General features: G+C 36.8%; 12 protein-coding genes and 1 long non-coding RNA gene across 21 annotated transcripts in view; 9 read left to right on the top strand and 4 right to left on the bottom strand.

Moving 5' to 3' along the window:
• Positions 1 to 21,631: 21,631 nt before the first annotated feature.
• Positions 21,632 to 22,920, bottom strand: LOC131431417 (anaphase-promoting complex subunit 11). Its single transcript, XM_058597114.1, has 2 exons — positions 22,708 to 22,920; positions 21,632 to 22,308 (listed from the first exon to the last, which is right to left on the bottom strand). Exons 1-2 carry the CDS (start codon positions 22,724 to 22,726, stop codon positions 22,073 to 22,075), a joined length of 255 nt encoding a protein of 84 aa, XP_058453097.1. The 5' UTR covers positions 22,727 to 22,920; the 3' UTR covers positions 21,632 to 22,072.
• Positions 22,921 to 25,431: 2,511 nt separating this feature from the next.
• Positions 25,432 to 28,711, top strand: LOC131431414 (ATR-interacting protein mus304). 2 transcript variants are annotated; one of them, XM_058597110.1, is made up of 7 exons: positions 25,444 to 25,563; positions 25,622 to 27,437; positions 27,512 to 27,600; positions 27,659 to 27,861; positions 27,921 to 28,202; positions 28,266 to 28,445; positions 28,529 to 28,711. In XM_058597110.1, the coding sequence occupies exons 2-7, from the start codon at positions 25,701 to 25,703 to the stop codon at positions 28,699 to 28,701; spliced, it is 2,664 nt and encodes an 887-aa protein (XP_058453093.1). In that variant the 5' UTR covers positions 25,444 to 25,563; positions 25,622 to 25,700; the 3' UTR covers positions 28,702 to 28,711. The 2 variants fall into 2 exon arrangements, with proteins under 2 accessions (XP_058453092.1, XP_058453093.1); XM_058597109.1 differs by having other exon boundaries at positions 25,432 to 27,437.
• A 114-nt stretch (positions 28,712 to 28,825) lies between these two features.
• LOC131431415 (5'-AMP-activated protein kinase subunit beta-1) lies at positions 28,826 to 30,286 on the bottom strand. The gene is made up of 3 exons (XM_058597111.1): positions 29,668 to 30,286; positions 29,378 to 29,608; positions 28,826 to 29,317 (listed from the first exon to the last, which is right to left on the bottom strand). Exons 1-3 carry the CDS (start codon positions 30,139 to 30,141, stop codon positions 29,171 to 29,173), a joined length of 852 nt encoding a protein of 283 aa, XP_058453094.1. The 5' UTR covers positions 30,142 to 30,286; the 3' UTR covers positions 28,826 to 29,170.
• A 6,265-nt stretch (positions 30,287 to 36,551) lies between these two features.
• On the top strand, positions 36,552 to 48,717 carry LOC131431412 (nidogen). Its single transcript, XM_058597108.1, has 10 exons — positions 36,552 to 36,993; positions 44,117 to 44,596; positions 44,654 to 45,133; positions 45,188 to 45,700; positions 45,765 to 46,052; positions 46,113 to 46,260; positions 46,322 to 47,000; positions 47,052 to 47,209; positions 47,262 to 47,976; positions 48,039 to 48,717. Exons 1-10 carry the CDS (start codon positions 36,802 to 36,804, stop codon positions 48,289 to 48,291), a joined length of 3,906 nt encoding a protein of 1,301 aa, XP_058453091.1. The 5' UTR covers positions 36,552 to 36,801; the 3' UTR covers positions 48,292 to 48,717.
• Positions 48,718 to 53,764: 5,047 nt separating this feature from the next.
• LOC131431411 (mitochondrial uncoupling protein 4) lies at positions 53,765 to 61,363 on the top strand. 4 transcript variants are annotated; one of them, XM_058597106.1, is made up of 5 exons: positions 53,765 to 54,530; positions 56,622 to 56,875; positions 58,889 to 58,998; positions 59,055 to 59,540; positions 59,601 to 61,363. In XM_058597106.1, exons 2-5 carry the CDS (start codon positions 56,675 to 56,677, stop codon positions 59,773 to 59,775), a joined length of 972 nt encoding a protein of 323 aa, XP_058453089.1. In that variant the 5' UTR covers positions 53,765 to 54,530; positions 56,622 to 56,674; the 3' UTR covers positions 59,776 to 61,363. The 4 variants fall into 4 exon arrangements, with proteins under 4 accessions (XP_058453089.1, XP_058453090.1, XP_058453088.1 ...); XM_058597107.1 differs by having other exon boundaries at positions 53,773 to 53,841; XM_058597105.1 differs by lacking the exon at positions 53,765 to 54,530 and adding an exon at positions 54,544 to 54,947.
• Positions 61,364 to 68,620: 7,257 nt separating this feature from the next.
• Positions 68,621 to 77,736, top strand: LOC131431410 (uncharacterized). Of its 2 annotated transcripts, XM_058597102.1 has the most exons (4): positions 68,621 to 68,806; positions 74,730 to 74,930; positions 76,596 to 76,870; positions 76,929 to 77,736. In XM_058597102.1, the coding sequence occupies exons 1-4, from the start codon at positions 68,791 to 68,793 to the stop codon at positions 77,523 to 77,525; spliced, it is 1,089 nt and encodes a 362-aa protein (XP_058453085.1). In that variant the 5' UTR covers positions 68,621 to 68,790; the 3' UTR covers positions 77,526 to 77,736. The 2 variants fall into 2 exon arrangements, with proteins under 2 accessions (XP_058453085.1, XP_058453086.1); XM_058597103.1 differs by lacking the exon at positions 74,730 to 74,930.
• A 4,269-nt stretch (positions 77,737 to 82,005) lies between these two features.
• On the top strand, positions 82,006 to 83,209 carry LOC131431406 (uncharacterized). Its single transcript, XM_058597098.1, has 2 exons — positions 82,006 to 82,095; positions 82,150 to 83,209. The coding sequence occupies exons 1-2, from the start codon at positions 82,083 to 82,085 to the stop codon at positions 83,136 to 83,138; spliced, it is 1,002 nt and encodes a 333-aa protein (XP_058453081.1). The 5' UTR covers positions 82,006 to 82,082; the 3' UTR covers positions 83,139 to 83,209.
• LOC131431407 (uncharacterized) lies at positions 83,140 to 84,137 on the top strand. The gene is made up of 3 exons (XM_058597099.1): positions 83,140 to 83,262; positions 83,322 to 83,474; positions 83,539 to 84,137. Exons 2-3 carry the CDS (start codon positions 83,462 to 83,464, stop codon positions 84,060 to 84,062), a joined length of 537 nt encoding a protein of 178 aa, XP_058453082.1. The 5' UTR covers positions 83,140 to 83,262; positions 83,322 to 83,461; the 3' UTR covers positions 84,063 to 84,137.
• A 1,801-nt stretch (positions 84,138 to 85,938) lies between these two features.
• LOC131431405 (cysteine protease ATG4B) lies at positions 85,939 to 89,129 on the top strand. Of its 2 annotated transcripts, XM_058597097.1 has the most exons (6): positions 85,939 to 86,070; positions 86,155 to 86,349; positions 87,327 to 87,672; positions 87,728 to 87,807; positions 87,864 to 88,424; positions 88,480 to 89,129. In XM_058597097.1, exons 2-6 carry the CDS (start codon positions 86,232 to 86,234, stop codon positions 88,542 to 88,544), a joined length of 1,170 nt encoding a protein of 389 aa, XP_058453080.1. In that variant the 5' UTR covers positions 85,939 to 86,070; positions 86,155 to 86,231; the 3' UTR covers positions 88,545 to 89,129. The 2 variants fall into 2 exon arrangements, with proteins under 2 accessions (XP_058453080.1, XP_058453079.1); XM_058597096.1 differs by having other exon boundaries at positions 85,982 to 86,349.
• On the bottom strand, positions 87,159 to 95,434 carry LOC131431404 (protein asteroid). Of its 2 annotated transcripts, XM_058597095.1 has the most exons (3): positions 94,124 to 95,434; positions 92,771 to 94,068; positions 87,159 to 87,240 (listed from the first exon to the last, which is right to left on the bottom strand). In XM_058597095.1, exons 1-2 carry the CDS (start codon positions 95,279 to 95,281, stop codon positions 92,785 to 92,787), a joined length of 2,442 nt encoding a protein of 813 aa, XP_058453078.1. In that variant the 5' UTR covers positions 95,282 to 95,434; the 3' UTR covers positions 87,159 to 87,240; positions 92,771 to 92,784. The 2 variants fall into 2 exon arrangements, with proteins under 2 accessions (XP_058453078.1, XP_058453077.1); XM_058597094.1 differs by lacking the exon at positions 87,159 to 87,240 and having other exon boundaries at positions 92,660 to 94,068.
• Positions 95,435 to 116,437: 21,003 nt separating this feature from the next.
• Positions 116,438 to 117,033, top strand: LOC131427729 (uncharacterized). Of its 2 annotated transcripts, none has more exons than XR_009229301.1 (3): positions 116,438 to 116,664; positions 116,724 to 116,897; positions 116,960 to 117,033. It is a non-coding gene; the product is annotated as an uncharacterized LOC131427729 (long non-coding RNA). The 2 variants fall into 2 exon arrangements; XR_009229302.1 differs by having other exon boundaries at positions 116,957 to 117,033.
• An 11,376-nt stretch (positions 117,034 to 128,409) lies between these two features.
• Positions 128,410 to 129,783, top strand: LOC131431401 (mediator of RNA polymerase II transcription subunit 30). The gene is made up of 2 exons (XM_058597091.1): positions 128,410 to 128,661; positions 128,835 to 129,783. The coding sequence occupies exons 1-2, from the start codon at positions 128,541 to 128,543 to the stop codon at positions 129,635 to 129,637; spliced, it is 924 nt and encodes a 307-aa protein (XP_058453074.1). The 5' UTR covers positions 128,410 to 128,540; the 3' UTR covers positions 129,638 to 129,783.
• The window catches only part of LOC131431402 (uncharacterized), a 19,298-nt gene continuing 4,827 nt past the window's right edge, over positions 129,709 to 144,179 (bottom strand). Inside the window, exons 2-5 of the mRNA XM_058597092.1 lie at positions 131,737 to 131,817; positions 130,690 to 130,788; positions 130,503 to 130,558; positions 129,709 to 130,435 (exon numbers count right to left, since the gene is read on the bottom strand). Of these exons, the coding sequence (XP_058453075.1) occupies positions 129,947 to 130,435; positions 130,503 to 130,558; positions 130,690 to 130,788; positions 131,737 to 131,817 (725 nt within the window). The 3' untranslated portion in view covers positions 129,709 to 129,946. The remainder of the gene's footprint in view (positions 130,436 to 130,502; positions 130,559 to 130,689; positions 130,789 to 131,736; positions 131,818 to 144,179) is intronic.

Here is a 144,179-nt window from a genome sequence, read left to right as displayed (position 1 = left end):
ATGCATTACGAACTTTCAATAAATTGGTTTGATGCGCCTAAATTGAACTTGAACAACATAGTTATCCAGGCTACTTATTTTGAATGCTTTGTATACGAGCGACTCCACACGCACGTCAAGTTTTTTCTGCTAATTATTAGGAATACAATATTTCATTTTGATGGACTATGTTGATGAATGAAGCATGCATGAATAATTAGATGCACATTTATTATTGTATGTATCTTATTATTGTTAGTATCATTTATTTTACGCTGGTTTTGTGCTTTATCAATTTGAATTGAAAAGTAAGAATACCAGACCACCCATGTTAATTGATCATAAAGCATCAAAATTGGCAAAGTGTTGTTTAAAACATGTGCAGGAATATGTAATATCGAGCTGTTTCTCAATGTTATTTGCATAGTGATCAACAGCGGATTAATCGATGTTCGAATGCAGAATCCTAATAAGAATACATTTTACTGCAAAGAACTGAAAATTCTTATATATTTCACAATGTACACAAATGAGATTTACTGTATAAAAACCTGTTTTAATCCACCTAGTGGTGTAATGGTGTCTTTCTCATTAACATTTTAAGCGAAATCGGTGCAAATTTCATATTGGACATCACGAATAACTTTTTCCGAAACCGGAATCCGAAGACTGTCGCAGTTTCAGTAAGTTTTTACAGCCAACAAATAGCTAGGCCTACATCTTCAAAAAGTTTTACAATCTCGTTTTAAAATATCGTACTTTTTCTGTGTTGTCAAGGTTAGAACATTTTTACCATCACCCTAGAAATCGGATCCGGATAAAATTCAACCTCATTCGATAGGATAATAAGATATTTATTTGAATCGAAGTTCGACCGGTTCATTCACGGTTAGTTTGTTTTGTTATAAGCTAACCAGAACTTCTTGTTAAAAGGATTTACTGGTTTGGAAATTTGGTTAATTTTCAATGCTCACTAACAACAAATTCAATGACAAAAATATTCTATTCATGAAAATAAAGTGTTTGTTTTAATTTCAGTTGTTTGGCTTACCTCTCACGCTCTATTTCGATTGAACCAATTATTCGAAAACAAACGAATCAAGCGAAATCCTGCACTTCTGTCACTTTTGTATATGAAATTCTAGCTAAATAGGATATTACATTTGAGTCAGCTGCATAAACCATGTTTTGTGATGGGATTTTTAATCAATTTTGGTCACAGCATATATGTAAATATTTTTCCAGTTTTCATCGACATTACTACACCACCGGTAAGATATTACTCTACTACCAGCTGAAATAAAGCATGTACATCGCGAAGCATGCAACTTCGATGCGTATACCTTTTTAAATCTTTTTTGCCTTTCTCATATAGAAAGGTTATGCAATCACTGTGAAAACCGACTTTTGAACCGAGGCCCGGAGGGCCGAGTGTCATATACCATTCGACTCAGTTCGTCGAGTACGCAAAATGTCTGTCTGTGTGTGTGTATGTATGTATGTAATGTTTTTTTTTGCACTAACTTTTCTCGGAGATGGCTGAATCGATTTTCACAAACTTAGATTCAAATGAAAGGTGTTGTGGTCCCATACAAAATTCCTGAATATCATTTGGATCCGACTTCCGGTTCCGGAATTATGGGGTAAAATGTGCAAAAAATTGTGAAAATAAGTGCACTAACTTTTCTCAGAGATGGCTGAACCGATTTTAACAAACTTAAATTCAAATTAAAGGTCTTGAGGTCCCATAAAAAATTCCTGAATATTATTTGGATCCAACTTCTGGTTCGGGAGTTATGGGGTAAAATGTGCAAAAAAATGAAAATATGTTTTCTAACTTTTCTCATAGATGGCGCGACCGATTTTCACAAACTTAGGTTAAAATGAAAGGTCCTGTGGTCCCATACGTAATTCCTGAATTCCTGAATTCCATGCGGAACCGACTTCCGGATCCGGAAATATAGGGTAAAGTGTGTTAAAACTTCTATACCATCACTGAAAATGGGGAAAAACCTTAAAAAATTTTCTAAATCGACCTCAAATGTTTTCCAATTGATAGTTTTTATCAGTAGACGGTCAAACAAACCGATTTCGGTTATTCTTTTAAGAATCGAAGAAAATTATTTTGAAGAATACCACAGTATTATATATGATAGTTTGATTGATATGAGAAAGGCATCATTACACCACTAGGTGGATTAAAATAGGTTTTTTTAGCTTGCATCCATTGGAATCCTATCTTTTTTCGGGTGTAAATCTCATGAGGTAGCTATGATATGTATCTACTTTAGCACCGTATTCAACAAAATCACACACCGGTAGCAGACACTCGTGCCTGTGCCGTGATTCTGTGTTCTTCAAAACGGTTAAAAACTCGTGCTCATGTGTGCTCGGTACTTCGTTCGTAGAGGCGGTTTTGTGTTTTCTTCTTCCGTAGCACCGCATGTACCGGTGCGCTTCATAAGACTGTTTGAAATTTTTGACACTCATCCCCTTGTATCTTCGAAATGTTCAACATTATCGTGTGATTCCAGAACCGAAAGTCGGATCCAGATAAAATTCAGAAATTTTATATAGGACCATTCATTTGAATCTAATTTTGTGAAAATCGGTTTAGCCATTTTCGAGAAAAATTAGCACACTTATTTCATTTTTTTTGCGCATTTTACCCCATAATTCCGAAACCGGAGGTCAGATGCAAACAAAAAAATCAGGGATTTTGTATGCGACCGAAAGACCTTTCGATTGGATCTAAGTTTGTGAAAATCGGGTCAGCCATCTCCGAGAAATGTTAGTGCCAAAAACTCGAACTCGTAGTTTTCTTGAATTGCGTAATTTTAACAAGCAGCCGAACAACATTCACTTTACACGAGGAGATAAAAAATTGAGTTAATCCTTGAATTAAAAGATGAGAAATATCTCAAGTATGGGATGCATAGACAGATTTTGGTTATTTAGAGGTTTGGCTAAAAACCATTTTGTACCAAAATCTGTAGTCGTCAAGTTCAGTCATCTATTCGTTTCCTTTGGGACGTCACGATAGAAATTGCGCTTCGGCAATTTGAATTGCTCTTTACTGCACAAGTCGTAGACGAAACGTAGAGAATAGTGAAATCGGTTTTGTCAACCCACCACAAAAACAGCTTTTAGCCAAACACCTAAATAATTTCAAGAAGCTCAAATTCAGTGCAGTTATAGCAATTAAGGGGCTTTGGTTACTTCTTAAGTGAAAGGAACACTCAAATGATTAGCTAAATGGTGGACCTAGAATTCCCATGGATACGGTTAAGAAAAAAATGTTTTAAAGGCGAAATATTAATCGAATAGTGGGAGACGTCGTCCAACGAATGCATGTCATAAAGAGCGGAAACGAAGTTATTTCCGAGCAGTGTTACATCAATTGGATCAATTAATGAAGTTTGTTTAGTAAAATTCTCTACACTTTCGCCTTACACCATCTATAAGAGATTGTACAGTCCTATGGGGTAATGTTTTCTCATTTTGTCTCTTGAATTATAACGTTGTTGTATTTGGTTCACGTTGTCAAATCGGGACGATCCAGTCTTGAATTGGTCGGCAGAGGCTGGTGGGTTGGATCTTACATGGAGGGGTCGTCCTGATGACGTGGGTACTTGTTTTTGTGTGTTCGCGGGAAACACATCCAAGCTATGAAGACCCGTCGTTGGTCATCGACAGAATCGGCCTCTCATTTTGTGTCATCTTACTTTGCATTCCGTTTCAATCCTTCACTTTCTGCGTTGTCTTTCTGAGATCTCGATTCATCTTAGTCCAATAAGTTTCGATTGTAAGCTGTTCGATGTATTAATGATCTTGGAAACATACTGCACCAAATTAGGCTCATTCCATTACATCACACTTTCGAACAGTGGCATGAAGCTAAATTCAGCCACAAACAGCAAAAGAGTCTTTTTAACGAAAATGGCACCTTACTATCTACATTGGCAAGTAGCCTGCCAAATAAGGTATTTAGATGCGAATTTAAAACTTTTATTTTGTTCGAATCTTTCATAAATTTTAAATCCTGGAATATGTTGGTTGTTCGTCATTATTTCGCAAAATGGGAATTTCCGATCGTACATCAATCCTAAAATTTGCTTCGGTGAATCTACGGATAATTTTTTTTGGAACCAACCTTAATGCCGCTTGGTCGGATTCAACCGTAAAATCTAGCCTTTGATAAACCGAACAAAACAAGTAAACTTAGACAGATTTGAAGTATGTGAGAGGCTGCCGTCAGTATTGACCGGTACTTTCGTGACCTGCAACTGTCTCACCCAATTTAATATTTTTAGCAAAGTAATAAACTAGGTGATTTAATATTGTGTGATAGGTGTAACATCACATGACGATGACATGACTTCTCAATGAAATTACCTGCTTCAACAGGCAGTGACCTTTTCTTATGGTACTTCTTTTGAATGATTTCAGAATGTTACGAATGAGTCTTTTTAGACAGCAGCCACAGGCTCAATGAAACCACAGAATAAACCCAGAAATCATTTTCGAAAGAATATTAAAATTATTGGAGTCCAGTTATCCCGGATTTAGCAAGGATGTATGTACCTGCCCTCCAGATTCATAATTGAAAACAACAGTGGTTTGAAAAATCTTGCCAACTTCTAAATAAGTCCAAGAAGATTTCGTTACGCATATATCCGTTTGTGACAACATACATTTGGAGTTGACTAAATGTTCACAAGTTCCGATCTTATGCCTACTGCCGGGAGTTAATGATGGTGTTTTAACAATAGAATGGCATCGACTGGGTGCTATCGCCTTTTGCGTTAGCAGCAGAATGAGAGGATGCGAATTAGTTTGTATGTAAGAACCCATCGCAAATCGCGAAATCAATAAAAAAAAATCAATTAACTCGTCTTGCCGTCGTATTACTAAAGTTCATTTATTGCTATTTGAACTCAATCGCGAATGTTATGGATTTTGTTATCGCATTTTCTTAAATTGTTACAAATACGTCACTTACAAACCACTAAACAGAACTGCAAAATAAAATTTATGTGTTTTTAGCCAAATATTGAAAAGAGGAGGAAAATACTGCATCACACTAACAGTGATTTCCAACCGTTCCCTCTGCTTATTAAACCATTTCGAATAGCCAGCAAATCCGGAAGTTTGAAGCCCGTGGGAGGTGAATCGGAGATCGGAAAGTACGGTCAAACTGCACAGTTTGCGGTCGCACGGTACCACAAGCGGCTGGCTCTTTCATCATACGCGCAGTAATCCAATCCGCATGGAACAACTAAGGGAACGGCAGTCCATTACTCCCTATTTGAGCAGCTAAACGATCACACGCAAACGGGCGACCGCGGATTACCGGATCGGAGATAGAAATCTGCACTTCGCAGCGCAAGTTGACTGTGGTGACGACGGTGCGCTGGCCAACCGTTTGAAGAACACTCACGCTATCACTGCGTGCGCGTGTAAATTACGGTAATTTAAGCCATTTAAACACTAATCCAATGCAAATCAGTAATAAATTGGCTGTCAAATTACGGAACAAGAAATCCGATCTGCACTCCACCAATAGGAACCGAACCACACGAACTCCGCTCCAGCTTCTACAGTTCTCCGGGGAAGGCATTCGCTCGCCTCAATGTTCAGCCGGAAAGTTTTTTTTTGTTAGTGGCCACGTAATGGTCAACTAGACCACACTCTGTCCATTTGGTTTTCATCTCCTGTCGGGTCGACCCTCGATGACAAATTGCCTTCGACATCAAATCGATACAGCGTAATTCTACGTTCCGGGAAATGAGAGGAAAGACGATGTACTTTTCCATTTCTGCCTGCGACCACAGCAAGCCTACAATCAAATGGTTAATGTCCCTGTCGACATGTCATAATTTAATTATTTTCCAATCAAATGCCCACTGGCCGCTAATTTGTTATGGAAAACCCCTTCCGAAAGGTTTCGGACTTTGCTGCAGGACGGCAGAATAGTAGTTCATAGTACGAACTCCCCTTGCAGGTGATTTACCTATTAGAGAAAATATTGTTTCATAATTCAATTTTGCAGCGTCAGCGTTGACTGAAAGGCGACTGGTATGAAAATAGCAGTAAGTATTTTTAGTCACATGGCGTCGCTCTGCAGAACAGTGCGTTTGAAAGCGGACGTAATCTTGTTGTCTCCTTTCCCAAGCACAAAATATCGGATTAGTTGTAGATTATCGTTGAATCCGTTGCTATAAAAAAAAATAGAACTCCTGTGAATTGAGGTATTTGGCTAAACATACAAAAACGAACCAGAACAATGAAAGAACTCGTATCTAGGATAACGACTTCCTATTTCATCTGAGCTCTTATTTCCATCTCATAACTTTCAACGTACCTGAACCAAACCGTGAAATGTTTCAAAATGTTTAAGGGGCAAGTAGGGTCTAACACTTTTGAAAAATCATTTATTGTATTCTTTGTATTTTCTTATAGTAAAACATTTCAAGAATGTTCTGTTAACTTTTCAAGTTGTCTGGAAGTTGTGGACCTTTACTTTTGCTTATCTCATACTACGGAGAAGTAAGAGCTCGGCACACAGGCCCAAGAATTCTGCTTCGTTTGACTTAAAAACTTGACGAAACATTCTTGAAATGTTTCATTATAAAAAATTCAATGGTGTCTCGTGACAAAAATAACTGGTTGTGCACTGCTTATGTGGTATGATATCAGATGTAACAGTTCGTTGTAAGTGAAAACTAAAGATTGAGGAATGAAGATTCGCTTGTGTTTTTCAAAGCAATGAGATAACGATATACTTTTGGATGCGATTTTTTTATTGAACAAACAAATCTCAGAGCTAATCTGAATAATTCTTTCTCTCCTTGAATCTGTGCAGTAACCCATGTGCACAGAAAAGACACTAACACAGCAACAACAGATACTTGAAATTTTATGTCTGATGTATATGAGATGCGTGAAAATACACGCAATTTCGGCGTGATCCAACCTGCTTTCATCGTATAAATAAAGATTGAAAAAAAATAATTGAATTTGGATGGGGTTGGGAACGTAGTTCATTCCTTCAATTCGACCGGTTGTGCAGTGCACGAGGTGCACATGAGGACGAGACGCCACTGAAAAAATTATAAAAGAAAAAATACGATTTATGAAGATGTTAGATCCTACGGGCTCCTGAGTAATAAATTGTTTCCATTGATTTTAGGGACAAAAAACTTTAAACGCGTTTTTCTCGAAAGCAGGTTTTAAAAGTCCGTGTCCAATTTATTTTGTTGAACGATAATTCTGAAAAAATGCGGAAATGATGATTTTTTCAACCTGCACCAGACCCTAGACCTGAATTCCATTAGGATAAAATTTGGAACAGAGTAATGAACATATCAGAAGTGTTCAGTTCGTGCTCGCATCTCAGCCAACACAGTCGAAAATCGTTTGCGGTCGAAGCAAAAGAAACAAAGACAATACAGTGCAGTGAACAATAGAGTGTACGGAATGGTCAAATACGATTTAACAAAGCCTGAAACTTGGCCAACAAGACCAAATTCAATTTGTATAGATTTCAAGCGTTGCAAAGTTAGACAAGCAGCAAATAAAATTTAAATCTTACTTAAAGAACGAATGCATCTAGACGCTAATAATGTAACTGAGATTCAATTCAACAAGGCGTCTAACTGTGTGTACATTATGTTTAAACGTGAAAGCGATGCAATTGCATTCGCTTCGGATAACAACGAGGTGCACAGCGTTGATTGTGACAACATTAAATACAAAATTCCTGTGCACATGGTGGACAATGCCATACAAGTACGCGTGCATGACCTTCCCCCGCAGACCAGCGATCAGTGCGTTCGGGAAATCATGTCGCAGTACGGTGAAGTTCTTTTCATCGAAAGAGAAGTATGGCGGAATTTTTTCCCCGGTATCCGGAATGGCGTGCGAATGGTACGTATGCAACTACGTAAGGCAATTCCAACTTACATCATTTGTGGTCAAGGTGGGACACATCCGTGTAAAACGCTGATCACCTATGAAAATCAGCTGGTCACATGTCAGTTTTGTGAACAACCTGCACACTACGGTAAACCTTGCACTGAAACTGCGAAAAGAACATCTTCAACCAAAGACAAGGTCAACCGTTCAACAACTAAAACTAGTGAGCGTAGTACTCCTGTTTCACCATCAAACCAACCAACAACTACAACCAATGTACAACAAGGCGCTTCTACAGCAACTAGCAACGAGCTCAAGACTGCGAGCAACAAGGAGAACGAAAGGAAGACGGAAATCAACAACAAAATCACCGATGCGGCAATGGAGGACGAGACGAGCCACGAACAAAGTGCCCCTCAACCCTCGCAGGAGGGAAATGGAAGCTCTCCTAGAAAATGAGTGACAACGAGATCCACTTCAAAAAATTGTTTATTTAAAAAATCGGCTAATTCGGCCACGTAAAGCTTGTACGCAAATAGGCCTGAATAAAAAAAATATCTTTTAAATAAAAAAAAAATATCAGAAGTGTTTTTATCTGTTCTTTAATAGTTTTGAATAGTTAATTTCCCAAGAAATGTGAATCGATTCTCAATATGGAACAAGGCAAACTAAGCAGGAATATGAAATAATCATAGTGATTTTAGTGGTTAAATCCGGTTTTTGCGGTAACGTCCTTACAAATGAGATGACTATTGGGGCATACACCCTATGTCCTCCTATCGGACTCCAAAGAAATTCTTCCAAAACGGTATTTCACTTTTTGCGATATATTCTAGAATTGTGAAAATTGTAATACCATTTTAACAATTGACAAAAAAAAGTATTATTCAGAGGCACATCCAACCAGTGGATATGCATTACCATTGAGCTACCCTGGAATATAGGAGAACGGATTCTAAAAAGTTGTTTGTTGAAAATGAAATTTTCAAGAATTCACAATGTATGTCGTCTTCTGTCATGGCGTCAAGTTGTCACTAACCTAGCTTAGCCTTTTTCATGCAACCATTGTAAAAACTGACTTTTGAAAGAAGCCCGGAATACAAAGCTCGTATACAATTCGAATTTCAGTTCGCTTTCACATCTCATCCCAGTCAGTCGATAAAACAAAACCGCTTACGTTCGGGACGGGAGAAACCGAGTACAGTATTGTATAGTGAACAATAGAACGACCTCGAAATGAGTGAACCAAAGGAACAAAAGCTACCGCCGACACGAGAGAATACAATTGTTGTTGACTTCAGGCAGTGCAAAATTCGATCTTCGATACGAGAACTTGAAGGTTTGCTTAAGCAGCAAATGCATCTTGACATTAAACGTGTGTATTTACTTCCATGCAATAAGACAAATAATGTTGTTTACATCCAGTTTTATAAAGAGTTGGATGCAATTCAATTCGCAAAAGACAATAACAATGTGCACCAATATATATGGAAGATAGTGCTATAGAAGTGCGTGTGCATGATCTTCTCTCAAACGTCACCGATTCTTATATTCGCAAAACTATGTCCCAATAAGGAGATATTCTCTCTATCGAAAAAGAAAAGTGGAAGAACTTTTTCCCCGGTATTCTAAATGGCGTACGTTTGTTACGCATGCGCTTGAAGAGGCCTATACCTTCTTATGTAACTTTCGGTCAGGATACAAGAATTCCGTGCAAATCACTTGTTACCTATGACAATCAGATGGCCACATTTCAATATTGCCAGAAAGCTGTTCACAACAGTAAACCATGTGATAAACTGACTACACCAACTACACCAAAGAACAACGGTGCTTCATTCACACCAATCCCAAGCGACCCTAGTACACCTGTGACAGCCACCAACAACAGTGAAGCATCCCCTTCAACGAATCCATCATTATCCCCTGTAGAACAGAGTACACCAGCTGCAGTTAACAACTTACCCTCCAACCAACCAGCAACTGCAACCAATGTACAACAACGTGCATCTACAGCAACTAGAAACGAAAAGAAGACGGAAAACGACCACAATACCATCGATGCGGCAATGGATGACGAGACAAACCACGAACGAAGTGCCCCTCAAGCCTCACAGGAGGAAAAAAGGAAGTTTCTCTCTCCCTAGAAAAAGGGTGACAACGAGATCCAACTCAAAAAAAAATTATTCAAAAAATCGGCTCAATCGGCCACGTAAAGCTTGTAAGAAAATAGGCCTGAATAAAAATATCTTTTAAATAAAAAACAACTCGAGTTAGTTTGTTGAGGTCACATATATTTGTATGGGTGTATAACATTTACAAGCGTTCACTTTTCCCGGACATTACTGAACCTATTTTTACAAAGTTAGAATCGAAAAAAAATCTCGTGGTTCCACACAAAACTTCTAAATTTTATTCGGATTAGGCTTTCTTTCGAATTTGAAGGGGGATATTCGCGAAATGAATGAAAACCCTATTTTTTCCAAATGACTGGCCCAAGGAACTCATAGAAAATTCATAGATTTTTTCCGATCCGACTTCCAGTTCCAGAACTACAGGTAGATAAGTGTGAAAATTTCTATTTCAAGGGTGCTTCTTATAAGTGACCATGTAAAAAGAAACGAATTCCCTAAAACTGGCCAAAAAACTAGCTTCAAGTAAAGTGGGTCCCTGTTTCCGGTTCCGGAAGTATCTGGAATAGTGATCAATAACACCATAATAGAACAAATAAAATTCTTAGATATGGCAGAGCCGATTTTCAGAAACTTAGATTCAAATGAAAAGCCTCATAGCTATAGGGCCATTAAATTCTATCCGGATCCAACTTTCGGTTCTGATATTATAGTTTAGTCAATTAGGAGATTAATAACATAATCATTTTTCGCTGGTCCAAGCTTTCAGGCGATGTCCCCGGTGGATAAATAACTCAACTCAAAAGTAAGGTTAGAGGTAAAATGGCAAACTGATGATGCAAATTGTTTTGTTTGGCTATCAATAACGCTTAGGCAAAATTTGAGCCAAATAAAAAAAATACAAAAATTAAATTAAAAAAAATATCTCTTATTTGCTATGGAATTGCTGAATATCTAAATTAGAAACTCATTCTGCGAAAATTTCACTAACTATGAGGATTGTCCATGAGATTTATGTAAGATATGCGATTTACTACGAGATTACAGAAACGGCGCATCCTCCTCGCAAATAAACAGTGGATCTTACTTATAAGTGGAAATGCACACCCATCAAACAAGCAAGCCGCTTATTTGGATCGATTACAACGTGTTATGTTCGTACCTACGTAGACTCAATGATGCGTATTTTCCCGCATAACAAACTTCTTTTCGGAGTCTCTAGTTGGTCGTATAAGCAGTAAATAAAGCATTAATGAAATTTGTTCAGTACAAATTTAAATCTACTTGTTTAGGCGTGAGTCACCCGGTAGATACGTGTTCTCTTACAATGACATCATCAATATTTCTAAGATTTAAAAAGTGCAATTAGAACAGTTCCACAAATATAATTCAATCAGAAGAAAAAAACCTGATAAACACACACATGATTTCACTGGAACTCTTTCAATAATAGCATTGTCAATAAAGAAAAAGTAAATCGTTACAGTGACAAAAGCAATCATGTTCTAAGCATTTAGTTTAGTTCACAGCGTAATGCTGTTTTTGTTTACTTATTAATATTAAGAACTGTTACTCAAAAAATCAATCCTCTGGAATTTGGAAACGATCGATTCTAATTCAATTATCTCATAACTGTTTCGATTTTGTTCACTAATCCAACCAATCGACCTCGAACACAACAGCATATGCACCATTTCGATATTCCTTGAGTGATTACATCATTACTTCAGTTTATAGCTCCGATTATAATGATTTTTACCGTAGCCTGCGATAGGAAGAGTCCACGTGAAAAATAGCATACTTCGATTTTTGGAATTATTTTCATTTTTTTATGATTCCACAAGAAGTGAAATTTAAAAAAAAAACTTAGAATGAGCTCCAGAATCTTCCAAAAGAGCACGTATTATAATCAATTCAACATTCAATGAAAATTGTCCGGATTATTGGAACACTTGCTAAATCCTGAATGAACTACGGTTTCATCAATAATTTTTTAAGCGCATTGCAAAAATCTCCGCGATTTTTGCCAAACACTTAAACAGACATTGCCCTACTGACATAACAAATTCATTTCACAATCAAAACACCATCATTCAGTCTGTTGGCTTGTAACCAACAAGTCTTCGACTCCGATGTTGACGCGTATACTCAAAACATATTAGTAATTGTAATTTATTGACACCCCGGCGTAATCACACCAAATGTATTATTTTTCCTGACGCTCGGTTCGCCACAAGTGGCTGGTCAGTAAAGAGCAAACGAGTCGTAAAAATCAAAACATCTATCAAACTTTGCTAAATGACGGAGACGACTCGAATTTGCTAACCGACCTACCCAAAATCAACCCCAAAGCCAAAGCCAGCACTGCGACCCCATTTACGTATTTCTGTATTGAATGCATTGCGGCAAGGGGCAGAGGTTTTTAAAAGTTGGCTTTGCCGGATTTCGTTCGAATTTCACTTTCAATCCAGCCAGCAATCCAAATGCCGAAATAAATAATTTATAGCCATCTCGTGCCTCTGCCCGACAAGTGCTGTTGCGGCAGGCGTTTCGGCGTGCGTCTCGCAAAATACACCGCGAATATTTGTTTCGGATTATGCCCCGTGAGGACCCCCGGAGGAACCGACCAGCAAAACCCAGAAGTGGAGTCACGCGTGGGTGACGCCTAGTTTCGCTGTGTAGCGAATATTACACCACGACACCGTGCTTCACTTCAGCTTTGTTATTGTTTCGTTTGCCGATCGCCTCCGTTTCGAATTGTGAATCGCCTCGTGGAAGCGGAAAACGAATGAAATTTTAGAGCTTCAGTGCACTGGCGTGTGATATCACCGTATCGCCAATTTAGTTTCTGCTGACGACTGGTTATAGGAAGCAGCTAGCAACTGGAGGCAGATGAGCTTGTGAAACTTTATTCGATCCTAATCTGAAACCGTTCGAAAAGAACTAGGTCGAAACAGTGTCATGTTTTTTTTTTAGTTTTGCTTCCGAAGTTGGAAACGTAATCTATGAACATATCTATGAACTCGATTTGAAGATCACAATAAAATGCTGAAGAGACCATAAATCCCTTAGTTGTCGGAATAACTAACCACCTAACTGAATCAGTAATCAGCTGAGTTCAAGTAACTAGTGTACATTAGAGAAGACCATTTTGTAATAAACAATGTTAGCATAGTAATCTTTAGGCTTTGTCTTCGACTCGTCAGTGCAACAGCTTTAAAATGATAACTTTAAAAAATAACTAAAATGATTTTAACGGTCGAATGTCAGCATGGACACCACTAGCGAAAAATCACCAGCAAAAATAACGCATCGCGAATAAATTGTATTTTGCTCAAAAGTTGATACAACCGTCTGGGTAAGTCGATGGCTTTCACGAAGCTCGCCTGAGTTCGATTCCCAACCGCGCAACAAAGGGTCAGAAAGTTTTTCTGACCCGAAGGAAAGGGTCAGAAAGTTTTTCTGACCCGAAGGCGAATGACTTTAATGTTAAAACCTCTATAATCTAAACAAAACAAAACAAGCCAAATAAGCTAGCTTGTGCAATATTTGGATGAATCAATACAGTTTGACATCTATTAGAGATCTACGAAGAAAATTAGACGAAGTAGCTCGACCGAGTTGTGGCAAAATAGAGGCGATGTGGAGCACCCATCTCAGATTTTAATGAAACTTTTTGAACGTGTAGACTTTGTTACGAAAACCACTTTGCTTAAATTGTTTTTCCAAAATTGATCTAGAAAGTGTTTTGGAAAGGGCCCAACTTTTTTCACTATTTCATTCAAATTGTTATAGTCAAAAAATGACAAATCATATAAAAATGTATAGTACAGTGATTTTCTCACAATCGGTCAAATTTTCGAATGAAAATACTGAAAATATTACAAATTGATCCCTACACTGAAAAAGTACGGGTATGTAATGCCAGAGACATAACTGGATGTCGTGAATACGAATAAAACTGACACGATTTCTTTATACTTTCAAATTAGAATTGATAGTTGAACGATTGTGTAAATTGTGAAACATTACCCCTTTTTCTTTACTAGAATTTTAAACGATTTTTGACGTCGATTATCTCATTACGGATTTGCATATTTCATTGAAAGAAACTATCAAGATGCTGTACAGGATTGATTTCTGCCTTTTAGACGGACCAAATTGTGGAATTCTCAGTTCGGAACATTTTTCTCGAACGATCTTCGCATAGTGAAAAGTTCACGAAGCAAATCAAATTATTTTGGATTTTCACTAAACTGATGATTTTTTCCTTCAATTTGCAAAAAAGTAATCCTAATAGTTCTTTGGATAACATTTAGAGCCATTAGAACGGCTAATTCTATATAATGTTGCAAACTTTTCGTTTTTCGTTTTTTTTTCTCTCCAATGCAAACGACCAGAAGCTCTGTTGCATGATGCAATCGCTCTTGTTTGAGTTGAAACTAGCTTTGCGTACAAATATCCGCTCGCAGTACCATATGATGCGGAACTGGTTTAATGCGTCTTCTCGCCTTGACGACCGGAAGGCAAATGAAAACTACGATCCGATGCCACTGTTTGAATGCGTCTTCTCACCCCGACGTCTGCTTCCATCCAACAAACAAGAAGAAATGATCGATTTTCAACCACGATTCCCCTTTTATAACGTTCAGTTGAAGATATGTGCCTGACTACCTCAAAATCATCGTCCTTGCGCGAAAAACCTAAGCGAAAGTAAAGAGTTATCCGCGTTGTTTTAAAATTTTGAAAAAACTTAATTTTTGAGTTGTTTGTGGTTATCTCACACTGTTCAAAATATTATCCTAAATTCCTGATCATATTTTTGATGAAATAGTGAAACAATTATGTTACTGCCATTAATAAAAGTCGAAATATACACGATTAAGTTCTGCCCATTCTTACATATGGCTAATTTTGAAAAGGCGCCCCATAGTAAAGTAAGTCGTATTCACGACAAAAAACGAGATAAAAAATTTTATGTTGTTCTACAAAAAAGACATTTTCGATTTCGATGAAATTTTGTCCTAAGATAGGTAATTATGTTCTCTGCCAATAGTTCATATTTGGCAAGATGGACACTTTTAAGGAAAAAAAAAATGAAAAAAGGGATATATATTTTGAGAGTGTCATTTATATACGATTCAATGTCTTTTAAGTAATACCGGTAGAAGTACTATCGGAGATTAAGGCAAAATATAAACAGGAATATTTGATGCATTTCGGCCAGAATTCGACCGAAACGGAGGTCGGTTTTTAGCGGATTGTTATTGATAATATAATTATTTGTACATATTCACCCCCATTCTGTATTTCGTTCGAATCGGATTGTTTCGATCGAATACGAAATTTGGCATTCTGTGGCTCGATCGAGCTCGAGTTTTCCATACAAAAGCATCACTCGATCGAATTAGAGAATGCAAATTTTTACATTCGTTCGTCAAAATCCGATTCGATCGAAATACAGAATAGGGGTGATTGTATTATAGGCTGCAATAAACAACTTAAAATTTTGGATGACTTTCGTTCTGCCTACCTGGGTTCGAATCCCACAGGGTCAGAAAGTTTTTCTGGCCCGAAGTGAAGAATGATCTTAAAGTTAAAACCTGTGTAATCGAAAATGAAAAAATAATTTCATTTCTTTCCATTTCTTCACTTCTTTCATATTTGTATTTGTATGATATTTGTACGATTTATTGGAATTGTCGTGAGCTCATTTGATAGTTTTTCCTATGTTTAATAAGTTTTGGAGGTATTCATAATTCCTTTTCTAAGTTAACGTTCTACTCCATATTCACTTGCTCATCAAATCCTATAGGGTCCCTATTCTTATCACTATTTCTTGCAGCCATGTTTTTGAATATTTCACATTTTGATTTGAATCTTTGACAATGGTTTGTCCAAAGATGGAAGTATTACCTATGGTTTCGAACATGAGATTCACACGAATATTTTGCCTACTTTTCTTTGGTCATTTGTGTGAACTTTGCAAGGTTATAATACAAATAAAACGTTGACACTTAAGAATAATTTTAATTTACAAAGAAATTAGAAGTGTAAACTGTCAACCAGTGCTCTAGTAAAGCGGTTAGGTATTAAACTTCTAAAGTAAACATGTATTAAAACAAAGACTGTCCTAGAAAGTATGGACGCACTTTGATTTCGCTGTAAATAATTCACAAGTGTTAGATATTCAAATTTTATCGATATACTGATAATATTAGACTACAACAACAGAATATTATTCTCAACATTTGCTACTTAGCCAATGTACACTAGCTGGCGCACCTTCTTGCGAACGTTCCTCATTAAATTCCGTACAGACTTCTTGGCGACAAGTTTTGACATTTTTTTCCAATCTTTTTCGAACTGTTGAATGGTTTCGGCTGCCAAGACAAGTTTCCTAAGATGTGCCTTCGTTAATGCCCAAAATTTCTCAATTGGTCGAAGTTGTGGGCAATTTGGTGGAGTCATGTCTTTTGGGACGAAAGTGACATTTTTGGTAGTATACCATTCTACCGTTGATTTCGAGTAGTGGCAAGAAGTAAGATCTGGCCAGAAGACAACAGGATCCTTGTGGCTTCGAATCATGGGTAGAAGTCGTTTTTGTAAAGATTCCTTGATGTATATTTCGCTGTTCATTGAAGCAGTGGTGATGAAGGGTTTCGAAATCTTACCGCAGCTACAAATTGCTTACCAGACCATAGATTTCTTACCACTTTTTTCGACTTCAATCGATGTCTCGGACTGGTTTAACACTTGCCCTTCTCGCACCGTATAATATTGTGGTCCCGGCAAGGATTTGTAATCGAGTTTCACGTAGGTTTCGTCGTCCATGATTATGCCGTTCAAATTTCCAGCAAGAATCGTATTGTACAGCTTTCGAACCCTCGGCCTGATCGATGCTTGTTGTTTCAGACTACGTGTTTCTGCTTCTTATAGGTTCGAAGATTCAAACGTTCTTCAGCACGAAGAACATTTGACCTCGAAGTGCCCACTTTTGTGGCCACATCCCGGACTGAAACCTCCTTCTTTTGCTCGAACGCCTTCAGTACACGTTTATCCAACAGAGGGTTAGCAGGACCTTTTTTTCGACCCGTTTTCGGTTTATCCTCAAAGGTGTTATCCTCACCGAACTTCCTGATTGCATTTCGCACGGCACTCCTTCAATTTTTGCTCTCTTTCTCAGTGACAGTCCGCGTTCTGTGCACCACTTGTACACAATTTTTCGACTTTGTTCTGCTGAAAGTCCACGCATTTCGAAACAAACTAATGAAAACGAATAAACAACTGCACAAGTGGTTAGAGAAGAGTGTAGACAACAGGACGCAGCCATATAAATTAACAGATTCTGAACCATTGCGAAATGGCAGCGGTTTTTGGTTGCGTTCATACTTCCTGGGACAGTCTTTATAGGAACTTTAGCGAATGATATATCATACGCTAGGATATAATGGGTTAAGGAAAAATGTTTTCTAATAAAAACTTTTTCTTGTCCAAACTGATTTTTTCCAGTTGTCCTTTCATCAGAAACTAAACTAAAATGAAAGTCGTAATCATCCAAATTTGCAAAAAGTTAAAAAAAAATGTTTAGTTAGAAAACCATTCTTTTAAAGCACCTATCTTGCAATATATGGATGTTTGGTATGAAACATAAATAAAGGGGAGACCGGGGCTAGTCCGAAAACGAGATTAAACCGGACAGCTTGAATATCTAATAAACCAGCAATTATTTCGATCCAAGGATTGACTTGGTGGACTCGTTTTCTTGTGACAGACAGCCGTCAGTTAGCTGGCTGACGCTAAGTCAGTTCAGTTCGGCGTCAATCGTGTTTGTGTCAAAATGTGTACGTTTTTCAATGATTTTTTTTAATTTCTGATTTTTTTAGACATATTTGACATCTGTGCATTGTATCGATGGTCTGGTTAATACTTACAAATATAAATTTCGTACTGAATTCAGTGATTATTGATTGGTTTCGATTACGTGAAAAATAAAATTATTATTGCGTCTCAAAAATGAATTGTCTTTGCGGGGCTAAAACGAACAAAAAATGTGGGGCTCAACCAGAAACATTCTTAACGGATTCTTGAAACATATCAAAATATTGATATCCATATTTACATTCTTCTTCGTATCATTTATTAAAACTACATTTACTATAAGTTTGAGCAAAACGTTCATTGTATGTAGCGAAACAATCAAATAGTCTTCAATAAAGACTCCAAAGTCAGTTTCAACATAAATTATTTGGTACTGCAGGGTGTTTGAGTTATCTTGAGATTTGGCACCCTACTGCGTTCGTTCTTCATTTTTGTGTAAAACCATATAGTCCGGTTTAGCCCCATAGTGAGTCCGGTTACTAAGTATCACCCCCTGGTATGGAAGCTGGTTCCTGAAACCGACGCATTTTGTTTTGGTGACGTTGTTGTCAACAATATGTAAAGTTCATACGTTCGTTCATACCATACAATCAACCCACACTGGTGTCAAAAGTTAATTTCTCCAAACTCTAGTCTAGTATTCTCTAAAAAACAAGTAATTTGACCTCTTTTTGAATAAGAAAAAAAATTGTGGTTTATTATAGTTTGATTATATTCCATCGAAATCGTTTCCTTATATGGGTGCAGCCGCATGGAGAAAAATGTGAACGTGTGAACGTGTGAACACTGCTTAAACATAGCATTTGACAGCGAACTAGAAACAAAGAACCAAGTCCCTGCTAGGACGCCATGTTTTTGTGACATCATCTTTTCCGCAAAGACAAAAAAACGAAGAAGTATATAAGTTCGTTGTTGCTAAATATCTGTGATATTTAGCAGTTGAGTTGATTTTTTTATGTTTGATTATAAATGTGATATCGCTATGAAACGTGCGGTGCCAAATTGTAATACTGACTTTCACAATCGATGAAGTGTGGTATTTTACTTCATTTTGTTTACTTTGCTCTCACTGACTTGCTAGCTTTGATGGCCCCGAAGGACTGAGATGTTGGTTACGATAGCACTAGCTGGAGCGCCTTATTTTTGCCACCGGGCTGCAAAGAACCAAAAATTTTGGCTTCAAGCCAATTGTATGCCGATGACAATCGTGCCACCGGGGTGCTAAACATAGAATTTTGAATTTCATAAATTTTGAATTTTGGGTTGGTCACTTCATCGCGGCTTTTTACGGAAACTAATGCATATTTTTCCAAACCATAAATTGGGAAATGTCGCTGAAAGATGCAGCTACACAATGATAAAGCTAGACAATTAAGCAAAAACTTAGTTATAATGGATACTTTTTTCAAACTTCATCAAAATCAGTTTTTTTTATTGTAAACCTCTATTCATCACTGAAGTAATTATATGGTTCTCTGGCAACCGTCGGATTCCAGGTGAATCCTATGAACATCTATGAAAATAAAACGAACGTTTGAAATAGCAAATGAAATCATTTCCCGGAAATTAAATTTGCTGGAAGAGTACTCTCTTGAATCAGTCTCCGTGAGTGATGCATGATTCTCTGAACGGAACAGTCATTTGACTCTACCACAAAGAGTGTTAATCTTCAAAATTCTAACATAATGCATTAGTGTATCAATCGGGCATTTGACCTTGAACCTTGTCATATCAATTTTGTAGCTTCGGATAAACCGGACAAAACAGTACCTGTTCGGTTCTCTACAGCAGGCACCGAATGTTTTGGGGAGTACTACAAAAGGCCGAAATACGAAAGGCGGAAAACCGAAAAGCCGAAATACAAAAAGCCGAAAACACAAAAGGCCGTACGTCAGAGAAAGCCGAACCTCAAAAGGCCGAATCTCAGAAGGCCGAAACTCAGAAAGCCGAAACGATTCTTTCAACGGGCAGACCGGGCAAACGGTTTGCTTGCGTGGGGCCGCCGTGGTTCTCGGAATATTTCCAACTGATCCTGCCAGGCTTGGGTACTCAGAACCAAATTTCTTCTTCTATTTAACAAAACATTTCGAATCCGGATATTTGGAGACTCTATATGTTTTGACTTTATAGTACAATAATTGGTATGTCAACCTGCGGTAACGAACACAGAATTTCCAAGCAATATTGATCCAATTTGTTTATATTGAAGTATATCCCTACTTCAATATAATTTCAAAATTCATTAAAATTTAAATATATTCACCCTTAGCTTCAATTCCGGCGTATTGATTTTCCGATCGTATTTCATTTGTATTCCTAATAACGCTAGCAAAATCAAAGGTGACAAAGATTCGATCAAGCCAATTTCGATAGAAAAATCAATACACCGTTATTCAGAATAACATTAACGCAGACATATATAGACGAGCATTTTCTAATACGACAAAAATACATTCCAAATGATAAAACAAGAATACGTACTTCAAAGCACCTCTCCAGCGAACTCATGTCAATAAGACACACCCAAATTCAAACTAATAAATCATTTAACCGAGATAGGAAAACTTGAAAAGTCTAGCACACAATCGAACGTCACTTGGACATGCTGGAATACAAGATCTGGTTCCACCACAATGTGTTTATTGGGTTCTTATCGCCTCAATTCCAATATTAGCCGACGATCTGATAGCAAAGCGGACAAGCAAAGCAACCGACCGGAGTCCCGTTTTTATGCAAATAAATGAGCATGTTTCCAGAGACTGGCCCACCCCGGGGTGTCTTCTTCTGAAATTGCCGAAAGCGATGAAAAAAAAAGATACCCGCATGGCTCCGGGAGGACCCACATGATGACCGGAAATCGGATCGAACTTTGATGATCGAAATTTATACGACATGGCTTTCAATTTAATGGCTCTCCATTGGCTAACTGACACACATCCAAGCAAGCGCTTGAATTCCCGATACCTTCTAGTAGCGAATAGATTTAGTGACCGATTTCCGTATCTTCTGCTCTATTTTCTATTGTCTACGTTTTTTTCGCCTATCTATGCTAGTTCACCCAGCAGGAGCTGATTTATTACTTAAGCACTCCCAATATGGCGTCATCTGAACCCGGTTAGTCGGTTGGAAAGCTGATTTATGGTTTCGCAAGAAATTGCTTTATTAAGACCTCATCGAGCCGATCTAGATTAGCTGGTTTATTTTTCTTGCGCGTTCTGCGTTGACAAAAACGAGGACATAAACTTGTGCAAAACGAATATTTTATCAATTTAATGTAACTATGTTTTTGGGTTGGTAAAATTTATGCTAATATTCTATGATTTTTTTCACGATTGCTCGTAGTAACCTGAAATTTAATGAAATTGAGAATTGAAGGATGATAATTAAGTTGGCTTCTTGTGTTTTTTAGGTTTATAGTTATAATAAGTAAGTTTTTATTTGAAAGATCGAAATTAAATGATGTTGATTATATCGCGATAATTTATCGCCCAGCTTCCTTTTCCACAGTAAATTTACAACTGACGTTTCCGGATTTGTATTAGAGTATATAGGCATATTTTAGTAGAAGAACGTGTGCACTCTCAGTTTACCGTCTACGAATCGATTCTTAGACCGGTAGCTCTCTATAACAAAGTGACTTGGACTATCAACGCGCCCTCAATCTTTTCGGGAAAGAGAGGTGCTGCAAACCATCTACGGTGCTTAAATTATCTTACCGTTACAGGCTTCCTATTTTCAATATGGACGCTTCACACAATTGGTCAACTTTAGCAGCTCCGTAGACACTGTGTATCCGGTTGTATTTCCATTAGAACCATCATAGAGCTAGCATCCACAACATCATGTTTTGTTTTTCGCAATTGCGGCGAGTAATGCCACACACTTCAATCGACACCACTGAAATAACACAACAAGCACTCTCTGCACTTACTTAAAACTGTAAACGACCAAACGCTCCACTTGGTCCACCCACGGCAAGAAATAATTCACCGTTTTACACTTCTTGTTCTGATTCAATATAGTTCTGTACCAACACTTGATCTGCTATTACTCTCAAGGTAATACTGTTCGGATGGATTGTGTCCTTCAATCACGTTGTGTAATATTCTCCCAATTCAAACCCGGTGGTGTGCTCCCTGCCACTACCCGCTTATTCGCTATTTTTACTTTTCATTGAATTTCCATGTCTGCCGGCACATCGGGCACTGCTGGTTTGCCTGGGAGTTGAGCCACTTGACGATGCAGTGCATGTGAAAACAATGCGAACAGGCACCCCAAACTAACGGACAATCATCGCCAGGCAGCGAACAATCCGGACAGCAGCCCTCAAAGGCCATCCGACAGATTCCGCAGTTGTCATCGTTCGCGAGCCATTTCCAGACGGCAACTCCCATCCAACCTGATTGAGGGAAAATAAAACTACATTTTTTTTCACTTTTAAAGCACAGAACAACGGCACTAACATGAAGTAGCTACATAATTTTACTAGGACCAATATGACCTGAGAATTTCAACGTAACAGTACTGCTGGCTAAATATGACAGAACTTAAGGCAAAAATCAATACTAGAGAACTCATACATTCTCTTCTCTTGCTGTATCCCAATCCCCAATAAACCTGATCCTTTTTCCTCCACATTCCTGTAAAAAAAAACTTGGCCCTAACCTTTCTTCTCCTAGCGCTGGTTCAACCAATCTCTTTGCCACATTGAGCAAACACAAGCCAATCAAAACAACTCGCCCCTTCTCCATTGGTCATAATATGCTAGCAAGATGCTATTTTTGGAATGTATACTTACTTTTTACGGTGACTTTCATTTTGACAAAATTTTCCACACTCGACACATTTAATGAAACTATTGATATTAGATTATTAACAAGACTAATAATTTGTAACTATTCTCCTTTTGAAAAATAAAATTCTGCACTAACGTAAATAGGTATAACGATGTTTTGGATCTCTGCAAAAACGATTTTAGCTTCAGCCCAGCACAGTTGCACAAATACTATGAAATCGTTCGCACTGAAGTAAATCCGATCATCGATGTGTGAAAAACGTCAAAACACATGAACGAGAAAATTGCTTGTCAAACTGGGACTGTGCAAAACCACCAGGTTCTCATCAGGGTTGCCATATTCTTTGATTTTTCGATCATTTTTTCATATATACGGTGCTATTAGTTATCTCAGCTTCTCTGCTCATGTATGGACACGAATATTTAGAGTCAGATCTGCTATCTTTGTTCAATATGGATTGAATGAAGAAGGAGAAAAAAGTTACACTTTCGAATAAATGTTCCGCATCGCAATAACAAAAACATTGCAATACGTTCACACTCTTTCCGATGTGCTTTTGATTCTTACACAACTTACTTTCAACCTGAGAAAAAAGATAACAGCACGGCGTAGAAGTATTTAGCTAAAATTTCGACAAAAATAGCATTTCCAGAAGTATTCAATTGATTATTATTCCAGGAATTTAAAAATGTCATACTGATATAAGTTTTGTAAATAATCGTATTTTACATCAATCGATCGTTTTTTTATTTGTACACATACTTTTTCGGAATGTATACTTACGATCGTTTTTTTTTTATTCTTCGCGATAAATATTCCACCGGAGGATCTAAACATGCATGAGACAAAGCTCCCCATAGAAGTAATCCACTACATGGAGCTAATGATCGGATCCCGGAATAATATGTCCTTAAATGTGAAGTGTTTTATTTAACCTTTATTTTAGTTCGAGCCAGATTCTGATTTTCAAACATGCAAATTCCCCAAAATATTTGAGTAATTTGTGAATTTATATGTTTCGACTGAAATAAAAATAGTTCATTACAAAACGATTAAGGATATCAATAATCGTCCTTTTGCACCAAAGATTTTACAATTTTTTACACGAAACAGTATTACTGTCAATACAAGTAGTATTGGCAACACATTTGATCATGTAGTGGAAAAATCACTGGATTGATGAAACTGGATTAAAAAATCCTCATCCGTCAATAAATAAATTACTGAACTGATTGCGAGACGTTCAGCTGTGTAAAAGCAGGTAAAAATATTCGATAAAAGGAATTAAGTGTATACAAAACATTAAATTTCGTCGTTACATGTTCTTGTGAGCACGGCAGTGAACTACGAAGATATTAAGATTGAATGCTCATTAAATTTTCCATGCTATGATCATAACCTGTTAAAATGACGTCTTTTAACATCATTTCATTGTAGAGATAATTTTTTTAGCGAATACAAATTATATTTAAATTATACCATTTTTTTAGACCCGGCTTTAACCTGAATACAGATAAATACATACTTTTTATACAAAAAAATATACATTTTCTATGTGAATATCTGGCATCTCTGATTCCAGTCATTCTTCGCAGTGTTGGCATTATGATTAGTGAAAGTATCCAGATGAAATATGCGAATAAATTGAATTACTTATTTTTGTTGTAATTTACCAATGCTATTCAATCAATTCAGCTAGCGAACCAGGCAATTGCGAGCTGCTAGAAGACTGATAAAATATATAGGTGATCTAATTTGTTCCGGATGTGACTTTTTAACGTTTTTTGTAGACACTTTAGTAAAATTTTACAGAAATCCCCCTAGGTCGGATGATTCGGTATCAAACAAAATATGGGGAAATGTTTTCAAATCTGATGAATAATATAAAAATAACATGAAAAATACAAAAAAACGTAAATAGTACACTCAAGCAAATTGAGTAGTAAAAATCATAAGGCAAATCTTATGATGCATCAAAAATCACCAAAATCATAATTTCATAAGATTAATATGAACAATATACCTCTGCAACATACATCTCATCTATCACTATAATAGTTTTCATACGAACAACATATGAACTCCACAATATATGAGAGAAGTTATGTTTGTTATAGAAATTTCGCACAATATTCCTAAAAAGTTCGTATGAATTTCATAAGGCGTTTTATTGGAATTCCAATTTTCGTGATTTCATAAGGCGGCCTTATGATTCGCTTACGATATTCTTGTGGCTAAAAACCATACGAAATCATTATGAAATTCCATATATTTTTTGCCTGAGTGTAATAGTAAGTGAGGGGGAATTAAAAAATATGTTAAAGAAAATAGCTTCACTGCCAACGTTAACACACTGACAACCAGCGCTGCCAACTATACCGATTTCTCGGTATTTATACAGATTTTTGGACTCGATACAGGAATACAGATATGCTCTCTCAAAATACCGATATTTCAATTTTCATACAGATAAATACCGATTTTCAGTTTTTGTGTTGGATTCCATAGGGATAAACCAGGTCGAGGGACCTTTTTTTTTTTTTGGTCGCAAAATCAGTTTCCGAACTAAATCGATGTTTGATATTTCGAGAAAGGTATTGTACAGATGGATTTTTCCGTCAAATACAGATTTTTGGAAAAAACAGTTGACAGCACTGCTGACAACTATCATTAATATTTCAACAGGGCACTGGAAAAAGCAAGGAAAATAAGAGAAAGAAAGCCCCTTGAGAGATTTTCTCAGTCGTGACTAGTGAATGAAATGAATTAGTTTTGTTTACATGTGGTTAGAAATAGCGGTTCAACCGTAGCAAAACATTCCAAAACTTTAACCGAAGTTGATGTGATAATCAAGTTATGTAAATAATGTACCTATGTCTAGTATAGCTGATTAAAGTGCGATTGATTATTCTACAGCAGTTATGTTGTGAATAGTTTAGATTATTGTTGTTCATCTTAGTGTCAGAATAAGTGTGCCAAAGAAAATATTCCAATAATGACATCAAAACGCTTTGGAAATTTTCAATTAAAACAGCCTTCGGCGGCGTATAAAAAAGCTCGATTGGATATTGACATCATCCCTAGCCAACAGTACATCCAACAAACAACACGAACTACAGCGGTGATAAAGAATCCTACAACGGTTGCTAAGTCTTCTTCCAAAACTGATGTCCTGTGGGGTGACGAGGATGATGAATTCATCATTTTGGCATCTCAAGCCGTAGAAGAGGTGGAAATGTCTCAGCAATCCCATACAAATGATGTTACTTTTGGGAGGTTTGGCAAAGGAACAGTTTCATCGAGCACCCAGTCGGATCCGGATTCCAGTGAATTAATGCCCCCGCCTACTGCCGTACCCGGTCCATCCAGAGTGAATCCGGTCCCGACAGAAATTATAGATCTGCTGACAGATGATGATGATGTGTTTAGTGAAAATTTTGACGAAAACTACGATAATATCGAGAAACACATCGACGAATTCTTCAACAATGAATTCGACGATGACTTCAACTTGGATGGACTGCGAAGTAGTGGCAGTGCCGAAAAGCTAGTAGAGCAACGAAATGAACAACCTGTTTCACCGAAGAAATCATCTCCTGATCGAACTAAACCAGTGAATGTAGAATCCAAGCCATCCACAATGTTCAGGTCCAAACAACCACAAGCAAAAATTAATGATTTCAAGCCGGACGCACAGAAATTCACGCAAAATCGATTGCCTGCTACTCAGCAGCAATTGTCGCAAGCACAAGCGAAACAAAAAGATCATGCTAAAGACATGCAGGTCAAGTTCCTTACTAATCAGCTGGAAATGGCAAGTAAAAAGACCGATAAACTTCAAACAGATTACAACGATGTTCTGGAACGTATTCAAATCCGCGATGGAGAGGTTTCGATGCTGCGATATGAGTTAAAGAACATCAAAAGTCAAAACGAGCAATTGCGTCTGGAGAAAATGAAAGAGAGCGAAACAATTAAGAGGGAATGGGTGGAAAAAATGAAAAATCTGGAAAAAGTCATCATTGCTCAGAAAGCAGATTTAGAGTTCAAGACAGCGGAAATAAGCAATTCCAGAATGAAACGGCTGAGTAACTCTTTCAGGATCGACAAGAGACAAGTTAACGCAACTGAACAAACCGTAACAGAGGACGACTTGAAAGCACACTCTCGTCGGTTGCGATTGTTTGAAAATGCTTCCCAGTCAAGTTATGAAATCGACCCAAGGATCTTTGAGATCTCCGCTGAAAGCATTTCCAAATACAGTATCAATAACGGAATAACAAATTTCTTCAAAAGAGACGCCATTCTGTCTCAACATTTGGGGCACTTGCAGACTTGTCTATCCCAAATGATTGCCTCGAAATCATCCTTACCGTGCCAAACGGTGCGCTCAATCGCAACCACAGCATCTCAATCTTTCCTGGAGATTCAACAATACTGTAACAAACTGCAGATGGTGCGAGTTAAGGACGTTCACATGGGAGCGAAAGTGGCATTTGAATTCCTGTGTAGAAACAGCAAGAAGAATCGATTGGAAGGTTGTGCAAACATTTACCAGCGTGAACCGATTTCTAGCAACGAAAAGGCAATTATCTCGAGAAGATTGCTTGCTGCATTAAGCCTACTTTGTAGATACTTACCATCGCTAGCTTTGAACATGGTGCAACAACAGAAGGATGTGGAATCCAGTGTCAGTGTATTGAACAAATCTCTAATAAAAATGAGTTATGCAGTAGGTTATTGCTTTAACTATTAGATTTGTTTGAAACAAAAAAAAACATCACTATATTGGCTTTTTATTTCCAGAATGAATTATATGACCACTTTGGAATGATAGCTGCTGCTGCAGCATTTCTTTGCAGTCTCACTCATCACATGAGCCGCTTCCAAGAAAGGTAGTAATGCAAATAATTATAGACCATTAAATTTAGTGAATTATATTATACATTCTAGTGGATGTCAAGTAATGAATCTCTTGAAGTCGCTTGTACAATGTCGACCAGATAGTGCTCTCATACTCACGTATATTTCAGAAGCTATATACAGAATATCATCTCAGGAGCACTCAATCCATTTCCTCAACAATCTTTGTTGGCGGAGTAAACCGGAGTGCTTCCTGTTCCACACATCATTCAAAATGTTCCAGTTTACTAAAGGCTAGTGAATTCAAATCCGATTTGTAAGGTTACCAAATTCAACGTAATTTATTCCACAGACTCCTGTATTTTGCAAATTTACGCACTGTTACTAGAAACATCAGTCTGTCAGAATCGAACTTTGAACGTGATAGAGATTCAGCACCTAGTGGAAAATACCAGAAATACCATCTACTTCTTACGCAATGCAATGACATATCCTGTCCAGTGGGTATGCGATTTCATTCGGCATTCGAATCATCGGCGATCGTCCTGTCAGTGCTACATAAGAATTGTCAAATCTTTCGTGATACTTCTACATCAATTACTTCGTTGCTGGATGCAATGTCCACTCAATATAGGTTTGTTCCACTTTTCTGGAAGCATTTAATCATCTCGACTCAATGTTGTTAACATATTTGCAGAATTTGATACCATGTTGCAAATTACGCAAAACGGTGTTCTTCTACTGTTCGATATTTTTCAAACAACCTACCGAAGCGTAATTCTCCAAGTTGGAGGCCATACGGTTCAATGTCGCTTACAAACTATCTACAATTGGTTGACACAACACCAGAATGATTTTCAATTCCAACCCGCGCATAGTAAGTTAACCCCGATAGTTTATGAGTAGCGCATATCAGCGTAACAAGCCTTCTGAACTAAACAATACAAAATCTACTTTCAGTGAAGGCACTTCGTTTGCTAGACCTGCGACTAATCATGGATGAGCCATTAAAATCCAGTGACGATGAAGATGGAATGGATACCAACTCAGAAAGTGATACGGCAGAGGAACGACGGTCAATGTATGAAGATTTGTATGGAGATTTTTTTACCAGTAAAATATTACATCAGTGAATGCGTCCGAGTCGTGATGTGTTTCTTTCTTTAAATTATTAGAGAACTACAGTTTTTACATACGACTTTTCATGGTTAAAATGTTTGCCTCATCTTAACCAGCAACATTGATGCGAGATACGAATTATTAGAATGGCAAACACTTTATTAAAACAAGCCTGGAAGTTTAATCACACAATTGCCTATTCATCGGTATTGTTACCAATCTATTCGTCAAATGTAGTTCCGAAATAGTGAATACATACAGATCAAAGACCGGAAAGGGTTGGTTACACATAACTTACCGCTTACCCTTTCTTTAAAGTTTCTCACGTTTTAACTTTCATTACTGAATTATGCAACTAATATTCCAATCGAAACTCTTCTACCATCTATAAAATAACATAATAAAATTCATGCACTTTTACAATTAGTCTACCCAAACAAGAGCTGAGATAGCAATAGCAAACCGAATACCGGTTGTCCCACTTCAAATGGGTTTGTACAGCAGTGTCGTGACGTACTTTTTCCGATATCGATGAGTGGCACTGAGAACCATCACACCGTCCTTGATAGATAACGCATACAAGTGGTTCAGCATAACGTGATTTGGCTCCGGAAGCAAAGTAGGCTCACACTAAAAGATTACCCATAATATAGTACAATTAATGCGTTTTTCACTATTGTCCCAACTTACCGATAGGGGCGTGTCCTTGTTCAAAATAACTTGTAACAAATGCGGTGGCAACACAGGTGGTCCCGACTCCTTACCCCAAGGCTTACTCGTTGGTATATCTTGGCTGTATTCTTTGGTCTCATCTTTACCAGTATCTTCGCTGTCCTTGGCGAGAGCTTGGAAAACTTCAAAGTCCGACTGGCGAACAGACACCAGATTATTCTTGGTACCAACGTCGTTTTCAATGTTTTTCTATGTGGATAAACAACAATGTCAAATTATATATCGATACTCAAAACATTGAGCCTTACCAATCGCGGATCATGCTTCCATTCTCCGTCAACGCAAAACTTGTACTGGTGATCCCCCTCCGGAAGATCAATGATCGTCACGAAATCACCATGACTTTTAACCATCGGTAAAGCCTTCCATTCAGAAAACGTTCCGCTTATGTAAACCTGCTTACCACCACCTTCCCACTTGAAAACAGTGGGTAGAGCCGTTTTTTGGTCATCATTCCCGTCTTCCTCAGACTGCAATGTCGGATCCTCCGAGACAGTATTGGATCGTTTACGATGTTCCCGTAGAAACTCCGGTTCCGGTACCGACTTTGAATAATACGGTTCGACATCATCATCACTCCTTTGAAAAACCAATCTTTGATTCGGGTCCGGTTTTTTATCGAACACAAAAGCCTGTCCGTCCTTGAGTGGTGATCCCGGAATAAGATCATGCGAACCTGACTTGTGACGCTCGCGTGGAAGATTACTACCTGCGTTTCCCATTACTGAAGATACTTTCGATGTTTATTACAATTACAAATTATACGAGCAGTGTAAATCAGGAATTTTAATATTTTTTTAGGAAAACTTCATATGGTGCACTTTTTCCAATACGATTACGACGTGAATTTATTTTGATTGGAGAAAAAAATAAAAGTACGCAGCTCAATTCTGACGCGTGCTGCACAGTGCGACTGGTTGGTTACTCCAAAGGTCAAAATTACAAACAACTCTTCTTCCCATATTATCAGATCCGGATAAATTCCGAATCCAGCGCAACAACCGATTCCGAATGATATTCGCCTTCAATCGGTTGGTTCGGAAATCTATCGGAATTGAGTGAGAAGATGCGGACTGAATTGACAATTCGTTTTCTTCTTATTCTTTCCCGATTTTGCACGTTTTCGTGCTGACTTTCGGTTTATTTCTAAATAAATTTATATAACTGAATATATAAATTTAAATCTTCAAGTTTTTCGGATGTAAAGAACTAGTAAATAATCAACTATTTTTAGAATTCCAGCATAAACTGTTGGAATTCGCTGGAAATTAACAAAAAGGCAGAATCATCCATTCCTACACTCAGAAAAATATTATGGTAACAATTACTATATAGAGGGCCAACCTGACCATGCGAGTATAGTGGTTTTCAGCCGACTATTAAATCAGATGATTTCAACAATAGTCAAGTTCATGTTTACTATAAATGGTATCGGCTGTAGAATAGTAATATTGAACAGTATATTGTATGAATAACTAATACGATTGAGATGGTTAGGCTAACCATGACCGAATCTATATTTACATTGTAGTTTTCGCTATAACCAGAGCCATGGTATTTTTGACATTTCACTTCTAGTTATTTCGAAACTAAAGGCAATGGTTGATTCAACAGTGCTGAAGATTAGCAAAACATGAGCTAATGTTGAAAAGTTTTATGAATTTGAATTCTAGAACAAGAACAACAAAATAGTTTCATTGAATTCTGTTTTATTTTTGCATCAAATCAAATGATGATGTGCCTGGTGAAATATTGATTATCAACGTAGACGTAGACGTTGATCCCAGGCTCTATTCAGTGAAGTTTTTCCTGAAGCAGGAATGGGCAGCATGGAAGAAATTAATAGTCAAGTCCAGATGCAAACCTCAATACCCACCTGCCAAATATTGTTATTTTTTCCGTCGGATTCGAGTGATTTGAATCCGGGAATCGGATGATGTTCGTCGTTTTCATCAATCGCTTGATGTTGTTTCTACAGCGATCGATAACGAATAATAAAAATTATAAAGGACGTCGATTTCACTAGAAAACAGCCGTTACCGGCAAAATTGTTGAAAAATTTAATTTCAACGACGGAAACTAGTAAGGCTACAAAATTTACTCACCTGCAAGACCTTCCAAATTGCACAATATAAGTCACAATATACATTTTTTTTCCAAATCAATCACTGATATGTTACGAAATTGTCTGCTGTATTGTAACTTTATGTGACAATAACAAAGTACACCCGTTTATTGACAATTTGTATAGTCAGCACAAATGAAAAACATAGTCGGTTAAAAAACACTATACGATAATGTGCTTACTACATAAATTCTGTTGATATGGACTACAGTGTCTTTTTTATTATTGTCCTTCATTGCGCCCTGGATTTAATTTCCATTTCATTTAGTTTTGACATTGTTCGCTTCGCATCATTCATTATTATTCATTGCTATTCTGATTTCGGGAGAAGCCAGGGCCCCCTCTGGGTCCGTAACTACAGGAGAGTAATGAAATGGCGTAAGTCGCCTAACGAGGGATGTCGTAATATTGATCGAATAATCGAGTAATCGAATAATAACCCAGGTAATCGAGTAATATTTAATCGATAAATTTAGAACTAATGTTCGATTATACAGCTAATCAAATACTTCGAAAAATTCAACAACAATAAACGAATAACTAATCGAGTAATCGATTAATAACCCTGATGTCACTGTCAATCGAGTTGATCGACCATTTTTTTTGACAAATTGTTCAATTTACTTGAGTTAGAATCTAAGTTTCAACGATTGCAAATGGTAACATTAAATGTATAAGTAAAGGCGGCTCTATTTGGAAATCTCGAATGAAATTTATGTATACACATACACATTTGATTTATATGATAAAACATGTGCATTTAAACGAATAAAATTGATTTAGACTATAATTTAACAATTGATCTCAAAATCGTACCTTAAAAACTAAGAATTTCCCAGATTTAAACCCATCCTCAAGTCTTTGTATTTGATATTTCATTTTACGAATTTTTCAGTGATAATAATTAAACATTCCATGGGAAGTAACTGAAATATTAGTAATCAATTTTATTAGCTTTACGTTTCGTCTTCGACTCGTCCATGCATAACAGTTTAAATTGAACTGCTACGCTACCCAGCAGTTCAACATAAATTGCTAAACAGACGTAAAATTATTTCTCCTTAAATGCACATTTGATATTTGCAACGAGGTGCAATATCTTTCTTGGTGTGCCGAACGAAAACATCTGAATTGGTCAATCTATACCGAAACAATTGGCTTCCTCCCGGGGAACGACCTTTAAAGTTGAAACCGGGATAAAGTAAATGATAGAGTAGTGATAATTATTATTATTAACTTCAATTCAATTTGACATATTATAAATAATGTTTCTGGATGACTCCAGAGCGTGGCTTACTGCCCTTTTCTTTTATTTTTGCCTTTCTCGTATAGAAAGGATATGCAATAACTGTGAAAACCGACATTTGAACAGTATGTAATTACTTTTCTTTACGTTTCGTCTTAGACTCGTCAGTGCAGAGCAGTTCAAATTGAACTGCTTAATGCAAACTTAAACAGTTCAACTTGAACCGCTAAGCAGACGTAAAGTTAATGCTAATTGCAAAACACTTATTAATTGGCACCGAAGTGCCATGTCTTTGCTGACGTGCCGAACGAAAACGTTATTTTCGTCAAATACTGGCCGATTCAGATATGGTCATTTAGAGGTAATCCTAAGTTTGTGCTTAGGGAACATAACCGTTTTTACTTTTCTTTACGTTTCGTCTTAAACACGTCAGTGCAGAGCAGTTTAAATTTAACTGCTAAATGCAAACGTCTGCTTAGCGGTTCAAGTTGAACTGTTTAAGTTTGCATTAAGCAGTTCAATTTGAACTACTCTGCACTGACGAGTCTAAGACGAAACGTGAAGAAAAGTAAAAACGGTTATGTGCCCTAAGTACTAACTTAGGTTTACCCCTAAATGACAGTATGTAATGTTTTTTGGGAAGAATGTGTTTTGGAAAGATGGCTGGACCGTTTTTGCCTTTCTCATATAGAAAGGTTATGCAATCACTGTGAAAACCGACTTTTGAACCGAGGCTCGGAGGGCCGAGTGTCATATACCATTCGACTCAGTTCGTCGAGTACGCAAAATGTCTGTGTGTATGTGTGTGTGTGTATGTGCGTATGTGTTTATGTAACGTTTTTTGCACAAACTTTATGGGGTAAAATGCGCAAAAAAATTAAAATATGTGTTCTAACTTTTCTCATAGATGGCGCGACCGATTTTCACAAACTTAGGTTCAAATGAAAGGTCCTGTGGTCCCATACGTAATTCCTGAATTTCATCAGGATCCGACTTCCGGATCCGGAAATATAGGGTAAAGTGTGTTAAAAATTGTATACCATCACTGAAAAGAGCGAAAAACCGTAAAAAGTTTTTTAAATCGACCTCTAATCTTTTCCAATTGATAGTTTTTATCAGTAGACGGTCAAACAAATCTATTTCGATTATTCTTTTAAGAATCGAAGAAAAATAATTTTGAAGAATACCACAGTATTATATATGATAGTTTGATTGATATGAGAAAGGCATCATTACACCACTAGGTGGATTAAAACAGGTTTTTTTAAACTTGAATTCAAATGAAAGGTCTTGTAGTCCTGTACAAAATACCAGAATGTTGGATCCGTTTTCCGGTTACAGAAATATGAATATGTTCAAAAAATTGTTAAAATAAGTGCACCAACTTTTCTCGGAGATGGCTAAACCGATTTTGACAAACTGGACTACAGATGAAAGGTATTGTTATTCCATACAAAATTCTGGGTTATGGGGTAAAATTCACAAAAAAAAATAAAATATGCGTACTAATTTTTCTTAGAGATTCAATTACATGGGGAAACGCAAAAGCCAACAATTCCTTTAGTTCACAATTTTTCAATATTTTGACAACTTTGAAATGTCTAGGATTTATTTTAATGAGATCACATGAATTGGATTTTAAATTTAATGAATTTTCAACTCACAAAAAGATTGGTTCGAAAGAACATTGACTCACTGAAACGTTCTTGGCGGCAGTCTGGTGCCAAAAATCTATGCGAGTTCGTTCTAGAAGGATAGCGAAGATTTAACATCGATTGTAACATTTCTCATACGATTCCTACCAGTGTATAAATCATTTATCATGTTGTTTGAATCACATATGAACCGCATATGTGATTCATGAGCTAATACTGGGCTATATTTCGAAAGCGTATTTGCTCAATTATTCAAGCAATTGAATTATAATATTTACTAAAATAAATACATTTTCGTCTCTTCGTGTTGCTGAAAGTTCTAATGTAAGTGTTGCACTATCAAGAAAGTAAATGTATAAAAATTTCACTTTAGGAAACACATTAAAGCATCAAGAATTTTTAGTTGTAATATTTTAAACATCTAATCAGAATATTCTAAAATCTTTTCACTATTGAATAGCAAGTACGTCACCTACTTGAGTGACATTCACTTTCCTTTTAAAATTTTCAACGTTTCTGCTTCAGTGAAGAGGATATTGACTTTACTGTCTTCATTTTCAGTCAACTGACAGCATTCGAAAAGAACAATTTTGCTTACTCAGTTGATAACTAAGACAAGCTAGGACAAGGAACAATTTCAATTTTGTGATTTGGAGGTTATCCGTGTATGTTGGAGTATAGGTAAAAATTATAACCGAAAAGAAAAGCAAATCTCACTTTCCTTGAACTAAACAAAAGTACACATGTCTCGTGTGTTTCTTGTGCCGGTAGAAAAAAACAATCACTTTGAAACACAAACTTCAAGCAACGAAAAACATAAAAAGTAAGCAGCATTTTTAGTGTTTCATGTTTGAGCGGCTGAGAAATAAAATTATGAAATTTATAGCGAAATATGAATTCATAAATTCAACTGAGAACGTTTGATTAATTAAAATGTAAAATTAGAAGTCCTCTTCGTAGGCTCCCTACTAATACTTTATTCTCTCAAGAATATCATCATATAATCATAATAATTATTTGCTTTCGTAATAAATATCAGCTCTGTAACGAAGTGTCCAATGCATTACGAGATGTATACGTTTTTCACACTCCAGAGCTCAAGCTCGCACGCACGCAGGCACACGCGTTATGTGAGGTTGGCCGCACCGATCGCGTTTGTAGATCATACGCGCAATCCCCCTTTTCCTGTAACAAATGTTATCTTAGAAAAGTAACTTTTCCCGGGAAAAGCAGAAAGATGAAAGAGAAACATCAAAATCATTTGCGTTTCCCAACTCTTCCGTGAATGACTCGAGAGTGTCTCTTGGTTATGAAGTCGATCGGCACATACTAAATGTGAGTCGCAGCTGATGCGTCCTATCACAGCTTCATGGTCCGATTCGGAGTTTTCCTGGACGAAAAGGGAAAGAACATATTTTCGGCACCGAGCAGTTATAATTAAAAACATGTGCGTATCATTTCTATATCTGGTGGACTTTTTTTTCGGTTTGTGATTCAAGTTCCAAAGACTCGCCTTAAACATTATATTCTTGAATAAAAAAAAAAAAAAAAAGTTCCAAAGACTTGTGCGTTTTTTGTTGGTCTTTTGTGGTTTGCCGCATTCTCTTTCACAGCCAATACAATAAACATAATGAATTACTTTTTAATTTTCCCATGCTGTTGTCGTGCATGTAAAAATTAGTGACAAGTGTGTTTAAAATTCAGCCAATCCGGGTGACCCGCGAGTTGGCACGCATTTTCTCAATTACATTGTTCAGTTTATGACACCCATATTGTTCCAGAAAATATGGAACTCATCATCACAAGACTAGTACCATATGTTTTCCGAAATTAATTTCAATTGACATATTTGACAAGCGAAATAGTCAATGTTGAAACAGCATCCAATTTCTACCAATTAAAATTACGAAGCATCCAAAATGTGCCGCTAAAGCATAACGATTTTGTACGCATAGTATTTAAAAAAAGACAGAAAGAAGTGCGCGATTCTAACGAAGCGATCTGACTTGATTGCTTCCTTCTACTGTGTGATCTCCCATCGGAGCTTTATAGATGGAAGCAGCAATGTTGCCTCGGAACTCTCCAACCAGTCTTATTCGGGATTTCGAGAGAAACGGTCGCAAAATCTTCTAGCAGCTTTAGAATTGGCAGAAGCCTTCAAGTCAGCATCTCAGCTACAGTTGTGAACGGTTTTTGCTGCAAGCAGGATTAAAAAAATGTTGTGTGAAGTAATTGATAAAGCCAGAAAGCAGAGTAGTGGAAAGTGATAACGCGTTACTCAATCGGTGGTAAACAAGAAAATTTCACGAAGAAACAGAATAAATCAGTCAAGAAAACTAGTGAAAGTGAACGTGAAATGAAATCGTTTTTAGTGGCATCCTTCGCCTTCCTGGCGTATCTTGGAATAACCGAAGGGATTAGTACAAGAGATCTGTATAGCTACATCAACGAACCGAGCGAAGTTCTACCGCGTGGAGACGAGGAATTTGTGGAAGTGAAACTATCGACTCCTGTCCATTTTTACAGCGAGAAATACGATCATGTTTTTGTAAGCAATAAGTTACATTTGAAAACTACTGAAGAACCCGAACGATTGGAAACTCATCAAATACAACAGCTTAGAAAAAATTGCAATAATAAGATGAAGAGTAGTCAGTTCTTGCGTTTGCTTCAGATAACAGCAACTGAGTTTATCAAAATAATTTGGCTGGTTGGCATGAATGTTGAATAGGATGCGTGGTAAATTCTAGAATCATGTATTTTTACAAAAAGTCTTGGAATTACAATAATTTTGTGGTTAAGGATCCGACGACTGTTGAAGAAATGGATCATTTGTTAATGTTAAAGAGTAATAAACTTTTACGCGGGCGATTTAGAAGAAATGCAATTCACCGAATGACCAGATTGTGAAAAATGAATCATTCGAAACAATATATTAGGACAAATATTTTAGGATGAACTAATTTCCACTATTAAATTAGAATGAATGTTAGAACTTGGCTTCGAATAATCATTTGGACAAACTACACAAAATTAATCTTAATTTTTTTTTCAAGAAGATAACTTAACGAAAACATACATTAGAAATTTTTAAAATCACACTAATTGCTGAGTTCTACCAGTATAATTTTTCTTCAATGTAAAAAATAAAAAATCAGTTAAACTGAAGAAATGCTGATCGATGTCAATCGTGTTGAGAGAGCGGAAAATCTCTTTTTGTATATCATACATAGCAATACTATAACTGTGAAAACCGACATTTGAACCGAGACTCGAACTCGGATCAGTTAGTCGAGATCGTAAAATGTCTGTGTTACAAGAATATGCACTCACTTTTCTCTTTTCTGGCTCAATCGATTTTTACAAACTCAAACGAAAAGCACTGTTGTCTCATAGAAATTTTCCAAATTTCGTATGAATCTGACTTCTAGCTGTGGAATAACAATGAAAATTATGTGAAAAATTGCGTAAAAAAAAAAAGATTTTTTTGAATAGTGAAAAAAAAATTGCAAATTGAAATGAAAGGTCTCACGGTCCTATACGTAGATCCTGAATATTGTCCGCATCCAACTACCGGTTCCAGAATTACAGAGTGATGTGTGTTTGAAATCGAAAGCGAGTCAAAATTATTCCAATTTATTTACGTATTTATCGATGATCATGAGCTGACTACAGATCACATACAAATTTCAAGACAAATTTGCAACCCATGGAAATTAAACATAGCTGAAAGTTTAGCTATATATAAAAACAAAAATTATTTATTAAATCATGACCAAGGCAACAGATGTTCCTGGCTCTTCAAGTTGCTACCTACACATGAAAAACAAACAAGCCTACGAAGTACATAAACAGTTACTACCAGTCAGTAACTATTCCACCAGGAAGAAAACGCTTCAAAGGATTCAGAATAAAATTCTGAAAATGATTCTGAAGCGTCCTCCCTGGTTTAGTACAAATGAGTTACACAGACTCACAAATATAGAACCATTAGATGTAATGTCACATAATATTATAAGCAAATTCCGACAAAAATCGATGCAATCTTCAATTGAATCGATTCGCTCTCTGTATTAGTTAGTAAGTTAGTATATAAGTTCCTTTTCCCCATTACACAATACAAGTAGGTTTAGAATTTTCCCTACACAAAAATCTCAGAATTGCGGAAGCAAATGATGTCTTCATGGTAATAACCAAATCATATATATATTTAACAGGGCTGAAAAGTCACCACTTGTGGCTGAACACCCAATTTAAATCTTAATAATTTAATTTTAACTCATATTCCAATAAATAGTTATTTAAAAAAAAAAAAAAAAAAAAAAAAAAAAAAAAAAAAAAAAAAAAAAACCAGTCAGTAACTAAGTTACCTGAATTATTCTATTTACACTATTATAAAAGAAACAACACAGAAAATATTCTTCCAACAGACTTCTAAGCTAATACACTGAGGATGAATGCAAATAGCAGTAGTAGAATTTAAGAGAATTTTCTTTTGTTTTTTCTTAAGCGGTTCAATAAAAAATCTGCCACAAAAGGCAGAACAAGAAGCCGCATACATTATCTAATTTGTAAACGTGTCCTACCATTTGAGAAGCTTTGGAAATAGGGATCTAAGAGATCATGTGTTATTTGAACGGTCGATGTGGTTCTAGTTAAAGCCTTACCCAGGCGACATTATATCACAAGCAAGCATCTATTAATCCGATTTATTGTCATAATTTTGTTCATTGATTTATTCTTCGACATTTGGTAATTTCAAAACAATTGTATTACCATCAATTGAAAATAGTTAACTCGATTTCTAAATTTCCTGGATATAAATAAAATTTTAAAATTTTTTTTTTAAATTGATGTTATATTTCTAAGCATACAAATTCACAAAAGGGAAATAATTTGAATACTAGCGAATGTCCATTTAAGTATACTTGAGGGAGAATTTTATGAAGTATTTTCGATTTTTGTTGAAAGAAAACAAGTTATATGTATTACTTGTCCCAGCAGATTTGAGCTACATAGAAAAAAGTTAAAAAATTTACCTAGCAAAAAGTTCAGAATTTCACATATGATTTTCACATCATATTAACATGATTCGTTGAATGACTTAAATTAACAGTAAATATTTCAAGCATTCGTAGTGTGGTGTGAGTAGTGGTTGTGGTTGACAACCGAATGAATAAAAAATATTGCGGATAAATAAAAAAATCTGTTCGAATCCACCACGAAACTGGTGTGATGATGCATTTCTCATATAGCTCATATTTTCGTCGCTCTTAAACGGAAGTTTGAAAGTTGAAGCCCTCATCAAATTGTAATTCCGGAACCGGAAGTCGAACCCGGATGAAATTTACGAGTTTTATAATGCCTTTCGTTTAAGTTTGAGTTTATGAAAATCGGCTCAGCAACCTCTGAGAAATCGGAGTGAGCTTTGTTCGGGAATATTGGACCACGATTTCCGGTGCTTCCGGTATAACTAGCGCTCGTATCCGTACTGTATTTTACAGTATTGTACTGTATTTTCGACCCAAATACTGCGTACTGTTTTTTACCCTCAAATGTACTGTATTTTAATTTGTACTGTATTTTTCCACTGAAAGGTACTGTATTTTTCAAACCAAAAATAATACCGCATTTTAAATCATTAACGCATCGAATTTTGATTTGTGGTAGTACAATACGTTAGAAAGGACAGTGACAAAACGTAGCGAATGTGAATGTGAATGTAAGTACATCCAAATAACTTTTTTTTCATTAATTATGCTTGATCAGAGCGCGTCGAAACAATTAAGCGAAATTTTGATGATTAAAAAAATGAAAAATGTCTCAACCAAGAAGAATCATACGATTCTCAAAAAAAGGAAATAAAAAAAAAATGAGATTATGAAAATAAATCAATTGATAATTATTTGCTTTCAACGATTTGTTTATTTTTGTTAAGGCGTAGAACCGTATTGAGCTAGTTTTACGTTTGATTTGGTAAACAAATTTGAACATTGATATGCGAATACAACTGTGTGATGAAAACCGTAAAAAAGCTACCTCAGAGACGGGACTCGAACCCGTAGCAAGCTCCTATCTGGGGAAATCGTTTCGCCAATTAACCTACCCTGCATGCGAAATACACGAAAAAAGAACTGATTGAGGACTGAGAGGATGGTTGATAGAAATGACTGCAAACGAACGCCGTGGCGCCCGAGCACAGCTGAACATACTCGGTTCTTTTGTTCAATTCGACTGTTCATTCGTGTGTTTCACATGCAGGGTAGCTTAATTGGCAAAACGATTTCCCCGGATAGATGATAACTACAGGTTCGCGTCCAGCCTCTGCGGTGGCTTTTTTGTGGTTTTCATTATATAGTTGTATTCGCATGTCATTTTTTCAATCTGCTCTTTAGATACTGAGCAAATTTATTTGTTTTTGTTTTTTATTCACTATTTTTAGAAAACTGCTTACTGTAAAATGTACTGTTTTTTCAAAGTCGATGTACTGTATTTTCTTGATTTTTACGCCAAATGTACTGTTTTTCATAAAAAAACATATATACGAGCGTTAGGTATAACTAAGTGAAATTATTTGGAGATTTCCCAACAAAATCTATAAACTAGAAAAATTTTTGAACAATTTTGTAAGAAATTTCAAATTTTGTAAAAACTTTTTACACTAATCACCCTGCCATTTCTGCACCACAAATCGTACCAAGCTGAAACTCAGGAATTTTGTATGGAATTTTAATGCCGTTCATTTGAAAGTTCAGTTCAGTGAAATAAATGCTGCCATGCTCTCGTGAGTCTGAGACTAAAAAGAAATTCACGAGATTCATTTTTTTTGCGAAGAACGTGCATGATGGAGTTTAATAATTTTAATAATTGGTTGGGTCATGTTAAAAACAATCGCAATCCAGTAATAATGAAGAGAGTCAATTGTGAAAGAATGATTAGATATAATTGATTACAATTCAGCTGCAAGTTGACTTTATCGAGTTTAGTGTACATATATTCTAAGTACGCTATATCGGGCGGCCTCATTAAAATCATCGGTCTACTACTTCCACTCCATAGAACTTCGTATTCCAATGAAATTACGCAAACAATGACTACTTTGGAAGTCAACAGACTTCTGTATTGGTTATTACAGACGCTAGTTATCAAGAGTCCGGTTGTTCAAAGCATTACTTTTTATTTTCAAATCATCCTATAAAATGTCAAATATAGCAACCCTAATCGTGTTTGCATTAAGGGGTTACATCACTGTAGAATTTTCGGAATTTTTTTTTTCATTGCAAAAGGTCATATATGATCTTAAAAATATTATTCCAAAAGATGAAAAGCGGGAAAATTTCTAGACGTCTCAATTTCGAGTATGAGATACGATCTTACAGCACCGAAAACATAAAACGCGTTTATCTCAGAATCACGTTTTTTGTGCTGGCCGGAAACATAAGTCAAGTAATTCTTGACCAATCGATTCAGAACATTTTACAGAATATTCTCGATAGTTATTTCCACAGAGGTACGTAGAGGTTTTTGGAAATTGTGAATATTTTTTTTTTAATTTGTGATGAAAACTTGCGGTTTTATTTTCAAAGGGCTGCCATTTTACAGAAAATCAATTAATTAAAAAAACCCTACGTACCTCTATGCACACTGTACTATGAAATTAGAAAATGTTTTGTTTTTTGTTCTAGATCGAAAATTGCGGGAGCTGAATTTCCGGCCGTCAAAATGCAGCACTTTCGCGGAAATACCGCCAAGCCGCCATTTTGTTTTTCAATTTTTAAAACTGATCATTTCTGTGTACTTAAATATACATATCAAAAAGTACTTTATACAAAATTCGGATTACATAATTTTTTTGGGTCCAAAATAATTCCCCTAAAAAGTCTTTTTTTTCTATAGTGGTGTAACCCCTTAAGTTGTTTACTCTTATTTTCTTAAATCTCGCCTGAATTGCAAAGTTTATTATTCAGTGCATACCTTGCCTGTTTAAGGTATTTACAACTAATAGATTAGTTTGATCCTGAATTGGATCTAGCAATTATTATAAGTTTATCTAGAGTTCATTAGATCTGATTCACTCGACGTCATATACCTTATGATAAAAAAAGAACCGGAATTTTCATTTTAAAATTCCCGCGCTTGTCCAATCGGTAAACTTTTATTGTCTCAACGTTGGCAACACCTTTATACACATTCTGTCAAATTTTGACGCATATCGTACGATTAGTTTTTGTTTAGCGTCTATACAAAATAGTTGAAAATTTTTCGTGTAGCGATTTTTATAATGGATGAAAATTTAGAACAACGTGCTTGCATCAAATTTTGTGTTGCAAATAGATTTAAATGTTCCGAAACGTTGAAAATGTTAGAAAAGGCCTTTGGTGAATCGTGTCTAGGAAAAACACAGGCATACGAGTGGTATAACCGCTTCAAAGGTGGTCGTACAAGCTTGGATCATGATGAGATCCCTGGCCGCCCAACAACATCTGTTACTGAAGAAAACATTGAATCGGCGAAGCAAATCGTTTTGCAAAATCGTTCTGTACAGATTAGAGATATTGCTGTGTTGTTGGGCATCTCTTATGGATCAGCCGAACACATTTTAACTGATGTTTTGGGTTTGAAACGCGTCGCTTCTCGGCTGGTGCCAAAAAAGCTGAATGCCACGGTAATGCGCCGGCTCACACAACGTTGGTTGTGTCGCAGTTTTTGGCCAAAAACTCAACCAATATCATCAACCAAGCACCGTACTCTCCAGATATGGCCCGTGTGACTTTTTCCTCTCCAGACTCAAATTGCCATTGCGGAGAACGCGTTTTGAGACCATAGAGACCATAAAAGAGAATTCGCTGCGTGATCTAAAAGCCATACCTTCGGCGGCCTATAAATCTTGTATGGAAAATTGGATCAAGCGTTGGCATGCATGTATTGCCGCAGGAGGAGAGTACTTTGAAGGCGATAATAAAGAAATTTATTAAAAATAAAATTTCGGTTCTTTTTTGATCATAAGCTACGTTGAAAAAGGTGAGAAGTCCACTATATGTATACGGCTAATTGCCCACCTGGTAACCATTTCGACTTTACTACCCACTAATATTAGCTAGCACTCACTGGTGGGATATGAAGATCACTTTGAGAATCACGGAGTTAGATCAACGTTAAATCTATTGATCATTTAAAAATTAACGATGTTTTATATCTCATTTAAGTAACTTCCTTTAATTAGGAAATCATGGTAACTTTTATCAGTTTTTAAGCAGCTTCCATTTATTCAAATTTGCATACAAACACACAACTACATTAAATGTATGAATAAAATCATCAACGGCAGAAATGGTGAAATAATACATTCAAAAATACTCGGCATTGCAATGTATCAGTATTTGCAAACTTCTCGGCGAAAAGGTCAAGCACACGAAAAAGCAGCACAAAGAGTAAACTAGTTTCCGTTCTTATCATAATCGGACCTCTGTGGAGTAGCGAAATACGAAATCATATAGTACTTCATGTTACATAAAGCTCATCGACATCAATATGACACGATGATGATGATGAAGAAAAAGTAGGAAGAACAGAAAGCGATAACCTAGTCTAGCGGTTTGCAATCGTTGAGACGCCTTATGAATGAATCGTACTGTTTGTGTATACAAACTCATCTAACTTTTGTCTTCCAGATCAACACCAACGGCATTTTGACATTTGGATCCGAATTCCAGAATTTTCTCAATTTACCGTTCCCAATAGAATACCCATCAATCGCACCATTCTATGCAAACGTAGATACCACGCTACCGAATGATACGGCCGCGATAGTGTACTTTCAATCGCAGGATACGGAATTGCTGGATCGCGTTACTGATCTAGTGCGTAACAGTTTCAGTGAGTCAGTTGACTTCGAAGCCACTCACGTATTTGTTGCGACATGGGAGCACGTGGGTCACTTCAACATGAAGAATGATATCACAAACTCATTCCAAGTAGCGTTGATTCTGGGTGAAGGGGCTACATATGTGCAATTTCTATATCCAGAAAATGGAATCAACTGGGTTCAAGGAGATACAGCTGACTCCGGGTTGCCGGATGTTCGTGCGCAAGCTGGGTTCATATCCGACGATGGAAGATTTTTCCCACTGCAAGGTTCGGGAACGGATAACGTATGTTGAATGATTATTCGATAGAAGAATATTCAGTAAAAAGGGGTTATCTTTTAGATAAGACACCTGACAGTGTCATCGAATGTTGGTGAACCAGGAATATGGTTATTTAGGGTAGGACCACTGGATCAGGACAGTAATGTTGAAGAGCCTAATCTGATTGATCAAGATGCTGCGTATGAACCACGTACTTGTGCGGAAGGTGGTCATTTCAAGTGTCACTCTGCTGCATCGTGTAGAGATACGAGAGGTGGTTTCTGTTGTACGTGTAAATCTGGGTATTATGGAAACGGATTTAGCTGTGTAAAAAACGATGTTCCGCTACGGGTTGTTGGTACAGTAAAAGGCAAAGTGAACGATTGGATTATCGATACGCAGATGCAATCGTACGTTGTGATGATTGACGGTAGAACATACACGGCTCTAAGTCCGCTGGAAGATGACATCGGTACAACGTTGCAGTTGACTCATACTCTTGGGGCTAGTATTGGATGGTTGTTTGCGAAACCTATTGGAAATGTTTTTAACGGATATCAGGTAATAAAGAACCCTGTAATTCATTGACTTATCAAATGTAACCTTCTTTTCTAGATTACCGGAGGAAAGTTCAATCAAACCGCAACGATCGATTTTAATGATAGTCGTAACAATCTACGAATGAACCTTCAATTTAACGGACTAAATTTGTGGGATCAACTTTCCGTTGACATACACATAGAAGGTCAGGTTCCACAGATTCCACTAGGAGACAAATTGCAAATCGAAGACTATTCTGAAGTTTATCAGAGAGCCGGTAAAGATCGCTTCGAAGCGTACACATCTCATACAGCGCATATACCTTCGGAAGGTCGCGATTTGGCGTATAGTGTTCATCAAGTAATCACAATTGAACCATGCAAATATATGGACCACAATGAAAACACATCCTTCCAAACTTCAACTCTGAAAACAAGTAAAATCAACCTGGGATACGAGCAACGTGAAAAAGCTATTCGTATGGGAATGCTAAGCAAGATCAGTTCTGGTGAAAAATTAAATCCATGTGACGATGCAAACTGCGGGGATAACACAATCTGTGTGCCGAACGCTGACGATTCTTTCGATGTGAGAGCACCAAAAAGTTTATATCATGTCAGAAAAATTAATTTACCGCAAATTTAACTTCCAGTGCAACTGTAGAAACGGGTTCACTTACGTGCCTTATGCCAACAACGATCGTGTGAATTGTGTCGACATAGATGAATGTTCAGGTATCAACATTTGCGATGAAAATGCTCAATGCATCAATGAACCGGGTGGCTATAAGTGCAACTGCAATGCCGGTTACGAAGGAAATGGCTACCAATGTGATCCAACAGGGCTACAATCCACTGCTTCCTCGTTCATAGTTCCAACTCCTGCCAACACGTACTATGAAGTCAAACCACAGATAGATAACAGAAATGATCGTTGTGAGGTAACATTTTTTTTCTTTTTGATGATCTCAACTTGTTGTTATTTGAATTATTTAATTTAGTATTGCTCAGAATACGCTGAATGTGTTCACGGACAATGTGAATGCAAGTCTGGATTCGCTGGAGATGGATTTGTGTGTGAACATCTTTGCGATGAAGATCAAGTATGGAATGGAGAGAGCTGCGTTAGGCATGGATCTACCGAGGAATGTTAGTTGATTGCAATTTACTGTTGACTTTATTGTAAACGTGTTTAAACAAAACATTTCAGATGAGATCGCACCATTTTGCACCGCTCAGGGATGTACGTGTCCAACAGGATATACTCTAATTGAATATGCATTCGACCAAATTTGTCGTTTGATAGAAGCACAACCAGATGATCCGCATCTACCATCATGTGACGTGGAGAACCATTGCAGTCCACTGGCGAACTGTGAATGGAACGAAAATCAGTACCGGTATGAATGCGTGTGTAATCCGGGATATGACGGTAACGGATACACCTGTGTCGAGAAAGAAGTATCTTGTCTAGACGAAGAGGACATTTGCGATCAGCATGCTTCTTGTAACTACATAGTCAGCTTGAAAAAGTCCATATGTGTTTGCAACAAAGGGTACGAGGGAGATGGGCGCAGTTGTCAACTAGCTCCGGAATGCAATATTGACGATGACTGTGGGATGCATTCGATCTGTGATACAGGGCTTTGTGTCTGTCAGGAGGGATTCGAACGAGATGTTTCGGATTTCTGTGTACGAGTTGGATCATGTGGTGGAGCGTACTGTGCAGAGAATGCCATTTGTAAATGGGATCAACTCCAGGGAATCCCATACTGTCATTGTCCACCCGAATATATTGGAGATGGTGTTTTACAATGTAAATCGGTACCACCACCATGTAATGTACGCAACAACTGTGGTTTACATGCTACATGTGGTCCAAATTTCAGGTAAGATAATGCTATTGGATATCAATCTTGAACTAGAGGTACCATTTCTAGGGAGCCTTCGAAGTACGAGTGTATCTGCAATCCCGGATTTTTCGGAGATGGTTTTGTATGCACTCCTGAACGCAACTGCGCAAATATTCCAAGTCTGTGTGATCCTAATGCTAGGTGCGTTTCGACTACCACTGGGTACCAATGCATTTGCAATGAGGGTAAGTGTAAAATAGTTTCCACACCGTAAAATAAATATTTAATTCGACACAGGCTTCATCGGCAACGGAAGCATCTGCAGAACCGCTCCTCGTCTGGATTCCGGTTTCTTGATCATCAGTCAAGGTGTAGCGAATGTTAAGCTTCCTATCAGTGGAACGCGCGGAATACCTCTAACGATGGCCCAAATGGCCATTGGTGTGGACAAGGACTGTGCGGAAGGTCGTATTTATTGGAGCGATATTTCGGCGAAACAGATTTTCAGTTGTAAATACGATGGGACAGATCGTAAGCCGTTCATCACTAAAGATATTATATCACCGGAAGGCGTCGCTGTTGATTGGATATCACGGCGAATTTATTGGACAGATTCGGCAAAGGATACTATTGAGGTTGCCAGTTTGGAAGACCCCAATCTACGAACAATAATTGTGTCCAAATATCTAGTGAATCCAAGAGGGATTGCCATCGATCCACATCAAAGCAAATTGTACTGGTCGGATTGGAATCGCGACGGTCCTAAGATTGAATGGTCCAATCTGGATGGTACGGAACGTCAAGTTTTGGTTAGCGGCCCAGAAGTTGAATTACCAAACAGCATTCAAGTAGCTCCTGGTACTGGTGAACTGTGCTATGCAGATGCCGGAACCAAGAAAGTTGAATGCGTAGATACATATACCAAACAAATCCGAACGATAGCTAGTAATTTGACGTATCCTTTCGGGTTAGCAGTTACAGATGATCATTTCTATTGGACCGATTGGACAACGTAAGATCACAATGTAATGATTATTAACATTTGGATGTATTATACTTTGATTTAATCAACAGGAAAAAGGTTGAGTCTATCAATGCGCATGGTGAACGTGAAAAAGGTATTCCCTCGCCAGTGTTCGGTAGTCACAAAATGTACGGAATGACTGCTGTCACGGACAAATGTCCTCTGTTCCACAGCCCATGCGTTATCAATAATGGGGATTGTCCGGATAAAAGAATCTGTTTGACAAATCCAAGGGCTCCTTCTGGAAGAGGATGCAAATGTGCCGACAACAATAACTGTAATGATGTTATACTAGACTATTAGGTCTATCGGACAGACGCCGGGTAACTGCAGTATTTCGAAACTATTCGAATCGTCGAGCGTCTACAATAATTATATGACATTCATATCATTCTTCGAGAGAATGCTTAATTTTATGATAAGTGATATAATCTCCGAATCAATATTATAAGTCATCAATAACACGTTAGAGTTTGATGAAATAAAATAATACTTGTCACAGACAAAATCGGTATATTCGCTTTAGGTAGGGTCTAACACATTTGAAATTTTTTTTCTATTTTCTTATAACAAAACATTTCAAGAATATCCAGTGAAATTTTCAAGCCTTTCGGAACAAAACATTCTTGAAATGTTTTATTATAACAAATTATAAAAGGAAAACAATGATTTTTTGAAAATGTTAGACCCTACGGGCTCCCTAGAGTAACAAATTGTTTCCATTGATTTTATAGACAAAAAACATTAAGCGCGTTTTTCTCGTAAGCAGGTTTTGAAAGTCCGTGTCCATCGTCATTCAAAATCTACTGCACCAATTTTTATAAAATTTTGCACACACTCTCTACATATAAAATAGCAGACTCCAACGTTTTCCTTATTGTTGTTTGTTACTTTCGAAAGGTTTTATAGCTACAAAATGGTGGATTTTTTCGTGAAAAATCGTAGTTTTCACTTTGAACCACCACCAAAAATTCACAAAATTAAAAAAAATCGAACAGAAACATTGGGGTCTAGAAAAACTTCTATTCTAACCATGCTGCTTTGATTTGTTGACTTCTGATTAGTCCGCGCTGAGATATAGTGGACACCGCAACTCTTGATTTTCAAGAAGCGTTCTTAAAAATACCTCTTCAATTATACTTATTTCTCAATATTTTTCCACGAAAAAATTACAAAATGTTGTTAGAATGATGCAAAATGTTTGATCGAAAAAATGAAATTTTTTATACCCTACCCCAACTACACCCCCGCCACCCCTTAGAAGAAAATGAAATCCGTTTTCACTATATTAATAAATTCTTTACTATTTCACCGCTATGATTCACAATTTTTGCACGCATTTTCACAAAAAAAAACTACTACTATGCTATTTTTAAAACTTAAATTTACACAGCATTTTTAGCGCATGTACATCTTCAAATTAGACTAAAATAGATAAGATTGCTTCGTTGGTTTAGCACCCCAAAAACAGAAGGAATATTGAAGAGTCTCAAGTCCCGCGAATAATATTGAATATGTTATTATTAATTAGATAATCAAAAATGACCGAAATCATGGCGCAGTGTAGCCCTTCTTCTTTTGTATCTGTTCCTGTTGATTGCTAAATCCTCCGAAAATATTCCAACGCTTTATCAGCAAACACACGAATAGCAACCTCTAGAGCAAGGGTTCCCAAAGTAGTCGATATAGACCCCTTGGAGTCGATATCCTAAACTGACTATGGGGGTCGACGAGGTCTAAAAGTCGACCCTCTATTGTTTGATATAAGTTGTGATTTGAAATATTTACGCTAAAAAGTTGTGTTTTTTTGACAATCCGCAGAAATTGGTAAGTATTTTACATCAATATTAAAAAGCAAGAAATTGAATTTTCAAAGGAATTTGTTGATGGGGGTCTGAGGCCTAAGTTAATTTTAGTAAAGAGGTCCATGACCCAAAATAGTATGGGAACCCCAGCTCTAGAGCTACCTACCGAAAAATTGTAGTAAATACTACAGTTTGTAGCATGTTCGACAGTTGTTGTGTAGTAAAATCTTTGCTTTGACAGGAACTTAATCCACCTGTAGCATTTACTATCGAAATTCAAGTTTGCTACGTTTCATTCATTCGGCACAATGTACAGCAAGACGTATTAACAGCAATTAGCACAAGACTACGAACAATAGCGAGAAGATAACGAAATCCACTCACGATAATACGTTTGAGAACAACACCGACGATGCGGTAACGGATGATAAGACGAGGCACGAACAAAATGCCCTTCAATCCTTACTGGATGGAAATGGAAGCTCCTCTTCCCCAAGAAATAGGGTAAAAACGAGATTCAATATTAAAAATAATATAGGGGAGACCGGGGCTTGTTGGCCGAACGGTCGTTTGGCAGAGCAGCTTTTCTGAGAAGGCTATTGTGCGCAGTGGCCACATCTAAAATGATTTTGGTGGCGCATTAGGTCACCCATGTACCGACGTAACTTTACGTGTTTCTGTGTTGTCGTTTGTGCAGGAGCACGTTTTTTTCTTTTTCGGTACTGGTGAGTAAATTTCTGTTTTTGTAAAGTAATACGTGTAACGTGATATTTGATTTCCAAAAACATGGTACCATTGGAAAGGGTATTCAAAACTTTACAAAATGGAACATTGGTTTTCAGTATAACCTTACTTTTATTTTTGTTAATCGTGATTGTTCTCGAAAACATTTATTGGGGCAGGTTAGTCGAGTTTTGTGCGGGGTTGGTTGGCCGAGTTTTAATTTTGGCTTAGAGTAAAGTGCAATTTTATATTCGTGAAATGCTATCCTTTTTTTGGACGGAATTGGATTGTATGTATGTTTCTATTGATCATAAGGAAAAATATACATGAGAAATAAGTAATGGAAATAAATTAAAATCATTGACAAATAGATATAAGAGATTAGAATCATTAAAAGTTGGAAATTGTCGATAGAAAATATGATTCCAATATTTTATGCTTCAAATGCCATAAACAATTTTAGCATGTAGAGTTCCTGACAGGATTTCTCGCAGATTGACCTAATCCCGAACAAGACTCGTCCATCAGTATAGAATCTGATGCAGATGTAAGCCATCCTGAAAATAACAGACCTCTTACCAAGGCTGATTCGGAGGAGCGTCAAGGTCGTGAATCCCGAATTAACTCAAAATTTTAACAATTCTCTAGTAAAAGCAGCATTGGAGGAGTAAAAAATGAAACCAAGCGTAAGCGCGAACGCTGGTGGAGGAAAAGGTAGAAAGGAAACTGAAAAAGTTCACTAATGCGGTCGAACTAATTCCAGAATAATTAAAAAGACTAAAAAACCAAAACAGGAATTTTTTCCACGTACTCACATAATAAAAATGATGCATACAGACTTTTTTAACTAATGAAAACGTTTATTGATACAATTGATGTTTTTCACATATTTTTTAAAACTCGGCCAACTACCCCGGTGCTGGGGTTGGTTGACCGATTTTTTTCTCGCATTTGATTGTTAATAACTATTTTCCTGATTTGCATGAAAAAAAATTACACATGTGCTCAAAAGGTGTATGTATCTTCATGACAGATCAAAGCGTTTATCAAAATGTCTAACCAGAAAGCGTATAGAAATTCCGAAAACGAAACTCGGTCAACTAGCCCCCGTCTCCCCTATTGATTAAAAAATCGGCTCAATCGGCCGCGCAAATCTTGTACGGAAATGGGCCTGAATTAAAATTTCTATTGAATAAAAAAGAGGGAGGGGGGGGGGGTGTTAATGAATACGAATGCGAATAAAACTTTACACATCTGAATATCTAAAATATTGTGTAAGTTGTGCAAGGTTTCATTTCTTTACTTCAAGAATTGTAGCTGTCCACCTATACTAAAATACGACGAATTCACGACGCATTTATTACAACACACAAATTAATAAGACAAAAGGCAAAATGGAGTAAACAATTGTTTGCGTGCAAAAATACACACGGTACGAATTACAAAACTTTCAATTGAAGAAAATATCAAAAAGTTCTTTAATAATTGATTTACTGATACAATGGCAGGCTACCATGAACTGAACGTGGCTATTTTTACGTTTTTTACCTACCCAGTTTGTAATTCGAAAATGCAATGTTGCTCACTGCATCAAAACCGCCGTCCGAGTACAAAAAAGAAAAACAAAAGCGTCATAAGTTTACTCGTTGGAACCAAACATTTCATAAATCTATAATTTTGAGTTAATTGTGATTATTTCATGCCACTGAAAATTTTATCATAAATTGCTGATCATATTTCCGATAGTATGTAGAAAAAATCTAGGTAGTTGGGTTTACTCAGACCCTGTCAGCTTGGAGCGAAATCAAACTTCAGTTCAGCAAAGCCATCGCACGGCATCACATTCAACATATCATGTCAATTGTATGGGTGCGCAGTGCTGCTATTTTGGCGCGCATGAATTTAACATTTCTCCTATTTGTATGTACAAGATTCGATGCGGACTCGCATGAGAACACCATGTTCGCAAAAAAGGATGTTGCCAATGATTTGTTCGGGAATCAGAGATGCCAGATATTTTCGTAGAAAATCTGTACTCTCTGTATAAAAAATCTGTATTAATCTGTATTCACTAATAAAATGAAATTCTTACAACAAAATGATGCTAAAAGATGTTATTCCAATAGATTGTGGTTGTAGAATGGTAGATTCAATCAGTCATTGCGGCGCTCACAAGAACATTCAACGACGAAGTTTCATAGTTTTTTGATTAACAACAATTGAATTGTAATTTAATATATTTATCTTGTTTGAAATTGGTGACTTTATAATTTGACATGGAATTTCAACGCCCAATATGCAACGTCAAGTCGGTTCATATAACTCTCAGTTTGACAGTAAAGTTTCATGATGCCATTAATTACTTCCTTGATTGAAGTACTGTCTCTGAACGTATCTTTTTCCAATAAATCATCTTTTATGTAAGTTTTTCATTCATTTGGCTTCTCCAATATATGATTCCACTCAGTCATTGAAAAAAAATTGAATATCAGTTCAAATTGGTTTCAAATTATAATATAAATGGATTTCACAGATTTTCATATTAATTTGTGATTTGTCCGTTGATTGATAGACTTTTATATCGTCACTGGAATCAAATACTAAAAGATAGGTCAGACAGAAAGGTTAAATTTTTTCTCGCTTACTGTTTTGTGAGATCTGTATAAATCTGTATTAAATTGAGGAAATCTGTATAAAATCTGTACTCCGAATTAAATCTGTATGAGCATGTAATAATCTGTGTAATACAGATAAATCTGTATGAATGGCATCTCTGATTGTGAGAGCTGGGTATCTTGTTAATATGATGTCTTAGGTAAGTCGTAATCACAAAAAAACACACTGCGAGTTATAAATTATAACTCGCAGTGTGTTTTTTGTGATTACGACTTACTTTACTATGGGCGCCTTTCAAAAAAAACCTGTACAAGAATACAATAATAGCTTCATCGTGAATATCTCTTGTTGTACTTAACCTAAGACATCATATTAACAAGATACCCAGCTCTCATAACTTATAAATACTCCGAGCAATATTAGTACTATAGTTCATCCTCATCGGCGCGGTCTCAGAGAAAATCAGGAGGATTTTCTATGGGGTAATAAAATATATCATTCCAGAATGAAGCGGAATCTTTTTCCGAAAACTGTCATCGCTCTATTACATACACATGTACAAGTATGTTTCTTTTCCACATGCTGCACATCAGCCGTTTGCTTTTGTATTCGCATTAGTTCTTCTGTGAAGGTGCACTAGGTTGGATCGATGTTTGTTGTTATGGCTTATTTTCGCCATGTCTAGACATCCTAAGTGAAAATTTGAATAGTGTGTTCCTTATTAAAACTTACTATTTATAGATTATCCAGCGCCACATAAAATGGCAATAAGCAAACAATACGTGCTAATCATAAATCTGAGAAAAAGTTTTTTGATAGACTACTTATAAGGCTTTGTTCCGGCCTTATTTGAACGAATAGGAGCAAGTTTTTTCGTTTACTATTATTAAATGTTCAAGATCAATTTTGTTTTCTCACATACTGCTGTGAGAACTGCAATAGTGCAAGTGTGTTATTTGAATGAGTGTTTCAAGATCCCTGAGTTTTGAATGAATCCCGTGATCCAAATCCAACCAAGTGAAAATCCTACCGATATCACATACGCATCTAGTCCACGACGACGAAGAAAGGCCAAGTCAACGGTCTCAATTACATAATCATGCTTAGTGGCCTCATTTCATAAATATGGAGGAATAACTATTTCAAAACTACACTTCTCCTCGACATACAAACATTCACAACACAGCTATAGTATCGTACGTGCAATAGTCGCACAACTCTCATCTGAAGCACCACCCGATACAGCTCATAGAAAGGAGTTTTTGTACTCCGTCTGCATAAGCGGAACGGGACACCTATTCTGCTTGTTGCAAATGATATTGGTAGGCTGGTGTAGAGATTGTGAGCAAAATACGTATTCGATAAACAATAGTTTCAATATACAACAGATCCTTTGAGGTATGTAACCAATACAAACGTTGAAGAAACATGAAAACACAACAACGCCTTACATAATATTAGTTAACCGTAGTCATATCTAAAACATTCACCACCCCCTTTTACTGACTAGCCATTTGAAGGTGAAGGTTCTTTTTATTTATAAACAAGTTCCGCTCAACATGTCTGCTGTACTAATTGACTACCTCTGTCTACTCAACCGTAGCTTAGTTCAAGATGTAATTTATTCAGTTACTGAATCGATGACCGACTGATCAGTGCAGCTGCTGTTGGTATCCTTCAGTCGTGTTATCTTATTCATACGTGCTTCCTTGCCTATAAGGTGGAATTCACGTCCTTGTATAGCAGAGACTTGCTGTTGGAATATTGCTGCTTGTGCTGTTTATTTAACAATTCATATGAGGACGGCTAATACACGTGAGTTCTAAATACGACAGTTTCTTTCTCCGAAATGAATGCATAGTTTTGCCTCAGTTGCACAAATTTCTCATTTTTCAAAACATTTTCTGTAGGATGGTAAAAGTTTTAAATTCAAAGGAATATTCCATTGAATGCAAGCTATGAGACGGTAATCAGGCGTGGAAGAAATAGTACATCTTAATTTGCAGATTTGTGGATTATTTTTAGTTGCACTTTTGGCAGTGAATTAGGGTGGATGACCAAAACAGAATTTCAGTGTACGATCGTATATAAATAATTAGCATCATGTACAAACGAATAAAGCACGTTCAGTCAAGAGTGAAACTATTTAGTTCTAGGATGCAACGTGCTTGATTGAAATTTTTATTTGAATATATGTGTTGTCTTCCATCAGATTCAGGAAACAATTTGCCACAAAGTATCTTTTCCAATTGTTGGCACTAAATATAATCACAGATAGGAAATCCATCAACACTATTGTTAGGACACGGAATTGTTGACATTTTGAATTGTGGGTTGCAAGCTGTCTAATTTATCAACTAAAGAATCAGGGTAAAATCACCAATTTTTTTCTAGGTTTTGTTCTCATAAACAAAATACAAATTCCGAAAAACATGAAACTTCGGAACAAAGTTACAATAACACAATTACAAGTGCAGAACTCCACTGTCATTTAAAACTTAGCAACTTACCTAACGATCAGCAGGATTTAATAAAGATTTGCATTTTCCAAATATCCTCGTAACATGTTAGTCAAATGAATACGATTCATCGAACCTATTCTTTTTTGGTGACGCAAAACTCTGCGCACACCATCGACCGAAATCGTGTATTGAAAATAGGGGCTCGTCAGTTGTCTCAATGGAACCGGCAAGCTTGGATACGTGCGTCATACACGATAATGTTGGCTGAAATAGCAAATAGCTTGAGACGCAAAAACAAAATAGGAAAAAAGATCAAGCATGTGTTAGTCGAACAGAAGTGTTAATGTTATCGCTTTTCTGCCATTCTACGCCCAATGGTCTCATGTACCTACACAGGCAACCGAAATAAACATAATTGAATTCAATGACAATATTTACCTCTTTGGAAATAATAACGTACAATAATTAATCAGATGCAGATTGATTTAGCTTATGTTTTTATGTAAAATGTTTAATGGAACTTCTTGCATTATTGGATCTAAAAAAGATTTCGAAATGGTGACAGTCACACGAGTTTTATTTATCATGATTAAATAACAGATTGATTGAAACAATACGAGTTATTTAGGTCTCACCTCGCTCGTATCTTAAGAGCGCAAAGCATCGTCTTATCATTACTGTATATTGAAGGTAAAGTCCCCCGCATTCACGGCTAATAGCAACGAATCATACGACTACACTGTCTTGGGCGCGACTTGTCCAATCATTGTTTGTGTACAACAACATCGGTGACCCCTTTATCATCACCTGTTTATATAAATTTCCTCCAATCTAAAAACGACAATAGAAACGTGCCCATCGACAATGGCCTCACCAGTCGTGATAATGAGTTTCGCCAGTAAAGAAGAGCAAGAACATTAATCTTTCAATCACAATATCAGTAGAATGGCTAGCGATTTAAGAAGTGGTCTTGGATACATAAAACCCTTAAAAAAATTCGCATTAAGATAACTATTTTCAATTTCAGCCGACAAAACCGTTCCCGAAATCGGAAGTGTCAGCAGCGTTAGCGGCAATACCATGGCCGGCACAATGCAGCAGTCCACCCGCACCGAAATGCGCCCTGTAAAGTACCACTACGCGGACTCATTCTGGTGTACCTATTTGATTTCGGTGTTCGCAGCCAGTATTGCCGAAACGGTGACCTACCCGCTGGATTTAACTAAAACGCGATTACAAATTCAGGGTGAATCCAGCGCTATGACCGACGCGATCAAGAAGGTCAGTAAAAACGAATAATTTACTTATACTGGTGCTTCAGCATAATACGGCGTGTTTGAACTGTGATGCAATGTGAAACACTTTCGATGGATGCGTGGAGCATGAGATTCGTTATCTGCAAGGTTCATGGAGGTCCACTACGTTACGCTCATATGTTGTTATGATTGATAAATCCGATATCTTATAGATATTTGTAAACACAGTTCATTTTTTAATAGAAAAAAATATGAACATCATTTTTGCTGCGGATTTTAAATGGTGCAGGAGTACTGTCTAAAATCCGCACACACTTAAATTGCTCTAATTTTTTATCTGTTGGGTGAAATTAATTGAAATTTTACGTAGACAACATTTAATGTGTATTGTTTGCACTCTGGGTGTTGATTTCATTCGCGAAAGTTTTCAAAATGGTGCCTTAAGAGTAGTGCGTGCGCGAAAAAGTTTTGTTAAATTAAAGAGTTAAGGATCGTAGCATAGCGCCACCAGAAATGAGCCTACGCTGTCTGATATCATGAAACGGTCTATCGTTGGATCGGAATACGAACGCCTCAGTTCGAGATATGGGTAAAAAGTTACATTTCAGCAAGACTCTCATGCAGATCACTAAAACACGAGCAAGACTAGCAGCGTATAGGTTTCACATCCACAATCTATAACGAGAAACAGAATACGGTCGCAAAAAGCCGTACCCAAAAGTTGTACGACCTGATGCTAACGAAATCCAAAAAGCATGTTATGTTGCTGTTCTGTTTTTTATACTGATTGTGCAACTTATCAAGTTAACAACAGTTAACAGAATTGTAATATAAACTACAATTCTGTTAACTGTTGGGTTATTGAAAAGGCGCACTTTTTCTGTGTTGGGCAACATATCTTTAAATCCTTCCGTTGTATCGTATAACAACTGTGCAACTCGTTTCATATTATAATAAATGTCGTTACAATCTGATATACGCTAGAGTGAAATTGAATATACAACTATATAAGCTATGTTTAAGTACATGTTTTACGATCTTTCATATGAACTAGTTGTTACGTTTATAATTACATGACCTTAAAGAGTCAATTGTAAAATTCTCATATAGAATTATTTTGCGATTTTGAAAAACTTCTATAACTGCTAGTGCAACATAGACAAGTGATTTGTTTCACAATGGTTAGATATATACTCAATGTTGTTATACAATGTTTTTTTCGGTAGTGTAGGGAAACATAACAGTGACAAGTTGCAAAAACGATTTTATTGTTTAAAGATTTTCAGAGCATATCATACATATATAACAATTCTAAAACAGTTGGAAAACATCTTTAAATTTTAATAAGTTACATTTGCTACTTGAGAACTATACTGCTACGTAAGGGATGACGAGATATATGTGAAACCGGACTTCAACCAGATTTCAGAAAATCTGTATGCCAAGGATAAGTGTGATGTTCCCGAAAACCTTCGGGTACAGAAGATGTCGAAGTTTACCAAGAAGTTCTTAATTTGACAAGCGACTTGTACTTGCAGAAAACGGAGTATACCTTTCGTTGCCGCAAGCACCATGACAGGTGTATTTGAAAGAGTGTCTCCAGTGTGGGGGATTTGGCATCTTGCCACTACACGAAAGACGTACTAGAGTGATGTAAGGCGAATAATGTCTACTTCGTGCCGGCAGATCTGAAACAAACCCCGCAAACACTCCAGAGCTGCACCCAATAGACAAATCCTTGGCTATTATGAAGGAGCACCTTCTAAAATAACCTAAAGTAGTGAAGAATGTAGATGAAATGATAAAATAATGGGTTAGTATGCAAAAAACTGTCGATTCTGAGGTCGTGCAGAGGTTAGAGCCAAAAATTGGGCAATCTGATATAAAGGCGAAATAAATTTTATGAATGATGATAAAAATAACTTTGAGAATGAATTTTGTGTGTGTGGATTGTAAACGGAACACACTTTATTTGAATATTCTTCGTTTAGTTTGTCGCTCACATCATATTAATTCATGCACCGCGATCTTCTTCTAGGTTAAACATCGTGGCATGCTTGCAACCGCCAGCGGAATCATACGGGAGGAAGGAGCCATGAAATTATGGCAAGGCGTTACACCAGCACTCTATCGCCATGTAGTTTACAGGTACTGTTATAAAAAAATATACCTCATATCATAATAACATGAAAACATTCCGGCAGCGGAGTTCGAATCGTGACCTACGATGCCCTGAGGAAAAAGCTTCGCAATACCAACAACGATTTCGTACTGTGGAAATCGGCCCTGGCAGGTGTCGGAGCCGGAGCTCTGGCGCAGTGGTTAGCCTCACCCGCTGATCTAGTCAAAGTGCACGTCCAGATGGAAGGCAAAAGGCGCTTACTGGGATTGGAACCGAGAGTGCACGGGGCAGCTCACGCATTTCGCGAAATATTAAGTCGTGGTGGAATATCAGGGCTGTGGAAGGGCAGCGTACCGAATGTACAGCGTGCGGCACTGGTTAATTTAGGAGATTTGACGACCTATGATACGGTAAAACGATTCGTAATGAAAAAGACCGGTTTGCCAGATTGTCATCTGGTGCATATAATGTCTTCGATTTGTGCCGGATTGGTTGCCGCTACTATGGGTACGCCTGCAGATGTTGTGAAGACTCGAATTATGAATCAACCCACCGATTTAGATGGGAGGTAAGATTAGCTTCAAGATGTCATCAATTTTGTTTACTTTTAATATTCTTCACATTCTAGAGGACTTCTATACAAAGGATCCTTAGACTGTCTTCAACAGACAATTGCCAAAGAGGGGTTCTTTGCACTGTATAAAGGTTTCCTACCTGTATGGATTCGTATGGCACCATGGTCACTGACGTTTTGGCTTTCCTTCGAGCAAATCCGCACTAGTCTTGGGGCTGGTGGATACTAGATGATATTGAGGATCGTTAATTTTTTCACTGTTCGAATTGTGAAAGTCTTTAGCAACCAAGTTCAAAGTTCACATGGATACATACTAGACCACAGATGCGATAGAAGGCACAATTATACAGCTCGATAGCACAACAGACAGTAGAGAAGACAACTTACACTCATAATCTATCTTTTCTCGGCACAGTAAAAACACACCAACGAAAAGTGCCATTTACACATTAGTTACAGGCTTATTACTAAATGTTATGTTCTTTCTTCAGCATCGTTACAATCTTATTTTTGCTACATCCTCCATTCTAAAACATATCATTTCCTAGGGATCTTACAACTTGTTCCAAACCGTTGGTTGAAGAAGGGCTATAATTTTGATCTGTGATTTAGTCTGTAGTCACTAGTCTTAAGAGTATACAACCAATTTCTATAGGCTGAATATGAGATCGAACGACTCGATCTGAATTAAAAACAAGTAGCAAAAATACCAAACATATTGAAAATAATCTGATAGATAAATGTAGTGTTCATTCATAAATACAGTTCTTAAGCAAACATTGCGAAACGCAATTCCTCAGGGAGGGCAATTTCCATCAATATTTCACGTTTTTTGAAATTATTCTACACAAACTGATTCGGATTTATTCCCAATTATGCTAATTGGTTCGCGTCAAAACTTTGGTTCTCGATGATGATAATATTTCAATATACCGGTTTTCTCTCTTAACGCTTATTTCTGTTCGAAAAAAAAACACTGCATGCCACTCTTTTTTGACGACTCCTATTTGACTCATCAGTGCATGCTGGGTTGGTAATGCCTCCTCACGGTACAATATATACCGCTAAACAGATGCAACGTTAGTTAATGGTATTTGCAATACACTTGATTTGAAGCAAAGCGCACCGTCCTTCCTGTTATACGAAAGCAAGTGACAACTTCGTGCACCAAGCAAGAGACAGGTTTTGATATCACGATGGTAACCCGTTTGTGCTTAGTGCACATGAGTTTTACATATGGTACGAAAACCTCTGAATGACGTCACATGTTTCCATTCGGCACGTTAGAAAGAAAGTTAAGTAGCACTTCGGTGCAAAACGAGCATTTTGCAAATAGTAGGTGGTATTTGCAGTTCATCATAAACTGCAAATGCACGGATGAGACGAAGACGAAACATACAGAGTCATGTACTCTAAACACGAACCGGTTACCCACGTGGTACCAAATGTCCCTAAATAACCAATTAACAAAACTTGCAGTTTATTTGAGATGTCTTGCGCTAAACCGAAATACTTAAAAAACAACCAACTTGAGACAATACCAGCTTTTTGACACTATTATCAGAGGAAGTTAATTTGTATTCGGAACAAATTTTATATTATTTTCCCAGGATTTGTCTAGCAAGTAACGCGACTACCGACTAGAGTTGTACTGGGCAGTATAGTACTGTAATACCCCGCCCAACCTCCTAAACTACTTATACAATGAAATTATGGTTGAGCAAAAAAACAAAATTTCAAGTCGTTTCTCACCAACTTAATAGACAGTAAATTGCCTTGCAGACATATATAATAAAATGATTAACTGACTTATAAAATTGATTGTTTATTGTAAAAATATCCGATTTCACTATAGCGGCACAACTAGCACAACAATTTTTCCTATCATCGCTATTAAATGCTTAAAAATCCAGGCAATTTGTTTCAATTTTTAAAATTTTTGCTTCATACATGATGTTTTTCGCTCATTTAATCTCGTGTTTTTAGTTTCAATCAACATTTGCAACATTTCAATTTTTGATTTGAAATGATTAAATAATGGAATAAATCATTCAACTATATTTCCTATTGTTGAATAATTTCATAAATAAATTCATATCAATAATCTAATGACAAATTTATGCTCATATTTTGTTGGTACCAGAACAAGAACAAAAATTGTTGTTTCGAATTTGTACAAATTATATATTATATCAAAACAAATATTATTCTGCGATGGATGCAATTTTCATTATAGAACTGTTCTCCGGTATTCCAGAAACTGGAGCTCGAAGCAGGTACAGCCGAAGTTAATTTCTGTAGCCATGAAGTAGACTTATATGATAAAACAGTATTAACATTTTTCACCCGTATTCTGTATTTTGATCGAATCAGGTTGTTTCGATCGAACGTGAAAATTTGCATATAGTAATTCGATACAGTGATAATTTTGTTTGAAAAACTCTGCGAAAATAGTTACTTTGAGCAACCATAATGTTTGCATAAAAAAATTGACAAAAACTGTCGATTTTTCATGGGTTTACCTTCGCCCGCACTGACGAAACTATCCATGCAGCATCAATTAACTCATGGATCAATAAGTCCCGAGACTAAAGCAGAGATGGTACTCGTAGTAAACCAGTAACCACGTCTTTCTAGAGTACTAACCTTTGCTTGAAACGGGTCAAAATTTTAAGTTGATCCGACCAGAAACAGCTGAGTTATCGAGGTTGGAGTAAAGTCGTTTTGTAGTTTTTTTAAAAAATGGAAAAAACCGAGTTTCGTGTTTTGATAAAACTTTGTTTTTTAATGGATAAAAACACCGTGCAAACGAAACAATGGATTGAAAAATGTTATCCGGACTCTTGTCCATCAAAAGCAACGATTTGTCGGTGGTTCGCTGGGTTTAAACGTGGTCGTACCGACACAAATGACGCGGAACGCTCGGGTAGACCTGTGGAAGCCGTCACACCGGAAAATGTGAGTGAAGTGACAAAAATTATAATGAAAGATCGTAAAGTGAAGCTCCGTGAGATTGCTGAGATGACACAGATATCATATGGAAGTGTATGCACTATCCTTCATGAAAAATTGAGCATGAAAAAGGTTTTTTCCAAGTGGGTGCCGCGATTGCTTTTGATGGAACAAAAACAGCAACGAGTCGATGATTCAGAATGCAGTTTATCGCTATTTACTCGCAACAAAAAAGATTTCTTGCGTCGTTACGTGACCATGGACGAAACATGGATACATCACTACACTCCAGAGTCTAAGCGGCAGTCATCTGAGTGGCGCACAGCTGGCGAAAGCCGTCCGAAGCGTCCGAAAACGCAGCAGTCAGCTGGCAAAGTCATGGCGTCAGTTTTTTTGGGATACGCATGGCGTGATTTTCATTGACTACCTTGAAAAAGGTAAATAGATCAACAGTGATTATTATATTGACTTACTGGTGCGTTTGAAGGAGGAAATCGCAAAAAAACGACCGCACTTGCAGAGAAAAAAATCCTTTTTTATCAAGACAATGCACCCTGCCACAAGTCGATGAAAACAATGGCGAAATTGAACGAATTGGGCTTTGATCTGCTTCCCCACCCCCCATACTCGCCAGATTTAACCCCCAGTGACTACTGGCTCTTTGCTGATCTTAAAAAAATGCTCCAGGGAAAAAGATTTGGCTCAAATGAGGAGGTCATCGCTGAAACTAAAGCTTATTTTGAAGCGAAAGATATTTTTTTTATAAACATGGTATTAAAAAATTGGAAAAACGTTGGAACCATTGTATCACCGTAAAAGGTGATTATGTTGATGAATAAAAGAATATTTTGCAAAAAAATGTTGTTTCCATTGTTAGTCTCGGGACTTATTGATCCATGTGTTATATTAGCTCATGAGTCAGCAGACAAAATTCTATCAGTCAAACTCTAACCGTGATGGCGAAAACAGTAAAGCAACCGCGGCTCTTTGTGGACGCCGGATACGCTCCTTCCGGCATCTGCAACATCTTGACACTCACCCCTATTCTGTACGTCGATCGATACGAAATATTCCGATCGAATGTGCAATTTCCGTTCTGCATTCCGTTCGAGTGGGGTATGAACTCGAATATCATTCGTTCGAGTTGTTCAATTTTCGAACATTACTTGATCGACTTGCGTACGTATTACTTCTGTTCGGTTTAGAGTCGATCGAATCATACAAGTCGAACGGAATAAAGAATGCAAAATTCGCACTCGAACGAAAATGTAGATTCGTTCGTATCACAAATCCGTTGGATTGCAGAATCGGGGTGACTATTAGACAACAATCAGAACATCGAAAGAAAGTCCGGTTTCGGACCACCGGCGACCCTGAACGACAAGAAGCTGCAAAGGAAGCTGAAGAGGAAAACCGAGAGAAAAGTGTCTACATCGCTGCGAGCGCTTGACCGGGAAATTGGAGTAACCGGTCAAACAGTGAAAAGGTATCCTATCCCTTGCAGAGCACCTCGTATTGTACTTCTCCCACGAAGGAAGTGAGCTCCGAGGTGAAGTTCATTCCACACACCAAGTTCTCCAAGAAGGTGCTGTAGTGGCTGACAATCAGTTAGAAGGTGATGTTCAAGCTGCTCTTCTTTCGTTTTGGATTGGTTGTGAATGAAGAAATTTATAGTACGAAATGTCTGCCGGAAGTTGCGTCGTTCATCAAGAAATGCCATAAGGGCGAAGACGCGGTGTTCTGACCGGAACTGGCGTCAGCCCACTACTCGAAGCGTCGTTGGAGGAGATACAGCGGTTGTTACCCAAGTCGGAGAACCCTACCAACGTCCCTCAGCTGCGTCCCATCGATAATTTCTTGGCTAACCTGAAGCGTAAGATCTACTCCAACAATATTGTCGCGAAAGCTAAGAAGGAAATGATAAATAAAACAAAGAAAGAACTCGAAAACATGCCTATACGCATGTTTTCGTCTGCAATGGTGTATGTTCCAGTTAACTGCCGGAAGGCCACTCGCAAGGGCGTAGAATTGTTTTGCAAGTAAGCTTAAATTATTATCTTCTATGGGAAATTTATCAGAAGCTATTACCTGTCTTAGCTTTTTTTATCTCCATCCGAAAAAAAATCCACTCTTTTAATGCAAACGTTATCTCAACAATAACTCGATATAAAATTTACACTGTCGTAGTCTCTAATAATAAATAATAACTCCCGAGTCCCGGAGGGCCTAATGTTATATACCAGCTCGACGAACTGAGCAAATTTCTGTGTGTGTGTATGTATGTATGTGTGTATGTGACAAATAATGCCATTCGATCTCAACTGAACCGATTTTCACAAACATCGCTATTGAATTTTATGCCGATCCGACTTGAAATTTTTTAAAAAGTTCCCGAAAAGTGGATCCAGATCCGACTTTCGGTTCCGGTATTACTGTATGATACAGTATGATATAGTATTACTATTTTAAACGGCTGCTCGGCCATCCATGGAAGTTGACCATCAATGTTAACTTCCCTCTCTGAGCAGCCTAGATAGCCGTGTAGTGTCGGTAGCGGTTTCCCAACTGCTAAGAATAACGCTACGGTCCACCTGTACCGATGGTATAAGTCCACCAAACAGGTAAGCCGTGTGGCATCCGGCGGAATTATTTTTTACCAAGAATTGATCCACTGGTTTCCTATTCCATGTCGTAAAAGGCCACAAAAATAGGAACTCCTAAGTCAAGGTGTATTTCCGTGCCGATGGCTGAATGGCTGCAGGAGGTTAAACATTGCAGTCGTGAAACGGAATATCTTGGGTTTTTCCCTTACTGGATACACGCAATGCTTAGCAATCAACTTCTTTGAGCATCGCTTCGGTAGGCCAGAGATTAGAAAGCTGAGTGTCTGTGGGTGTCCTCAAGGTGGTGTACTATCCCCACTTTTATGGAACCTAGTCGCTGATGGTTTGTTAAGGAAACTTTATAACCTTGGATTTCCGACTTATGGTTTTGCCGACGATTATCATATATTGATGACCGGTATAAGCATTAACACTCTCTTTGATTTAATGCAGCAAGCCCTGCGATCTGTTGAACAATGGTGTTGTCAGGTTTGGATTATCTGTAAATCCGGGCAAAACATCAATGGTGCTTTTCACTCATCGTAGGATAATTACAGGAGCTCGTCCGTTGCAGTTCTTTGGTTCAGGGGTCACTGTGGTCGATCAAGTTAAATACGTCGGGGTTATTCTTGACTCAAAACTGAATTGGTCTGCTCACATTGATTTCAGGATTAAAAGAGCTTGCATGGCTTTCGGCCAATGCAGACGAGCTTTTGGAAAATCATGGGGACTCAAACCCAGATATATTCATTGGATCTACACAACTATCGTTAGACCAATTTTAGCATATGGATGTCTTGTATGGTGGCAGAAAGGAGAAGTCGCGACAGTTCAGTCAAAGCTAAATCATCTCCAAAGGATGGTCCTAATGGCGATGACAGGAGCATTCACGACAACTCCTTCTGCTGCTCTAGAGGCGCTACTGTGCATTAAACCACTACATGTGTTCCTAAAACAAGAAGCATTATCTTGTGCATACCGTCTTAGGGTTACAGGGCTTTGGAACAGTAACCCATTAGAATATGCTACCAGTCACACTCGCTTGTGGTCTCAAATGTTTCCGTGGGATGAGTATTTACTCGCTCCTAGTGACCTAACTCTCACAAGCAGTTTTCCTTTTAAAACATTCAATGTGAGCTATCCTCTTCGTTAGGAATGATTGTCTGGTTGTCTGGAACGACAACTTGATGAACACATAGTTTGTTTTACGGACGGTTCTCTGTTGAATGGTCGTGCTGGTGCTGGTATCTACTGTCGTGAAATAGGCTGGAGCAGTCTCATTCACTTGGTAGATGCTGTACTGTGTTCCAAGCAGAAATCTATGCAATTCTGTGTGGAGTACAATCGGCACTTCAGCAGAGGATCTGTGGTAAACGTATTTATTTTTGTTCCGACAGTCAGGCAGCCTTAAAAGCACTCAGTTCGAATGACTCACGGTCGAATCAAGTGATCGCATGTCGAACTCAAATTGAAGACCTCAGCATTTCAAATGCTGTTTACTTCATATGGGTACCCGGCCATTCTGGTATTACTGGAAATGAATGGGCTGATGAGTTGGCTAGAGCTGGTGCAACGAATGATTTCGTTGGTCCTGAACCAGCTTTACCACTTTCAACTAGTTGGATAAAGCACAAGATACGTTCTTGGGCTGCATCCAAACATGCCAGCTACTGGCGCAGCTTGCAAACTTGCGCTCAGACAAAAGCATTTCTACCAGATTTAAATCTGAAAATGTCAAAGTGTCTACTGCATTTCTCCAAGTATCATTGAAGTATTCTGGTCAGAGCTCTGACTGGACATTGCAAACTCAATTATCACATGGCTACTATTCAACGTGCTGAGTATTATTCGTGTGATTTGTGTGAATGCGATTATGGTACTTCATATCATCTGATATGTAACTGTCCCGCATTGACGCAGCTACGTATCCGGGTTTTTGGTTCTCCTTACATGGTTGAGTCTGTGTATGCGGAGCTAAAATTGAAGGATATTCTCTCGTTTCTCACCCAATGTGGTAAGGAGCTATAGTCAGAAGGGTTCATCGTTCTTCCTGGAGTGAATGAATCCCTTCTGTATTCACCTTAAATAGGGTTTGGCAGATTGTTTGGCATCCTCTGAGGGGTACCGAATTTACTTCTTCTCGTACATACTGCGAGTCGTTCTGCATTCTTCCGGGAGTGCAGAATGGTGTCGCTTTTGTAAGATCTCTAAATCCTCTCGGGGGTTGGAGGTTTTATTAACAGCAGACTGTTCGGGACCTCGTAGAGGTTCAGAATTTCCTTCTGCTTCCACTAAATGTGATCCTCAGCAGATTGTTCAGCATCCCTTAGGGGTGCAGAATTTACTTCTGCTTTTATGTGTTTTTGTGTCGTCAATTTTTCCCATCCTCCTAGTCCAACCCTTACCATTTCCTTTCAATCCTTCCCTCTTATATATCGGGAAAATGATGCTAAAAACAAATTGATGGCAAGGCACAAATCTCCAAATATCAAGGGGAACGTGCCATTTGAGCCAATTTGTTCTGATTCCTGATGTATGTATGTGTGTATGTGACAAATAATGCCATTCGATCTCAACTGAACCGATTTTCACAAACATCGCTATTGAATTTTATGCCGATCCGACTTGAAATTTTTTAAAAAGTTCCCGAAAAGTGGATCCAGATCCGACTTTCGGTTCCGGTATTACTGTGCAACTGTTAAAATTTTTCAATTTCATGAGTATTTTTTTACAAGCGATGGCGAATCGAGGAGCAATTTTTTATAAAATTTACTGGTAAATTCATCTAGTTGGCAGACCTTGTTAGTTGGTGGATATAAAAATCTACTTTAGAACTACGAATTCCGCTTCCGAATGCACCGGTAATAGTATAGAAAAGCTCCAAAAACGGAACTCACTTCGATTTCTCTGCATCGGCTTGATTTTCATAAATCACAATTCAAATTAAAGCTCTCAGTGTCTTAAAAGATACTGTGTAATTTCATCCAGATCCGACTTCCGGTTCCGAAATTATAGGACAATGAGTATCAAAACTTTTAAACTGTCATACAAAATTATGCAAAATCGGTACGCATCGGTACGTGCTGGTACGAAAGAAGAAGAAAACGCACTCGCCTATATAAACTTGACATAACTGTTTACAAATTGAAAAGGTGATGGTAGTTTATACCAAAAAAAGTTTTTGATATATGAGAAAGGCATCATTACACCACTAGGTAGATGGAAAAAAGGTTTTTTAATTCTTGCTCGAAATGAAGCAACGAAAAACCCGTTTGCAGGGGAACTTGTCTTAAAACCTAGGAAACTTGTTAGCTACATTATTCGGTTGTACCCGTTTAAAGCTAAAAAATCGCATTGTGAATTTCTCATGTACTCATTCTCACACTATTCACTTACGTGACCGTTCAATCTCCTCGAACATATGGATTGAAATCATACTCCGCATTCTCTTGTACCTTTTCGACTGTAGTTTCGCTCTCCATGCCCATTCGATTCTCTTATAATAACAGTGAAAACGCCGGTATATTTCTAGTCTTAGTATAACCGCATAGGTGATCGGGTCGTAACGGTTCAGTTGTAAAAAGAAAAGTTGCATTTTGAGCACTCAAAAAGTTTAACAGTGCTAATAAGAAGAACAATCACGTCAAAAGTGCACATCAGAAAGTTTGTAGAGCGTAGCCCAGTGAAAAATGGCCAACAATATTGGTGAGTGGTATTTTATATCTTTTAGAGGATGTTAACCTTTGTCTGGTTTGCTTGATTGGCATTTCACCGTTTTTGATTATTACGTCTTCATTTTCGATATGTATCGAATAGTATATTGGCAATAAGCTATTCTAGTCAAGTACTATGATGTGCTATAATGGCAATAAAAATCTAATCATTAGAAAACACATGACCAGTGCAGAAAGCTAAAGTTACTCCCAAAAAGCTAAACGTTGTGGAAGTAGAAAGTAATCTAAAAATACATCGCATTTTTATGTCGAGAAGAGTGTTTATTTATTTTCTTCCGCGGTGTAAAAGATCAGATAATTTTTTTTCTTCATATTGACCGAATAACCGTAGTCGTTAGCTGGTATGCAAAACCAATCAATATTTTTTTCGCAATTTCGAACTTAACAACTAGTAAACTAATTAACACGTAAACGCTAACGAAATGACATACATTCTACTTTATCGAGAGACTGTCGAGAGTACAACAAAACATCTTGAAGTTAAAAGAATAATACGCAATCATCAATTGGTTTTAAATATAATCTGACGTTAGACAAGCAAAACAGATTCTGTTGCAAAACAAAAACTACGATTTCTCATGTTTCATCTAGCAAACACCAACTAACGTGGTATTCGGGGTGACATCATCACTATCATCGGTTGAGCGTCCGCCGCTTGGAATCTCTATTCACGGTTAGCAGCTTCAAACTTGAATCGTGCTACTCCCGCTTTACTTCCATCTCATTGCCGTTTGTAAGCCCGCACCCATGCTATTGATTGAACAGTCGGTTGAGGGGTGCCTAACATTAAAATCCATCCGCACTGCAGTTGTGATCGTTGGATCGTTCCGAATGTCGAATGCATATAAATGAATCTTGTTCGGTAGACAATGTTAAATGCATATAAAACTTGACATGATTGTTACGAGTTTTCTCCTGAAATTTGTTTATTTTTTATTGCAAAACACAATAAAACAGAATATAATAATACTTTGCTACACCGGCAATCCTAACGGGGCGAACACAAATTGAAAAACGTGATCAATCCACCTAGCAGTGAGATGATACCTTTTTTTATCAATCCGCATGTGTTTTTTGCATGGATATTCTTTGGTGTTTTAGTTCTCATGATATTATTTTAACTATCGTCGTTTTAAACGGCAAATTGAGATTTTAATCACTCATTACCCTGTAATGCCGAAACTGCATATCGCATCGAATTTCAATCTTAACGTGTGACAATCGATTAAACATTCCATGAGATGTCGAAGTAAGTTCCACTTTAGAGTTTTTCGTCATTATTTATGGTACTGCCAGAGCCGGTATTCAGGAACTAGCATAAACCAAAATGATTCGAATGGCCAATACGCCAAACAATTTACATCTTCTATATCGGTATGAATTTTTAAAACTCGTCATCTGGAATTCCAGAATCGGATAAAATTCAACAATTTTGTATAGGACCTTAAGTCCTTTAATTTGAATTTTTGTTTTTGAAGGTCGATTTGACCTTTTTGGAAAAATGAATGAGCTTTGAGAAACGATTCGATACTGGAACTGGAATTCTAAAATCGGTGTAGCCGAAATCAGTTCAATTCACCTGAGGAGAGTGTAGACATCTTTGAGAAATTGTAGTGCGAATTAAAATTTGGGGGTACATTCCGAATCCAAAAACGAATACCGCTTAAACTGAAATAAATTTATTTGGTAATCGACTATCCAAATCTGCAAACCCGATAAACCTGATTAATTTATGTGAAAAGTACATTTTTATACTAATCACCCTGTATCTCCTAAACCAGAAGTCGGCTCTGACTAAAAAGTAAGATGTTTTATAGGATTTTAAGACCTCTCATTTGAATCATAGATGATTCTTAGATTTCATTTGAATCTTAGATCGGATCAGCCATCTACGAGAAAACTTAGTTGCATTATTTTAATTTTGTTTCACATATCAGCAATTATAAGTCGGATCCAAACGTAATTCAGGAACCTTGTTTGGGAGTATACTACTTTTCATATGAATCTGAGTTTGTAGAAAACGGTTTAACCATCTCCGAGAAAAGCGAGTGAAATTATTCGTCACACACGCATTTGCTGATCTCGACGAACTGAGTCGTATGGTATATGGAAGTTATGATCTTCCAACATTTATTGCAGTAAATAGTTTAAATCAATATAATTATGGAATTACTTGCAACTCGAAAATGCTGATATCATATGGTTTACATATGCCATATTCGAACGATTATGTTGCTGTACACAGTCTTTTAGGCACTTAGAAACAATTGTATGTAACAGTATAAAAAATCGTGTCTCACGTTGCTCCCAAGCATTGCTTTGTCATACAGCGCTCAAAACTCCTACTGCTGGAATAGGGGGAAAAGTCGCTTATACAAAAATGTCGATATCTCCGTTGAAAATGGATGGATTTTTACAATCTATAGCTTGTTGGATAGCTATTACCGTTTGGAATCTAAGTATAGAAACATATTCTGTTTTTAAGGTTAAGTGTGATAACAGTTCGGCTGAAAAGTTCGTATCGTTTAATAGAAACACACATTTTTTGCAAAAATTCGTTTCTATTATTCAACATAATTGCCATCAGAGGCGATACAGCGATTATAGCGATCTTCCAACTTTTCGATACCATTTTTGTAGTACGATTTGTCCTTTGCCTCAAAATAGGCCTCAGTTTTAGCGATTACCTCTTCATTGCTTCTGAATTTTTTACCATCGAGCATTCTCTTGAGGTCTGAGAACACGAAAAAGTCACTGGGGGCCAAATCTGGAGAATACGGTGGATGAGGGAGCAAGTCGAAGCCCAATTCGTTCAATTTCAGCATGGTTTTCATCGACTTGTGACATTGTGATTGTGAGCTCACGCGACACCCATTTTGCACAAAGCTTTCTCATATCCAAATATTCGTGAATAATATGTTCAACACGTTCCTTTGATATCTTTAGGGTGTCAGCTATCTCGATCAACTTCACTTTACGGTCATTGAAAATCATTTTGTGGATTTTTTTCACGTTTTCATCGGTAACAGCCTCTTTTGGACGTCCACTGCGTTCATCGTCTTCGGTGCTCATATGACCAGTACGAAATTTTGCAAACCACTTACGAATTGTTGCTTCGCCCGCTTCAAAAACGCTGAGCAAATGAGAGTAAAACAATACAACAAACAATGTTATAGTTGTTTCTTTTTACATACTTAGTGAAGGAAGATTTACATACATAATAAGGAATTGGGGTTGAAAGCGCATTCCATTCAGAATACCTGTAAACGAAATTCTTTCACACTTCCTTTGCGATGAAAAGAATCTCTCCGTACTTCAACATGGCTGTTCTAATATAATTTTCAGCATGATTCTTCTCAATTTGTTCCAATTGAACTATACAATACATATTCCTACATTTTGGATACTCAACGCTTTGAAGCTCAAATGTTAAGTAAAATTGAAAAAAAAACTTGGAGTAGGTACTGCCAGAGACATAACCGCGAGATTGACGTTGGGCCACTTTCGAGATGTGTATAGATGTTAATTGATATGATAACGTTTGACCGTTTTAGATTTTGTAGCGCTGGAAAGGACCATTTGGTTTTAAAAAATTGTGACTGTATACTAGGGCAGCAGTTTAAGACAGTTTTCTAAATAAGTTCTTTACGTTACTTTTTGGGTCCTGAAAAGGACCGTTAGTGGCTTTGGAGTCCTGGAAAAGACTTTTGATGATTACGTTCGTATTCCCGGAAGTAGGGCAGCATTCCAAGTCATTTATAAGTTTGAGCCTTGACCTAGAAGAAATCATTACACGAATACTAAACCAATTTTGGTTAGGAACTTTCCTTTTACGTGATTTCTTTTTTAGCTCTTTCACAAATCGGCTGTCCTAACAAACACAAAAATGGCAACATACAGAATTTTGATATCGATTATTTCATTTCGGATTTGAATATTTTATTGAACGAAACTATCAAAAGTATATACGGGATTCATTTCTAGTATTCAGAAGGGCCAAATTGCAGAACTCTCTACGATATTAAATACTGTTCGGAACATTTTTCTCGAACGAATTTCGCACAGTGTACAAAACTAATCAAATTATTCTAGATTTGCACTACATTGAATCTTTTTTACCTTTTATTTGCAAAGAAGTAATCCTAATAATTGTCCACTTCTCGTTTTCCTTTTCTTCAATGCAAACGACCAGGAGCTGAATGACGCAATCGGTTTTAGTTGAAGCGAAACTCACTATATTTCGTATTTGAACCTATTTTTCCACTGTTGTCGTGATAAACGTGAAAGAAGTAGAGAAAATACTCAAACAGAAATACTCGGTGAGCATTGTAAAGAGAGACATAGTCCTACGTTAAAAACGAGGATTGCTACGGAAGATTATTTTTCTAAGCAAAAATTTAAGCGTAAATCACTAAGTAATAATTGATTCTCATTTCGTGAAACTCGCCTTCGAGACACATGAATGCTTTAATTGTGAGCCAAAAACACCCGAAACATACCAGCTTCAGAAAACGAAATAACAAACCATTTTCTCTACCCTTCATTTATGTTGTTGTAGTGTGTCTATATGGTATGGATGGAATTTTAATTCCAGATCTCTGATATTAAAATATAATCCAAGTGCTTAGGCTTATCCCCATTTCCCCTATGTTGTATTTAACGTGTTCAAGTTCAAGTTTTAAACTTCTTGAAAATCACTGTTCGTTTATTGTTCCATGCGAAAATGTTTAAGCGGACCCCTCGTTCACAGTACATTTTACTGCATTATGCTTACGTGTCTCATCAAATGTGTGTATACATAGTATTTCAATGAATTTCTCGCTGACTCGCGAGATGTAAATCTTTTCACGTTGATATACTAATTGAGACAATCAACATGTTAAAGCTCGTGTCTCTAGTAATTGTACGAACAAGTTTAAGCAATAAATGGTTGATGTTTATCAAATTATACGAATACAGGGACGGAAGAGCATAACTTGAAAATACTTGAACTTATTCCACTTTCGAGTTATAATTGGAAAATGTGTTGTCCACTGATTCCTCGTATACAAGTATATGTACCCTACATTCTCGTAAATGATTCTTTTTATGACTCATCATCAGACAATCCTACTACTGCTGAAGACCAATCACCTACCTATTCGACAAACGATGCAAATGTGCCGTATTTGTCATAACTAACTACTATTGTGTTTGAACCCCCAAAGGTTGATTTTTCATTTATGTTTGATGTGCTATCTTTGCAATGCATCGATTGTACATGATGTATGAAGCGTTTGCAGTATATTGTTTTAAAACAATATTGCGCATTTAAGGGTTAAGCTAAAGCTATTCGACGAAGCATTCCATTCCTGTACCGCAGCGTATGGACAACCGAATAACCGTTCAAGTGATGCATTTGAATTGCCTCATTTCGTCAGTAGTACGCCGCTTGTTGTTTCCATAAATATTGTCCTATTTTAGGAACACCTGGGTTGCATATATACTCATGGTAATGCAGTAAAGAACCATGTTTCTGGGGTTGAAAGATATTTTCTTAAGATTGAATAAAAATATTTCTTTGTGATTTTTCGGAAGCCGAAATATACATCCAATCAAAGTGTAAAACAATGACAGACGATATTTTATGACTACATTTCCTATGTCACAATCATGTGGTGTTCTCAGTACCACACACTCGTCGATGATCTTACAGTTAAAAATACAACGATGAGGTGACTTGTGTGATTCGCGCGTTGTATGGATAAGTGATGTATGCACTTAATGCAACTGTTTGAAGCTACCAATGTTCACTTTCAGTTTCATGATACATTTTTTATCACATCCTCACAGATCCTTTTGCTTTATTCTAAATTTGCACCTCACAAAAACATTCAAACGCCAACCACCCACAGGTGTTGCATCTCATCGTAGACTTAAGGAAAAGAAACAGCCGACTGTAGTAGTCCCTTCGGTTGCCAATCCAACTGAAACAACCACCTTTGAATTGCTAACGCAGAAGAATCAACCTGATGAAGCAGAAAAGTGTCATACGAATGCCAGTTCTAATATCGATATTTCTAATAGTGAATCAGTCAAGGTCGTCAAATTTGAGGGTAAGTAAAGTTGACTACGATGGTCGTGTTGTGCCTAGTGATGTTACCTGCGATGTTCGAATCAACTGATTCATTGTGACATCATTTAGTCACACGACTAAAAATTTAGTGGAATATTAAATGACGATAATACAGCCACACTTGTGTGAATGAAACTTCGTTATGATGTGAGCATCAAGAGGAAATTTTCTCGCTGCTGTTGAATACTAAAAATCACAGTAAATGACGACCGTTCTTAACATGCTGCAAACAATGCGCATTATTCAAGTGACGTTGTATCACCCTTTGATGAAAATGATTATCGCATAAGTTGCATCTCTCATCTACAGCGACAATACACTGTTCCAAATTTACACATCAAACATAAGCGGCCCTTACACGAGAATTATTTTTGTCATTTTTAATGATGACTAAATAATGATATTTCAAATTTGCATAGAAAACTCGTCATTACTGCACCATACACGTTCATTAAAATGATATTATTTTTTAGTAATGACACTTTTAATGATTTTGTAAGGTCCGCTTATAGTCCACTATTATTGTCAGTATCTCGTACAATCCTTCTGCAATACGTAAATTCCATCTGAATGTATACCGACATTTTCCATCACACTAACAATAGTTCAAATTGAGAGTATTGACAATAATATCGACTCGTGTAAGGGCCGCTGGAGGATGGGCGAGAAAGATCGCGTGCTAACACCAATCATTGACGAACAAATGACAATTAGTGTCTGACCTTTTCATCGTAGCGTTCGAAGCTGTTCCGTTCAAACTTAAATGCAAAGACAGTCATTTATCAAAGCATGAATAAAATGCATGTACTGCCCCGCAATGGTTGTAATTCTCACATAAATTGAAAGACATCACCATAAATGAAATCCAGCGAATACGTGAATCCTGAAAGTTGCTGTATTTTGACGTTGGGCTATGTTTACGACTACAATACAACCAAGTAAATTCTAAATTAATTAGATACAAATTTAATAAATCGTTCACTTAATTTTCGCGATTCAGAAGCTTATTGTGCTACTATACATAGTGATTCTGATTGTTCACCTTTTTCATAAATTACATATTGCTAATGGATTATGGATAGTTCGAAAAATATCAGTTTTCTATTTGTTCAATTTTTCACTGTTCTAGCCCCATTTACAAAGTTTTAAGATACTCATATTTTCTAAATAATATTTAATTTTCTCTATTTCATAAGTTAAAGAAGTTTTCATTTCAATTGAAAAGTAGAACTTATTTTTCATCTGGACGCTATTGATATCACCTATTCAAATATATTAAAGAAGCAAAACAATTTGACCATTGTTACATTTAGACCTAATTGAAATTCGAATAAAGATATCTTATTTTAAAATTTTTTAATTAAATTGTGGAAACATTTTTTCTATACATTTTTCACCGATTTTATAATGTTATCTTCAGGGGTTCAGTCTTTTTATTACAATGTTTTTTAATGATGATTTTTTGAACACAATAATTTGTGAACCGATTACTGAATTACAATATGCTGAATCATAACCTCTACATGTGATATGAGTAAATCTGAAAATTCAGAACTTAACTCTCTATTAAGAAGATGCCAATCTAGTCTCCTTACCAGACAACCGACTTTATGAAAACTCGTCTCATAATTACATTCTATTGCAGAGCATGACACCGAGGACAAGTTGGAGTACAAATTTTATCCAGCTACAAATAGCGTGGTGAACTTCAAAGTTCGAGCGGCCAACGATGCTCATTTGGCATTAACGAGCGGGCCAGCAGAATCCGATCCTATGCTAGAGGTGTTCATCGGTGGGTGGAAAAATACGAAATCTGTCATCCGGAAGAATCGCACCAAACCGGACGTGAGTGAGGTGGAAACTCCTGATATTTTGAACGCTGGCGAGTTCCGAGGATTTTGGGTTAGATGGCTAGATGACGTGAGTCAAAAATCAATATGTTCAATATTATTTAATTCAATAATATTATTATTTTTAGGTAATTACTGTGGGTATGGAGGGAGCTGCGGCAGCATTTTTGTCCTACGAAAACACGGAACCATTTCCGATTAACTTCGTCGGGGTTTGTACAGGTTGGGGAGCGTCTGGTTCATGGATCATCGAGCAAAACGACCCGGCACCGTCGGCTCCAGCTGCTCTAGTGTCCGGTGGGGCAGCTTGTTGGGTTCCAACAGCCAATGGAGATATTCCACCCAATGCAGTAGTTGGTGGATCAGATGGAGAAGAATTATATATTGGTCGCGCACAACATGAGGGAGCAATCATTCCCGGAAAGGTCGTTGCTTCACATGGCACCTGTTATGTTGCTTGGGGTGGAGCGGAGAATGCCAAAACAGAGTACGAAGTTCTTTGTGACAGTAATGGTACTTTCGTGCCGACTTCTGGAGGTGACATTCCACCAAATGCGATTCCTGCTGGTGAAACTGAGGAAGGCGAGCCACTTTTCATTGGGCGTGTGCCACATGAGGGTACCATGACAATTGGAAAGGTTCAACAATCGCATGGTGTTTGCTACATTCCTTACGGCGGACAAGAGCTGGCATTTGCCGAATATGAAATATATGTTAGCCAGTAAACCGCAGGTTCATGACGTGGCGAAACCTTAGGATCACCGCAACAGCCTTAGAGCACAATACATAAAGAATCTCGTAAAACGGGAGATATGAAATCTCACTGAATTTCATGCTCGTAATGCAAATTTGTTGTTACTAATGCACAAAAATATTTATAATCCACAAAAGTTACTATTACCAGAAATAAATGCTTGCTAGAGTTAGCGACCATCAGACATCGTTTATTCAGCTTATCGAACTGTTGCCCACTGGAACCGCATGTTCAGATTTTGTTTACAGCTGCTGGCATAATTTTTTGGAATGGTATAATTGTGTTCCTATGATTCTTCTAAGGTCAAAAGATGGTGACAATCAATAACATTTTGTCCTATATTTATACAAGTTTTAAAAATGCGCACGCTGAATGCTAATAACTTTACCGTTCTTTCCCCCACATTTCAGCCAGTCAAAATTCCCTCCCTAAAAATTGATCCACTGCATTCATCAACGCCAAAAATTTAATTTTTTTCATAAATTTGTTAAGAATCTGTTTTCGGTGTCTCTTTCTTGTGAACGTTTATTGTTAATACTCCGAAACACAGATAAACTTTGTACTTTCTATTCTGTATTTTGATTAAAATGCAAAATGAAGTTTTTTTTTACTTGATTAAAACAATCTAACAGAAACCAGGGTGTACATCAGTCGTCTAAAATATTTGCTATCGAACTCAGCTTTGCTAGAATCGGTTAATCCTTACTAGCTGAGAAAATATTTTATTCTTGTTTTAAAATTCACATTTGAATGCTTTATGCAGAGAAGACGCTACAGCATATATTTTGTTCGTATAAAAAACATGAATATATTGATTATGATATAACAACATGAACGAAATTATAGTACCATAGTTATTATTATAATAATATAATGAAAATAGAAGGTATATTTCCTTAAAAATGATTCAATTCTTTCCAGTAACCACCCGAACCTAATCAGAATACGAAAAAGCAGGTGGGTAATGTCAAAGACATAACTGGATGTCGTGAATACGGAAACAACTGGCATGTTCTTTAAAACTTCCGAATATCAATTGATTTCGTATAAAATGTTCAAAACGACGTATGTTACAATGAGAGATTCTCTTTGTTTACTTTCTCTTTCGATTATGGCGGAATATTCCTGCATTTTCCGGTCATTTCTTCAGTGCAGATTAAAAGATGATAGCTTTAGTTGTTATTATCGATAGATAATTGGAGTGAAGGATTGCTAAGAGTACCGTAATAATCGAAAGTGAAAGTAAACAAAGAGAATCTCTCATTGTAACATACGTCGTTTTGAACATTTTCTACAGAATTGATCTATTGTATGAATTATGCAAGCATTCCCTTTTTCCACTACTAGAATTTGAAGCACCTAAACTAAAGTTCAGATTAGTTCCATTAAACATTCTTAAACACAATTAAATATTATTAAATAACCAATATAGTTCTTTATAATAAAAATACAGATTAATTTGTATACGTGACAACCCAGTTTCTCACGGCATATTTCCAAACGACACACATAGTAGTATACAGATTTTTTGCATTGCGAGACAGCATTACTGTCGTGATTGAATGTGTTAGATATCACGATCAAAAGGCGCTCCATACTAAACTATTCACAACAAATATACAAAGAGATCTGTATAGTGGCAACTCTGTTTCGCACGGCATATTTCCAAACGACACCCATACTAGTATAAAGATGTGTTCTATATCGCTGATTTCATTTTCGCATTGCGTGAGTCGTTATAGATTGTGTTAGTGACGGTACAAACTTTGTCTATTTCCATTTTGATAAATCTGATGCTTTGGTACGAAAAAGAAAATTCAACTAATTCGTTATGATGATCTGTAGCACTGAAAAGTGCTTTCAATTTTCACGACTAACAGGATCTGTATTTAGATCCGAGATAGTTCTTTGCGTGGACACTGATGACTTCAGCTAGCAGGTATCCTGATGTCGTTTCACTAAGTGGCCGGCCCGATGTTACTTACGTGTGTGTCTTCCTTTTGTTGCTCACAAAATGGTAGAAAAAGTGGCAGTTTCGCTGGAGCAGCACAAATTTTGTTCTCTTCCTCAGAACGCGTTCTGATTGGCTGTTGCTGGAATCGATCAAGTCAGACAAGTTTTTCAATAGTGTACTATTGAAACACTTCAATGTTTTTGCAATATGCGTTCAAGTTGAAAAATTACGAATCTATTGGTACTTAACAGATCGGCTGAAAAGTTCGTATCGTTTCTATGAGAGGGCGCCACTAGAATTAAATCCATACCATTTTCAGTTAGAACCAACCTTCAAAAGATACGTGTATAAATTTGACAGCTGTCTGATTATTAGTTTGTGAGATATTGCATTTTGAGTGAAGCTACTTTTGTTATTGTGAAAAAATGGAAAAAAAGGAATTTCGTGTGTTGATGAAACACTACTTTTTGATGAAAAAAAGTGCCGCCGATACCAAAAAATGGCTTGATGAGTGTTATCCAGACTCTGCACCGGGCGAAGCAACAATTCGTAAGTGGTTTGCAAAATTTCGTACTGGTCATATGAGCACCGAAGACGATGAACGCAGTGGACGTCCGAAAGAGGCAGTGGACGTCCAAACCGATGAAAACGTGAAAAAAATCCACAAAATGATTTTCAATGACTGTAAAGTGAAGTTGATCGAGATAGCTGACACCCTAAAGATATCAAAGTAACGTGTTGGACATATTATTCAAGAATATTTGGATATGAGAAAGCTTTGTGCAAAATGGGTGCCGCGTGAGCTAACAATCGATCAAAAACAACAACGAATCGATGATTATTAGCAGTGTTTGGAGCTGTTATATCGAAATTAAACCGATTTTTTTCGTCGATATATAACAATGGACGAAACATGGCTCCATCACTTCACTCCGGAGTCCAATCGGCAGTCAGCTGAGTGGACTACACGCGATGAACCGAACCCAAAGCATGGAAAGACTCAACAATCGGCCGGTAAGGTTATGGCGTCTGTATTTTGGGATTCGCATGGTATAATTTTCATCGACTACCTTGAAAAGGGAAAAACCATTAACAGTGACTATTATATAGCGTTATTAGAGCGTTTGAAGGACGAAATTTCAAAAAAACGGTTTCATTTGAAGAAGAAAAAAGTTTTGTTTCATCAAGACAATGCACCGTGTCACAAGTCGATGAAAACCATGCTGAAATTGAACGAATTGGGCTTCGAATTGCTCCATCATCCACCGTATTCTCCAGATTTGGCCCTCAGTGACTTTTTCCTGTTCTCAGACCTCAAGAGAATGCTCGCTGGTAAATAAAATTTAGAAGCAATGAAAAGGTAATCGCTGAAACTGAGGCCTATTTTGAGACAAAGGACAAATCGTACTACAAAATGGTATCGAAAAGTTGAAAGATCGCTATAATCGCTGTATCGCCTCTGATGGCAATTATGTTGAATAATAAAAACGAATTTTGGCAAAAAAATGTGTGTTTCTATTAAACGATACGAACTTTTCAGCCGAACTGTTAGATTATATAAATCTTTCCACAGATCACTGAGCTATGAGCTTTCGAAATACGATAAAGGCAAACAATCGTCATGTGCTTTCCTCTTTGATAATCGTTGATACCAAACATTTCAGAAAAGTTTAATTTTGAACTATTTGAGATTACGTCACACCACTGAAAATTTTATCAAATAAAATAAGCTGCTCTCAAACCGTTTGTTTAAAGCCAGTTTCCAACCTAGTTTCAACATCATTGAAATGAAAATCGTCAGTTTCGAACCTGATACTTATATCGGGTTTGCTCACACCCCCGTTGTTAGGTGCGAATTCGACACAGTCTCATAAAAAGTGTTTGTTTATTGAAACTATCCTTGGTCGTAGCGAAGTATGTATTATATCAAACAGTTTCGATATGTTCCTTTTAATTAAAAAGAAATACTGATGAATTCAGAGAATTCGTAAAACGATTTCCAAACACAATCGAATCATTCCGATTGTTTAACATGTTACACCATTTTATAATTACAAGTTTCATTTTATGTAGTAAAAAAGTTTTGACTAAAAAAGAAGCAGAATTAACAATGTTTGTTGTTGATTTATTTCATTGTCAATTTGTAATAAATCGGCACAAGCTGCGTCAACATAATAAATCAGCGGAAGTCGCAAAACAAAATAAAAAAAAATGTTAACAATATATTTCTTTAAATGTACACAGTATTGACGTATTGGTAAATTACAAAATCAACTTAGAAGCTTAATAAATCAATTGCATTCGCATCGAATTCTTGCGAAATAATAAAATTATTTGGCTGTTTCGATTTTGGAGAAGAAACAAATAAAGGCCCACGGTGTAAGGTAACGTTCTTCACCTAATGTTTCTATGAGATTTGAGCTCGCTCATTTTTAGCACTTCTGAGCTATTCTCTCGAAGAGAATGAAAACAAATTGAGCATACTCTTTAAAAAAAATTGAATCCATTTGATGTCATTGTTTAGTCATGGAGTATCAACAAAGTGGATGATTTTAGCTGCATAATACAAGTAAAATGGTTAATCTCGGTAAGAATTTTTTACTTGTTCCAATATTATAAGCCTTACATGAAACTGTTTTAGTTGCACCACTGTCAATGTCACAGATGGCATTCAGACGATTGTGGGCATACGAAGATGAGCCACGACTGAACCGACAGGCTCGACAGCGAATGATGGATCGTAGAGATTATCTGTCCGGGCTTCGCTGGGTTTGGGCCTGCAATGGAGAGGTCCCAGCAGATGCGGTAGCAGCAGACGAATCTGTAGGAGACAAGCAATGTTATATTGGACGGGCACATCATCAAGGGTCGGTAACGCCTGGATTGATTTTTCCTCATCGAAAAGCTTGCTGCATTCCATGGGGAGGCGATCAGCACGAACAAAATATCTATGAAGTACTGTGTACTTCAGGTGAATTTGTTCCAGTGTCAGAGAAAAGCACAGAAGCTCTTTTGAGAGCTAGTTCCGCCGGTGTATCCGAAGATGGAGAACCATTGTTTATTGGACGAGTTCTGCATGAAGGAAAGTATATATGTGGAAAGGTTCAAAGGTCTCATGGAGTTTGTTACGTTGCACACGAGGGTGGGGAAGTCGGATTTAGTGAATATCAGGTTTTCGTTGTTGAATCTCCTGAACTGCAGGATTGTCATTATTGGGTGTCTACTGATGACGATCGAATTCCTAAAAATGCTTTTATTGGGGAATCAACTAAAGATGGAAACCTTTATATTGGACGTGCTATGCATAGAGGGTCATGCACTCCTGGTTCAATCAACCCAGTAACCCAGCAGTGTCATATTGCTTGGGGTTCTGATGAGCACAGAAAGGCCAAATTCGAATACTTGTGCAACTGTAAAGGAAAATTTATAGCATCACGAGAAAACTACATTCCTGTTGGAGCAATCCGCGGAGGATATTCGGAATTTGGAGAACCTCTATTTATAGGACGTGTGCAACTCGGTAATCAATTTATAATAGGAAAGGTACAGCCTTCACATAAGGTATGCTATGTTCCGTATCGTGGCAAAGAGGTAGCTTACAAGGAATTTGAAATATTGATTCAAGAATGATACTGCAACTTGAGAATCATCATTTGTGATAATGAATATGTGTTGGAATAAAAACTATATCCTCAAGAAAACTATATTTTGTATTAATGTCACATTGCTGATACCGTACGATTTCTGAATATAGGTAAAGTACAAAAAATGTTCTTAAAAAAACTGTTTAGGAATTAAACGTACAGATTTTAGAGAATGATAAAATTTGCAGTTGCTTGAGAGAGAGAAAGAGAGGGTTATCTGAGTCATCAAAGCAGAGAGTAATACATTTATTTACATCATATTTACCGAACACATTTTTTTGCATCAGTTAGTCATCGAAGACTGTCGCCATGGTGCAATACGGTGAGATAAAATAAAAAGGTTAAATTTTATCCAATGGCATTTAATGTCAAGTTTTAATTTCAAGTATCCCACTATGAAGACTACTTTCCGTTCTTACCAGAGAGACCCTACAAACCAGACAACAGGAGTTTTATGCAACGTTGGGATGCATTGAACGGCATGAAATGGGTTCCTGCGTCTAACGGTGCTATACCTCATGGTGCTGTTCAGGCCGGACATGACGGAAGACATAAACTGTACGTAGGTCGAGCAGAAATCATGAATTCAATCGCTCCCGGAGCTGTCATACCGGATAGGAAAGCATGTTTCGTACCGTGGGGAGGCAAAAGTCACAAAAAGCAGCACTATGAAGTTCTATGTACCCCTGGAAAGTTTGTTCCAGTTCAAAATAGTAACACGCTGCTTCAGGGCACCCCAGCAGGTGTCAGTGAACAGGGTGAGCCACTTTATATCGGCCGTATGAAACACGAAGGGAAGTTAATCAACGGTAAAATTCAAAGATCATACTCTTGGTGTTATTTGCCTTACAAAGGAAAGGAAATAGAAGGGAAAATATTTGAAAGTGAGATTTTTATAAATGGATTATAGAAATGCCAAACAAGAGAAAGTATATATTTTTATTCGCATGGTGAAATTGAATTGAATGACGCTCTAATAAAAAGAATGTTCGAATAAAAAATCTGTCTTCAATACCAATATTCTTAAAAATTAAGGAATTGAGAATAAGTATTGTTTTTTCTATACTGAAATTGTATATTCCTTCATTTGTTCAAGTTGGCAGTTGAGAGTGGTGCACGAGAAGTCTCGAAACAGTCCATTGTACATTGTCCATTGCAAATTTATTTCAGTCAAGGATTAGTAGACCGTGTAAGAGCCTTTTGATCTTGATATTGTTTTTTGTCTTTTCACACAGGCTTACAAAATAGATGTCGCTTGATGGAAATAGCATTGATTAAAACCATGATTTCTAATATATTTTATTTCGTAACTGGTACTATTTAAATTGTTTCAATTTCCGAAAATAAATCTTTTTGGGTTATTATTATATACCAGCAGTACCACGAGAAATACCTAATGTATGCATATCACGGTATACTTGGTTCATGATCAGCTAGGGCCGTGCTATTATTTTAAATAAGGTTGAAAATATGTTCGAATAGGTGGTATCCAGCACATTTTGATTAATGGTGGTAAACAAAACTTTATAAACATAGTTGTATTTATCGTTTTCTACCCTGATTTTAGACTGATGTAGCGCACTAAACAACTAAATTTCGAGCGAGTGGTTTTTCCATTGAGATAATTTTCGACACAAATTATTTCCAGATTGATTTGGTTAATTTACAGAAGTGTGCTTGAATTTGATCATCCTTCAAGTTTTCAATTGAGCACAAGTATGTAGAAATCGGTCCATATCGAGAAAATTATGCAGGCAGAAAATAGAGCGGTTTACCAGGTTACGTCTAAGATTTGATTTAATGTTTTACCTTTGACTCATCAGTGTGTAGCAGTTTATGTTGAACTGCTAGTGCGACCTTACGGCGCAACATGAACCGCTGGGCAGATGTAAAGTTAATACTACTTGCAAAAACCTTTTTGCTATTAAACTGACATCTCTGACGAAACAAGTTTCGGTTTGCTAGTCGTACAAATTGAATGGGGAAAAATGTAGTTTTAGAAGTTAGAATGCACTCATGTCGGGTTGAATGAGACTTTTTTCAAATTTTCAAAGTTATACGATTGTTATACGAGGTTAATAGTTTTGCGTCTTTTTTGCGAATTTTCGAAGTTGTACGTTTTTCTTGTTTCGTCGAGTAACGTGGAGATATAGTTCTTGCTTAAAAAAAAAAAACTGAAAATTGTTTTTTCTAAATAAAAAAAATTTCGGTATAACACCAGATCACAAACTAACAGACACGAAACTATAAGTCAATTTAGTAAAATTCAGTTAGATATCGCTTCACCGCTCGTTTTCGGCTACTGTTTTTGCCGAGATCGAAATTAAGTTTTAAGTGTGCAGATTTTTATTTAAATGAGCTTATACGTCTGTTCTCTGTGCCATTACATTACTAATCAATTTGAGTCTCTAGATTTATTTGCTTTATGCATGAATGATGCAAACCAAGATTCCCCACTGCAAACCCTAGAATTCCCACTACAATTCCTATGTTATTGCATGGGAATTTGACGTTTGACTGCCTAAGAAGTATTATCCAGTCTTTTACTACGACAGGCTGTAGTGTTTTTCAATGAAAACGCCATAGATATGTATTCGATTTATGCTTTATGGCATTGGAAAATGATATGATATTGGAAAAAGTACACCCGTTCCTTTCGCATAGATCTAGATTTACATGTTTAATGATCATAGTCTAATTATATTTTCAAATTTCGACGCATTTCTTATCTTGTATTCTGTATCTACTGAAGAAATAACACAAACTTCATTTGAACTGATTTGTCGTGTAACTATCGAAAAGCAGCTGGTATGCAAGATATACATTTACGTCAAAACAGTCACAAAAATAATAACAAAACTGAACAAAAGAATTTTTCATTTTGCAGTTTCATTCTAAATTTCGAATTAAAAATCGAGGTTGGTTGTGCAGCTTCCCAGTGCACTCTGTAGAAACATTGAAAAACCGATCAAAATTTCAACACTAACTTTTTTGCACGATAGCCACAATTGAAGCTGAAACTCAATTCCATATTGTAGTCAATGTTATCAGCTGAAGAAAACTATTCGAACTAGCAATCATGGATTACATGCTAGACACGTATGTAGGCTACGATATCGGATCCGTCGAACCAGATGACATACCCAAAACTGATGACGCAGTTTGGATCCTGGGAAAGCAGTACAATGCAATTCAAGGTGAGTTAAATAATCAGATTTAACTCATCTTTAATGAGCACACATTTAGGAAGCGTTCTACAACTTTTCTTTGCAACATTGTTTGCCACATAATGACGACTGATTCAGAACAGCTTGACTAACGATTTCCGATGCTGGTATTTTGCGTTTTGGCAATTTTCTTCGTGTTCGTATACTTGATGAGTACACTGTTTGTATGCTTTTTGTGTTTATTAATAAAGCCATGATTTTTTATGAACCCACTTAAATTGGGAGATTGTATTTTGTCAAATAGCATTAACAAGTACTGCAAATTCCTAGTAAAACCGTATGTTTTGTGAAATGTAAACTTCATGGCGGTATTATAAACAAGACGAGTTCTACACTAATAAATGTGATGGAAAGTACTCATAGGACAGGACCCACACGAAAACAGAACGCTTAACTCTGAGACACATAACTGTAGCCTTCATAACTAATGTGCATTTGGTCAATATGGGGTTGGTTGTGTCAAAGTTTCGACTGAAGGAATTCAAAAATCATGGAGCAATATTCTAGAGTCCTATGAATCCGCTTAAAAGATAAACCCCTCTTGGATAAACGTTTTTTTTTAGTTCGTTGCAAAAAATTAGAAAAAAATTGTTTCACATACCTTAAAATTTAAATTGGCTGATCTAATCGAGTCTAATTGTGTAACTTTGTTAATGCTCAAACTTTTCTGGTTATGCTCGTGCCATCTTCTTCGAAACCATGTCATTGTGATCATTTGATTATTTAATGCATTTGTTCAACTCCATAACAAATGCAACAAGGATTTCACAAGATTGATCGTGTTCGTTCATTTTGTAAACTTAATAAGAAATATATTTGTTAACGACTACCCGTGACTCCAGCACGTTGAAACAGTCTTACCTGAAACAAAAGAAAAAAAATGTCAACCTTAAGACAGTATTCGTTTGCTATGTTCCAAACATCTAATCTAAAATATCTCCTTGCAGACTTAGAAACAGTGCGCCGGGATGTACGGAGCCGATTGTGGTGCACCTATCGGCGAGGGTTTGTCCCCATTGGTAGTTCACTGCTAACAACCGATAAAGGATGGGGTTGTATGCTGCGCTGTGGTCAAATGGTCCTGGCACAGGCACTCACTCAGCTACATCTGGGGCGCGATTGGTCCTGGACACCGGAAACAAAAGATCCAACCTATCTGAAAATCGTTAATCGCTTCGAGGACAACAAGCAGGCACCGTTTTCACTGCACCAAATTGCACTGACTGGTGAATCGTCGGAAGAGAAACGGGTGGGGGAATGGTTTGGCCCGAATACAGTGGCTCAAGTGCTGAAGTAAGTTAATATTACATTGTTTTTTTTTTCATCATAATACAATTTTTACACGTAGGAAGCTTGTCAAGTTCGACGACTGGAGCAGGCTAGTGATCCATGTTGCTCTAGATAACACTCTCGCTACAGACGAAATCAGTAAGTACTGACAATAATGTATTATGTTTCTTAATCTTATAATGCTAACGTTGCAGTGGAGCTTTGTGTTGACAAATCCGATCTGCCGAGTTGGAAACCTTTGCTACTAATAATACCGCTTAGATTAGGGTTAAGCGAAGTCAATCCAATATATATTGAGGGACTGAAAAAAAGTTTCGAGCTACCCGGGAACTGCGGAATGATCGGAGGGCGCCCTAATCAAGCTCTATACTTCATCGGTTACGTTGGAGACGAGGCCCTATATTTAGATCCTCACACTGTGCAGCGTAGTGGAAGCATCGGTGCGAAAACCGAGCCAGAAGAGTTGGAATTAGACGAATCCTTCCATCAGAAGTATGCTCGACGGATCAACTTTAAATCGATGGATCCATCGTTGGCCGTGTGCTTCCTCTGCGCGACAAAGGAAGATTTCGACGATCTAATTCGAAGATTCAACGAGGAACTCAACAGCGGAAGCTGCCAGGCATTGTTCGAGGTAACCAAAGCGCGACAAGCTCCCTGGACACCCACAACTGCATCGTCAACATCCTCGCGAAAAAACAGCGAACCGAATGAAGCATTTAATGAGATCTCCGCGACAGAAATTGTTAATGAAGGTATGCTGAATACTATTTGACGGTTTATTAAAAGATTATTTAAAACTCATTGCAGAATTTGAGGAAGTCGAAACACGACAGCTAGACGATTCAGATGAGGAGTTCGAGATCATTGTGTAACGGACAATTCGGTTCCAGACAACCAAAGGGAACCCTTGCCTATACGTGTATAGGTGTTTGCTGCTTCCGCGCGTACGTGGAACATTTGTATGACATGTCTTGTACAATATTGTGTTATGCAATTCTTAAGAATCTGAAGATCCCGCATCATCACAGAAAATAATATGCTAAAGTGCTTTACAGAAACAAATCAACTCAGCTCGTCGTTAGTTTTCACCATAAATTCGAGTTTTTAGTAGGTGTCATTAAATATACATTTTCTCAATACATTTCACGCTACGAGAAAGGGCAATATGAAATAGTTGGACAAGGTTGAATGTGTGTGGAATAACAGTTTTTATGATGATGATGATAACAAAAAGAGAATAATTGATGCGCAACTTTTTTTTTCGTTGACCCACTTTCTACGACTGGATTTACCACACAAATTAATCTTTCATAAATTAGTAAATATTTTAAAAAAAAATTATTTTATCTAATTGCTAATTTGTATCAAAATAGTCTGGAAAGAAATATAAGTGTGAAAATGAAGATATTGCACCTTGAATACAGTTTCATCTTGTTCCGGATCAATACAGAGTAATCTTTACTAAATGTTGTAGATTGTGAACGTTCTCACTACATGGCGATTATCTTAATGGTTTCATTTCTATTCTGAATAATGGCGTATTGATTTTTCGATCCAATTTTAGTTGTATTTATAACAACGCTAGCAAAATCTAAGGGAAGTTGGATTCTTTGGGGTTGCTCGTGCCGTGGGTGATGGTTTGCAAATTCCACACTTTCCATACCAGACCCACTAGGCTATTGTGCCCAAATGAACACTAGTGAAGCTGAAGGAAACCGAGGTTATAGGTGGCAATGATATGTTCCCTTTTATCGAGATGATACAATAGCCAATATCATGTCATATCATGCCAACTGTATGATTGTGCATTGCTGCTATTTTAGTGCGCACGCATTTGACATTTCTCTCCGATAATTCTATGTACGAGATTCGATGCGAACTCGCCTGTTGTTGCCGATGATCTGTTCGTGAAATGTGAGAGCTGGATATCTTGTTAATATGATGTCTTTGTTGTAACCCAAGCGACAGATTCCTTTGCATAACCATTTTGCGACGAACGATACGAGTATCTACTATCGCAAGTTCATCAGAAAATTTGACACTTGGGCAGAAAATGCCCTTCCCCCGAGCACCAGTCAATCATTGGTTCCTGCATCAAACGTTCAAACTTCAAACGATATATTTAATAAGGCACACTGCCTTTCATCAGTGTTGTCATTGAAGAATCCAATCATAAATCACTTCTTCGAATTTGATATTTCATCTTACCGTTTCTCTATAAATATCAATCAAACCTACCACGGAAAGTTACTTACCTTACCTAACAGCTATAGGCCTAGGGTGTCCTTTGCTGTATCAAGCATACGTCTCCACATAACTCGGTCCACGGCTGCTCGTCGTCAGCCACTCAAGGCACGGATGCTTCTGAGATCACCCTCCACTTGATCGATCCACCTTGCTCGCTGCGTTCCTCTTCTTCTTGTACCAGTCGGATTAGATTCAAGAACCATTTTCACTGGGCTGTCGTCCGCCATCCTTATGACATGCCCAGCCCATCGTAGACGTCCGATTTTAGCTGTCCGTACGATGGGTGGTTCTCTTAGCAGCAGTTGCAATTCGTGATTCATACGCCGTTTCCACGTTCCATCTTCCATCTGCACTCCGCCATAGATGGTTCTCAGTACCTTTCTTTCGAAAACACTAAGGGCGAGTTGGTCCTCTGCTAACATAGTCTAGATCTCATGACCAAAGAGAACAACCGGTCTAATGAGCGTTTTGTAGATGGTCAATTTCGTGCGTTGGCGTACTTTTCTCGATCGAAGGGTTTTTCTGAGTCCAAAGTACGCACGATTCCCTGCCAAAATACGTCTATGAATTTCTCTGCTGGTGTCATTATCGGTGGTCGCCAGTGAACCCGAATACACGAACTCGTCAACCACCTCGATATCGTCACCGTCTATCAATATTCGTGGTGAGAGGCGTAGTATTTCTTCTCTAGAGCCTCTTCCTCTCATGTATTTTGTTTTTGACGCATTTATGGCCAGTCCGAAACGACTAGCTTCATCTTTCAGTCCGATGTAGGTTTCCGTCATCTTCTCAAGGTTACGTGTCACAATCAGTGTTGGTGATTGCCGAAAATTTGACAGAAGCTGCTATATTGCTATCTATATTGTATACAACATTTTCAATCCGGTTAGAGATGCTACAAGAACTCGAGTCTCTCAATGCATGAACTGTGAGAGAATTTTGCTACATTTCTTCTCTCCACTTCATACTCTGAGTATTTCACGCCCTTAGAAAAAAATTACAGTCTGATAATGATCGTTGCTGTGTGGAATTTCCCAAGAGAGAATCGCAAGTTGACAATTATCGTGTTCGATTCATAGGAAAAAATAAATAAAAACCCTGCATGTTGTTCGAATCTTCAAGCAAAATTTGAAAATTGTCACCATCGCTTAGTTCAAAGCTCACCACTCGAGCACCGTTGGATTCTTCAATTGATTTAGTATTATGTCATACTTTCAACTGCTTCGTCGGTTTTAATGTCTTCGATAGTGACACTTTGAAAAATTGAAATGTATCCGCTTCGGTATTGATCCTGCTTTTTTTATAATTCCATATCGGAGGCGGCACAAACGATTATCACTTTAATGCTCTTAAATATCGAAAAGTTTGGTCTACTAACATTAACATTTCTTATCTGCTCTAATTGTTTTCATCTTCGTCGATGTGACACATGAGAATATATAAGAAAATATATAAACTACTAGTACAAAATAACAACTAATATAATAACATACTACATTCTATCTACAACTTACACATTACAAATTTCGAAGGAAGAATATGATCTACTGGGTTATTCTCTTTTGTCCTTTTAGGGGAATATGAAATAAACTACGAAACATATATTCGCCTTGAGATAGAAGTAGTGGGAATAGAAACAAGACTAGGCATACTGCTGTCATATAAGCGTAATGATTAATTATCAGTCTCTCATTGATATATTAATATTCCGTCCAACGGTAGCAAGTGAGTTCAAACTGGTAACCAATTCCAGGCAAAATTATTATCAAGATATCCGGTTCTCATATTTCCCGAACAATTCATTGGCAATATCCTTTTTTGCGAGCATGTCGCCCTCAGGCGAGTCCGCATCGAATCTCATACACAAAAGTAGGGGAGAGAAATGTCAAATTCGTGCGCGCCAAAATAGCAGCACTGCGCACCCATACAATTGACATGATATGTTGAATGTGATGCCGTGCGATGGCGTTGCCGAACTGTAGATTGATTTCGCTCCAAGTTGGCAGGGTCTGCTTGAAACCACCTAATGAGCAATTGTTCATACCAAGTTCTTTCAGTCAAATCCAATCCACAATCGGTCCAGAAAGCATTAAAATTTCCAGTCACCAACAAAGGAACGATCCCGGTTTAACTGAGCCCAACTTTTTTACTTTTTGTTTTTTGTAAGAAGTTAAAATTGACTCCCACCTCAACCGCCTATTGGGGGGTACGCGCTCTTTGACTCAAGCCCAGAAAAAAAACTAAAGGAAATCCTCGATAGAAAAATCAATAAACCGTTATTCCAAATAAAAGCAACCTTTAAGGCAGGACACACACCTACAAATTATAATTTCGAATGGTGTAAACGGTGCTAAAAACTAGACTACTAATCCACTTATAACTTATAAGTCGAACACAAAGCGTAAAAACAAGAAAGTTAAAACCTCTAAATGACTGCATACAATTTCCTTCCCTTAAAGGACCATTTACCATTGAAGGACAACGGATATTGTCGCAAAATCTTTTGCTCTCGTTGAGCGAAAAATCAAAATAGAAATATCAGTTTGATACATTTTTCTAAATGAACTGATGTATTTTTTTTTGTTTTTTGTTGATCAAACAATAGTGAAGGAAATTCTTTTGCGTTTTCCAACAGTTGCTGTTTCTCTTAAATTTTGACTCTTAAACACTTAAACTCTATAGCAATTACAAACTTAAACTCAACTGTGACGCCTATTTAAATATCGAAAAAGATCACAAGTAATGTCGAAATAAATATTTATTTACATTCTGTCACTGAAATATTGTAATTCTTTGAACAAAACCTCCAAGTCTGTCCAAGTGAGTTGGTAAAACAAAACATAAATCTTACCATCAACATCGTCATCACATAACCCGCAGCAACTGACTAAATTGATTGTTTAAATCCTCGAATTCATCCTGCTCGCTATCCGTGTTCTCGCTCTTTTCCTTTACCACAACACAATCATTGTTCACTTTCTGATGTTGCCGCTTATGCTCGTTTGCCCCAACGGATTTCTTTTTCCTAGCTTGGTTTTTAGTGTGAGAAATGTTGGTTCTGCTTTCTAATTCGGGTACCAATCGCATCACGCACCGATACAAAACTTGGTGAATGGCAAATAGTGTCCCTGAATAGCGAAAGATTGTACCCTTGACATATTCTTCCGGATCTATCCGCGATTTTAGCGAGTGATAAACATTGTGAAGAAAGATTCCATTGTACAGTTCATGGACCCGAAGCGGTTCAAAGGGATGCCGCAGTAAGGCGTTCAGCGTAAACAGATTCAGCATGACGGCTTGCAATTCAGCAAAAGTGTGTGCCACTAGACGATCGAACTCGGCGTGTTTACGGTGATAGCGCTCGGGGATAGAGAAGCGGGGTAATAAAATCTCATATGTCAATGTTGCTTCTGATTTGGTTATCGATGAGGATAGCTTTTTTATCGCTTGCTTCGTTGATAGCTCGGTTTGATACTCGCACACTGACATTTTGTTAATATTTTTCTTCTGCGTTTCCAAATAGGATTTCAAATTTTTTTGAAATACTTTGAGGTCCCGTGATTTGTTCGTAATATGCTTATCTACTATTTGCAACTGGAGTATACATACAATTACAGTATGGATATGAACACATGATACGTCGTTACTTTTGACAGCCCAGAAGACCAGACATAAAAAGTATAACTGTAGATTACTCGGTAGTTGCTGAACAGTATTAAAAATATCTTCACTATTAGTAAAGTGTGAAAAAACTGCTTTCAACAATGGCATATTTTTTTCCTCGAATGGATCATACTTGATCGATTCAGGCAAAGAAACATCCTGAAACTTTATCCATTGATATCTTGCGACTTTTTCGAGCCTTGTAAGGTATCGAAAATTTTGCGCTTTTTTCGAACTTTTCAGCAAAGCAAAAATGTATTTTAATTTGTCGTAGCAAAGCGAATTGCTATCAGGCCTGGCGATATTCTCTACTTGAGGATAATTCACATACTGACTCGAGTAATAAAGATCCATCACAAATCGAGGGGTAAGAGCTGCTTGATAAATCTCCAGCAACCAATGGTCCCACCGAAAAGACTTATAATTCATCGACCTCTCGTCTGCTTCGTTCTCTGATGGATCTTCATGTGATTCGCTCAAAGATTCCTGAGAAGAAAAAAAAATGTTATGCCACATTACAAAAACAAACCGAAAATCTTACGTATGCTTCCTCGTCGTCATTTGAATTCTCCTCATCAGAAGCAGCACTTTGTAAAACTACATCTTCATTCTGTTTTAGGTACTCCTGAAATTTCTCATCAACTTCATCGAATATCTCAGGTTGCTCCACGAAACCAAAATATTCATACGAAGAGCATTGTTCGCAGTTATATCCGTACATTGCTCCCTGGAGTTGGCGTGTTAATTTTTCCCGACCCTTCTCTCGTACCTGCCCGAGTACGGCTTTAACGGCTGATTTTATCGAATGACGTTGGAGCCACTTCAAAATTGCTTCGATCCATCGTTGTTGTGGAGCCACCTTTCGACTAACTTTACCGGTGCGGAGTGAAGCGTAAAATTTGGTTAGGACGCGTCTTTCAATATAATCGTTCCCCAACAGAGCAGCAAACAGTGGCAACAGTTCTGGCGAAAGGCGCTCACTAGAACCTATTAAGTTTTCGATTGTGTAAAGGCTGCAGTCCAAGTAGCAATAGGATTCTTTAATTTGATCAACTTGGATGTCTCCTTCACCTTGTTTCACTAAAACTCGATTCCTCCGTTTATTTTTATGATCCATCAACTCTATTGCATAATGTTGATCATTCTCTATAACTTTCCGATAGATTTTATGTGTCACCGTTACATATGGTACATACTTAACATTGTGAATATAGAAATCACTGTCGTAACTCAGCACAGGGCAATCAAGTTTCCTAGCCAAAACAGCAATCTCATTGTCGGCTTCAAAGAGACATCGCATGAATGATACTTTTGTTGCACGTAATGCCTCTACGAAAACTTCACGAACCAGCAGTGGAATAATCGGCCGACTCGACACCGCTTTCAAATGTTTGATGATCTGAATCCTACCAAGTAATCGTTCGCATACCGTTTTCAGTTTACTCTTTTCATAACCACCATCCAGCAGTACGAATGGTCTAACGTTACACTTGGAAAGTAGTTCAAAAAAAGCTACCACCGCACGGAAATAGTGGTCATAATTCCCGCCGAAGGCTCCCATCCTGTCTTCAGAACGAACAAAAAGTTGTATACATAGATTGTCCCCGTCGATTACTAAATCGCAATCGTGTAACTCGAACGGTTGCAAAAAGCGTTCTGCGTTAGTACCTATGTAGGTTGTTAAGCCTCGAACACCCATATCCGTTTTAGTTTATTTTTATGGAGCGGCTTTTTAATAACATAAATGAACTACCATTGGTTTTTCTTTTGGTCAGGGAAACAAAAAGTAAGTCCCAGAAACGCATGTAGCGATATGGTTTGAAAACTGAAATGTTTACATCGAGATAGAAATATTTTTGACTTGACAGCGAAACATAAACTTATGTGAACTCACCGACTAAAGCTCTCACCGACCAAAGCTCTTTCACCAACCAAAAAGCTTTTCCGAAAAATCGAACTGCCACCTTAATAGCGACCTACTAAAAAGCTCAGAACAAACGATCTACCAAAGGCACTCTAGTGGCAGGTATCGGAAGCAGGAAAGCAAGCCAGTAAAACGTGAATTCACCGACTAAAGCTCACCGACCAAAATGTTCTTTTGTAGCATTGTCGAAAATCAGGATAACTATTTTTAAAACATTGTATATAAAAAGTGAATGAAATAAAAATTGTTACAGAGCTTCACATTTTTCAATTTAAAAATAATTTTAAACATTTTTTTCAAAAATTATCGCTTTCGGTACCGTGGAACAAGTACCGATAGGAAAAGTCATTTTGAGAAAAATTGCCCACACGCAAAACAACGACACTAATTAATTTCAATAGTCCAAAGTGTCTCCTACAAAACCTATACTAGCCTATATTGCTTAAAATGCTTTAAGTAATTTTTAACATTTTTTCAAAAATTATCGATTTCGGTACCGTCGAACAAGTACCGATAGGAAAAGTCATTTTGAGAAAAATTGCCCACACGAAAACCAACGACACTAATTAATTTCAATAGTCCAAAGTGTCTCCTACAAAACCTATACTAGCCTATATTGCTTAAAATGCTTTAAGTAATTTTTAACATTTTTTCAAAAATTATCGATTTCGATACCGTCGAACAAGTACCGATAGGAAAAGTCATTTTGAGAAAAATTGCCCACACGAAAAACAACGACACTAATTAATTACAATAGTCCAAAGTGTCTCCTACAAAACCTATACTAGCCTATATTGCTTAAAATGCTTTAAGTAATTTTTAACATTTTTTCAAAAATTATCGATTTCGGTACCGTCGAACAAGTGCCGATAGGAAAAGTCATTTTGAGAAAAATTGCCCACACGAAAACCAACGACACTAATTAATTTCAATAGTCCAAAGTGTCTCCTACAAAACCTATACTAGCCTATATTGCTTAAAATGCTTTAAGTAATTTTTAACATTTTTTCAAAAATTATCGATTTCGGTACCGTCGAACAAGTACCGATAGGAAAAGTCATTTTGAGAAAAATTGCCCACACGAAAAACAACGACACTAATTAATTTCAATAGTCCAAAGTGTCTCCTACAAAACCTATACTAGCCTATATTGCTTAAAATGCTTTAAGTAATTTTTAACATTTTTTCAAAAATTATCGATTTCGGTACCGTCGAACAAGTACCGATAGGAAAAGTCATTTTGAGAAAAATTGCCCACACAAAAACCAACGACACTAATTAATTTCAATAGTCCAAAGTGTCTCCTACAAAACCTATACTAGCCTATATTGCTTAAAATGCTTTAAGTAATTTTTAACATTTTTTCAAAAATTATCGATTTCGGTACCGTCGAACAAGTACCGATAGGAAAAGTCATTTTGAGAAAAATTGCCCACACGAAAAACAACGACACTAATTAATTTCAATAGTCCAAAGTGTCTCCTACAAAACCTATACTAGCCTATATTGCTTAAAATGCTTTAAGTAATTTTTAACATTTTTTCAAAAATTATCGATTTCGGTACCGTCGAACAAGTACCGATAGGAAAAGTCATTTTGAGAAAAATTGCCCACACGAAAACCAACGACACTAATTAATTTCAATAGTACAAAGTGTCTCCTACAAAACCTATACTAGCCTATATTGCTTAAAATGCTTTAAGTAATTTTTAACATTTTTTCAAAAATTATCGATTTCGGTACCGTCGAACAAGTACCGATAGGAAAAGTCATTTTGAGAAAAATTACCCACACGAAAACCAACGCCACTAATTAATTTCAATAGTCGAAAGTGTCTCCTACAAAACCTATACTAGCCTATATTGCTTAAAATGCTTTAAGTAATTTTTAACATTTTTTCAAAAATTATCGATTTCGGTACCGTCGAACAAGTACCGATAGGAAAAGTCATTTTGAGAAAAATTGCCCACACGAAAACCAACGCCACTAATTAATTTCAATAGTCCAAAGTGTCTCCTACAAAACCTATACTAGCCTATATTGCTTAAAATGCTTTAAGTAATTTTTAACATTTTTTCAAAAATTATCGATTTCGGTACCGTCGAACAAGTACCGATAGGAAAAGTCATTTTGAGAAAAATTACCCACACGAAAACCAACGACACTAATTAATTTCAATAGCCCAAAGTGTCTCCTACAAAACCTATACTAGCCTATATTGCTTAAAATGCTTTAAGTAATTTTTAACATTTTTTCAAAAATTTTCGATTTCGGTACCGTCGAACAAGTACCGATAGGAAAAGTCATTTTGAGAAAAATTGCCCACACGAAAACCAACGCCACTAATTAATTTCAATAGTCCAAAGTGTCTTCTACAAAACCTATACTAGCCTATATTGCTTAAAATGCTTTAAGTAATTTTTAACATTTTTTCAAAAATTTTCGATTTCGGTACCGTCGAACAAGTACCGATAGGAAAAGTCATTTTGAGAAAAATTGCCCACACGAAAACCAACGCCACTAACTAATTTCAATAGCCCAAAGTGTCTCCTACAAAACCTATACTAGCCTATATTGCTTAAAATGCTGTAAGTAATTTTTAACATTTTTTCAAAAATTTTCGATTTCGGTACCGTCGAACAAGTACCGATAGGAAAAGTCATTTTGAGGAAAATTGCCCACACGAAAACCAACGACACTAATTAATTTCAATAGTCCAAAGTGTCTCCTACAAAACCTATACTAGCCTATATTGCTTAAAATGCTTTAAGAAATTTTTAACATTTTTTCAAAAATTATCGATTTCGGTACCGTCGAACAAGTACCGATAGGAAAAGTCATTTTGAGAAAAATTGCCCACACGAAAACCAACGACACTAATTAATTTCAATAGCCCAAAGTGTCTCCTACAAAACCTATACTAGCCTATATTGCTTAAAATGCTTTAAGTAATTTTTAACATTTTTTCAAAAATTTTCGATTTCGGTACCGTCGAACAAGTACCGATAGGAAAAGTCATTTTGAGAAAAATTGCCCACACGAAAACCAACGCCACTAATTAATTTCAATAGCCCAAAGTGTCTCCTACAAAACCTATACTAGCCTATATTGCTTAAAATGCTGTAAGTAATTTTTAACATTTTTTCAAAAATTTTCGATTTCGGTACCGTCGAACAAGTACCGATAGGAAAAGTCATTTTGAGAAAAATTGCCCACACGGAAACCAACGCCACTAATTAATTTCAATAGCCCAAAGTGTCTCCTACAAAACCTATACTAGCCTATATTGCTTAAAATGCTTTAAGTAATTTCTAACATTTTTTCAAAAATTATCGATTTCGGTACCGTCGAACAAGTACCGATAGGAAAAGTCATTTTGAGAAAAATTGCCCACACGAAAACCAACGACACTAATTAATTTCAATAGCCCAAAGTGTCTCCTACAAAACCTATACTAGCCTATATTGCTTAAAATGCTTTAAGTAATTTTTAACATTTTTTCAAAAATTTTCGATTTCGGTACCGTCGAACAAGTACCGATAGGAAAAGTCATTTTGAGAAAAATTGCCCACACGAAAACCAACGCCACTAATTAATTTCAATAGCCCAAAGTGTCTCCTACAAAACCTATACTAGCCTATATTGCTTAAAATGCTTTAAGTAATTTCTAACATTTTTTCAAAAATTATCTCTTTCGGTACCGTGGAACAAGTACCGATAGGAAAAGTCATTTTGAGGAAAATTTCCCACACGAAAACCAACGACACTAATTAATTTCAATAGTCCAAAGTGTCTCCTACAAAACCTATACTAGCCTATATTGCTTAAATTGTTTCAAGTGTTGTTAATATTCTGTTAAAAAAAATTAGTTCAAGCAATCAAATTCGATGATGGCCCCCTAGTGACAGATTTTGGAAGCACCCAGCAACCAAAAAGCTCTTCAGCAATATGATACATAATTCTGATGATTAAGTGAAGTGACGGAATAAGTAATATTGGGGAAAACTGCCCACACGAAAAACAACGACACTAATTAATTTCAATAGTCCAAAGTGTCTCCTACGAAACCTATACTAGCCTATATTGCTTAAAATGCTGTAAGTAATTTTTAATTTTGAAATTATATTCAATCATTACACCATTGCACCAAAGCTACACTAACGACCGATTCCAATGTTTTAACATTTCCGGCAAAGCTCTTTTTAATGAACCAAAAAGAGTCGTTTTAGTAAGAAAAAGTATTAAAACGAATGCTCTATTTTTTATACCTGGACTACAATTTCTTGCAAAAGTTTTTGCCTGAAGGTAACTCGGTCGATATCACAAAAAACGCGTTATATGAAGATAAACAATTTTATTAATGTACGTTTTTCCTAAGAAAAATGGTCAAAAAAGCACTCTGTATTTTGTTCTCTCATTCACTCATTTTGAAAAGGCCACGCTACACACTTCGTAACTTTATAGTACTTGATTTAAACTTTCCAAAAAGTATATGTATGTGCTATTTGGTCTGCGACCCTGCTTCCTATTAGTAGTTAAAGTTAGTGTATATAAAAGTTTAAATGTTAAATAACTTTTTAAGGAAAAAGCCAAACCGTACACAGTCTTCAACAAAAATGTGTAATTTTACGTTTTTAGCAATTGTCTAGAATATAGTAGACACTGAAAGTTATTGCGAAAAAAGTTATGTACAAAAAATTGATTTTAAGTGGTTTCGAAAGAAAATGCTTCATATATCCGAAACTATATGCGTTAGACCTTTAGCTTCTTCGGCAAAGTTTTTTCTCGTTAGAAATTCTAAAACTTTGTAGAAGACATCATTTTTCTATCTCTTAGGGGAATAAAGTTGTTGAAATGAACTTTTATCTTAGTAGGCTTTGCACATATTTTATTGTGATCAAATCACGAGGTATATTTTTGTGAATAAGTTCTCCAAAGAAACTATGTATATCGGTTCAAGGTTTAGCAGCTAGAGAATTAAGTTCACGTTTTTGTCGATTCAAACCACTGTGCAATGGGGCCGCAGTATGTACCTGCAATGCCTAGGCGATACAGGGGGCGGCGACCGCGACCACCAGCACAGCCGCAGCAGCAGCCACAGCCGCAGCCACAGCCACCACAACCAGAGCCACCACAACCAGAGCAATAAAAAGCAGAAGAAATAATAAATATGTAAATATAAAGTGAATTTGGAATTTGAATAAAAATGTGTTGAATTTACCTGTTTTTTAATTCTTATTTGAGAAATGCCTGGTTTATTCTTGTCCACCCCTATTCACTATTTCGATCGACTGATGCTTTTGTATGGAAAACTCGAACTTCTGCGAGATACAGGGCCTTATTACAGTTCTCACTTTCACTTCACTCACATGTTACCTTACTTGAATTTACCTATTACCAGTATCCACGCTTAGTGAAATGATCACTGTAGTGGAAAAAACTCATTTTTTCAAAAAAAAAAAAAAAAACAACTCAAATGTTCAATAACACTTCCGAATATCAATTAGTCGATCAATTGTATGAATTGTGCAAGCATTCCCCTTTTCACGGCTAGAATTTGAAACGATGCACCTGAACTAAAGTTCAGATTAGTTACATTAAACATTCTGACACACAATTAAATATTATGAAACAGACAGTATAGTTATCTATCTATATATATAAAAATGGATGTAAGGTTGTATGTTTGTAACGCGATAGCTTCGGAACTACTGAACGGATTGCCACCAAACTTGGCACAGGTACTTATTGTATTTCAGAGATGGTGTAGGGAGTTTATTTATATGGGAGGGAGCGTAGCAAGTGTCATAAACAAGGGGGGGGGGCATGGAAAAATTCATATAACTTGACAAGAATCGATACGTTTTGAAGACCGTAGAACCATTTTGCATACCTTAGATATGACTATATGGGGGGTGGATGTAGCAAGTGCCTTTAAATAGGGGGGTGTAATGTTTAAAATGGCATAATTCCGAAACTACTAAACGGATTGCCACCAAACTTGGCACAGATACTTCTTGCTCTTCTGAGATGATTATAAGCGTATTTATATGGGGGGAGGGAGCGTACTAAGTGTTCTTAACAGGGGGAGCTCATGAAAAAATTTGTCTCATTTGACGAGAATCGATACTTTTTTAAGACCATAGAAACATTTTGCATATATTAAATATGATTATATGGGGGGTGGATGTAGTAAGCGCCTTTAAAAAGGGGGGTGTAATGTTTGCAATGGCAAAACTCCGGAATTACTGAACGGATTGCTATCAAACTTGGCACATGTACTTCTTGCTCTTCAGAGATGGTCTTAAGCGTATTTTTATGGGGTGAGGGAGCGTAGCAAGTATCATAACCAAGGAGGGGTAATGAAAAAATTCATATAACTTGATGAAAACCAATAGTTTTTGAAGATCTCAAAAACATTTGGCACACCGTAGATGTAATTTAATGGGGGATGGATGCAGCAAGTGCCTTTAAAAAGGGGGGTGTAATGTTTGTAATGGCATAACTTTAAAACTACTTAACGGATTGCTATTAAACCTGGTACAAGTACTTCTTGCTCTTCAGATATGGTTATAAGAATATTTCCATGGGGGGAGGGAGCGTAGCAAGTGTCCTTAACAAAGGTGGTCATTAAAAATATTATCTAATTTGACGAGAATCGGTACTTTTTGAAGACACTTTTTGCACAACTTAGATAAGATTATAAGGATATTCTGTGGGGAGAGGGTGTAGTAAGTGCCTCTAAAAAAGGAGTGTAATGTTTGTAACGGAATAACTTCGGAGCTATTGAACGAATTGCTATCAAATTTGGTACAGTTAATTATTGCTCTTCAGAAATAGTCATAAAGGTATTTTTATAACGGAGGAAGCGTAGCAAGTATCATTAACAGAAGGGGCCAAGAAAAAAAATTCATAAAATTTGACAAGAATCGATAATTTTTGAAGATCATGCAAACATTTTCCATACCTTAGATATGATAGATATGATGAGTGAATGTAGCAAGTGCATTAAAAAAAAAGATGTAACGTCATAACTCCGACACTACTGAACGGGTTGCTATCACACTTGGCATAGCTGCTTAACAGGGGTCATGAAAAAGTTTATTTAATTTGACGAGAACCGATACTTTTTGGAGACCATAGATACTTTTTGTGCAACTTAAGGTATTCGTGTGGGGTGGATGTAGTACGTCCCTCTAAAAAAGGGGATGTAATGTTTGTGACGGCGCAACTCCGGAACTACTGAACGGATTGCTATCAAATTTGGCACAGATACTTCTTGCTCTTCAGAAATCATCATTAGGACATTTTCAGGGAGGAAAGTGTGTAGGAAGTGTCTTTAACATGGGGGGAGAGGGTCAATGACGAAATTTGAATAGAATCGACATTTAGACTAGAAGGAGGGGTTTCTGAAAATAAATTTTAATCTCCCATTTTTTATAAAACAAGAAGGTGGCAAAAATTTCAAGGTCGTATTTTTCTTTGAATAATTTCAAAGGATCTGGTTCCATTTTGCCGGGGAATTCAAAGAGCTAAGGGAAAATAATCTTTACCTGTCTATGAACGCGAGTGTATTTAAGTTTCAGCATAACTACGAAACAACTAAACGAATCGCCACCAAGTTTGGCTCATGTACCAAAGCTGAGAATCGATATTTTTTGAAAAGCACAGATACACTACTCAGGGTAATTATAGAAGAGATCTGTTGTAAGTTCACTGACAAATAGGAAGTTAAATCAAAATAGAATATAATATTTTTTTGAGGATGAGCGAGTGTAGCAAGTGCCTAGAACATGGAAAGTGTAAGGGAAAATTGATCGGGTTTTACGAAAAACTGGTACTTCTTTACGAGTACAGTATATTTCTAGCAACTGAGAGAGGTTCACAAAAATATTTACAAGAGGAAGGGGAAATATGTATTCTCAACATTGATCTGAAGTGACGAAATCATATAATCAATGTGCATTTTATTATGTAAATTGAGAAAACTGTCGACTCAAGGTGATGGAAATAGGATTACAGCAACATTTGTATTAACTGAATCATTATTCTATAGGTTTTCCTCTCCGATAAACGACTAAAATGGTTAAAACGTTGGTTAAATGAATTATATAAAAACGTCATTCTATAGTACGAATGTAGTTATGATGTTAAACAACCTTTCGTTATAAAATAATCATTATCAGATGGAAAATTTTGAGCAATCCATGATGTCATAACATTTTTATAAAGAGGAGGCAGTAGCAAGTGATTACATCGATGGAAGCCAAAGGTATTGTAGATCGATTGTGACGAGGAAGTACGGAAGCACGTTACAAGCACATATAGATATGAAACTCGGAGTAACCTCCGAGTTTCATATCTATATGTGCTTGTAACGTGCTTCCGTAGGTATTTGTAGAGAGAAAGGTGTTTTAAACAGAGCTTAAAATTGTCACGCATTCTCAATGAAAGAAACCATTCCAGCAGTCTCATTTTCAATGTTTTACTGTCTCATTCGTAAATGACCGACACCAGAACAAACGAAGAGAGACGAAGCATTTTCGTTTCTCATCGAAAAAATGAGAGAGCGTAATTGCCACCGTCACTCTTTCCTCTGTGACAAGACGAAACCAAACTAACGTCTTCAGGTAGCAACAGCAGAATTTCAATTCTCATTCTTTCATCGATGTATTGAAAATATGTGACGCTTGGCTATAAAAAGTAACTAAAATATGGCAAATCGAAGTAATTACATCCCAGAACTTCTTTGGAAACCAAAACTACTAGGAATTCAAGCACCAACAGTTAAAACTTATTGTGAAACCTTTTTCTGTCATTTTCAATTTTCACAGCTTTGGTTGAATATCGACACTGTATACTATGGGATTTTCACTGAAAACTGCAAATGACTGAAAGGGTAAATGAAAGAAAAAACACAATTTTGAAACTACTGTCCCGCTTATGTCATTGACTGGACCAGGATTTCGTTCTCATAGTTTGCAAGCGAAGCTGAGAGTGACAGTAATTTCTTATCATTTTCGTCTGTTTTTCAGTCAATGAAAATGACTTTTATTAGCTCTGGTTTTAAATGTTCCTAACAAAATGGTTCAAATATAAAACTGACCCAATTTGTGGAGAATACCATGAAAATTATGATTATTGTGAGATCTAAGATGGGACACTGATCATTCGCAGTCTGAACATGAACGGAGTATTGTTCAATCGGGTTTCCGTCTAATGTTTCACTACAATCAGAGTATTTCACTAATCAGAACAACTTCGAGAATTTTTTTCGGCCTTCCCTTCACGAAACATTTCCGAGCAACGCAGGGTAATTCAGCTAGTTTATAATAAAAATACAGACTGAACATTTTACCATAAAATTGTGATCATATTTCCGATGGTATGTAGTAAAAATTATGTTGATATGTTAGATACAACAAGAGATATTCACGATCAAAAACTTATCACTACCTTAGGGGGTAAATTTTGAATAGGCGCCCCATAGTAAAGTAAGTCGTTTTCACGACAATAAGGTTTTAATATCAGCAGAACGAAAATATTCGGTAGTTCGGTTGTTCAAAACTCGTCAAAAGAGGCAAAAATTACCGAACGAAATTAAGTGTGTAGACCACCCACAACTACAACCCTATGTGAACCCCTCTCAGCAGCAGCATCTATATTGAGAGATCCTGGATCGACGAATTAATCCGAAATAGATCGAGACAGTGAGAATTCTACCTACACAGTATGCTGAGCAGATCACCATCACCATCATCGTCATAAACATCTCCGTAATCATCATTACTGTTGTGATAAGGAAGGTTGATAAGAGCAAGACTGATCTTTACCTGCTTAAACCAAAACATCGCCGAATTGAAAGCTGCCTGATCTTGGTCTATCGATCACGACATCGAGAGATTTAACGAGTCTGGAACGATACCTTACCTCGGTGACACACGAAATGGATTCGTGGCACGCCCGTCGGGATTTTACCATGTTATAGTTATGTTCATATTACCTAGTTAAGAATAAATTAGAAGCATGTATAGTTCGTTTTAAATAAGTTGTGTTGTCAGTAATAAAGGTGTGTCATTATAAAAATATGCGACTACGTTTCTGAAGGAACTTCATCCCGGAAACAATAAGACATCGGTGTAGCGATTTCGGCATAGTGCTACCCATTGCATGTTGGTTGCATGCCATCCTGTCATTCTTTGGTGTTCGCTCGTTCGATGTTGGGATTTGGACATCTACCGCTCACCGCTATCGAAGAATCTATAAGGGTAACGTTCACACCCCCACAGCCTCCACGCAGAGAACTGGGGCATGTTTAAAATAACAAAACAGTTAGTACATTTTTGAATTTTATTTATGTTCATTTCAAGCTCGACTATGATTGTTTAGATCCAATTTTTCCCATCAACTTCAACAACGATCTCTGCTTGATTTGAATCAAAATTTTGGTCTAACCAAACGAAAAATATATTTGTTTATGCTGAGGTTTTTGTACAAATAAACTTACTATTTATTATGTGTCAACCAAAGTTGACTTGATATTATCGAAATGTCCACGTTTTGCCTTTCTCATATAGAAAGGTTATGCAATCACTTGAAAAACCGACTAGTGAAAATTGGCCAAGTGTCATATACCATTCGACTCAGTTCATCGAGCTGAGCAATGTGTGTGTGTGTGTGTGTGTGTGTGTGTGTGTGTGTGTGTGTGTGTGTGTGTGTGTGTGTGTGTGTGTGTGTGTGTGTGTGTGTGTGTGTGTGTGTGTATGTGTGTGTGTGTGTGTGTGTGTGTGTGTGTGTGTGTGTGTGTGTGTGTGTGTGTGTGTGTGTGTGTGTGTGTGTGTGTGTGTGTGTGTAGGTATGTGTGTGTATGTGTCAAATAATCTCACTAGGTTTTCTCAGCGATGGTTTGACCGATTTTGACAAACTTAAATTCAAATGAAAGGTCTCGTGGTCCCATACGGAATTCCTGAATTTCATCCGGATCCGACTTCCAGTTCCGGAGTTATAGGGTAAAGTGTGTTCAATATTGTACACCGTCACTTAAACTGGCGAAACAAAAAACGTAAAAGAAATTCTAAACTGGTCTCAAAACTACACAAATCGATAGTCATTATTAGTAGGCAACTAAACAAACCGATCCCGGCTATCCTGGTTCCCGGTATCTGGTTTCGGAAGTACCGAAAATAGTGATCATATATACCAAAATGGATCTCACTCACTTTTCTTCAGGATAGCCAAATCGATTTGCACAAATTTATAGGTTCAAAGCAATAGTCTTGCAGTTTCATACGGAATTTCTGAACTACAGGATTAACATGATTTGCAGATTTTGTTAGACTAAGTTCGAACAAACTTTTCTATTCAATGAACAGTTGTTCTTGCAAATTCCAATTATTTATGGTTTTCTTACGCTGTTGAAAATTTAATCACAAATTCCTGATCATATTTCCAAAAGCTTGTAGAAAAAATTATGTTGTTGGGTTAAGTACATCAAGGGATATTCGCGACCTAGTTTTAACCATTCTTGTACAGGGTAATTTTTTAAAAGGCGCCCCATAGTAAAGCAAGTCGCGTTCACGGCAAAATAGCTTTTTATCGAATTTTGATTTTTTACTCAAAATTTTTTACTCAAAATAACATCAACCTAACCGAAACAAATATCGGTTCTCAATATTGTTCAACATATCATGTTATAACATCATACATGATTACGCGAAACAAAAGAAAATAAATTAGTTTCTATTTTCAAATAAACAGTTCTTTTAACAGATCGAGTAACAGATCCTAAAATTCTTCTAAATAAAATTATATGATTTCCTCATTACAGCCTGTGTAACATTCAACCATCATCTTCCGAAAGGTTCAGGTTTTGCGTTAGATTGCCAATCCCTCACCCAACTGGGGATGTCGTAATATCGATCGATTAATTGAGTAATCGATTAATAACCCAGATAATCGAGTAATATTTAATCGATCAGTTTAAAACTAATATTCGATTATTGAACTAATCGAATAATTCAAATATCACGCAGAATTTTAACCGCTTGAGTTGACCGAATCGTCGCACAAAGCATAGCAAAAAAAACGACGCATAGAAACCAGGAATATTTTAAGTGATTGAGCGTAGTGGGTTTACCACTCGTTTTGTTGGCTTGCAAAAAATACTCATTGATTCGTAATGGATTTTGGAATCCTTTACACTTTTAATATATATCCCAATTCAATAGTTATGATTACTATTACACTAGAACTATGAATCATGAGTAATTATGATTGACTAACATGAGGTTATATGTAGGGATGTCGCAATATCGATCGATTAATCGAGTACTCGATTAATAACCCAGATAATCGAGTAATATTTAATCGATTATCTTAAAACTAATATTGGATTATTGAGCTAATCGAATAATAATAAAAAAACCCATAGTGATAATCGAATGAATAATCGAGTAATCGATTAATAACCCAGATAATCGAATAAACTTCAATCGAATAGTTTCAAAATTATACTCGATTATTAAATAATCGAGTAATTCAAAATTTCCGACATCCCTAGTTATATGTATATGTATTGACTAACTTGCTTGCCATGTATATGCCTGAGTTTAGTAGCCAGCATGGATTCTCCTTCAAAAGAACGATTGAAGACAAAAAAAACGTTCAAGTATGTTTGGTATATTTGACAGTAGTTCACCAGACCCTTCACGTCGTTGAGATGAAATTTATGTAAAAGTATTAACTTGACACGCATGATAGAGTGCGGTCGAATTTTCTTATCGAATAAAACACTGTTAAAATAAATTACTAGACTGGAATTACTGCCACTATATTCCATTATAATTGACTTTCATTGTCATCTTCGAATAAGTAGAAAGTGGTTATATTAATATTTGTCTTTGTGTCAATAATATCGTAACACTAGCTATGTAATCGAAGATATTATATGAATCGGCTTCGAAGTCTGTTGAATTCTGTTTCAACAAACTCCAAATGAACTACCAAGACTTTGTTTTACTTCACGATGTTTATTCGAGTTTTTTTTATCTAATACAATTATATTGAGATTGTGCCAAATAAATTATGTTCTAATCCTCTATTCAGTACAATGATACATTTTCTATGAACGTATATATTTTTAAATTCTGGTTCTGGCACCAAATAGTAAAAATGCAGTGGCGTATCGAGGAAATGTGACACCCGGGGCGAAATAAGAGATTTGCCGCCCTCATCGCTGAACTCCATCTCCGGAAAGATGACTTGAGTGAGCAAAAAAAGGTCCCACTTACTTTGCCGCTCTCCTAAAATTGTTGCGCCCGGAGCGAAGGGAGCATTTATACATTTCAAACACCAATTACGGCTTGGCAAAGCATTAATTGCATGGGGACGGGTATAGTGTGATGGGTAAGTCGATATCTTTCACGCAGCCCGCCTGTGTTCGATTCCCAACCACGCACATAGGGTCAGAGTTTTTCTGGTCCGAAGAGACGAATAACCTTTAAGGTTAAAATCCTCTATAATCGAAACAAAAATAAATTAATTGCAAAAAATTAAGTTTTTTTAGCTTTTCGAAAATCGGTCTAGTTTTTGAATAATTGATCGAAAACGTGACGCGCGCATTCCGCCACACTTCACCTTAATGGAGTAATCGATTAATAACCCCAGATAAACGATTAGAATTTAATCGAATAGTAAAAAAACATACTCGACAATTGAATAATCGAGTAATTCGAAAAATACGACATCCTTACACCGAACAAGCAAAATATTGATTTATCCAATAAACTTCACAAGTCTAATCATGATGATTTGTTTGTATAGCGATGAATTTAAAGTAATGTCCATATGGATTCAACTATTAATGAAGCTTTGTTACATTAGCGTTGAATATTGATAAATCAAAAAGCGAAACATCTCATGAAAGTTACATCCAGGGCTGCCAGAAAGTAGTAGTGACATTTCCGTAGATTGCCATTTTTCTCGAATGCTCTCGCAGTGGAAAGCTTTTTTTTTTGTCACCAGACAAAACTAGTTCCCGTAGTTTTCCGTTCATATATTCAAATTTCCGTAGATCTCGCAGAAAAAATCCGAGGTCCGTGGAAAACCTTCGAATCCGTAGATCTACGAAGATTTCCGTAGATCTGACATCGCTGCTGCCATGAAAATCTGTTTCAAAATCTTGCCCCATCTACCCATGAACCAAATAAAAAATCTTGGTGAATCAATAAAAAATCTGTCAATTTTCGATCGTTATCAAAAATCTGTAAGCTGTGATCTGTGACACAGAAACTGTTTAGTAAAAATAAATGAAATATCTTTGGATGAAGTAACCCTGGTCACAAGTCTAGTCATGGAGCTTTGCTTTCATAGCGATGAATTGTAGCGTCATTTCATATTTTTTAGCGATGAATTTTAACGTCATTTCATATTTTTTTAGCGATGGATATTAAGCGATGCACCATATATTATTGTGGAGTACGCAAACTGTGTATGTATGTTTGTGTATGTGTGTATGTTTGTTTACATTTTGTGAGCACTTATTTTTATCGGATTTTCACAAATTTATGTCGTTTTCCCTTGAGAAAACTGAAACTGACCCAAGGTAGTTTCATCACGAAACTGTGTTGATTTTGCACTCAGCAACGGGGGTTTGAGTAAAACTGATTTAAAAACCAGGTTCGAAACTGACTCGATTTTCAGTTCAACAACGTTGAAACTAGGTTCGAAACTGACTTCAAACAAACGGTTTGACAGCAGTTAGAGTAGAAACTGGGTTAGGTTTGGCATCAAGCGAAAACGAGATTAGATTCAAATGAAAGAATATGGGACCCCATAAAAAATGCCTGCTCAATTTCGTACACATGATGAAGAAATGTAGAACGACAAAAAATTGCATATTTATTGTGAAACATGTATTTGTGCGTCTGAAATTTTTAAGCGTCAGAATTGAATAAACATATTTTGATGATTGTACACCAATCTCTTTCAATATAACTTCACTTTGGGCTATTGAAATTAATTAGTGTCGTTGTTTTTCGTGTGGGCAATTTTTCTCAAAATGACTTTTCCTATCGGTACTTGTTCGACGGTACCGAAATCGAAAATTTTTGAAAAAATGTTAAAAATTACTTACAGCATTTTAAGCAATATAGGCTAGTATAGGTTTTGTAGGAGACACTTTGGGCTATTGAAATTAATTAGTGTCGTTGGTTTTCGTGTGGGCAGTTTTCCCCAATATTACTTATTCCGTCACTTCACTTAATCATCAGAATTATGTATCATATTGCTGAAGAGCTTTTTGGTTGCTGGGTGCTTCCAAAATCTGTCACTAGGGGGCCATCATTGAATTTGATTGCTTGAACTAATTTTTTTTTAACAGAATATTAACAACACTTGAAACAATTTAAGCAATATAGGCTAGTATAGGTTTTGTAGGAGACACTTTGGACTATTGAAATTAATTAGTGTCGTTGGTTTTCGTGTGGGCAATTTTCCTCAAAATGACTTTTCCTATCGATACTTGTTCCACGGTACCGAAAGAGATAATTTTTGAAAAAATGTTAAAAATTACTTAAAGCATTTTAAGCAATATAGGCTAGTATAGGTTTTGTAGGAGACACTTTGGACTATTGAAATTAATTAGTGTCGTTGTTTGTCGTGTGGGCAATTTTTCTCAAAATGACTTTTCCTATTGGTACTTGTTCGACGGTACCGAAATCGATAATTTTTGAAAAAATGTTAAAAATTACTCAAAACATTTTAAGCAATATAGGCTAGTATAGGTTTTATAGCAGACACTTTGGACTATTGAAATTAATTAGTGTTGTTGGTTTTCGTGTGGGCAATTTTCCTCAAAATGACTTTTCCTATCGGTACTTGTTCCACGGTACCGAAAGAGATAATTTTTGAAAAAATGTTAAAAATTACTTAAAGCATTTTAAGCAATATAGGCTAGTATAGGTTTTGTAGGAGACACTTTGGACTATTGAAATATATTAGTGTCGTTGATTTTCGTGTGGGCAATTTTTCTCAAAATGACTTTTCCTATCGGTACTTGTTCGACGGTACCGAAATCGATAATTTTTGAAAAAATGTTAAAAATTACTTAAAGCATTTTAAGCAATATAGGCTAGTATAGGTTTTGTAGGAGACACTTTGGACTATTGAAATTAATTAGTGTCGTTGTTTGTCGTGTGGGCAATTTTTCTCAAAATGACTTTTCCTATTGGTACTTGTTCGACGGTACCGAAATCGATAATTTTTGAAAAAATGTTAAAAATTACTCAAAACATTTTAAGCAATATAGGCTAGTATAGGTTTTATAGCAGACACTTTGGACTATTGAAATTAATTAGTGTTGTTGGTTTTCGTGTGGGCAATTTTCCTCAAAATGACTTTTCCTATCGGTACTTGTTCCACGGTACCGAAAAAGATAATTTTTGAAAAAATGTTAAAAATTACTTAAAGCATTTTAAGCAATATAGGCTAGTATAGGTTTTATAGCAGACACTTTGGACTATTGAAATTAATTAGTGTTGTTGGTTTTCGTGTGGGCAATTTTCCTCAAAATGACTTTTCCTATCGGTACTTGTTCCACGGTACCGAAAGAGATAATTTTTGAAAAAATGTTAAAAATTACTTAAAGCATTTTAAGCAATATAGGCTAGTATAGGTTTTATAGCAGACACTTTGGACTATTGAAATTAATTAGTGTTGTTGGTTTTCGTGTGGGCAATTTTCCTCAAAATGACTTTTCCTATCGGTACTTGTTCCACGGTACCGAAAGAGATAATTTTTGAAAAAATGTTAAAAATTACTTAAAGCATTTTAAGCAATATAGGCTAGTATAGGTTTTGTAGGAGACACTTTGGACTATTGAAATATATTAGTGTCGTTGATTTTCGTGTGGGCAATTTTTCTCAAAATGACTTTTCCTATCGGTACTTGTTCGACGGTACCGAAATCGATAATTTTTGAAAAAATGTTAAAAATTACTTAAAGCATTTTAAGCAATATAGGCTAGTATAGGTTTTGTAGGAGACACTTTGGACTATTGAAATTAATTAGTGTCGTTGTTTGTCGTGTGGGCAATTTTTCTCAAAATGACTTTTCCTATTGGTACTTGTTCGACGGTACCGAAATCGATAATTTTTGAAAAAATGTTAAAAATTACTCAAAACACTTTAAGCAATATAGGCTATTGAAATTAATTAGTGTTGTTGGTTTTCGTGTGGGCAATTTTCCTCAAAATGACTTTTCCTATCGGTACTTGTTCCACGGTACCGAAAGAGATAATTTTTGAAAAAATGTTAAAAATTACTTAAAGCATTTTAAGCAATATAGGCTAGTATAGGTTTTGTAGGAGACACTTTGGACTATTGAAATATATTAGTGTCGTTGATTTTCGTGTGGGCAATTTTTCTCAAAATGACTTTTCCTATCGGTACTTGTTCGACGGTACCGAAATCGATAATTTTTGAAAAAATGTTAAAAATTACTTAAAGCATTTTAAGCAATATAGGCTAGTATAGGTTTTATAGCAGACACTTTGGACTATTGAAATTAATTAGTGTTGTTGGTTTTCGTGTGGGCAATTTTTCTCAAAATGACTTTTCCTATCGGTACTTGTTCGACGGTACCGAAATCGAAAATTTTTGAAAAAATGTTAAAAATTACTTACAGCATTTTAAGCAATATAGGCTAGTATAGGTTTTATAGCAGACACTTTGGACTATTGAAATTAATTAGTGTTGTTGGTTTTCGTGTGGGCAATTTTTCTCAAAATGACTTTTCCTATCGGTACTTGTTCAACGGTACCGAAATCGATAATTTTTGAAAAAATGTTAAAAATTACTTACAGCATTTTAAGCAATATAGGCTAGTATAGGTTTTGTAGGAGACACTTTGGACTATTGAAATTAATTAGTGTCGTTGTTTTTCGTGTGGGCAGTTTTCCCCAATATTACTTATTCCGTCACTTCACTTAATCATCAGAATTATGTATCATATTGCTGAAGAGCTTTTTGGTTGCTGGATGCTTCCAAAATCTGTCACTAGGGGGCCATCATCGAATTTGATTGCTTGAACTAATTTTTTTTAACAGAATATTAACAACACTTGAAACAATTTAAGCAATATAGGCTAGTATAGGTTTTGTAGGAGACACTTTGGGCTATTGAAATTAATTAGTGGCGTTGGTTTTCGTGTGGGCAATTTTTCTCAAAATGACTTTTCCTATCGGTACTTGTTCAACGGTACCGAAATCGATAATTTTTGAAAAAATGTTAAAAATTACTTACAGCATTTTAAGCAATATAGGCTAGTATAGGTTTTGTAGGAGACACTTTGGACTATTGAAATTAATTAGTGTCGTTGTTTTTCGTGTGGGCAGTTTTCCCCAATATTACTTATTCCGTCACTTCACCTAATCATCAGAATTATGTATCATATTGCTGAAGAGCTTTTTGGTTGCTGGATGCTTCCAAAATCTGTCACTAGGGGGCCATCATCGAATTTGATTGCTTGAACTAATTTTTTTTAACAGAATATTAACAACACTTGAAACAATTTAAGCAATATAGGCTAGTATAGGTTTCGTAGGAGACACTTTGGGCTATTGAAATTAATTAGTTGCGTTGGTTTTCGTGTGGGCAATTTTTCTCAAAATGACTTTTCCTATCGGTACTTGTTCGACGGTACCGAAATCGATAATTTTTGAAAAAATGTTAAAAATACTTAAAGCATTTTAAGCAATATAGGCTAGTATAGGTTTTGTAGGAGACACTTTGGACTATTGAAATTAATTAGTGTCGTTGTTTTTCGTGTGGGCAATTTTTCTCAAAATGACTTTTCCTATTGGTACTTGTTCGAAGGTACCGAAATCGATAATTTTTGAAAAAATGTTAAAAATTACTCAAAGCATTTTAATCAATATAGGCTAGTATAGGTTTTATAGCAGACACTTTGGGCTATTGAAATTATTTAGTGTCATTGGTTTTCGTGTGGGCAATTTTTCTCAAAATGACTTTTCCTATTGGTACTTGTTCGACGGTACCGAAATCGAAAATTTTTGAAAAAATGTTAAAAATTACTTAAAGCATTTTAAGCAATATAGGCTAGTAAAGGTTTTGTAGGAGACACTTTGGGCTATTGAAATTAATTAGTGTCGTTGGTTTTCGTGTGGGTAATTTTTCTCAAAATGACTTTTCCTATCGGTACTTGTTCGACGGTACCGAAATCGATAATTATTGAAAAAATGTTAAAAATTACTTAAAGCATTTTAAGCAATATAGGCTAGTATAGGTTTTGTAGGAGACACTTTGGACTATTGAAATTATTTAGTGTCGTTGGTTTTCGTGTGGGCAATTTTTCTCAAAATGACTTTTCCTATCGGTACTTGTTCGACGGTACCGAAATCGATAATTTTTGAAAAAATGTTAAAAATTACTTAAAGCATTTTAAGCAATATAGGCTAGTATAGGTTTTGTAGGAGACACTTTGGACTATTGAAATTAGTTAGTGTCGTTGTTTTTCGTGTGGGCAATTTTTCTCAAAATGACTTTTCCTATCGGTACTTGTTCGACGGTACCGAAATCGATAATTTTTGAAAAAATGTTAAAAATTACTTAAAGCATTTTAAGCAATATAGGCTAGTATAGGTTTTGTAGGAGACACTTTGGACTATTGAAATTAATTAGTGTCGTTGGTTTTCGTGTGGGCAATTTTTCTCAAAATGACTTTTCCTATCAGTACTTGTTCGACGGTACCGAAATCGATAATTTTTGAAAAAATGTTAAAAATTACTTAAAGCATTTTAAGCAATATAGGCTAGTATAGGTTTTGTAGGAGACACTTTGGACTATTGAAATTAATTAGTGTCGTTGTTTTTCGTGTGGGCAATTTTTCTCAAAATGACTTTTCCTATCGGTACTTGTTCCACGGTACCGAAAGCGATAATTTTTGAAAAAAATGTTTAAAATTATTTTTAAATTGAAAAATGTGAAGCTCTGTAACAATTTTTATTTCATTCACTTTTTATATACAATGTTTTAAAAATAGTTATCCTGATTTTCGACAATGCTACAAAAGAACATTTTGGTCGGTGAGCTTTAGTCGGTGAATTCACGTTTTACTGGCTTGCTTTCCTGCTTCCGATACCTGCCACTAGAGTGCCTTTGGTAGATCGTTTGTTCTGAGCTTTTTAGTAGGTCGCTATTAAGGTGGCAGTTCGATTTTTCGGAAAAGCTTTTTGGTTGGTGAAAGAGCTTTGGTCGGTGAGAGCTTTAGTCGGTGAGTTCACATAAGTGTTATACTACACACTCACGAGGGTTTCGTCAAAATTCCAGGTAAACTCTACACTGAAAATAATTTGCACGCTAGCATCATGTGCAGAGCATTCGAACTATCACCAAATACAAATTATAATACGGAGTACACTCAGGCAAAAAATATATGGAATTTCATAATGATTTCGTATGATTTTTAGCCACAAGAATATCGTAAGCGAATCATAAGACCGCCTTATGAAATCCCGAAAATAGGAATTCCAATAAAACGCCTTATGAAATTCAAACGAAATTTTTAGGAACATTGTGCGAAATTTATATGACAAACATAACTTCTCTCATTAATTGTGAAGTTCATAAGTTGTTCGTATGAAAACTATAATAGTGATAGATGAGATGTATATTGAAGAGATATATTTTTCATATTTATCTTATGAAATTATGATTTTGATGATTTTTGATGCATCATAAGATTTGCCTTATGATTTTCACTACTCAATTTGCTTGAGTGTACTCCGACAAATTTTCAAGGACACATTTTGCATCGTGCGGTACATTGTCAAGATGCACTGTCAAACTGACAATGTACCTAAACGATTTTTCCATCAAACTAGCAACACTGAAAAGTGAAAATTAATTCACCATAGTTACTGTTTATTATTATGAAAAAGACGTAAACAGTTTTGATTTGTCTGCAAATCGATAGCCAGAAATACAAATCCCCCGAAGTTCGGAACATTCCAACGATGAACTCTGCGTGGCTAAGTTTGATTCTGCTGGGAAATCTTGTGCGACGCAAAAGTGAAACGGACCAAAATATTAACCGTTCAATTTGAACTCGTTATATCGGATTTATCATGATCTAGTGATGAGGTAGTATTCCCAAATTATAAAAATTCGCTTATATTTTATCGACTAATCTTTGTATACAGTTTTGACTATCTGGAATACTCCACATAATTTAAGGCAAGAATCGCACGAATGTGCATAGGACGGAACTGATTCTCCAAACCGATCATCTGCCAACGTCAGTCAGATATCGACAGCATAACAAATATTACAATTTTTCAGAATGATAATACGGTCCGACATACCAGGGTTGTTAAGTAAGTGTGGTTTACGATCATGAATTTGAACGGTGATATATTTAACATTTTATTCCAAGTAGGAAAATCGTCGGTCGTATAGCTAACGGGCCTGCGTATGCCATACATCTAGTAATGACACGAGTACCCAGAACAGTTAAACAAATTACGTCATTGGCCTGTGTTGGATACTGACTATGAAGTAACTGGATATCCGAAAATTCTAGTGCATTCCTACCGGTTGATGAACCCTTCGAATAAGAATCGAAAGTAATAAATAAATAAATAAATAAATAAATAAATAAATAAATAAATCGTTCTTAGTTCACGAATCATCTCACTGAATAAACTGTTCGAAGGAAAGCTTTTCAGGTGAATCCATACATTCGGAATGTGAAACAAACGATTGAACAGGAAGATCCGGTGGAAGCTTCATGCAACCATTTATTCAAAAAAGTAAAGGCGGTGCGTGCCAAATCTACATGACTGTTAAGGTCATTGGTATGGCTGGCTTAAACGATAGTGTTCGCTACAAAGAAGTAATACGTGTTTCATGGTGGATGAATATATATTTTATTTGTAAGCACTAATTTCGTTACAGATTATCGTTGAAGATTATTACTGTTAATGCAATGTTTAGTGATTAGCTGTAATCGTTTTAAGGACACTTCTCGTTTTGATTTTCCTCCGAAGTGCATGGTCGTACCGACGACACGACCTGCCACTCGACTATCAAAACTGTATCGCAAATCTAACTACCCCTCAGTAACTGGTAATGTCAAAACGAAATCGCTTGAAAAAATGTTGAAACTGGCAACAAAAACTGGAAAATTATTGATTTTGAAAAACAGTTACCAGTAGCCTTGGTAACTACATATGGAATGTAAACAAAAACAAGAGATTCTCACTTAAAACGAGACCACTGAATGTAGTTGGCCCGCTGGCAAGATTGATGCTGTTATACAAGATTGATGGTGTTATACATATTCAACAGATTGAACAGTTTGTCGAATGTGTAAATAAAGTTCATGCATGAATAGATGACAGACAAAATGTTCAAGTATAATTTTCGACTTTAATTATTCCATCATAATTATAAAATACGATGACTGTAATAATGCAGTTGAAAAAAAAAAATTAAACATAAATTAGAATAAAAGTATTGACTAAATTTTTTACTGCAGATTTCGATTTAACCGATATAATCAACTGCGCAGCCGGTTGAATGTAGTATATAAATTTGAGTATATAAAGGTTAAATGTGATAGCTTATTAAATTCTACTCAATAAACGGAGCGATTTCATTTTCTGTTCGGATGATACAGTTAACCTCAGACTCATATTGTTCGTATATGCCAACTGTTTATTTTTTAGTATTTAGTATGTTTTATTTAATAATGCACATAAGCAAAAGTGTATGATTTGTTTTCAGATTTTCCAGTTTCTCACCCTAAAGTAATTCCGACAGAAATGAGGTGAACAAATCCGTTTGGTATGAGGTTCGGTGATCGCACAAAAAAGATTCCATTGACTTAATCTGAAATTAACTAAATTATATATATCTAAACTATTTATCTACCATCTGGTTTAAATTTACATATAACTGTTCGTAGGAAATGAATAGAAAGGCACAGTATCTCCTTCCTCAGAAGCTTTTTCGAAGGCGGCGTTATCTGCAAATAATAGAAAAATAATATTTAATAATAAAATTCAAGCACTCACCTGCACTCAGCTTTATCATAATTTGTATTGATGATGATCCACATTATTTAATAGCTCTGCGGAATTCACTAAATAAGAGGAAAAGACACAAAAATTCAAAACGGTGGAATTATTCCACAACTATTTCAAACTGTTTGTTTATTTATTCTGGTGCTCCTTGGTAACCACAGCATAGCAACTCAAACAGTGTTGCTCGAATAGTTAGTTTTTGTCATTTTCAAGGGGTCGCTATATTTATGGTAACTGGTGGTAAATCACTCACGAACACTTTTTATTCCGATTTTCCTTCGGAGTGTCTGGTCGTGTCGTCGGTCGTACCGTCGTTATTACCTGCTAACCCAACTAACTCGTCAAGAATTTGATTCGGAGTTCAGTATAATCTTCAAATGGATTCCGAATCAAACACCAACCGATTCCGAACCGATCCGAGTCGGAATCGATTGTTGCATCTGGTTCGGAATCCGTTTGGAAATCATACTTCCAAATCAAATTCCATACGAATTGATTGGAAAAGGGGCTAAAGGAGATGGAGACATTTTGTATTTCAGTCAACTCCTGCAAAATGTGAAAATTTCTTTAGTGAGTGAGAAAGTTCGTTCGTTACACGTTACAAGTATTGTTGTATTAAAAATAAAGAATCCGTTCCATAATACGATCGAATTTAATCATTCAAGCACTACCGAAAACTAATTGTCAAAGCTAGGTGCCTTGGTCTATTATTTGAATCGACAATACTTGCAAACCGGTGATGATTGAGGTGGCCTAAAGTGAATCAAGTCTAATAAAGACATGATCCCAAGATCCAACGATAGTGTTCTGTATTATTCCAAGTTTTAAAATTTCTTCATTGAACGTTGCGATCGAATAGGGATTTTATGGCATCATTTTCTATTAGAAGAGATGACCCAAAACTATTCCAGAAATCACGTTCACTTTCAATATAAATGAAATCAACTGTTAAACCGGCAATTAGTTGCGTAGTATGTATATAAATCTGTTCTGCTCTTCCAGAAATAAATGTTTTATTCTGTGAAGTAGAAAATAAGCGGTTTACTGACACACTCAGCAGAACCACTAGCGGGAGTTTCAGAAAGCAAAAGAATACAGAATATTTTCCCTGCTAGAGCGTACGGTTATATCATGCTGTACATTCGACTCATTCAGCCATAATGTTACGATACAACCAGAATCATGAGGTTTTCGATCTCTGCGATTATTAAATACTGCATAACTGGTATTCAGAATGCAATACATAAAGTCAGGAAAACAACAAACAAACTAGTTCCGTATCATGGCAACTTCAATGTTGCGTTGCCAGATATGTTTTTTTCTACCATTCTGATATGTCAGTTCAAAACTAAGGGATGGGCTAGGCCAACTTGTTCTTTTGGTGAACCAAAAAAGGCGGGTGGGTAATGTCAGAGACATAACTGGATGTCGTGAATACGAAAACAACTGACATGTTCCTTAACACTTCCGAATATCAATTGTATGAATTATGCACGCATTCCCCTTTTTCACATTTTTCGCAAAAACAAAGAAAGCTTCACTTGATCTCGATTACTGTGAATTTCACACAGCGAAAAGTGCACAAATCTAAGCAAACTGTTCTTGATTTGTAGTAAACTGAGGATATTTCCCTACGATTTGCAAACAACAAATCCTAATAGTTCTTTAGAAAACTTTTAGAGCCATTAGAACGGCTGATATTGTGCAATGCTCTCCACCGTTGTTTTTTTCCCAATGCTAATGACTGGCAGCTGTGACGAATTCGCTCTTGTCGAAAGCGAAACTAGCTGTGCAGACGACACAAAACACATCTGCTCATAGGGGCGATAGAATCCAAACTGATTCAATTTTTGTTAAGAGATTTCCTTTTATGTGATTTCGTTTGTAGCTTTTTCACTAATGGGCGGTCCTAACGGCTATAAAAATAGTCGCATTCAGAATTTTAATGTTGATTATTTCATTTCGGATTTGCATAATTTATTGAAAGAAACTATCAATATGCTGAAGGGACTCATTTCTAGCATTCAGAAAAGTCAAATTGCGTAATTCTCTACGACATTAAACTCTGGAACATTTTTCGCAAAAACAAAGAAAGCTTCACTTGATCTCGATTACTGTGAGTTTCACACAGCGAAAAGTGCACAAATCTAAGCAAACTGTTCTTGATTTGCCGTAAACTGAGGATATTTCCCTACGATTTGCGAACAACAAATCCTAATAGTTCTTTAGAAAACTTTTAGAGCCATTAGAACGGCTGATATTGTGCAATGCTCTCCATCGTTGTTTTTTTCCCAATGCTAATGACTGGCAGCTGTGACGTAATCGCTCTTGTCGAAAGCGTGCAGACGACACAAAACACATCTGCTCGCAGTGGCGATACAATCCAAACTGATTCAAGTTTTGTTGAGAGGCTTGTTTCTACCTGATTTCGTTTGTAGCTTTTTCACTAATGGGCGGTCCTAACGGCTATAAAAATAGCCGCATACAGAATTTTAATGTCGATTATTTCATTTCGGATTTGCATATTTTATTGAAAGAAACTATCAATATGCTGAAGGGACTCGTTTCTAGCATTCACAAGGACCAAATTGAGGAACTCACTGCGATATTCACCACTTTTCGGAACATTTTTCCCGGACGATTTGTTGTACAGCAGCAGATATTTTGTTCTCTTCCTTAGAACGCGTTCTGATTCTTATCACTCTCTCAAAGGGTAAATTTTGAAAAGGCACCCCATAGTAAAGTAAGTCGTATTCACGACAAAAATGGGTTGTATAGAGGTACAGTAAAGTAAATTCCGCATAATTCTTTAGGAGTATTATTATGGTTTTAAGAACAACCGAATAGAAGTCTGGAATAGAGAACTGGACCCTGAGTTCAAGACCTAAATTTAGATCCAATAACACTCAGAATCCAGTTTCAGTCGCTGCTGGTTCTCGCCTTGGTGGCCAGCAAACGAATGAGAGATGCGACCTGAGCGTTTGAGGTTGTAACCACGCAGAAGGTGCATTCTCTCTCGCTGCTGGTGGAAAGTTTAACTCCCGCTGCTGCTGCTGGCTGGTCCTCGCGCCTCGATGGCCAGCAAGCGAATGAGAGATGCGACCTGAGCGTTTGAGGATTTAAACCACGCAGAAGGTGCATTCTCCGTCGCTGCTGGTTAACTCTCGCTGCTGCTGCTGGCTGGTCCTCTCGCCTCGATGGCCAGCAAGCGAATGAGAGATGCGACCTGAGCGTTTGAGGTTTTTATTAACCACGCAGAAGGTGCATTCTCTCTCGCTGCTGGTGGAAAGTTTAACTCCCGCTGCTGCTGCTGGCTGGTCCTCTCGCCTCGATGGCCAGCAAGCGAATGAGAGATGCGACCTGAGCGTTTGAGGTTTTTATTAACCACGCAGAAGGTGCATTCTCTCTCGCTGCTGGTGGAAAGTTTAACTCCCGCTGCTGCTGCTGGCTGGTCCTCGCGCCTCGATGGCCAGCAAGCGAATGAGAGATGCGACCTTTTTTTTTTTTTTTTTTTGCATAAATATCTGTTTATTAATCTTATTTTTGTGTATTACATCAACATTTTACATTACAAGTGTTTTGACCCTTTGGCCTTTCATCTTTGTTGTTCATACGATTCGTTATTAATAATAGGTGTTTTAGTTACTCTTGTTTTACATACTAATGTTTAATCATAATATTTATTTTAATTATTTATAAAATGTCTACCTACTTATAACTATCCCTAACCTAATACGTACAAATTTTGAATTATTTGTATTTCAGAGATTGAGCACCTCTCTTCAAATTTCGTGCAGTATTGTTCGAATTTTTGTTCTAGTATATCCAGTGAGGCCATCTCATGTACTTCACTAGTCCTTGTCCAAGGGGGTAGATTTAGAATCATCTTTAAGATCTTACTTTGAATGCGTTGAAGCCTAAGTTTGTGTGTTCGTGCACAACCCCGCCAAACAGGGACTGCGTATTCAATTGCGGGGTAGATGATTTGTTTATAGACAGCCATCTGATTCTTCAGGCATAGTTTAGATGTTCTACAAATCAGCGGATACAGGGACCTGATGAGTATGCTACATTTTTGAACGATTTTGTCAACATGTGACCTGAATATCAGATGTCTGTCAAAGGTGAGTCCTAGATAGATAACTTCATCGGACCATTGAATGACCTCATCACCGAATCGTATTCTGCATTCGTCTGATGGAACAAGTTTTGGAGATCTTGAATGTGGAAACAAGATGACCTGAGTTTTTGCTGCATTGATCACAATTTTCCAGCTTGTAAAATATTCCGTTAAAGCGTCCAGACCTGTCTGTAGTTTATTTTTCAGAGCATTAATGACACGACCTTTGTAAAGAATGGCAGTATAATCAGCAAATTGTGACAGAACACCACCAGCTGGAAGAGGTGGGATGTCTGATGTGAATATGTTGTATAGAATGGGACCTAGGATACTTCCCTGGGGTACACCAGCAGGAATAGTAAATCTTATCGAATGCCTTTTCAATATCCAATATTGCCATGGCAGTCGTTTTGGACACTGATTTGTTTTGCTGGACGACGTTGTTAACCCTTGTGAGCTGGTGGATGGTGGATCTTCCTTTCCGGAACCCAAACTGTTCTTCCAGAAATATATCCTGTTCATCTGCAAAAGCAAGAATTCGCCTTTGTATTGACTTTTCAAACAGCTTGGATAGGGCAGAGAGTAAGCTGATGGGCCGATAGCTCTTGGAAAAGGAAGGATCTTTCCCCGGTTTCAAAACTGGGATAACTTTAGCTAACTTCCACATTGAAGGGAAGTAACCAAGCTCCCAGCACCTGTTAAAAAGTTTAGCTAAGAAGACAAATGAGCGAATACTCAAATGTTTCAGCTCAATGTTGAATGTGTTGTCGAAACCGGGGGCCTTCATATTTTTGGATTTTTTCACAACAGCCATCAGCTCATTCGCAGTGACTCTACTTTCCTCAGGAACTAAGCTGTCTGATTGGTCAACCTCAGCTACGCTATCAGCAACGGCTCTTTCGTATGGACTAACAATGTTGAGTCCTAAATTGTGAGAACACACAAACTGCTGGCCTAGCGCATTTGCCTTCTCTACTGGTGTGATTAAAGGTATTCCTTCAGCTGCGTCCTGGGGTGACATCAGAGGAGGAATAGGCTTCGGTTTTTTCTTAAGCACCTTCGTTAAGGACCAGAAGGGCTTTGAATGTGGGAGAATTTCTCGAAGCTTTTGCTGGAAGTTCCTGTTGCGAAGCTCAGATATCCTTTCCTGGATTATCCTAGTTAAGTTGTTATAAGTAGTCTTCCTATCTAGGATGCCAGTTCGTTGATACTGCCTCCGGTAGATATTCCGAAGTCGGATGAGTTTCTTGGTGACACTGTCGATTTGAAGAGAGGAACTCGGCATATGTTGTACTGGAACCGTCCTATCACGGGCGACTGTGATTGAATGCTGGAAGGAAGATAGGGCTGCATCGATTTCCATCGGGGAATCAAGTGGTAAATCGATATTAATAAGTTGGTCGGCGATATGTTGAAATTGGACCCAATCGGTGCGATAATAGTTCCTCCGAGGTTGAATAGGCACTGTTTCTGGTGAAGATCCCAACGTCAATATTACTGGAAAGTGGTCAGAAGAGAGCTCGTTGAAGACAACCGGAGAGCTGTCTATAGCGATGTTGCTGATGAATATATCCAAAATGGAATGAACTCCCGATCTGGAAAGTCGCGTTGGTTGATCCGGAGCGAAGATGTTGTATTGTCCAGCTTCGTAATCTTCGGCAAGTACGAATCCGTTTCGATTCTGTCTTCTGTTTCCCCACAGCTCATGCCGTGCGTTCAGGTCCCCAGCAATGATGAATTTGTTTTGTCGTCGAGTGAGCATAGCCAGATCTCGCTTCAATGATGCACACGTACCATCTCGAAGATTGGTTTGTTTGGGGCAGTACGCTGCAATGATGATGATGGGTCCCATCGTCGTTGTAATCTCAATTCCGATGGCTTCTATGAGTTGCAATTTAAAGGCTGACAGAAGCCTGTGCTGAATGGATCGTTTAATGGCAATGGCAACTCCCCCTCCTCTGGTAGTTGCCCTGTCGAGCCTGTGAATCCTGTAATTGGAAATAAAAATAGAAATTTCAGGTTTAAGATGAGTTTCAGTTAAAATAGCAATATCGGCATTCTTCTCTTGAAGAAAGTCGGACAATTCAGCAGTTTTGCTCCTGAGTGAGCAAGCATTCCAATTTACTATAACCAACTCATTATATTGCATATTCGATGATGAATTTGCCTAAGGCGTTGATTTGCTCTAACCGCGTTCTGCAGTTTCGTAGTTTTGTTGTCATTGTTTCAAAAATGACGATCAGTTGTTCAGCAGAGAATAAATCACCAGAGTCATCCTTTGCTTGTAGTTGATTATTGCCCCATCCAGGAGGGATTCTTGAGGAAGATTCTTTTTGAGATCCAGCGGCTGAAGTCTTTGGATTGCTGCGAGGAAGTGGCGGCAAATTCGGAATATCCCTCTTCGGTGGGAGCCGTGGGAAATTAACTTCATCCTTCTGTGGAACATTCTTGCGCGTTGATTGTTTGCGGGACGCCTGTTGTCGAATTTTTGTGAACTCAGCACGTTTGGGACACGATTTGCTAGTAGATGGATGGTCGCCATCACAGTTCACACATTTTACAGCGATGTCATCTAGTAGGCAATCGTTGGTATTGTGTGGTTCGGCACATTTCCCGCACCGACTTTTCATGTGGCAATTCCTCGCTCCATGGCCGTAGTTCAAACAGTTCGTGCACTGTGTGACATCCCGATGTACCGGTTTATACTTTTGCCATTCGATGATTATGTGAAATAACGATTTAATCGTTTTCAGTTGACTCATGGTGATGGAGCCCTTCTCCAGATGAATCAGGTACAGTTGATCTCTAAACTTTTTGTCCGTATTATGGCGCTTCATTTTAAATACCATCAAAGGCTTTAGTCCAGCCTCCGACAGTGCCTGCTTTAGTTCGGCTTCCATCATGTCGGGTAGTCCTCGAAGTACAACCTTCATAGGTTTGTTGGCGGCAATATCGTGTGTGAAGTATTCCGCTTTTGTCTGCTTCAGATAGCATTCCACTCCTTTGTAGTGGTTCAAAGCCGGAACAGTTATTTTGTAGCCTTCAGTACATAAACGGATTGTTGCCTGTAGTCCTTTGCTGATCAGTGTGTTGAAATCCGAGCGTAGAGTTGGTGGGAAGCCCTTCAGGTAGAAAGGCGGCATTTTTTCCTTCTTCTGCAGTTCCTCTTCGACATCTACTGGCAGATCAGCATATTGGTTTTTACTCAGCAAACGGTCGTTTACCTGTACATCACTTGGCTTCAGACGCTTAGCATCCTTTGGATCCTTCTCGGATCTATGGCGGTTTTTACCCATAGCTTGGGTAGGTAGACAACTGCGAATAAAAAATAAAACAAAATCGAAATTAGTCGTAGTAGGTTATTCGTCTATCCACATCGAGTGTTAGATGACGAATGATCGATTTTCGACCACGGTTCCCCTTTTATACGCATTCAGTTGAAGATATGTGCCTGACTATCTCAAAACTCAAACTTAATTTTTGAGTTGTTTGTGGTTATCGCACACTGTTCAAAATATTATCCTGAATTCCTGATCATATTTTTGATGAAATGGTGAAAGAATTATGTTGCTACCATTAATACAAGTCGAGATATTCGCGATTAAGTTCTGCCTATTCTTCCATATGGCTAATTTTGAAAAGGCGCCCCATAGTAAAGTAAGTCGTATTCACGACAAAAATTGCATGCTTTTGTATGGGACTTAGAGGTATTATTATTTGTATTTGCTATCACTACTTGTAGAACACATGAAATTCATGAAAAAATACTTAACTCATAAAATGAGTGCAAACCATATTTCATATGAATGTCACATTGTTTTCCATAGAGATTTCAACTGAAACAGTTGATCGAATCAAGTGTTTTGTGTGAAAGAAAAAGTAAATAAAGAGAAACTGTCATTTGCAATTAGGCTCTTTTGTCGTGAGATTGTCGATTGCATTATTGAACCCTGGTAAGGGCATATTCAGCAGGGTTCTAGTTCTAGATGCATAATTTATGTCAATTTGCAAATTAAAATCTGTATTGTATACCAAGAAAAACTGGCAACCCCAGCAGTATTTTCAAATATTGAAAAAATAGAACGGCATCGTATCCCAGTTTTAAATTTGACAGAAAAACTGTTCGAATAAATATAACTAAAACGGCTTGCTGGGAATACGTTTGTACCAGTTTCAGTTCTATTATAGATCTTCCATATAACACTTCTAGCTTCTGAATTTGCTCTAAGAAGATAAGAGTCCAATACGTTGCACAGTTGGTCCGATGAATGACCCCATTTCTTAGAGGGACTAATTGGGCACACTCAAGCAAAATGAGTAGTGAGAATCATAAGGCAAAACTTATAGTGCATCAAAAATCACCAAAATCTTTATTTCAAAAGATTAATATGAAAAATAAACCTCTATTATAACATTTATGACTTTGCAATATATATCACATCTATCACTATAATAGTTTTCATACGCACAACTAATGAATTCCACAGTATATGAGAAAAGTTATGTTTGTTATAGAGATTTCGCACAATGTTCCAACAAATTTCTTGTGGCTAAAAGTCAGATGATATCATTATGAAATTCCTTTTTTTTTGTCTGAGTATTATGAAAATCCATATATTTTTTTCTAGTTGTAAACCAATTGTTACAAAAATTTTCGGAATTGAGTGAAAAAAGCAGACGGAATTGATGTACCGTTTGTTCGGTACGCAATGCAAATATTTTTACATAAAACTTCGAAATCAAAAAATTAAAATTGTTGGAATCTATAAGAAATTTTATATTATTGTTCTTTATAAAATTGAAGCATGTGATCTTGCCATTAGCCGAGGGATCAGTTATATTTCAACTACTCTCCATGCATTTCCATTTGCAAAAGGGCTGCCGTTCCACAATTTTTTTTAACTACAAATAAATGGCATGTTTAAAATAACAAAACGGTGAGTAGATTTTTAAATTTGATTTATGATTATTTATAGCTAGAATATAATTGTTTTGGACTAAATTTTCCCTGCAACATCAACATCCCTGTTTGATTTGAATCAAAATGTTGGTGTAGTCGAATGAAATAAATTTTGGTTACGGCTGATATTATTATTGAAATAAACTAACTATTTGTTACATGTCAACCAAAGTTGACTTAATATTATCGGCAATGTCTATGTTGAATCAATCCCGTGGATACAGTTTGTGCGCGTTTTATCAGTAAAATTTTCTCTGCTTCTTGCATTTCTTAGAGGGTTTTCAACAATTCAAGTGTATTGATGTATAGATAATTAATAATATTTTTGAAATTAATTCGACAGCTAAATGTCTTAGAAACTATAAATATCAATCAAAAGCTTGGTTTTTAAGTAATTTAAAACTAAAATAAAACGAAATAAAAGTAACTTCAAAAATTACCTTGCAAATTAGATTAAAAGTAATCATTTTATTCTTAAAAACAAACAAAAATGTATGGTTATAACAAACAAAAGTGTTAGTTGTAAAACCTAAGTTTAAGTTCATAAATTTCAACTAATAAGTTTGTATATTTAAAGCGCTGCAATTATTAACTTTATCTAGAGTTCGTTCATGTAAAACAAAGTTATCAAATAGAATCATTTTTACTTTCATATGCATTGCTTTAAATGGAGCGTGTAGGTTTGTTCCCACCTTAAATATAACAGTTGTATATTTATTTGGTGGTAAATCCATATTTATTTGCACGTCAATATTTAGCTAAGCTGTCGGTTGTTTACTAATTTCCAATTTTGCGAAACAGTTCAAAAAGTATATCCGTTCTTTGTTTATTGTTTATACAGTTGAATAAAACAATGGCTGGGCAGTTCCCTAGTGGTTATCAGAGCCCCAGTGGACAGAGAGGCAATTTCAACAGTCCAATGATGCAGCAACAATTGAATCAAATGGGTGTTTCTAATCAAATTGGCATGATGGGTAGGTATTCTACACCGGTTTTTTTCGTAAAATTCTTTGTCTTTTTTCTTTATGGCTTCTCACAAATTTTGCCAAAGTCAATCTATCTCAAACACATTTCCTCTGAACAAGCCTGATTTGCTGATATCAATGATAAACCTTGAGATTTCATTTTAATACATCGATGACTTTAGGTTTTGGCCAGAACAATGTCATTTCAAACCAACAACAAATGCAATCCAGCGGAGCTCAGGGTGGACAAGAGATGGTCATGAATCAAAATGTTCAACAACAGCAGCTGCAGTTGAGCGGTCAACAAACGTCTAATCCGAATCAAGTACCTGGTCAAGGACAGCAACAAGCACAAGGTCAGAACCAATCACAACAACAGCAAGGATCTCAGCAATCCCCACAACTAGGAATGACCACTACTGGCCAAACTAGCACAACCGGCGGAGGAAATATGATGGCTAACGTACCACCTGGACAGCCTGGATCTGGTCCAGTAGCAAATCTGCAATCATCGAATACACAGCAGAAAGAATTCAACCTGCTGACACTTTGTCGTATTGGTCAAGAAACAGTTCAAGATATTGTTAGCCGTTTCCAAGAAGTTTTCGGTATTCTACGCGTTATCCAACCACCGAATGGAACAAATCAAGGACTCACTTCGAGTAACGATAAAAAAGCTAAAGTTCAAGAACAATTTCGCACCATTCGATTACTGTTTAAAAGATTACGGCTACTGTACGATAAGTGCAATGATAATTGCCAGCAGGGCATGGAATATACGCACGTTGAAAGTCTTATTCCGCTAAAAGGTGAACAGGAACGGGCCGAACCAGTGCACACAGAGGAGTACAAGAAAGCTTTACAGGAAAATAGGGAATTGATTGAAATTGTAATGCTAAAAAATAAACAGCTACGAGAGATTATTGACAAGATTAGACTTACGATTTGGGAAATTAATACGATGCTTAGTATGAGAAGATGCTGAGGGTAAGTTGAATTGATTGTGCTTGAAAGGGATGAACCATCGTTTTATTTCTTTTAATCAAAAGTTTTCCGTTTACTGTTTGGTACGGTATTTTATTGCACCATGGTATTACCTTAACTCAAATAAATAGTCGGTTTCGTCTCGTATTATCTGTTCTCAGGAAAATAAATAGTATCACATCCTAAACACCAATATTTACAGGTATATTACCCCCCATTTTTTAATGTTCTTCCCGAAGTAAAAGACCATTCGCCCCAAATCACACCTTATTCTATCCACCATTAACACGACGCAATCACTCAAGACATCCTAATCCAGTGAGACATTTGCCAAGTCGGCCGATATTTTATCCTTCTTGGCGTTCTGCTGTCTAGGATTCGTTCGTCTACGCATAACTTGCTTCATAGTCGTATCCATGTCAGTTTTACTCTGGCTAACGTCCTCCTCTGGCAGTGGTTTGAATGTAACTACTTTTGGTGCCTTCGGATCAACCTCGTTGATTTCCGTGTTGTTGGTTGGCATCGGTTTGAAGGGAATGTGCTTCAAAGCGGTTTCCAGGTCCGCACTAGGAATCGTACCTATCGCTTCCTCTTCCTTCAGTTTGTTCATGTCGAACAACTGCTGGAGCTGATTGTATGCCGACTCCGCGATCATCGGAGATGCCGGGAGTTCGGATGTTTTGTTTACCGCATCCCGATGTTTTCCCTTGTTGAACTTCTGCTTCTGTTTGGTCTCCTTGGACCACGTTTCAAGCCATGATTTGCCGGCCACCATGTTCGATGATCCAGCCTGCTGCTTCTAAAAGGGACGCCATGTTTTATTTGTTGAATGATTTGTTTTAGTTACTCTGAACTAAGAAATTTACCTCCTCTTGATAATCGTCGGAGTCCACGTTACGTTTGCTACTGCCAGCATTAGTTCCTGGAACATAAAAAAAGTTTAATAATCAAAGCCGAATCTACTTATGCTAATCTTCCACAGAAAAAACGATTGCAAGATAACGTTATAAAAATTTATGTAGGTCTATTGAACAGAAAAAAGTAGGTCTATACCTATAGGCCGTGTTCTCTGTTGTGGTCCAATTTCGAACTGAACTTGAAAATCTGCATGGTCGCCCAGCCGGAAACCGAATCCAACTCGAGAGTCCGTTCCTGTACAAAGAAAAATCAAACGAATTAATTCGTCGAATACTTCAAATTGCCATGCGTAACAGTAGCATGCACATGAATGAATCGGAAGTAAAACGCCCTCTTCATTCAACAGTCTTCGTGAGCAGCACACGCAGAGCGCTCAGTATGATTAACCGGGATCACTTTCGATTTCGTTCGTCTGGCCAAGTTTGTAGTGGAAGCCGCGTGACCGGTTTTGGTACATCTTACAGGCCAACATAGCATATAGGGAAGGAAGCAATGATGAGATAATTGATGGCTCCGCTTTACGATAATCATGTGACATCATACCTTACTCAGAAAAACAAATGCGGAAACCTCGTGAGCGGTGCTTTGCACTGCACTTCTTGAACCGGTTCCCGCGATGCATATTTTCTAATGCATTATCTGAGCTTGCTGATAAATTTCCATTCGATATGTCAATTTCTGAGGGTCGTTTGTTTCGCAGAAAAAAAGTATATTTAAACAATATCTGATCTGTTTACGAAAAAATCATCGAATCATCATGCAATTATTTCATATTAGGAAAACTCATCATTTGTAAGCGTCTGCGTCCAATTACTGTGCTCTCATAATCTAGTTAGCAAACAATTCAATTAGACCATACATTGGCCAGACGATCCCGCAGCAATCGTAAATTTCAATACATCGCAGTGCTATCTTCAAAACCACTGAAAAACGATTTGTTACCGGCATCCTCTATTCGGTGCTTGCTCATATTGACAACCCCTCGGAGATTCAAATATTGAACGCAATTAGATTATGATCAAATACCGGCCACGGGTTTTCAATGCCCCTAGTATAGCCCAGACAACATTGAACGATCAATTATATTGCGTAACGCAAAAAAGCTGCAACGAATTTTGGATTATTGACACTCGAAATTGTTGGTTGAATGGATGTGCGTTTGGTAATGCTGCCATAGCTTACCTTTTCTGATTGGTGGGATATTGGAGTAGACTAGTGACAGAATTGAGGGTAGCTCTTCAGGTATGATAAACGCATTTGAGTCTGGAAAAAAGTACACAGAAAAATATTAGCTAGTACCTGTCTTGGAATCTAATTTAATTGTAGGTTTGAATATAAAATAGTCATTTATACGCACATATAATTTTAGTTTTTTGCGTCCCGTGAACGACACCTATGATGTAGGATGTAGCATCTAATAAATTACCCGTAGTCTAGCATATTTCATTGGTTCATGGTGAAACCTAAATTTAGTATTTTGTACAATCTATTTCTGACCAGTAGTATTAAAAGGCAAAAGAGACGAGTGGACGAAAAACTTGAGTCTTGTACGTTTGTCACCTTGAGACCGCCGAAGCCGGTTTAATTCTCACTGTTTTTATGGTACCGTCAACTCGCAACGGCGATAGAACGATTTAAATGCGACCATTTCATAGTATGCGACGAACCAGCAAATGAATAAATGACTTTTCAGCCTGATCATAGGAAATAAACTTACTGAATCAGGCATCATGCAAAGATCTGCGATTGCGAAAAGAAAAAGATTATGCGAAACTTGTAATAGCTGCTTCAAGTGATAGTAATTACATTCGTTCGTTGGAGGATTTTACTGGTTAGGAGATAATTGTGATGGAAATAATGCAAAAAGAAAAACAGATAATGACTGTTAAAAACCTCAGAGCTCAATAATAGCATATCGAAACAAACAAACAAAAAAAAACACCAACACAAGTTTATTTCTATATCGACCTTTTTTCCTACTTCATAAACGCATACAACTCAGCATGACCGTGAATAAGCTTAACCATGTTTATTAGATGCCGGCACTTTATTCGGTTCCTACCATTTTAAGCATTAGTTCCGTTACTGTCTACCGCACTGCATGGTAGCTGTGTTGGAAAGCATTTGATACATCCACGGTTATATGTCCGATTCGAATTTTGAATAAAAAATCGATCCGACTACAAAAAGTGAAAACAAATTGAATCATGCATTATATGTGAGTGCCAGTGCCATATAGAAATTGAGTAGTGTGGAAGAAAAATGGTGGGCACGAAGCCTTCGTATCGAGGCATTTATCGGCACATGTCACGTCGGTCCACTTAGGTAAAAAATTTTCACTGCATGAAACTTAATTTTACACACGGATTTTATCTGGAAAAGTTAGATTTTTAATTGATGATTCATAAATATCATTCTAGCAGTGGCAATGGGTAATTTGCAGGACTCTTATCCGCCATTTGCATTTATGACCGCTTCTAGACGACGCCTGAAGCTTTTGCAGACCTTGTCAATATAATCTGATGACATTTCTCTCCAATGCTTTGTTATGGAGGTCCGTAGAGAGATAAAATCCGAGTGAGGATGTTCACATACACGTGCTTCAATATTCGCCCATTCACTTTGGACCAGGCATGTTGTCCCTCAACCACATTTGTGTGATTGACGGTGGTCCTCTTCTTCAGATTACTAAGCAGTTTCTTGCTTCGCTCCACTCTTGCTGCTTTAATTCTGTCAGTAATCATATGTCTTTTAACTCGAGCTCTAGATTATCCTTTTAAGCCATATTTCACAACTCTTCTCACCGTTGCTTCTGATACATTAGCCTGCTTTACCATTTTTTAAATGCTTCGAACGGAATTACGAGTTACTTTCATCTTAATGGATTGTATCAACCCTGGCGTTCTCACAGATCGCTTCCGACCACTTCCAGGTTTTCTTGGAAATCCTGTTGGAAATCCAACTGACGCCTTAAGGTGAAATGTAGCGGAATGCGAAAATCGCGTTTTTGATCAATTATTCAAAAACTAGACCGATTTTCGAAAAACCAAAAACACTTAAGTTTTCGAAATCAAATTTATCATAACTAAGTATTCTTAGAATTTTGAAATTTTGCTTTGCCGAGCCGTAATTGGTTTTTGAAATGTATAAACGGTAACTGTTCCGTTCCACGGGGATGATTTTAGAACTGAAAAGTAGTGTTTGTAGCAGAATTTCACAAAGAATCTGAAAATGCAACTCAAAATTATAAAATTTTAGCTAAAATAACCGAAATTTGAAAAAGTTTACATAAACTTTTCCGCATTTTTTTATTGCTTGCGCGCTGCTGTTTCGTATTGAGGTGGTGTGAGAAATGCACGGTGGGCACGGTGGCATTATATCGTGAGCAAAAATTACATATCAAATAATGACGCGAATTTATGCAGTATTGGGTTTTGTGTTGAAATAAAAACGAGTTGAATACAATAAAATGAGTATTGTAAGAGTAGCTTGTAGCTTGTCAATGATGAAGTTACAGTTTTGCTATAAAAATTGCTACAATATAAAATAATACCTGTTATACGACATCACACAGCCAGGCTTTATTGCTTCAGCAACATCAATGCATTGAACTCAACAGAATTGGACATTTTTAGCATTGTAAATGACAGTTACTTAGAAAATAAACAATTTCTTGCAATACCCATTTTATTGTATTCAACTCGTTTTTATTTCAACACAAAACCCAATGCTGCATAAATTCGCGTCATAATTTTATATGTAATTTTTGCTCACGATATAATGCCACCGTGCCCACCGTGCATTTCTCACACCACCTCAATACGAAACAGCAGTGCGCAAGCAATAAAAAAAATGCGGAAAAGTTTATGTAAACTTTTTCAAATTTCGGTTATTTTAGCTAAAATTTTATAATTTTTAGTTGCATTTTCAGATTCTTTGTGAAATTCTGCTACAAACACTACTTTTCAGTTCTAAAATCATCCTCGTAGAACGGAACAGTAACCGTTTATACAATTCAAAAACCAATTACGGCTCGGCAAAGCAAAATTTCAAAATTCTAAGAATACTTAGTTATGATAAATTTGATTTCGACAACTTAAGTGTTTTTGGTTTTTCGAAAATCGGTCTAGTTTTTGAATAATTGATCAAAAACGCGATTTTCGCATTCCGCTACATTTCACCTTAACACGAAATACAGTAGCCCTTGAACATTTTTAAAGAGCCATGATATCTGAAACTGATTTCTGACTTGTCGTACATTTTTCAAAAAGTCTTCCTTAATAAAAACAATTTCAAGTATACCAATCTGTTTGTAAATAATAACCACAGAGAACAGACATCCAAGCTAGTATACATACTCAGAAAAGCTGTGTAAAGCATACAAGTAAATATCCGTTAAAAATCTGTTTTAATCCACCTAGTGGTGTAATGATGCCTTTCTCATTTTCATTTTCTCCTGTATATTACAGCAGAAATTCCCCGAAATACTACAATTTAAAAAAGTTTAGAAAATAGTTTTGAAGATTTCTGTTGCGTAATACTGCTACATTCATATACTACATTTGAATTTAAGCCGAATGAAAATTGGAATATTCTTATGGAAGTTGGATCTAAATGAAATTGTGGATTTTTGTATGGGATTATAAGACCTTTAATTTGAATCAAAGTTTGTGAAAATCGGTTCTGCTATCTCAGAGAAAAGTGAGTGACATTATTTTCACAATTTTGGTGCATATCTCCCTGTAATTCCGAAACCGGCAGTCAGATCCAAATGAAATTCAGGAACTTTGTATGGGGTTATGAGACTTTTCATTTCAATCTAAGTTTGTGAAAATCGGTTTAGCCATCTCCGAGAAAAGTGAGTGACATTATTTTAACTGTTTTGGTGCATATCACCCTGTAGTTCCTTTGTATGGGGCCATGGGACCTTTCATTTGAATGAAATTTGTGAAATTTGGTCAAGCCAGCTCCGAGAAAAGTGAGTGACAATATTTGTCACACACACACTCACTCCCCCCCCCCCTTCCTCACACACACACACACACACACACACACACACACACACACACACACACACACACACACACACACACACACACACACACACACACACACACAGACATTTGCTCAGTTCGTCGAGCTGAGTCGAATGGTATATGACATTCGGCCCTCCGGGTCTTGGTTCAGAAGTCGGTTTTTGCAGTGATTGCATAGTCTTTAGCCTAGGCAAAAACATCGTTGCGCACGACTTTGCACACATAAATTACCATTGCATGAAAGCTCGAACGCAAGACTCCATAAGGGATTACTGGGCTGCTCGAAGCGCCTCTACAGGAGAATTGCTACTTGGTGATTGCTTTTTAAAACAACCGTTGAATTTCTTACACACATTGAAAACTCTACTTGCACGTCTGTTCTCTGTGCAATAACTGACACCTGGAGCAAAGTTTTGTAAAACTAGGTTGAGTGATTTGAACGGTAAGGTAGTATTAGTGAGAGTCTCAAAATTTTCTGACGCATGCTGTATATTTAAACCGGAAACGAAGGACAACGGAGGAGGCAATAAGTTCAATCGGTCATCAACTTAAATTTGAATAGTTCTAAGATCAGTTTTTGATTGCTTTGTGTCATCACTTATATGATGTTTCTGATTTTCTTATTCATCACTCAGTAACCACGGAGGCGATAGTCGGATCGGAATAAAAGTCAATAACAGTCAAAAGAACTGTGTGGGATTTTATTGGAACCGAAGTTTATATAAATTACAATTGCATTCAAGCTCGAACGCAAGAGCCCATAAGCAATTGTTGTGCTGTTCAAAGCGCCTCTATAGGCGAATTGCTACTTTGCCCAAAAACCTTACTTACTCACTTAACCTAAATTTCTTACAAACATTGAAATCACTCCATGGATATATGTTCTTTGTGGTTTAATTCCGAAGTGCATTAATCCGTAACTCTTAACTTCTGGAAACGAAAGTCGGATCCAGATAATTTTTTTGAAGCCGTAGCAGTTAGCGTTTGAAGATTCATGTTTGATTGGTTGTTAAAGTTTATGCTGCCATCTCTAACGAAATAAGGTTACGTTATCTTCATATTTTTTTAGCACGTATTGCTGAAAACCGACACAGTGAATTTCTCCATACCCATACAAACTTTGAACCTCGGACGCGAAGTTTTTCCGATCGAGCTAAAATTTTGCATGATGCTTCCAAAAGGAACACGAAAGCTGAAATCAATATTTTGTCCCACTATATTGCACAGCATTTCTTTCACGAGAACAGATACGAGTTTTATATTAATTCTGAATAAATTATATTACATTTTTCGAAATCACATTGAAAAATATTACGCATCTTTTTTTTTAATGTATATTATTAATTGGATTATGAAGAAGAAAAAAATCTCTCTTCTTCAGTATGGTTTATGAATGCCCCCTTACAAACTAACTCACTTTTTTATGACCTTCGAATCGATTCAATAGAAGATTTCTTGATTTTTTTTCGGAATTTACTCATAGTACTAAAGAGATAATACTAAGAAAAGATTATCTAGTCTATTACGAAATATAACAAAATGTTGCTGCCGTGCTCGGTAAAATTTTTAATTTTCTCCTAGTGTTATAATAGAGTATAATCCTAGTTTTTCTATTTCCTCCTAGTTTTATAATAAAGAAAGAAAATAATTGGCGAATACCTGGATTCTTGTGCTGTGTTTTTATCGGGTTCGTGAATAAGAATTACTTTAGCGTTTTCTCATCTGTTAGGAAAGTGAGCCAATGCTAAACACTTGTTTAACATTTTACCTTTTTTTGAGTCTCAAGGCAACATGGAAAGATTTTTAATAAGAATATCAAAAATTCCATCATTGTCTGGAGCCATTTTCAGTAGGACTTACAACGTTCAAGTTAAAGTTGTTCTAATCCCTCTATTAGTATAATGATCCTTATTTCATGACCGTTTATGTGAGAATCCGATGTGGCTCGATGCATTGTTCCATTTTGGAGTTATTTTCCATTGATGCCAGAATCTGAAAGCGTTATTTCCGAAGATGTTTGATTTGGTCAGTTTTGAAGATTTGTTACACGTTTTGCACCGTCAATTTAAATAACGGCTTAAAAGTGAAATGCTTATCACCCTGTTATTCGAAACCGGAGGTCGGATGCAGATAAAATTAAACAACATTCTCTGGTATCATAAGCCTTTGAATGTAAGTTCGCTGAAATATGTTTAACCATCTTCGAGATCTCGAAACCAGTTCCAGTTGGATGTTTTGACTCTATTTCTGTTACTTCCAGAATCGGAAACCGGTATAGTCAAAGAAAGTTTTCCAGCACATCATCCATCCAATCCTACAAACTAGAAAAATTGCTTTTCAGTTTCAAGGAGGTTGCGGCTTTTCACATAATTTCGTTCAAAAGTACGCTCTTTAAATTATTTTGTTGGGCTTATCATCCAATAATGTCGGAACCGGAAGTCAAATTCATAGAGCAAATAGGAATTTATGGAACAAGGGCCAAAATCTCCGCGTCCAGCGGAGATCATTTGGCCGGAGGTATTTTGGCCATATATTTCCGGATGTAATCAAAATGAAGTACATCGTGTCTCACAATTTTAAAGACTATTCCATTCTCTAAAATATTAGGTATGTTGATGTTCTTCATTTAAATTACAACCAGTGATATGAGCCCGAGCCGAAATATATTATAGTATGTTCACATTAGCGCTGATATCAAGTGATATACGGATATACTTGATATCCGATGATATCATGTGCGATATCACTGATATCCCATACAATTTGATGTCAACGCGTATCACCATTTTAGCATGATATCCGAGATATTATGTACGATATCATGTCGAGTTGTCAAAAATCGCAACTAGCAACACGGATAATGGCATTGGTTACCCTATACACGCAGAGAAATGGAGCATGTTTAAAATAACAAAACTGTTAGTAGATTTTTAAATTGAATTTATGATGATTTCTAACTAATATATGATTGTTTTTAACTAATTTCTGTTCGATTTGAATCAAAATGTTGGTCTAGTCGATTGAAATAAATTTTTGTTATGGCTGATTTTATTATTAAAATAAACTAAGTATTTATTACATGTCAACCAAAGTTGACTTGATGTTATTCTGCTATACCTTTACCATCTAAAAAGATTTTGTTCAATATATCTTTGATCATATTTGTGTAATTATGCAACTAAGTTTACTGTTTAAATGAACCATATTAGTTCAATATCTTATAAACCAGAGCAATTTTTTTTCTCCAAAGCATTTTTTTTCTCCCGCGGATAAAGTTTGTGAGCGTTTTATAAGTGAAATTTTTTCTGCTTCTTTCATTTCCTAGAGAGTTTTCAACAATTCAAGCTCTTTGGACATTGCATAACATTTTATAACACATTTCCTTTACGAAAACGCGCCAAATCATTGGATGCCAATTAAAATGCCAGAGCTTGATTGTGGCATGTGTATAATTCGAGCCCCTCGCGACTAAAAGGCTATATGTCTTGGAATTTAAAAATATCAATCAAAAGCTTGGTTTTAAAGAATTTTAAAACGAATATAAATCGAAATTAAAGGTAGCTTCAAAAACTACCTTGCAAATTAGTTTGAAAGAACTAATTTCATTCTAAAAAAGACAAACAAAAATGTATGATTGTAACAAACAAAAGTGTTTGTTGTAAAAAATAAATTTAAGTTCATTCATTTCGACTAAAAAGATTGTAAATTCAAAGCGCTACAATTATCAATTTTAACTATATTTCGTTCATTTATAAAAAAATGTTCAAATTGAATTTACTTTGAAATTGTTTGTGAAGAAAAGCACAAGTAAAATATGTGTTATTTTTATCAAAATATTTATTGAAACAGACTAATCCATTGAGAAAAATTAATTATTATGTTTTGTAGTTTAAAGCAGCGATATTCGCTATATTGAACCAGATTTTCTTTTGTCACTATGTCAATAAAACAAATTGTTGTGTGAAACCCACATTTGGTTATCTTTAAAAAAATTACTCTGCGTGTAGGACCTATTATTTGAATCTATCCACATAATTTCGTCAAGAAACATCGCTCCAATTTACTGGGTAAAATTGTGAAAATCGATAGAGACATCTCTGAGAGTATTAAGTCCGCATTTTGAATTTATTTACACAAATCACCCTGTTACACCGAAACTTTCCCTGTTTCATGAGACTTTCCTTTTATTCTATTTTGTGAAAATCGATAGTTCCATCTCTGAGAAAATTTAGTGCACATTTTTGTCACTTGTAGTGAGGGGCTAACTACTGGCACATACTCGACTGTTCGCTTGAATCTTAGAAAAAAAATTCCGCTTTATTTCGGAACGTTCTCTTTTCTATTACATAAATTTTCCAATTATATACAACAATTGGAGCATTTCTCACACGATTCACATAAGTGCAAAACTCACATTTTATTCCCGACATACAGCATATCTTCTAAAGAAATGTTTTCGGTGCATTTCCAGTACTCTTGTAGTACAGTTAAATTTATTCAACATTCAGAGCAAAAGACGAAAAATACACGTTGTTTCATTCGGAAAATTCCTAGCACATAAAACGAGACTATTGGGATCAGATCAAATTAATTTATCACAAAGCTACAATTAGCTACAAATGGCCACCGTGATAGTTTTTTTTTCAATAATTAATAGGTCTGTTAGGTAACCCTTAATGCTTCCTTTCACAGCCCAACATCATTCGGTGCTAAATTGCAGATTGAATAAAACCCTAACACCCAATTACACACTTCATTAAGATGTTTGACCGAGGGTTTTACTGCACCGACAGGCACAGTCGGTTTTCACTCCTTTGTGTAAATAATTTCAGTAGAGTCTCGTCCAGCGGAGATCATTCAAGAAACTAGGTGTTTAAGGGTGGCTCAACATTGTTAGAGAAACAATAACTTCCATTCAAATGGTTCATCACCGAAATAAAGTTAATTTGACCTATTGTAGTGTGAAAATATGTTGAATAGAAAAGTGTTAATTGTTACTTATGTGGAGCCTAGGATTTTGTTTTGTCCGAATCATGTATACATACTTCGAAACGCAATCGGTAAAATGCCTTTCAACATTTTATAACTTCAAACCACCCTAACACGCGTATGCCTTTTTTGTTTTGGTGTTTATTGCACGGTTAATATCCTAAACCCCAGACGACTCAGGGGTGGCTGAAATTCATGGCAGTGGTTGAGAAAACCATGTTAGTGTAGTAAAAATCTGTAGCTTTTTAATAAAATTAATAATTTGACGCATTTACATAAGAGAGGTTAGCCATAATTCGACTGCGAAGTTGAATGAAACTTTTTAAAACAATACCTTCATTGATTCCGTGTGTACCAGATTTAGCTGCATGTTACTATCGTTAACAACTCTGCGATCGTCGGTTCTAGCATCAAATAGATATGCGGGAAAGTAGGTTATTTATGTTTGATGTTGCTTTTTGCCGAACATGTGATTACGCCGGTGGGTAAACAGTATTAGTACGTATTGCCACAATGTACTCGTGTATCTGATGAACGCTTGACGAAGTGTACCAAGCATAAAAGTTGTTTAGCACTTCAACTAAAGAGATAAATTGAAAGGCCATCTTGGGCTACAACGAAGCGTAATGCCTATGACACATATTTCTTCATTTCTATGCAAATTATCGAGTTTCACATACTTGCTATGGTAAATGTCAATAATGCACCCGGTTCGTATTTGGAGCTTCGGTAATGGATATTGAATACTTCTGAGCACTTGTTGGTTTGAGAAAACATTGCATAAGAGCAAGTTATTAGGATTAACTAATTTGGCTCGTCTTTTTGCCTTGTGGCAGCTAGATAACAGTGGTTGTGGAGATAGATAGCAGTTTATTATCCTAAAACAATCTGCGAGCTGTAAAGGATCTGGCAGACGAAATATTTTGGCGAAGAATTTATTAAATTGTTTTTTCTTTGTTTTATATCTTTTAGAAGATAACCAAAATCGGAGAATCTTTGTCAATAACTAGTTGTATATTTGGAGAACACATTAGTAAACTAGAGATCCTGTTATAATCAGAAACAAGCAGAAAGGAAGCCAAAAGTAATCAAACGAAACGTCAAACGTTGAACCAAACGAGGAAACATTGTTTTTTGCTGAAAATTCAAGAGCAGTATTATTATCAAGGCTAAAACAAGTTAGCCAAGGAATTTAATTATTGAAATGTTAAAGAAAGAATTTTGTTTAATAAAGATTATTATCATTAGATGCAATTATCAAATTATTGTTTTGGTAATCAAGTAACATGGATCAAATCACGTGTATACTGAACCAAAAATGTGATTCAAATTATCTCTATTGTGGGAAGCTTCAACTCGGGTTAATTTTTGATACAGGTCGGAACATACCGCCATTTCATCTGTGACAAAATACCTCCATTACAGGTGTTTGGTTTTTTAAATTCTTCTTCAGGAATCAAGAAACAGAACTAATTGGCTCAAGTGTGGCACTTGAGCTGCCCCTAGTTATTTGGAGATTCGGTTCTCGAACCCTCTGGGGTTGGGTGAGAAAAGATAAAATATCTTTCAATTTTAGCTTCCCATACACAGATTCAACCATGTATGGAGAACCAAAAACCCTGACACGTAGTTGCGTCAATGCGAGAGAATTACGTATCAGATGCTATGAAGTACGCAATCGCACTTACACAAATCACAAAAATAATATTCAGTACTCTGAAGAGTTGCCATGTGATAGTTGAGTTTGCGATGTTTAGTCAGAGCTCTAACCAGAATCCTGCAATGATGCTTGGAAAAATAGACATTGTGCCATTTTCAGATTCAAATCTGGTAAAAATGCTGTTGCCTGAGCGCCAGTTTGCTAGTTGCGCCAGTAGCTGGCATGTTTGGATGCAGCCCAAGAACGAATCCTGTGCTTTATCCTACTAGTTGACTGTGATAAAGCTGGATAGTTCATTCGTGATACCAGCGAACGAAATAGTTCATGACTGGTAATTTCCAACTGCATCGTCATCTTATGAGGTCATGTCACGTAGAGTGAAAATGCAATAGTTACATAATCCCGCAATTGAAACTCAGATACTTGAGTGAATTACGTAGCCATATCAACGCTTTTTGCTTCGCAGAACCAATAAACTACCCATAATCGTCAGTGTTCACGAGAGATAAGAAAGATTATCCTACATAGTCTTTCTTATCTCACACATCGCTTGGCAGTGTGATGAACTAACATTATAAACAACTAAGTATTGTATGAGAGCAAATAAAAGAAATGAATTTATTTTTGATGGCTTCAGTCAAAGACATCATATTAACAAGATATCCAGCTCTCACATTTCCCGAACAAATCATTGGCAACAACATTTTTTGCGAGCATGGTGCCCACAGCAGCACTGCGCACCTATACAATTGACATGATATGTTGAATGTGACACCGTGCGATGGCGTTGCTGAACTGAAGATTGATTTCGCTCCAAACTGACAGGGTCTGCTTTAGTTCTACTGGAATTCATATAATATGCAAAATATGATGTCATCGCACGGCGAAGGCCGGTTATACAGCAAATATTCCCAAAAATAGACATATTTTCTATCTACGAAGTCTGTTCAAAAAGTTCCCGGAATTTTTTAATTGCGCGCGTCTGGAGAGTCCGGTGGTCAAAATTTTTTTTCATTGTGTTGGTACATATGTCCCTAATGTATGGTGAAATTTTCAGCTGTATTCATTGTTTACATTCTGTCTTGTAGCGGCTGGTGTAGACGTGTTTTTTTGAGCTCGGCGATTTTTGTTAGTTTAAACAATGGAAGAATTGAAGAGTCAAAGAATTTGTATTAAATTTTGCGTGAAAAATGAAATAAAGTGTAACCAAGTGTGCGAAATGTTACAGAGAGCCTACGGTGAGTCTGTTATGAAAAAAAAACAAGTGTTTACGAGTGGTATAAGCATTTCCAAGATGGCCGCGAAGACGTTGAAGCCGACGAACGCTCCGGTCGAGCCAGCACGTCAATAATCGATGAAAATGTGGGAAAAGTGGAAAAAATGATTATGGATGATCGCCGAGTCACTATTAGAGAAGTTGCTGATGAAGTTGGCATATCAGTTGGCTCATGCCATCATATTTTTTCAAATGTTTTGGGCATGAAACGAGTGGCAGCAAAATTCGTTCCAAAACTGCTGAATTTTGATCAAAAAAACAAACGCATTACCATCGCTCAGGAGCTGTTTAACGACGTCAACGACGATCCAAATTTACTTGAAAGGGTCATAACTGGTTATGAAACATGGGTGTACGGTTATGATGTCGAAACAAAAGCACAATCGTCCACGTGGAAGCACCCAACGTCACCAAGACAAAAATCGCCGAGCTCAAAAAAACACGTCTACACCAGCCGCTACAAGACAGAATGTAAACAATGAATACAGCTGAAAATTTCACCATACATTAGGGACATATGTACCAACACAATAAAAAAAATTTTGACCACCGGACTCTCCAGACGCGCGCAATTAAAAAATTCCGGGAACTTTTTGAACAGACCTCGTATGCCTATGTTAGTCAGTCTAATTATGAGATGCAGTTTCGAGCTACGCAAGACAAA

This window comes from Malaya genurostris, chromosome 2 (assembly GCF_030247185.1).
Source record: "Malaya genurostris strain Urasoe2022 chromosome 2, Malgen_1.1, whole genome shotgun sequence".
NCBI classification, from domain to species: domain Eukaryota; kingdom Metazoa; phylum Arthropoda; class Insecta; order Diptera; family Culicidae; genus Malaya; species Malaya genurostris.
This window is presented reverse-complemented; position numbering and strand designations above follow the sequence as displayed.

Coding starts and splice junctions, on each gene's coding strand:
- LOC131431404 (XM_058597095.1), bottom strand. CDS start 95,281: ATGGGTGTTCGAGGCTTAACAACCTACATAGGTACTAACGCAGAACGC. Junction 94,069..94,123: donor ATGACGACGAGGAAGCATAC/GTAAGATTTTCG, acceptor TTTTCTTCTCAG/GAATCTTTGAGCGAATCACA.
- LOC131431414 (XM_058597109.1), top strand. CDS start 25,701: ATGACATCAAAACGCTTTGGAAATTTTCAATTAAAACAGCCTTCGGCG. Junction 27,438..27,511: donor TAATAAAAATGAGTTATGCA/GTAGGTTATTGC, acceptor TTTTATTTCCAG/AATGAATTATATGACCACTT. Junction 28,446..28,528: donor TCAATTCCAACCCGCGCATA/GTAAGTTAACCC, acceptor ATCTACTTTCAG/TGAAGGCACTTCGTTTGCTA.
- LOC131431401 (XM_058597091.1), top strand. CDS start 128,541: ATGGCTGGGCAGTTCCCTAGTGGTTATCAGAGCCCCAGTGGACAGAGA. Junction 128,662..128,834: donor TAATCAAATTGGCATGATGG/GTAGGTATTCTA, acceptor CGATGACTTTAG/GTTTTGGCCAGAACAATGTC.
- LOC131431412 (XM_058597108.1), top strand. CDS start 36,802: ATGAAATCGTTTTTAGTGGCATCCTTCGCCTTCCTGGCGTATCTTGGA. Junction 45,701..45,764: donor ACGCTGACGATTCTTTCGAT/GTGAGAGCACCA, acceptor TTTAACTTCCAG/TGCAACTGTAGAAACGGGTT. Junction 47,001..47,051: donor ACATGTGGTCCAAATTTCAG/GTAAGATAATGC, acceptor TACCATTTCTAG/GGAGCCTTCGAAGTACGAGT.
- LOC131431411 (XM_058597104.1), top strand. CDS start 56,540: ATGGCTAGCGATTTAAGAAGTG. Junction 56,562..56,621: donor GGCTAGCGATTTAAGAAGTG/GTCTTGGATACA, acceptor TTTCAATTTCAG/CCGACAAAACCGTTCCCGAA. Junction 58,999..59,054: donor TATCGCCATGTAGTTTACAG/GTACTGTTATAA, acceptor ACATTCCGGCAG/CGGAGTTCGAATCGTGACCT.
- LOC131431415 (XM_058597111.1), bottom strand. CDS start 30,141: ATGGGAAACGCAGGTAGTAATCTTCCACGCGAGCGTCACAAGTCAGGT. Junction 29,609..29,667: donor GGAAGCATGATCCGCGATTG/GTAAGGCTCAAT, acceptor TTATCCACATAG/AAAAACATTGAAAACGACGT. Junction 29,318..29,377: donor ACAAGGACACGCCCCTATCG/GTAAGTTGGGAC, acceptor GTAATCTTTTAG/TGTGAGCCTACTTTGCTTCC.
- LOC131431405 (XM_058597097.1), top strand. CDS start 86,232: ATGGATTACATGCTAGACACGTATGTAGGCTACGATATCGGATCCGTC. Junction 87,673..87,727: donor ACAGTGGCTCAAGTGCTGAA/GTAAGTTAATAT, acceptor TTTTACACGTAG/GAAGCTTGTCAAGTTCGACG. Junction 88,425..88,479: donor GACAGAAATTGTTAATGAAG/GTATGCTGAATA, acceptor AACTCATTGCAG/AATTTGAGGAAGTCGAAACA.
- LOC131431410 (XM_058597102.1), top strand. Junction 74,931..76,595: donor CAAGGTCGTCAAATTTGAGG/GTAAGTAAAGTT, acceptor ATTCTATTGCAG/AGCATGACACCGAGGACAAG. Junction 76,871..76,928: donor GGGTTAGATGGCTAGATGAC/GTGAGTCAAAAA, acceptor TATTATTTTTAG/GTAATTACTGTGGGTATGGA.